Source organism: Gossypium arboreum, chromosome 11, assembly GCF_025698485.1.
Source record: "Gossypium arboreum isolate Shixiya-1 chromosome 11, ASM2569848v2, whole genome shotgun sequence".
In the NCBI taxonomy this organism is placed as follows: domain Eukaryota; kingdom Viridiplantae; phylum Streptophyta; class Magnoliopsida; order Malvales; family Malvaceae; genus Gossypium; species Gossypium arboreum.
Genome location: NC_069080.1, coordinates 23,267,712 through 23,375,065, shown reverse-complemented (window position 1 = coordinate 23,375,065; position 107,354 = coordinate 23,267,712). Strand labels below are relative to the sequence as shown.

Genomic DNA, 107,354 nt, shown 5'->3' with positions numbered 1-107,354 from the left:
ATTACTATTTTATCGTTGTATATATAAACTATTAAAAAGGTAAAAATGTAATAACGTAATATAGAAAAAAAATCCATATATTTTATTTTTAATTTTTTTACAGAATTATGTTTAAATATTTACTTGAATTTAAAAATAATGAAAATATTAAAGATAAGTAGCAAAAGTTAAATTGAAGCAAAGTGGCATAAGGCGAGGATAGATGCATCCAACATTCATAGAGGTAGTTATAACAACCCGTTTTTTAATAATGTCAAAAATGGTAGTTTTGAAACCCCATTTTTGATGTTGGAGTCCATAAATATTATTATTTAATATTTACAAGATTAGTATTAAAGTTTGGTCTCTTAATTTTGTCAAATTGATAGTTAATTAAAGTATAAGAACTAAATTGTAAAAATTGTAAAAGTTTATCGCTATAGATTTCTAAATTGACGAAGGACCAATTGAGCAATTAGACAATTATTATATAGTAAATCGATGGTGGATGGCAATATAATCCACCAACTTTGCTAATTATGTTTGTTTAATTAATTAATGTCTAATTAACTAATTATGATTAATTAGAAAATAATTAAGTATAAAAGACAAAATTCAAAAGAAAAGAAAGAAAGCTCGTATTAATGTCCAAATTTCGTAATTCAACTACTTGAAGAGGATAGTAATGTTCACTCATATGAAGGAAGCTCGTCTGTTGTTTCTTCCTAGTTAATAGGAATGTCTTCTTTTTACCAAAAAAAAAGAAAAAAAAAAGAAAGAAAAATTTTTTTCATCTTCATGAAGCAAGAAAAGGTATAAAATAGGGTTTGGAAGCTTCAAACTTTCGAAAATAATTAGTTGAGTTTATTTTAGTCTTTTTCTTATAAGTTTTATATTTTTGAAATTGTGAAAGTTTGATTTAGCTAGTCTATATATTAATTTGTAAAACTGTTAAAGTTTCTAAAAGTTTCCGTTGATGATTTTTTTTAAAGAAATTGGTGTTAAACTGATAGATTTTAAGCTTAGATGTGAAAAATGACTAGATTGTAAAGTTTAATTGTTAAGTTTTTTAACATAAAGACTAAAGTGAATAGATTTCGAATTTCATGTCAATTCTTTTTGTAATTATTGATAGTAGAGGGCCCTAAAAGGATGTAATTGAGATTAGTTTTGAAATTGAAACTCAAATTTGAAAGTTATTGCAATTTCGATTTTAGGGACTGAATTGAATAAAATGCAAAAAAACTAAATTGAACCGATTCATCCATATTATAGGATATTATAAATTGTTTAGAATTAATAAATTGATCTGAATTATTGTTTAGATCGAGAATTGAATTAAACCGAAGATAATAAAGGAAAAGACAGAATTTTCAATTAGTCCTTACAAATTTAGCTTGTTTTTTCATTTGACCAGGTAAATTCATATGGTGTGATTGTATTTAAATTGTTATGTATATGAATTATGAATAAGTGTTTGTTTGGCTAAATTTTGGATTGTTGCGATTTGGTACAATAAGAGAGAACTGGACTAAATTGTAAAGATATGTATTTATATGTGTTGAAAATTTATGATGCACTTAGTAAATATATTTTTCACACTGATACAGATTGATTATCAATGATTATAGAGATCCAGCATGTAACACCCATCGCCTGTATTTGACACGGGGACAGGGTTCGAAGTGCTACCGGACTTAACTCAAGCATACGCATATAAAACCAAGTCATAAAATTTCTTTTAACTTAGAATTTCTTGTTCACATGCATTATGTCCCTTAAGCAGGCTCACGAGGCCTAAAACATACATTAGAGACAGTTCAGGACTAAACCGAGAACTTAAAAACACTTGGAAAATTCATGCTTTAAAACTCCACACGCCCGTGTGGATATAGACCGTGTGGTCACACACGCCTGCGTGGCTTGGGACACACCCGTGCCCTTAGCCTGTGTGCAACACTGACTTTAAAACACGGCCATGACACACGCCCGTGTGGCACGCCCGTATACAACACTGACTTTAAAACATGGCCATGACACACGCCCATGTGGCCTACCTGTGTACTAAACTGACTTAAAATTTTAAGTGTAGGGGACACACAACCATAACACACACCCATGGGAGTGAGCCGTGTGTCACACACGGCCTAGACACACGCTTGTGTGGCATACCTGTGTACTAAACTGACTTAAAATTTTAAGTGTAGGGGACATACGGCCTAGACACACGCCTGTGTGCCTTGCCCGTGTGCATTACCCGTGTGGACCAAAGGAGGCCATTTTGTCACCCATCTTACACAACCTACACAAGATCATTTCAATATACTAATTTCACTACAATAGACACCAATTCATCCATAGAAAGAACATTATATGCATTTACAAAATGAATAATAGCCATTATTCTAAGCTTGATACAAAATGAAGGGCTTTTGACTTAAGCCAAAATACATAATCAATTTCTCATTAAGTCAAACATCTTAGTCTAGCCCTATACATGTCATACTCAAAAGAAGATTTGTACTATACCAAGTGCTTCGATTGATAGTGTGATCGATAACTCCGACCTCAAGGGAACCTTAAGCTAATTAAGCGGCACTAAAAGAAAAGGGAAAGGAAAAAGAGTAAGCATAAAGCTTAGTAAGTTGCATATAAATAGATATACAACAACAATTTCACCATTAGTCATCATGCTCATAGCTCAAAGGTAAGCATAAACTTGACTTACTCATTACCGTTTACTCAAGTCACATTTTCTAATTTGAGCTCATTACTCATGCATACCAAATAGGTACCTATACCACTCACAACATTATTATACTTTCCTCATTAAATCATTTTTGTAACCTTTAAATTTGGACCTTTTGGAATACTACCGGATATTCTATAAGCCTCAAACATGGGATAAGTTGCCGATGCCATGTCCCAGACATGGTCTTACACTGGCTATCATCATCGAGGCCGATGCCATGTCTCAGACATCGTTTTACACTAGCTCTCATATGTACGTGCTGATGCATGTCCCGGACACGTCTTACACTAGTACAACTCTTAGCCGATGCATGTCCCAGACACGTCTTACACTGGCTATCATCGTCGAGGCCGATACGTGTCCCAGATATGTCTTACACTAGTACTCATCTCTACGCCGATGCCATGTCCCAGACATGGTCTTATACTGGCATTCATAATGTGGCCAATGCATGTTCTAGACATGTCTTACACTAGCACACAAGTAATCTGAATGTTATGGCATGAATATCCAATTTGTTTCTTAGGGTCCCAACTAGATCTTTCTATTATCTCAATTGTTAATATACATTCTCAGTCTACAATCTAGCAATTTATACTATATCAATTTAATGAAAATTCGAATACATACATTAGCAATATAGTTGTATTATTTACATACAGTTTACCTCGGATAACAAAATGTACTCGACTAGTCGATTTAGTCTATTTACTTGGCTTTCCTCTGATCTAGGTTCAGATTCGGTAAATCTTGATCTATAATAGCAAAAATGCACTCATTTAATCACTAATTACAATTAGGCAATCATAAATTCATATTTTTGGTAAAATAACTATTTTGCCCCTAGACTTTGGCAATTTGATCATTTTACCTTTATGCACGAAATTCGATTTTTATCGAATTTCCTCATATCTCAAGCCTAGCCGAACCCTTTTTACTCTTATAACAACTTCAAATTCTCACTATTTCACATATTCATCAACTATTTTACAACTTATGCAGAATAGCCCCTTTAGGTATTTTCCATGAAAACTCCTTCACAAAAGTTGTTTATAACATAGCTAGGACTCATAATCTTCCATAAATTTTCAGAAAACACCCTAAATTCTCTCATGGAAAAACCTTAAACTTTCCACCATTTTGTAATATGGACCCCTCATTTGAAAGCTCATGCTTCAAGGGTCTTAAAAATGTAAAAATCATCAACAAAGGACATGGAAATCACTTACTTGTTGAGGTGATAAATTTTTGAAATTTCAAAGCTTCAAAAAGCCTTCTTTTGCTGCTATTTTCGGTGGAAAAATAAATGGGAAGAAGATGATATCATTTTTTTCTTTATTTTAGTCCAAACAAGTCACCTAACACACCAAACACAAAAATTTTGTCCCCCCTTTGACTCTATGGCTGGCCAAGTACTCTAAAAAGGGTCTAATTTCGCTTTAAAAGCCCTCAATTTTAGTTCTCTAGCTAATTGACACATTTGGGTACAAAAATGAAACTTTTGCCTTTTATGCGATTTAGTCCTTTTTCGCAATCGGGCTCACAAACATTAAAATTAACTCCCCAAATTTTTCATGCACTAATATAATCATACTATAACCTCATAATAATAATAAATTTCCCAACTTCGAATTTGTGGTCCCGAGACCACCGTTTTGAGTAGGCCCTAATTCGGGCTGTTACACAGCATTTGTTGTCGACTTAGAGATACATGTGACACAGGTTTAGCTTAGACGAGTAAACTGATGTTGTTTTAAAGGTTTTAGTCCAGACAAGTAACCTTATATGTATGTTTTTAGCTTGGCCAAGCAATCGAATATTTCATTAAAGGTTTAGCCCAAATTGGTAATCTCAGATGAACATTTGGTGTATTGAAGATACACGAGACACATGTTTAGTCTGGACTGGTTACCTGATGTCATTCTAAAGGTTTAGCCTAGACTGGTAACCTGATACGAATATATGTTTAGCTCGGACGAGCAATTGTTATATTGACGATATTTGTGACACGGGTTTAGCCTAGAATGGTAATTTGATATTGTTTAAAAGGTTTGGCTTGAAAGGGTAACCTGACATGTATATATATTTAGCTTAAACAAGTAACTAGGGTATCAAGATACCTGTGTATGATATGAGTTTGATGTATAAATTTAAAATTGTTGAATTGAACTGGAATATTGATTTGGAATAATGGCATGAATATCTATATGATTTCAATATCTATTGATTGATTAAATGAGATTGAAAATGTGATATTCAAAATGACATGAATTCTTTTGATATATGATTCAGATTGCTATATGGTTTGAATTCATGATAAGCTCACATTATTATTGATGTGATTTTCCATGTTTAGATAATCTATGTCAAGCTAGTAGCTTATTGTGTTTGAATTGAAAATTAAGGTAAGTTGTTGTTTAAATATCTATGAATTTACTAAGCATTCAATATACTTATCTCGTTGTTTTTCCCTTTACCTATAGATTACCAACTTGCGAAATATGTATAGTGGATCAGCAAAAAGCTCGCACTATCTCATTTTCAAATTGGTAGTTTTTTAATTGTTTTAAGTCCAATTTTGTGACATGTATATAGGTGTTTATATATGTTAACTTGATAATGATAGCTATAGTTTGAACCCTAACTAATGTTTGATTTTAGAAAGGCTAATGTTCATATATATATGTGTATGTTTTGGTGATGTGTTAAGCTATATGTATTGTAACATCCTGATTAGTGGTTTCGAGACCACAAATATGTTGAGGAAAATTTCATTTTTATTATATTTTTATGGTCTACAATTTCACGAAATGATTTCGTGAAAATTTCGTTCGAAAATTTCGACGTTTGGGCACTCAATTTAGTAAAAAGGACTAAATTGTAAAAGTACAAAAGTTGAGTTCTACACATTAGAGGTATCAATTGTTATGAAATTTTAAATTGGAGGTCCTTAAATGATAATTAAACCATTGTATAACTTGTTGGACAAAAATGGCCTTAATTGGGTAAATTTTGAAAGAATAGTAAAAATGGCATTTTGGTCATTTAGAGGTAAAATGAATTAAAAGACAAATTTTAAACTCCAAATGTATCCCTTTCTTCTTGCTACAGCAGAATGTACCAAGAGCAGCCATGGTTAGGGTTTGGCCAAGCTTCCAAGCTTAATAGTAAGTGATTCCGAGCTCTGTTTTTAATGTTCTATGTATTTTTGAAATCCCGATAACATGATCTGCTCATTTCTACCATTATTTTGAACTAGGATTTATGTTTAAAAATTTACCCATGAATGATATGCATGTATTTTGATGTTTAATGGTAGAATATGAAGCTTGAAATTGTGCTAAACAACTTTTTCTAAGTGATTTTACGTGAAAACGAGTAAAATAGTATAATCGGTAAAAATATCTAATGTTCATAAGTACATGTTAGAGTGAGAATTTGATGTTACCATAGAAGGGAAAAATGATCAGCATGTCATAAAACATAAGAAAATAGGAAGAAGTTTAATTTCCGAACCTTGGGGAAAAAGTGCAAATATGCAAAAGTTTAGGGGTCAAAATGAAAATTTGTAAAAATATGATTTTTAGACCCATATGAATAGTATGACTAATTAGTCGGCTAAATGTGATATTATAGATCAAGGAAATCGAGATTTGGGCTTAAATCGGGAAAATACAAGGTTATGGACTAGAATGGTAAATTGCCATTTCTGGATCCGAGGTAAGTTTGTACGTAAATAATTTATCGATTATTTTTATTTTATTATATTTGTTATCATATGAAATGTAGCTGCCTATAGAATGATTATTTGTTGTAAATTGCAAATTGAAAAAGGACTATGAATAAATTGTAACATGTTGGAAAGTGAGGAATTTCCCGGTTGAGCCTTCGGAATAGAAACGATACGAATGATCTATTGTGAGGTCACGTGTGTAGTACTAAGTGCAGGCTACTACGTGTACCGGATAATTGGTCGCATGTGTAGTACTAAGTGCAGGCTACTATGCGTACCCGATAACTTCGATCACGTGTGTAGTACTAAGTGCAGGCTACTACGTGTACCGGATAATTGGTTGCATGTGTAGTACTAAGTTCAGGCTATTATGCGTACCAGATAGCTTTGGCTACAAGTGTGAAAATATATGCGAAAAAGCGAGTATCGCTTATTATTTCGAAGAGTTCAACGGGAAAATGGATTAAGTAAAAATACATGTGAACATGATTATATGATGAATAAGTGCAGGTATATGTTTAAGAAAATTTTGAGCAATATGCTCGATATTTGAGTGAACTTCGATAAGACAAAATGGATTAAGTGAAATTATGTAAGAGTAAATTTTAATAGTAAAACAGTGTTGGACAGCAGCAGTTGTGTGACTTTGAAAATTCACCAAAATTGTGTAAGTTGAATTAAATTTAAAATGAATTATGGAATTAAAGCTTAATAAGTATAATTTCATATAAAGAAAACAGGGGGAACAAAAGATTTTATATTATGTGATATTATAATTTTTGTGAGTCAATGTCAGAATGAATTCGAGAACCCCTGTTCTGACTTGGAAAAATTGTTAAAAATTTTAAAAAAAATAATTATGGATTATAATTTATATTCTTAGAATCTTTGATGAGTCTACTTTTAATAGAAACAAATGGGAACATTATCCGAGTCTCGTACTATGAGATAAATAAATTTTAGCAAAGAAAGGTCGAAGCTGTCAAACAGTGAAACAGGGGAGAATTTTAATAATAAACTGTACTTATTGGCTGGACCAAAAATTCTAAAAATTTTATGGTGAAAAGATATATGAGTCTAGTTTCTGGAAAAATTTACGTATCTTAATTTTCAGTTCCGTAACTCCAGATATAAATGATTTAGTGACTGTGACTCAAGAAAGCAGCTTAACCAGAACATGTGTAAATGTACAATTGGATTAGTTTTACTATGGAAAGCATGTTAGTAAATTACTTATTATTATTTCATACGAGCTTACTAAGCGTAAAGCTGACCCCCTCCTTTCCATTTCTTTTAGTGTTGTCAGGTTAGCTCAGGGCTGGAGATCGTCGGAGGCAGTATCACACTATCAAGCCAACACCTTGGCAGTATAAACACATATGCTAGAATTATCAAGTGAGTGGCATGTATAGGGACCTAGTTTTATAACATGTGTTATTATAATTTGGCCAAATATATTGGTCTTTAGTGAGCTAATGATTCTGACTTATAAATCTAGCTATTTATGTTATGTTTGATATTGGTGATGTGCATATGCTTGTTTGCCATGCATGGTTGGTAATATGTTATGTGTTGTTGTGAATGTTTAAGCCCGTTAACGCCTCGAACCCTATCCCGACGTTGGATATGGGTGAAGGGTGTTACATGTATGGCATATTTGGGGTATGAATTAACATGATTAATTTGATGGTTTTGGATAGATAAATGCATGATTGAATAGGTTGGAATTGAATAAGTTGTGATGATATGTTTACATGCCAAATTGAAGTATATTGGATTGTTTGGTTTGGAATGGTTGAATGGATTGTTTTAGCATGTGTTTGGGATGTTTGGTGCATGTAAAGTTGTTCATTATGCATAAAATGAATGAATTAGGGTGTAAGCTTGAAATAGGTATCAAATGACCTAAAATTTACCAAAAACAAAGTACACGTCTCAATGAGCAACTTTCTTTGTGGCAATGCCGACCAACAGTGTGTCACGTCGCGATGTCAAGTGGCCTGAGGTCACGACGTGGAGGAAGTGAAGTCACAACGTCAGTCTTGAATTTTCAAAACTTAACAATTTGGTCCTATTTCATGCTCGGGTCAACAAAAGGACTTTTGTAAGCTCAATTAAGACTTAGATTTAATTGTGGATCATAATATGATTGTGTTTAAGGTATGATTGAATGTTTGAATGATTTATTTATTGTGCATTTGACGATAGTTGCTCCGGCAACAGATATGGCATCCTTTAGCTCGGATCAGATGATCAGGTCGGGCAAGGAGTGTTACAGTGTTAGTAGTTTTCAAGATTATACATTCATAGTAGAGCAGGGCGGATAATAGTGCAGAGCTTGTCAGCTATGGAGTGGTGGTGGATTTAGTAATATTCGCCCCGCCTCGCTCCATTTTCATTCCTATAAGTGATCATATGTGTACATGCAATTTGCCTTTTCATACACCCAATAAAAAGCTCCCACTTTTTTAAACTTTCACCCCTTTTAAACACTTGAACTTTCAATGGAGTAAAGAGACAAAACCTTCCAATATGAACTACTGAACATGTCAAAAATACGAATATAAATACAATTATGGATATGACTATGATTAGCAAGAATCTTTAAAAAAAAGTAATCATGAAGAAAATAAGGAAATATAATAAAAAAAATATTCAAAAAATCATTAATGCATGAATTTTTTTTCTCCAAGTTGTTTGTTTCATCTCTTTTGTTTTTCTCAGCAGCAATGCTAACCTCCGAGTTGATTACTGCTCGACTTTTTCTCCCTCCCACCAACTTTCTCTTTCTTTCTTATTCTCATTCATTCCATGTGCCTTCTCTCTTTTCAGTGTGCAGACCTGTTTTATGGTTTTCTTTGTTATCTTCACAAGTTGTGATAGACAGATAACGATGCCTATCATTATTGAAACTCCACCAACCACCAATGATTTCTCTTGAAAAATTGGTGACTTTTTGTTGACTTCTTAATATGTTTATGTTTTGATAGTATTTCAAAATAATAAATTATTTCACAAGTCAATTTGGACCTGTGTTGTCTCAAGTTTTATATTTTTTTGTTTATTTTCTATTGTTTAATAAGTCTTCACTTTTAAAAGCTTTTGTTTTCTCTTGTAGTACATTTTTTAGTCTTGTTTATGCATGTAGTCTTGATTTTGCAAGTGATTTCAGGGATGGTTTTGTCGTTATACTCTCTAGTTTGATGGATGCTCGGTTTTTTTATCGATTTTTACCTAACATTTTAGAACATTCGAGGCTGATTTTCTTATCATATTAAGTATTTGCAACCACTTCAGATATGTCGTGCTTGAATTATGACTAAAAGGAAATTGTTAATGTGTTATAATGTTCTATTAATGCTGAGAATCAAGTTTTTATTACTTGGATAGAGCTTATTCTTCACTGTTTACCACGACTTTTATTATTTTTCCTCAAATTATATAATTTCCATGAATTAATTAAATTGCCATATAGTAATATGATAAAGTTAGGACTAATTTAGATATCAAAATGAATGGTAAGGTTCAAAATATAGATTAATTCCTATATAAAAATCAAAGTTCAATGAATTATTATTCGTTTTTCCCTTTGTCGTTTCCAAAAGTCGGACAACGAACTCAATTAATTTCTTCTACTCAAATATATAAATATATACTGTATACACATACACATACACATACACATACACATACACATACACATACACATGTACTATCTTTCCCCAATCCCAATCCCAATCCCAATCCGTTTGATAAATAATCGAATCCCTCTAATTCCCAGCTTCAGAACCCAAGCTTGCTCTGCAAATTTTCTAAGGTAATTTTCTGTTTGATGAATTCCCATGTCAATTTATGGCTTCTTGATGCATATTTGAATAATGGGTATTTTACAATTTTCTTTAGTATTTAGGATTTTACCCAATTCTAGTACAATTTTTGTTAACGTTTCAACTAATCCGAAATTAAGTGGGAGTTTATTTGTTTAAAAGATGCTTCGAAATGGAGAGGGTTTTGAAATCGGGTTGGTGCAAAGCTCTATTTGTGATAGATTTCTGGGATTTCTTTTACGTGTTATAAATGAATCAAGGAATAGTTCCTTGACAATGTTTTCTAGTTCATGTGAAAGTCGATTGGAATTAGGCCATCACTGATCCGATTAGTTTCTGTAATATTTGATTCTAATACTTATTTGTTTCTGAACTGTTCAAAGTCTCGTTGGGGACAACGATATTGATTTGAATCATCCACCAGCATTTTTGAATCCTTCTTATGCCTTAAATGCATGGGGCCAGTTAGGAGGAAGATGATATACTAAAACTTCAATCCTATCCTGGTAGACATGACATACGGTACGATCACCTTTACCCGAATTCTGAACTGGATCGTGTCATCCCAAGTGGATTGTTTGTGATCCAATTCATGAAGCCTTATGTTCTAGTTTTTGGCTTCTCATCTCCCAGATAATATAGGATTCATGAAATGTTTTAGGTTCCAATTAGTCGTATTGCGTTTGTACTAAGTGAATTGTGCAATACTGCCTTTTGAATTACGTTCCAGACAAGTAGTGATTTGCATTCTATTTCCTGTTGCTTGTATTGGATAGATCTGCATTCCAAGTAATACTAGGCATGATACAATGCATTTTTGTTCTGTAATTTGGCTTCTAATCACCTAGTGTTGAAGTTGAAATGGATTTTTGAGATGAGTAGGATAACCATAGGACCACCATAAACTGATACCATTATGATCTGTAATAAGCTTTTATATTAGAGGGTCTGATAAAACATTAACCAGTTGTTGCCTATATGCATGTTACTTGGACTTCTTGAGTTACGGGCGTGGTTGTCGAATATGGATATATGACTGAAACTGGTATGTTGAAATTTATATTTTTAATTTTTTTTTCATATATTTGGAGGAACATATCCCTACTCCCGTTTTTGAATATGCACCTGACATAAGTGTCAAACACTGATTTTTTTTTCAAAAAAAAAAAGTCGGAGCAACATAATCTTATATCATGTATGATTCTAGCTTATATATGCTTTTATCAGTGAAGACCTTTAAAGTTTTCTCTTGTGGTATTTCCAGCCTTGAGAAATGCAGGATCATCCAAGGATGCCACCGTCGGAGCAAGGGTTGAATCCAAAGTCACGAAAAAAGAAAAGCTCGACAAACAAATCAGCATTGCTTCCGATAGAACGGAATGATTTCAAAGAATCTGTACCATCAAAAACAGGGCAAAAGGCATCGAAAAGGAACTCGAAGAAAGAAATGTCTCCAATATTTCAACAACCAGAGAGATCGAATTCGGATTCATTACCGGAGTCTTCGACATCGGGAAACGAATACCGAGCACTGAGGAGAAAGTATTTGCTGCTAGAGGAAGAAAGCTTTGCAATGGGTAAAGAAATTAAAGAAGTGGAAGATGAAGTGAAGGCACTTGAAGATGAGAAGCTTGCCCTGCTGGATCAGCTTGTTGTATTAGAGGGTCTGATTGATCCATCAGAGATGCAACCTCAGGGAGTTTAACTGGAATAACTAACTTTTCTGTTCTTGTTTTTTTTTTTTTTTGGGGGGTGTGTGGTTGTAATTATTGTTCCAAATTACATGCTTTGTATATTGCTTTGGGATACAATCCTTTAAGATGGAGTGTTGATGTTTGATCTGCTGCCCTTGGTCTTACTTTCAAGTGCATTTAATTGATGTCAAAAATAGATGTGAAGAAAACCAATATATATATATACACACTAGCTTATATTACAGTACGAGTGAAAAATGTATATGACAAATATAATGAAATCAAATGATATATTGGTTGAAATGATAAAATTAAACTTCTAAAATTTATTATGTTGTAGTCGATAAACCTCAATTAGTATGGATTTATTACCAATGCAGGAGAATATGCATTGAAGTGTATTATTTTTTATGGGTTGGGAATGAGTTACAGGTTATTTTAAACATTACAAATATAATTAAAGCTTATAATAAAATTATTTAAAAACAATTATGTTATAAGGTTAAATTTCATCATAACTAAGTTTCTAGAAAGGTTATATATAAAAATAATAATTTAATGATTTTAATTAAAATTTTGAATAATTATATATTTAATTGGTATTCAACACAAGTTAAAAATTAGAACACCCTTTGAATTTTTTTCTCAAAATCAATTTGAAGCAAACCATTATCATTCTTATATAGAATTTTTATATTTTGTTGCGAAAAGATAAAACCAAACCTATCAGTCAAACTATATATTTATACACACAATTGTTTGATTCTCTCAAAACCCTTTCAAATACATAAAAATGTAAAAAGAATAAAAAAAAGTAAAACAAATCATTTTTTTAAAAATAAATTGAACATTAGTTCGTACAAGAAACATGTGTCCATGGTGGGTCGGATCCGGTTCAAAGTGACTACATTTCCTAGAGTCACAACCTTGTTGTTCAGAATGAAGAAAGAACCGTCCTCCTCTTGAAGGATAAGGAACTTTTTGTGGACTCCTAAAATAATGTTATTTAAGTGGTTGTAGCAGAGACTCCATGTTCATTCCTGAAGTGTCTGCATAACTGCTTGGATAAACCCTCGAAGTTGCATTCAGCAACTGGGCATGAACATGGGTTTTCATGTCTCAGCTTCATGCTTCTCGGTACCCGTAATTTGTGTTTCGGCACGGGACTTTGATAGATTCCAGAACTTTCTCGATGGCCAATTAGAGTGGTACAGGTCGGACATTTATTCCTAATTTTGTTGCAACAGGTTGAGCAATAGTACACTGAATTGCCAATCAAAAAGAAAAGAAAAGAAAAGAACTTATGAGAATTCGTTTAAGGATACCACTGCTTGGCCCTTCTCATTGGCTTCGACTCCCACAGAGTAATTTGCCATCCACTCTCTTCTCCATTTCATTTTTTGTTTAGGATTTAGACAGATAGATGTCTAAAAATTCAATGAGATTGTATCCTTTTAAAGAAGTAAGGCTATAACGATTTTAAATCTTACTTAAAAAACTTAGTTATTAAGATACCAACAAAAATTTTAACCAATTTTATATTCTCTAATTCCTTTTGAATTCTATTAGAATTTGACTTAATACAAATCAATTTTATTTTTATTTTTATTTTGTTTGTAACTTTTTATAATAAATCTTATATTTGTAAATCAATAAAACTAATTTAAAAATATGCTACAAAAGATTTTTATAATAGAAAATTAAATATTTAATTTCTAAATTAGCCAAAAGTAACTTTGAAATATGCAATAAAAAGTTTTTTTTCAGCTAAAGAAATAAACCGACTCTATATGAAGTTACTCTAATTCGATTTTTATTTTTGTTTTGTTTGTAATTTTTCTAATAAAAATATTTTATTTCTAAATTAACAAAAACCACTTAAATATATGCTAATATTTTTTTAAAATTAAGTAGAGATTGAATTTGATTTACTTTGATAGACATTGAGTAGGGATGACAACGAGACAAGATCAATTTTTGTTCACCCCACCCCCAACCTCTCTAATTTGATTTTATTTAAAATTTTCATCTTCATCCCAAAATAGCTTTTCTAATCCCACCCCTAAATTTTAAATATTCTATATAACATGTTATCTTTTACAAAATTAGATCAAATAATATATTATAAATCTTATAAAATTCAAAATTACAACCAAAATATAAAATATATGTGATAAATTCTTATACAATTGTAACTAAAATCATTAAAAATAATAATAAAATTAAAAGGACTACTTTATAAATATGTCCGGACAGGCTGAACATTTTTTCCTAAAACTCTAAACCCAAAAAATAATAATAATAATAATAATAATAATAAACAACTCACTCCAACCTAAAACTTGATTTAAAAAAAAAAAAAAAGAAAGTTCGTATCGGATTGGGGTGAATCGGAACTCACTGGGTGCAAAAATTCTTTTTATCACCCCTAACATTGGGTTTGGTAACAAGTTTCGAGAAATGAATCATTTGGACTAAAACCAGAACTTGATTCCATTCATGTCTTTATGAAGATTTTAATTAATTGCAATGCTAAATAATAGTAAATAATGTTCACATATTTGAACCCCAGTTTGCCAACCAGTCATTCGATAGCAATGCCAAACTGGGTCCATCATGATGTTCCGACTTTTCATTTTCTCAGAGTTAACCTTGTATGGCACCTGTATATGACAAATATGAGGCGTGATTCACCAAACATAAGAAGGAACTTTAAAAAAAATTTGAGTATACCCATATAAGAAAACATACCTGTTTTCAATACTCACCCCCAATTCGAGTAGCATAGTGTAAAACAATTACTAGGTTTAACCACTTAAACAGAGATGACTGAATCCCCATCATTATTGCTTTCACTATCACTACTGCTCTCGCTCCCGCTTCCACTCCCGCTTCCACTCCCGCTACCACTACCACTACTCTCACTTCCGCTGCTACTGCTCGAGCTCGAAGTATGTTCTTCGTTCTCTTCTGCATTGACCTGAGCTCGAAGAGCTTCAGCTGCATTCCCTCCTGCTTTTTCTTCATCATCACTTAGATCTACATCCGCGATCTCATCATCCATGTCCTTTTGATGTGGTAACTCAAAATTGAAACCAGTTGAAACCTTCTCGGAAGCATCATCTTCTTTAACTGCCCCCAAACCATCATTATCATCGTCGTCATTGACAATATCCACCTGTTCTTCTGATTCGTAATTTTTAGGATCTGGTGATGCAGTTGGTTGATTTGGAATTGACGTAGGGAACTCGGAGTTCTCCTTTCTGGATTCTGCAATATGAGCAATGAAAGTAATTTGCATGGTTTAAATAATAAATTGACTAAAAACAACAAATTCTTCAAATACAAAGTTGCTATTGTATCTGCAAAAATTCAGGTGCCCAGATGATTTTGTCAATGAGCAAAGATAATTGTCTTTTATTCAATTCTTAGTACATCTAGCAGAAGGGATTCCAAAAAGGGCTTTCAACAATGTACGGTAAATGCTACCCTCCCTTAGATGTCTCGAGAGTGCCTATTCTTTTGAGAAAAACACAAAAACACAAGAAACTTCCTAACCTAGCCGGGTACCTTATTTCCGACAGAAGGTTTAATACGAATCAGGCTTTCACTAGGAAGGCGTAATCGACAATGACAGACAGTAAACGCTACCTTTCCTTAGATGTCCCGAAAGTTCGTTCTTTGTTCAAGAAAGACTTTATAAAGTTCATCAAGCTAGAATATATGATAAAAGAAAGAGCAAACTATTCTTTCACTCAAGACATTAAGCACAAGAAACTTCCTACCCTAGCCAGGTACCTTCTTTCCGATAGAAGAAACTATCTCCTTCAATTAGGCTTCCATTAGGATGGTTTAAGTTTCAACTGACAATTCAAATAGACCAGTAAAATCATGACAATGAAGGCCTATCTTAACTATGTTAGCATCTCATAAACAAAAAAGAACCTCACCTCTGCTCGTGAAGTCAGATGTATTGATGCGCTCCACCTGAAGCTGTAAACCACATCGAGAACACAACAAATAGAAAATATAATTATAGATCTTGCTAAAAACAGCAACGCCTCAAAAGATGCATAAGATTGCAGGGTAAAGTAAACTCACAGGCAACGATGGAACCGGGACTTTGTTCGACGATTCTGGCTTCACTCCTTTAGGAGGTGGAGGTGAATAAGACTCCATAGCAGGGCCGGCTGACATAGCCATGGATGCAGATTCGCCAGGCTGCCGAACATGCCTCAACCGCTTCACAGCTCGGTGTAAACGCTCCAACCGGAATGTCTCACCGTTGAAGAACAAAACCGCATCATTATCCTTGTAATCTTCACTGGCACCCTCAAATGTCACCTTGGGTTTTCCATGCTGATTGTTTTCAAATTCTACTTTAACTCGATTATCCTTTGCCTTGTGGAGTAATCCTGGTTGACTTTTATCAATTGATGCTGGTTTAAATTCATCTGGAACAAAATCAAACAAAAGATGTGATGCCTCAGATTTGAAATATCGGTATGGGATATAACATTCCAAGTACATGGAAAATAGAAAAAGCTCACCATATCCATGCCAGATACACCCCCATATTGAATATAGGTATGGGATATAACAGTAGAAAGGCATAGAAACTTGAAAATTTAACGGTATCAGTGAAAGATACATACTCGCATCCGGCACACACCTTAGACCAAGTAACATAGCCTAGAAGTATAATTCCTAGCTAATGGAGAAAGTACTAATCTCACAAACACCAAACCTGAAATCTCAAAGTTGGAGATTCACTGCTGGAGATGACAATCAACGATATTCCAATTCAATGGATTGAATGACTACTTTTCCTTTTAATTATATATTAAAGGATCGCGAAACACAAAACGAAAATTGAAGCTTAAATCTCAATGATTTGCAATTCTGGATATAGCAGAACATGAATATACAACACTAATCAAATTCCTCTTTTAGAGTGTTAATCAAACACCAAACTAGAAAAAGAAAATAATATCGAATATTCATCAATAGTATTATCTTTTTCTTCGTTTTCTAGGAAACCAAACAGAACCCTGAGAAAAAAAATTAAGAGCAACAACGAGAACTTACATCGTAAAGTGCAGAATTTGGAGGAAGGTTGTTGTTGATCTTTGAAAGAAGATCCCAAACTTATATTGTACCAATGATTAGGCTTTGGAGCAGTGTTTGGTTCTTCTTTATTGCTGTTATTTGCCATTTTTAAAAACCCTAGAGGAATTTTTCGAGAAAGAAACGAGGACACAAAGGAGCGAGAGAATTGGCCAATTGGGTCAAAGAGGGTAATTTGGTCTTTTTGTCTTGCGCGGGCAATGGTTTCGCTTTTTATAAAGTCTCCATAGTTTTCCCCATCAAAACCCTCTCGTTTTCTGTTTTTCTTTTTCTCTCTAATGGCTGCATTTCATCTCAGGTAGGTACTCTTTTTTCTTCAATTTTTCTGGGTTTTTTTTTATGGATCTTTGTTCCGTAATCTCATGTGTGATATTTTTGTATGAATTTGTGTGATATTTCTGCATTAATTTTCCTCTCTTATTATTTTTTTTTCAAAAAATGAGATCATTTCTTTGTGTTGAGTTTTTTTTTTTTTTCAGCTGTTACATTTTAATTTTCATTGAGGTAAGGTGGATTTGTAAACAGTTTGAATTTAAAAATTAATTGGTATAGTGAGCATAGTGTCCCGCATATAATATTTATAAGGAGAGATACATGTAAAATTTTATTAATTTTATACATTTTTAAACTTTGTATACTATTAATATTAGCAATCTAATTGTTGAATTAGACAAAATAAGCTCAGTGTGCATGTTAAATTTTGAATTGATCCATTATTCCTGACATTTTAATAGAGAATATGATCTTTTATTAATATATATTTTTAGATGGTTATATATTTTCAATGTACTCAAAATATAATATATATATATATATAATGATTTATATGAATAGATTATTATATACAATAGTGAAATTGTTAAAATATAATTATATATGAAGTTATGAAAGTGTGTGAAACTAATATAAGTATTGATAGGCAAATGAATGAATGAGAGATTGAGGAACTGAGAAAGTTTGAGACTGAAAAAGACAATGGAAAGGGAGAGGGGCTTAGGGGTCTAAGTCTAACCAGACCGAGCTTGACCTGAAACTCGAAGCTCGAGGTTCGGCTCAAGTTCAACTTGAGAAAAAATACTGAATTGCTTGGTTAGGTTTGTTTACTTGGTAAAAACGAACTTGAATTGTATGCTCAACTTCAAGCTCCATTTTTTGTGTTTGAGCTCAAGTTTCACGAGCTACTCAAGTTAGTATTTTTTTTTTTTTCCTTTTAAATGAAGCTTCAAACTATTAGATTCCATTGCTTAATTCTTCAATTTGTTTGTAATTTTGTTGATTGCAGGCATGACACATGCCTGCACTTTTAGAGTTTCCAAGTCTGTAAGTATTTTTTTTTTTTACATTTTCTTTTCTATTTCTTGCACTCCATATTTGTCTGCACAAGGTGAAAGTTCAATTTTTTCAAAAAAATAAATAAATAAACATTGTGAAACTCGATCCTTGAAAAAATTGTTCTTTCTTCACTTTTCCGCAAATGGAACAGTAAATAAAGACGCTCTTAAATTGTAATAAAAACTCACTTTTATTTGAGATTTTAATCTTATCACTAGTTGGGTTCCAGGAATTTTGGAGTTTTGGCCGTGAGGAGGTCATTGAATTTGGGATTGAATATTTCTTGCAAGCGTTCAGTTAGGTCAATTAGAATGGAGAATGGTAATAATTGTAACCTGATGGGTGCAAGCAATGAATCTAGAGGTGCCTTGGTAGTTTTTGAAGGATTGGATCGTAGTGGTAAAACTTCACAATGTGGGAAGCTGCTTTCGTATTTAGAGGGTATGGGGCATTCAGTCGAGTTATGGCGATTCCCCGACAGAACTACAAGCGTTGGGCAGATGATATCGGCATATCTGACTAATAAATCCCAGTTGGATGACCACACAATCCATCTACTTTTCAGTGCAAATCGGTGGGAGAAGAGGTTTGTTTTCACATTTATGCTTTGCATTGATTTCTTCCCTAGAAAAAGTTTGCCAGTAGGAAATACTTGTATCACATGCTGTAGTGAATCTTTTGTAGTTCTTGATAGGTATGTCGTCCTTACCATGTTCCTCGGACTCATTACATTTCTTGTGGTTCCCATTTCTGACACATTTTTTATAAGGTTATGGTGATATGATCTTGTAAGGTGGTACCTGATGCGGCTGTGTCAAACATGTACATGTATTCAGTGGTTATACCGAGTCTGAGTAACATAGCTTATGACATTCTCAACAAAGTTCATAATCTATGAAGTTCTTCAGTTTGTGGTTTAATTCTTTTAATTTGAACTTTTGTTAGCCATATTGGTGGGAGGAAAAATCCTTTAAGCTGCACTGACCCATCTCCCATCTCCTTGTGCTCATATCTTGGTCTTCTTCTCGGATTTGCAATACTGCATTTGTCAACAAGTTTTGCAATCTTTGAGGTTTTAGCGTCTGATTTAGTTATTTATGTTGGAGCTTGTTTCTTTGCTATCATTGCTATCATTGCGAAAGGATGATCCTTTTACCTACCGCTGCTCCGACTTTGCGTTTGTCTTCTTGGATTTGGCATTGGCGTTCTTTTCACAGCCAAGTACATGGCGAAGTATCATCTTGGATCAAAATGGTGTTACTTCTCTATATTGGACCTTCATTTAATGTTAAAGTTGTATGTCATATGCAGTCACAATATTGAATGACGTGACAGTGCATGTATTGTCAAGGCAATGCTTAAGTGCCTAGGAAAGGCACAAACAAGCAAAAGCCTCTTTAAAAAGGGGTACACTTTATGAAGGTATTGTACCCTTTTAGAGACTGGAGGAATATAGAAGATTATTAATCTAGTCAAGATGGAAGTTAAGGGAACTAAAAATGCTAATTTTATACCACCGTTTAGCTTTATACATTAGACTGGAAATGAATTTAATTAATCTAGTCAAGATTGAAGTTAAGGAAAATAAAAATGCTAATTTTGTACCAACGTTGAGCTTTATACATTAGACTGGAAATGAATTTAACTTTCTAATGTTTATTATCCGAAAAGATATATCGCAAAGGCCATTTGGTATAATGTGGATGTTATATGATTGTTTTCATTTGCAAGTCCATTGCATTATTGGGGTGAGTGCTTTATAATTGCCTTGCACCTTGTATGATACAATTGTCTTAGCACCTTTTGTATTTATCAGCCGTCATACCTTTGAGTAAATTGATTGTTGCAGGGGCTTACAAGCATCTTTGTTTGCTTGATGTTGCACTTATAAGCTAATGCTACATGGACTTAGGTGTAAGTGCTGGGCCTTGGTATGTATCCAACATGGTCATGTTCAATTTTTTCTTAGACTTTCTTGTGTTTGAAGATTCCTCAAAGGATCATATTCCCATAGTCCAAGTATGTATTGGACATTTGTGTTAGGCATGGGTATATAGAAACAAATAAAGAGTTGGAGCAACATAGCATAGAATTATACACTTTTTAAGTTTGTGAATGTGAGCAACTTCACCAAAACATGGATTTAGACAATCCATTGACTATGTTCATGTGTTCTTGATTAGTCACACTGCAAGGAGGACAAGTGGGCCAATATTTGCGTTAGTTGGCAAAGTAGCACTTCTGGAATAGAGTAGTCTGAATAAACGATCTTATTTGAATATTTATCCGATGAATTACAAAAACTTTCTAGGCTTTTAAGCAAGTCAGACAATCTAATCTGATGACATGTTTTAAACGATCTTATTGGAATATGATGCATGGCATTACTTCTTCTACCAGCATATTTCTATGTCTGACTTTAATTCTTGGTATGTGTTATGCATATGGACCACTTGTATGTTCCTATGCTCGTTTTGAAATAGCATTAAGACTTTGCAGGTAAGCAAAATGAAAAGTTAGAAGAGGAAAAAAGTAGAAAGAAGAAAAATTATTTCCATCCATTGCTGATATGGACCTTCGAACTACCACACTACAAAAGCTAGCAGTTGAGGTTGGAGAATCTAGGTCTATATAAATCCCAAAAGGAAATCTCATACTTTCCTATGTGAGATCTAAGTCCAATTCCGAGCAATAGGCTCATGATAGTCCACCATGTTCTGCAGTTTTGGTTGGCACACGGGTTGGCATTCTGCTAACTTAATATAGCCCTGGCAGAACACTGCAATATCAATGTCACCATTAGAGCTGCACAACTGCAATTGAGAGACATGATGGCTGGCTTTGGTACCAATTGATGGACCTTTGGAGAACCACACTCCAAAAACTAGTTGTTGAGCATCCTCACAAAGAAATCCCATACTTCCCTATATGGGATTCAAGTCTCATAACTTGCAATTTGGTACATATCAATTGTTTGACAGAAATGAAAACTGAGAGAAAAGAAAATAAAATTTTTAAAAATGCAAATATTGTAAATATTCATATTTGATTTGCATCTATTCCGTTCTCTCTCCTCTTATTATTCCAAATCGGAATAATTTTTGTTTCTGTGCATTGTGATGGAAGATAGTTGTCTTTCGTTTCTAATTTCCTCTCACTTCTTTTTCCTACCAAGCACACTTGAAATTTATTTTCTTTCAACTTTTCCAATCTACCATTGCTTTCTTGATACTTTTCCACTTCACCAAGAATACCCTAAATGAATCCAGTATCTGCATGTGCATATGTTCGATAATTATTTGCAGTATAAGATGAAGTCCTAAATCTACTATTTGTTTGCAGATCAATGATGGAAGCAAAACTGAAAGCTGGAACCACCCTTATAGTAGACCGTTACTCTTATTCTGGAGTCGCTTTCTCATCTGCTAAAGGACTTGATTTCGAATGGTGTAAGGTAAAGGCAAACTGCCAAAAGAACTAGCTGCTTCTCACATATTAAGTTATTGCTTACCATGGTCGTTGACAACAACTAAGGTCTTTTCTTACAGGCACCAGAGAATGGGCTAATAGCTCCAGATCTGGTAGTGTACCTTGATATACCGCCCGAGGTTAGTTATGTTAAAGCTGGTGAAAACTTCAGAAAATATTATATGTAAACTGAAAATATTGTTTCATATTTATTAGAAAGCTGCAGAAAGAGGAGGCTACGGAGGTGAGAGATACGAGCAGCTCGAGTTTCAGAAGAAAGTTGCACAACACTATAAGCTTCTTGAAGATTCTTCATGGAAGGTAATACTTTATTTCATCTCATGCCATATAGCAATAGCAACAAGATGCCATGGTTAGTTGAAGTAATTAAAAGACAGGACTGGACCAACCTATTGAACAGGGAACTGGTTGGTCTGGCAGTTCAATCATATAGGTTGAACTGAAAAACTAATGAAATGGCTAGAAACCGGAAAAACCAGTTTTGCTTTGATGGGTTCTATTGGGGTTTGAACAATGGCTAGCAAAATGATGCTTGTTTTAAAATGTCATGTGACGATTGCAGATGATAGATGCTTCCCAGTGCATAGAAGATGTGGAAAAACAAGTGGAGGAGATCGTATTGGAACATGTCGTGACTTGTCAGAAAGGGAAGCCTCTTTCATCCCTCTGGTCTTGCTAGTTTATCTATTATCATTTTCTCTTCCCTTCTTTTCCAACTGAAGAGATGCAAAACTTGCATGTGGCAAGCTTGGTGGCAAGCTTGGCAAAGAACTTGATACTGTATAACCTTAAATTGCTTCTTGTGTCTTAAGTGTTGTAGATTTCAGTTCAGTATCTTACTATGTCTTCAAAAAATATACCTCTCAACTCTTGTTTTCGAGTAGTGTGTTCTTATTTATGCTTTGGTTATTGTTTCGTGTTGTGTGATCAAAACAATTATATTGCTAATTTATGAATGTTGATTTGTTAAATTATGTAAACCATATACAAATCTTAGTTTTACACATGTTTTAACTTCTAGGGTATGTTTGGTTCAAGCAAATTAATTTTCTTGGGATTCTCATAATTAAATTTCAAATTAATTTTATATTCTCAGCCTGTCAGGATTTAGGAATATAGAAAGTAATTTCAATACTAATTCTTTAAATTTCCTTAAATTTTCTTGCATACATTTTTATAATTCTACTTTTATTTTCAATCACTTCAATTTATTTTAGTAAACTAAAACGAAAGAATGATTATCTAATATATTTTCAAACAAAATTTCAAATATAACATTTAGTCTATTATATTGCATTTTGTTTATTAAATCATACTTGGAAAAATACTTTTATAGCAATTGTACCATACTTTCTTTTAATTATCATTTTGATTAAATTTGCTTTTAAACCGTAACAAATAATATATTTCAATAAAAATGCTTTTTTCTTCTTTCGTTCCCTTATCATTTTGATTAAAGGAAAAATTTTAACCATTAAGCTCGCTTCTCCAAGTCTAGTTTTTTTACCTAAGAAACGACAAATGAGAGATGATATTATTTTACTAGCTAAATGCCTAAAATAAAATTTTAAAAGTTTCAATTTTGTGTAATAATCAATAAAATAAATAAATTTTATAAAAACAGTTTAGTGAGACGTATTAAATAATTTTGCATTTTATCAAATAAAATTTAAAATTTTATGCAACATGTGCATATAATGTATTAAATAAAAAATCTATTTTACTTCAAAATTAATTGAGGTAATTTTATGCAACATGTGCATTTAATGTGAGTTTTATCTTCTTTTTTATTTCATCGTGTTTCTGTACCAGTTTTTTCCATAGAGAACGGAGTTCAATCCTTTGCTATCCATATGGGATTTCCTCCCCCTCAAACCCTTGTGGACGTTCAAAATTCAAAATTGAAGATTCAAGATTCGAATCAGACAAGAATACAAGGAAAACAAATTAATGAAACACCTTAATTTTGCAATATATATTGGATTGTCTCATATTTCCTGTTACCACTCTACCGGTCAAGAAACTAAACAAGCAACAGAAGCACATGGAATCAAAACTCAAAAGGCAGGCATGATTGGTAATAAATTGCATAACCCTTTACACCACGTATGGTACACAAGTGCCTAGGATAATCCCACCACAAGCTACACCAGTATCTTTCATGGAAATAAACATAATCAAGAATCCGATAAATAAAAGTTTCAAACACCTATCTATCCAGTCCCAATCAGCATGCATGATCCTTAACTATTTTCAACCACGACAATCCAAAAAAGTGAAGCCCGTTCATTACAAAAGACCGAAACTTTGAATTTAGTTCCTTAGAAACGCAACAGTGGCAACACGTGATCCCACAGATCCACCAAACATGAATGTAGGATAAGTCCGAACATGATTCAGATATCGAAACGGGGGATGATCTCTGTGTGTCTCTTGGTCCTTCGTTGCACTTGGCTCCTGGGATATTGCAATGTTCCTTTGATTGAAATTTTCCACCTCTTGGACCAATTCATCTTTTGTATGGTTGCAAGATGTAATCACCTACAAACATCATTAAAAATAAAATTGCTCAATCTAGAAAGAGTAATACATGTTGCTCCAACTCTTCATTTTTCTTTAAGTACTCATATCTAACACATTTTTGGATAAGAGTACGAGAAAGAAATGACCCTCCAAACTCAAAAAAACCTAGAAAAAGAATTGAAGATACCCGGATCAGACACATACTAGCATAAGACATGTATAAGGCCCACTAACATAGGCGGTACTGTAAATTTCATTTAAATTCAATGCTCTGTACTGTAAATTTCATTTAAATTCAATGCTCACACTTAGATACTAGCCTTGTCAAAGCTATACTAAGGATTGAATTTAAGAATATTTGAACTTATCCAAGTAGTCAAGAAAGCTGGAGACGAAACCTTGGCTTGAGCAAAACTAGTGAGCGCAACTGGAATTTTGACTTATATTTGTATATGTACACAATTGGAATGTGAGTGGGCATGTGTATATGTGCGTGTATAAATATAAAGAGGTACCACTCAAGCTCGAGCTTTGATTGCAATGGATCTCATTTCACCACAGAAGTTCAAAAGATGAAATAAAATAAAACCATAAACAAGCCTGTAAGGTGCTTACTAATATTCCACCGGGGGCCAACAACTTTGAAACTGAATCCCAATACATAATCCTGAAACAAAAAAGTTCAAGAAAATCTTAAAAGGTGATCAAGTAGAAAGTGATAACAACTGTAGAAGCTAGAGCTACTAAAAAAGATCCAAACTAATGCATATCATATACATAAGTGCAAATTGTACGATTCAATTCATGAGATTCTACTTGCATGGATGTGAACTTTCTGATAATCAGTTATTTGTTATATATATCACTGTACTGAGGAAACAGCATATGAAGGGAGATATTTTAGTAGAGACAAAATCACTATTACCTTTTGATAGGCCCATCAGGATGCAAGCCAATGGCATCGAGAGTCCCCTTATCCATGACAAGTTGAAACTGTCTATCCAACTTTGTCTCAAGAATATCATCAACCTAAGGACCAAATGAAATAGCAACGGCCAAGGTGCTTTGAGAACAGTTGAGCATTAAGAGAGTGATCAATTATGTAGGAATTCAATTTCAACCCAGAATGTTTTGAATGCTCCTGTTTCTTCATAAGAAACCTACATCTCCATCCTAATCTCTCAGACAGGTGTTCAAAGTTTCAATATCCGGTTTTCTTCACAATATGGATCTTAAATTTGTATTTTGGACTGCATAGAAGGCCCTAACTTCCCCAAGCCGTTATATTTTGGTTTATAGCACCCCTCAAGAGGCTGAGAAAGTTTTAAAGATCAAACAAATATCTAAAAATAAGAATGGCTGATAAGTGCAAGGTAAGCAAATTGCCTATGGGTTCAATGGTTTCTCAGTAATAGATGCAATAAAAGCAAACTATGTCATCTGAACTAAGACAATTGGATGAGGAAGATCTAAAGATTAAACAAGAATCAAAAGTAAGAACCAAGACAATGCTGATATATAAGCAAGTGTAAATAAATATACAAAGAATGGGAATAAAAAAAATGCACACATAAAGAAACCATACAGCAATTCATTTCAAATCAGAGATAAGCACTTCAATTCATAGAACATGATAATACTAATTTCTTTTAAAGGGTGAACAAAAACAGCCTCTACTTAGATTCAGTTAGATTTCATAGAATTCCATCCATACCAGAAACTTGATGTTTGAAAATCCATCTCGATCAGCTAGGCTTCGAGCAAGGTCAATTGCTCCTTCACTATAATCAGTTCCAGTTAAATCTGTGAACCTGAATTAAAAAGTGCAGCAAATTCACCTGACCATTACCATCAAAGCACTAATAAAAAGAAAATTTTGTTTATTCACCTATAAATTTTTCAGAAAGTTTACCCAATGCCTAAATGTATTATTTAAATCTATTTAGTTCAACTACAACTATATAGATTAACCAACACTGAAGTGATACACAATGGAATAACAGAAATAGTCAAAGAATATTTATTAACCCATACATGTTCCAAAAAAAATAAAAGAACCATGGCGGATCCAATTTCACATTTAATTGCAATGCTGATAACTAGACTCATTGAAGGACCTGATTAAAACGATACTTTAGTTTGAGGATTCAATGTGAATATTTTGAAGTTTAGGGATCAATTTAGAATTTGGCCCATTGTTCGGGACACCTGTTGCAATTAAGCCTCAAATATATACAAGCAATTATAAACGGGAAAAATGTTCTCTAGTTATTTAAATGGTTCATTTATCAAGTTATACAGGCAGGATGGCTACATTGCCCTATTCAAATATTAGTTACACTACTAGGGTTTCTTTATATATCTATATTGTTTCACAATCATAATAAAACTTTGTCCATCTTTAGGTAAAACTGAGTCCTTTTCTCCAGGAAATATTCATTCATATCCATTATCACTTATAATATTTTGGCCAAGGCCAACCTAAATTGAAGATCATAAGACTAAGAGCACCTCTTATCTGCTCATGTTATGACACTAGCAAAAAATATGTCTTATAAAATACCAGTAGAGCAATAGCAATAACAATATGCAAGCAAACTGATTGTTTCACTTAAAGACCACAAATTATTTTTACTTGAACTGATATTAGTAGCATAAAATACCGGAGCTACAGGCAAAGTCTTAGATTATACCCCTGCTTAGAAAGCTCCTGAAGGAGCAGACCATTTCCCGTGCCAATGTCAAGTACACTCCAGCAAGACAAATACTTTTCATCCTGTTCAACAGACTGCGGCTTGGGCTCTCCAACATGATTCGGGATGTGACCTTGAGAAACATCAGTACACAAGCTTTTGGTCCAAGAAATAACAGTATCCATGACATCAGTTCCAAACCTATGGAAAGAGAGGTAAAACAGTGAAGAGATTAACTACAAGTTTTGAAATTAAATTAGCACAAACAAAAGTTTTACAATACTTTTGCTATAAGAAAAGTTATTAAACTAGACACAGATACCAACTCAAAGAAGGTATCAAGTCAAAGGGTCATTGGGGCAACCATGAAAATGCATGTCAAATTAAATTCCATTTAATATATTTATACACACAGATTACATGCTTATGTGATAACTGATAAAAACATTTTGGCTATTAGTACAAATATAATGCCCAGCTTGAAGGCAAATTAACATAGTTAAGGTAATGCTAACCAAATTTCACCAACGTGACCATGTTCACGAAAATTGGCAAGCTCATCAAGATATGCAGCATCCCAGTAACTCTGAAGACCAAGCATTGATGTCTCTGCATCTGGTTCGTCCTTGTCAGAACTGTACGTACAATAAAAATCATACAGGCAATGATTAATATAAACTATTAAACTTCTTTAGCAATGGGTTAAAATAAAATTGTCCTATAATTCCAACTATCAAAACCAAATCCTGAAAATTTAACTAATAAGCCCCCATTTCATTGTCAACTTTCCTACTTGCCATAAAAAGTATAACGTGTTTTTGGATATAAAAGGAAATAATATTCTTGAACGATTAAAAATGAAATTACATAGAGAACAAAATCCATAATTTCTTTTACATTTGCATGGAACAAATATGTATGAATTGGTATTCCGTTATACTCATCAGCGCATTTCCATTATATATGATTTTTCTTTGCAGTATTCCCTATTGCTTTATAGCTGGGGAAAGAAAAAGGCAAAAGAACCATACTAGAAGAAAAGAACTTGTTTCTTGATTGCATTTATCTATAACGATAAATAACTATATATTGAAATGTAGAACTCTTAACCTTTTGGCTGTATAGAACTAAAATTTCTATAGATTGATCATATCAATAACTTTTCTTTTCATTTCCATAGCACTGATCCACGTATAATTTTTTGAAATAATATAAAAATCACACTAATACAAGCCATGATTAAGGTCAAATAAACTATGAAATTTTCCAATCCAAAAGTCAAACTAAGAAAGTTAAACCAAGATAGTTAAATATTCATTTCATCTTCTCGCAAAGAAATTTTAAATTGTCAATAGATCAAATCTCAAGCTTAAAATTCACTCCTAAAAAATACATACATGTACATATATAAATAAATAAATAAAAGTAAGAAAGTAAGCACCGAATTCACTTTCTACAACTCGAAAGCACTTGTTTATGGACTCTCAAACTCAAAAACTAGCCAAAAATTAATATTTAAAAAAAACGCAAAACCGGAAGACAAATAGAATAACTAAAAGAGAAACCTGTAATCAGAGGCGGGACGGAAGTTGGCAGCGGAGGAGAGGGCTTCGGCGGCATCAGCGTGGCGCTGCTCATCATCAAGTGTGCTTCCGTAATCGCTCTTTATAGACCATGAATCTGCAGCCACCGACCTGTCGTCATCGGAAGCCGCTTCTCGACCGGTCTGCAGCTGTTGCTGCGGAAGCTGAAGATGTTGGTTAGCTTCCGGCGACTCTTCCGGCGACAATCTCATTCCTGCCATCGATTTCAAGCTATTTAACTCCCAAAAAACTGGTTAAATTTGTGAGTGAAGAACGAAAGATGGAGACTCGATTTGGTTCCGACTGTTCAACGGAAGTAGAAAAAGTGTAGATATTAGGGAGATTTTTTTCTTCAGGGTTCTTTTTGTAATTTCGTAGTTTTTATTAGTTTTATAAATAATTCTGTACAATTAGATATATGTGGAGGCGTGCATCCTCACGTCAGACCAAAACTTTTGTGCATTGCCTCGAATCTAGCTAATCTCTCACTTTAAAAGAAAAAAAAAATTAAAATATGTCAATGACACCTTGAATTCTCCTTCTTCGTTTTTTTTTTTTTAAGATAAATACCTTGATTAAAATAAAATGCCCAGTGGTTAAGAATTTTGTGATTTTAGTGAAGGATAAGTTCAATTGGTTGGATAGAATTGCTATTTCATTTTTATCCTATTTCGCGTGTTACAGTAATTTTTAAGTTTGGTTCACCATTTAGGTGATTTCACAGCTTTGTTATTACACCCATATTCCCTCAGCTGTTGTAATAGGTATTCAGGGGTGGGGGCTCTGAATTGCTATTCAACACCACACGCTTAAAATTTATCCCAAAAATAGCCTACTTTCTTCTCCTCAAATTTTTGCTCCAGATTTCTTTCAAATTAAGGGTGCATTCGCCTTTCATCTTCATCTCCCTAAATGGTACATTTTCTTTTTTTATGATAAGCTCCTAAAACAGGATTCTATTTCTCCTTACTCATAACTTCATAACTCTTCTTGTATTGGAACGTGGTTGGATGAAAATTACTGTTATTATAATTCAAGTCAAAGTCACACCTTAGATCCAAGAAGGGAAAGATTCTGCTACCACGAGTTTTTGAACTATGCCTGTAGCATGTCTTCGTCGATTTTGTTATATTCTTTTTTCTATTTCCAATTCATGACGAGGCAAAGCTTGTTATTTGTTTGACAGGAAAGTATTGCGGCAGAATTTTTGGACAGGCTTGTGAAATGGGGTGAGAACATTAAAATTTCAAATCCCTTGGAAGAAAGTTGCCCCATTGTTAGTAGAGGGCAAGTAATATTTCAATTTCGTTGTTTGATTTCAGGTGTTTTATAGTTTTTTAAGCTTTCATGTTAGCTGAAGAATAAGTTGTGTAGAGGCCACTTTGTGAAAGACATAGATTTCAGGTTTGGTCTCTGCTTTAGGTGTTTTAAAATTCATAAAGGAAACGTTTAGTACTACGAAAAACCATTGGTTAGTACTACAAATTGGTTAAATACTTTCTTTAGATTAATAGTAACAGTGCCTTTTGTGTTTAGGTGGAGAAAATGTGCACATGTAGCTTGTGATCCAAATGGAAACATTGAAACGGATATAAGCAAAGATACCCCAAAAAAAGATAGAATGAGAATGACTTTAAAAAAATAATAATAATTAAAGTTGATGCAATCATATATAAACTGGAAGAAAGGATGCTTTAATGAATTAGGTCATAAGCATGGTTTAGATGCTTTCTGTTGAAAAATGATTTTTAGTATCTGGATAAAAAAGAAATGAAATTTAAGTGTGGGACAAGAGAATGCTTTAACAGAGGCTAAATGGAAGGAAAAGATTTGTGTAGTTGGCTCAAGAGTTTTGCTTTTAAGATCTTTAGGATTCTTGAATGTGTAAGGCCCTAAAGTCAATGCTGAACAGAAACTTAAGCAAGCTTGACTGGTACTTTTTGGTTATGAGGATACTTTACTGCAGGTTTCAATTAGATGGCCAGTTAGTTTTTCATTTTTTGATTGAACAGTCATGCTTCCTTGATTAAACTTTAACCTTAAAGAGACTTAATATTAAATAGATTCCATATTAGTTCTTCCTCTAGGAGCATTCTCATCAACCAGCCTGATAGCTGCATTTTAATTTCTTTGGCCAATTAGTCATTATCAGCCCATAATTCTTGTACTTGGCGGTTCTTGATATCCTTGTGTCTATTGTCTGACCTTTAATCAATATGTTGTTCTGTTGCATCCATAGTTTATTGAAATTGTCAAATTGTCTCTTATGTGGCTAACTGTAGATGAAAAATCATTGTTTCAATGGGCTGATCAATCAGAAACCATAGTCGAGATCCTTGTAGAAGATGGCAAAGTAGTCAATGTTGATACGGTAAGTATTCTTTGCTACCTTGATTCCAAATAATGTATATGAATGGATAAATGGGTATTGAATTATGGATTTGAAGTAAATTTGATTATTTTTTCCTTTTTGTCTTGGTTTTCTGTTGCTCAGATGTTCTTTTTTGTCATCTTTACAGCCTCTGTTCATAATTGAACATTAAAATAAGACCGTCGAGTAGCAAAGTATAAGGTAGGAAGGACAGACAGGCAAGCAGGTTGAGTTTGTGGGATTTTTCTTCCTGGTAATGTAGTTTGGATTCATTAAATGGGCAACTTCTTTTGAAGTCTGGTAGCTTATTATATATTTTTAGTCTTACAGCTATAATAAATAGAAATGTTATTCAAACAAATGTTATTATATACTTCTAGTACGGGATACTTCATGCTTTTACTTTCCCTTGTTCAAATAAAAATGTTATTCAAACAAAGGAACAAACTGAGTTTAAACACAAAAATGATTGAAAATGAATATGGTTAGATAGGGGCTATCGAATATGATTTGTAACACCCCCTAACCCCGAACCATCACCGGAATAGAGTTATGAGGAATTACCGAACATATCAAACAACTTACAAATAATTTACAAATAAAATAACATTCATAGTATAATTTAATAACTAAGTCTGTAACATCCCAAAATAGGGCCTAGTAGGAATAGTGGTTTCGGGACCACGAATCCGACGTCAAAATATTTATTTTATGATTATTATGAGGCCTAGAATATGAGAATATGCATGTGATAAAGTTTCATGAAGAAATTCTTTGAGTAAGGTGTCCAATTGGGAATTAGGGACTAAATTGAATAAATTGCAAAACTTGGATTCTAGAATCAATTTGTATGAAATTGCTTTAGATCATAAATTAGAAGGTCTTGGAAAGCAATTTTCCTAATTTTTAAGTTTTTGGACAAAATGGGCTTGCATGGATGAAATTTTAAAGAAAAGGTATTTTGGTCATTTGGCATTTTAATGAAATAAAATGGGAAAAAATGAACTAAAAATCAGCCATTTCCTCCTTTGTACCAGTCGAAACTCTCAAGCCCTCCATAGCTAGGGTTTTCAAGCTTAATAGTAAGTGCTCCCAAGCCCCGTTTCTAATGTTCTTTGTATTTTTGAAATCTCGGTAGATTACTCTCTCCATTTCTACCCATATTTCATGCTAGGGTTCATGTTTAAAAATTTACCCATGCATAAGTTACTTGTATTTTGATAGATTATGGAGGAATATGAAAGTTGGATGTATGTTAAACATCTTTTCCTAGGTGATTTTCATGAAAAACCCTTAAAGGGACCTTTTTACAAAAGTTGCAAAATGTGAGGTAGAAATGTGAAAATAATGGAAAATGTGGGCTTCCATAAGAGGTAGAAGTGTTGGGCTAGGCTTGGGTAAGGTAGAAATTGTATGTGTTTCATTATACGAGCCTAGGGACTAAATCGTAAAAATATGAAAGGTTAGGGGAAAAACAGTCATTTGGACCGGGTGTGGATTTAGACTTGAAATGTATAATGTGGAGTGTTAATGATGTAATTTAGTTGTTATAGACCCCGAGGAACAAATTTTGGAGGTCAATCGAGGAAAACAAAAGGTTTTGAAGTAACCGAAACACAGCACCGAAAAGAATATCAAGTAAGTTTGGATAACTTAAAATAAACTCATAATGTGTCTAATTATATAATCAACGAATGCATGATGATTGCATCTATTGATGGCATTAAATTCCATGAAATGCATCTTTGATAATGATATGTTGAAAGAAATTGTCTCGGTTGAAGTTAAAAAGGGAATTCGATGGATAAACCATACTTAAAATGTGAATTGAAGTCCTGCATGTGTTGCAGTAACGATTTAGCCCTGACGGGTAATCCTTTGATCTCAATTATAAAAAGAATCTAGCCCGGACAGGTGTTCCTTTGGATGATTTAGCCTCTCGAAGAATATATGTGTATTACGGATTTAGCCAGGACGGGTAATCCGATTAGGGTCTGAATTTAGCCTGAACTGGTATTTTAGATCCAAACTCAATAAAGGTGGTTGTCGCTATAAGGGATTTAGCCTGGATTGGTAATCCTGGCATCACCTTATGAGTTCACTATAGGAGAATTTAGCCTGGACTAGTAATTCCGCCGTAAGATGTGAGGTTCGCGGGAGTGCATACCTGAAACGATCATTCTTACGAATTGACAGTTAATGGATATTCCATTGAGATTTTCTAGAAACTCAACAAGACTAATATGAGATATATGTATAAAATGAGATGATGAATGATGAGCTCATCTAAGATAAATTACATGGTGATTTGTTATGTGACTAACCCATTGATTGAGTGCATGTAATGGGAAAACCATTCCATGCTTGATGGTTTTAATACCTAATATGGTTGCATGCTAATTACTCGGTAAGTTTATTTTCCGATTATTCGAGCTTACTAAGCATGTAAATGCTTACCCCTCTTATTTTCCCCTGTTTTACAGAGTTCAAGGACTTGTAAAGATTAGAACACGATTGAAAAGTCAGCACACTATCAAATAGACCAGCTTTGGTATAAAGGTATTTATATTTTGTTCAATGGCATGTATAGGACTTTTGAGTATTTTATTATAAGTGTTATTTGATTTGCCAAATGAAGGCATGTAAAGATGTACCTATCTTTTTGTATATGGCCACGGGAATTGGCTTATTTTGAAGTAGGCTATGACTTACAAATCTATGCATGTTTATATTCATATATGATGGTTTGTTTATAATTGGCAATGAGTCACAAGAATGAGCCAATCTTGAATGTGCTAAATTGACATGAAAACCCATAAATACAAAATGGGAAAATAACCTAGCATATATGAAACCAATGATATTAGGTTTCCAAGAAAATAGTTTTGCCAATATCATTTATAAGAGTATAATCATGTTATGCTTTGTATTTGGTAATCATTAAGTATAAGTGATGAAAAGGGTGACCAAAGGCTTGGAAAATAGCCTATTAGGGTCCACATGGTTGGACACATGGGCATGTGTCTAGGCCGTGTGTGACACACAGCTCACCCCCATGGGTGTGTGGTATGGCCATGCGTCCCCTGCACCTAAAATTTTAAGTTAGTGTTGTACACGAGCAGGCCACATGGGTATGTGTTTTGGCCGTGTTCCCCTAATTATATGATACGGTTAAAATCAGTGTTGCACATGGACTGAAGGCACATACGTGTTCCTAGCCGCACGGACGTGCGTAACCACACGGCCCCACCCACACGGGCGTGTGACCCTTCAAAGTAAGGGAAATTTTCTAAAGTGCACAAAGTTTATTAAATGCTCCCGGTTTTGTCCCGAACTGCCCCTAGGTATGTTTTAGGCCTCGAAAGCCTATATAAGGGATGAGATGTACATGTTTGAAAAGTTTTAAATTTAAGCGAAACTTGGTGACCTGATTTAATATGTTTGTGAATGTGTAATCCAGGTAACGCCTCGTGCCCTATCCCGATGTAGTGTACGGGTGAGGGGTGTTACATTTAGTGATATCAGAGCTACGGTTTAGTCAGTTCTAAGACTACCTAGAGGATATTGAGGTTTACTATACATGCCATTATTCGAATATTGATAGTGTGACATCTCTTAACTGTTTAAATTGTTTTGACTATAGTAAATGTCTTCCAATCAAGCACAAGATGAGTCCGAGGGAGCCGAGAGCCATGCTCCAGCTTCCGTACAACAAGTTGTATCTAGTAGTAGTAGAAGGCTTATGTTGGAAGGCCAAGAAAAAGCCCGAGCTGCCTTCTTTGATATGATAGACAAATGGTTTGTGGATTATCTGAGGAATCGCCCCAACATACCAAGACCTCCTCCGCCCCCTAACCAATCTGATGAAGATGTGCCACGAGGTATGGCACCGGTAAGAATTGGTAAGGCCCTTGTAGATAAGCTTAGAAATTATGGGACTGAGGAATTCAGAGCTAAAATTGATGATAACACTGAAAGAGCCAAGTTTTGGCTCGAAAATACTACATGGGTGTTATATGAGTTGTCGTGCACACCCGAGTAGTGTTTAAAGTGTGTTGTGTCCCTCCTGAAAGATACTGCATACCATTGGTGGAAGACTGTATCCTAGGTAGTGCCAAAGGAAAATATCACTTGGGATTTCTTCCAAGCAGAGTTTAGGAAGAAATACATTAGCCAAAGGTTTTTAGACTTGAAGCGAAAGGAGTTCCTGGAACCCAAACAAGGGAACAAGACTGTAGCAGAATACGAAAGAGAGTTCGTGAGGCTAAGTTAGTACGCAACTGAATGGGTCCAAACTGATTCGGAAATGTGTAAACATTTTGAAGAAGGTTTGAATGAGGAAATTAAGTTATTGATTGGGATCCTTGAACTACGGGAGTTTGTCGCATTGGCTAATCAGACCAAGAAGGCCGAGGAGCTTAATAATGAAAGAAAGTAAGCAAAGAGAGAGGCTCGAGTTGTGAGCAAGAGATCCAGCAGTAAAACACCATCGTTTTCTATGAAGAAAGCAATGAGCAAACATGAACGCTCCACTTCATCAGTAGGATATTCAGGTAGAGCGAGAGGCTCTAAATGACGAAGTCAGAAATCTTCCTCCCCGATGGTGACTAGTGTGAGGAGTGTAGATGATCAGAAGCTGAACTGTAGGAATTGTAACAAATTTCACTTCGGAGAGTGCCGAATGAAGAACGACGCATGTTTCAGATATGGTTCTCTTGACCACTTTCTCAGAGACTGCCCAGAGCGAGTCGAAAAAGAAGTGGAAGTAACCTCGAAGTCGAGTACTCCCGTTCCACGAGGTAGACCTCCGAGATACCCTAAGAGTGCTAGTGGCAGTTGAGTTTCGACTAAAGACACTGCAAAACTAGAGGCTTGAGCCTCGGCAAGAACGTATGGGATACGCGCTCAAGAGGAAGCCTCTGCTCTTGATGTCATTACGGGTACTTTTTCTTTTTTTAATATATGTGTTATTGCCTTGATTGATCTGGGGTCAACGCATTCATAAATTTGTATGAGATTGGTGTCTAGTATGAACATACTTATTGAGCCTACGAAATTTATTACTAAAATGTTGAATCCACTAGGTAGATCAGTCCTGGTTGATAAAGTTTGTAAGAATTTTCCTTTGACGATTCAGGGTCATTGTTTTCCGCCTAACCTTATGTTGTTACCATTTGACGAATTTGATGTAATACTTGGTATGGATTAGTTAGCCCTGCATGATGTAATTGTAAACTGTGGTAGCAAGTATATTAAATTGAAATGCCCGGATGTTGAGATTCTACGGGTCGATTTAAGATAATTGGGTTTGCCGCCGGTTGTAATCACAGCAATGGTTGCTCAGAGATATATGGGAAAAGGGTATGAAGCCTACCTTGCATTTGTATTGAATACTAAGGAAACAAAGTTGAAGATTGAGTCTATGCCGATAGTATGTGAGTATCCAGACGTGGTCCCGAAAGAGTTACCTGAATTACCTCCTGAAATAGAGATAGAATTTGGTATTGAATTGGTGCCAATGATAGCTCCTATTTCTATTACTCCGTACAGAATGGCGCCAACCGAGCTGAAAGAGTTAAAAGCCCAGTTGTAAGAGCTGGCGGATAAAAGATTTGCAAGGCCAAGTTTTTCACCTTGGGCTGCCCCGTACTATTTGTAAAGAAGAAAGATGGTTCAATGAGGCTATGTACAGATTACCGCCAGCTGAACAAGGTAACCACCAAGAATAAGTATCCTTTGCTAAGGATTGATGATTTGTTTGACCAGTTGAGAGGAGCCATCGTGTTCTCTAAGATAGACTTGAGGTCTGGCTATTATCAGTTGCGAGTTAAATAATAGGATGGACCTAAGATAGCTTTCAGGACGAGGTATGGTCATTATGAATTTCTTTTTATGCCGTTTGGGCTGACGAATGCACCGGCCGTATTTATGGATCTAATGAATAGGATCTTTCAGTCATATTTGGATAAGTTTGTCGTTGTGTTCATTGACGACATCTTGTTTTACTCTAAAGATGAGACAGAGCATACGAAGCACTTGAGAATTGTGTTATAGATCTTGCAGGAAAGGCAACTGTATGCTAAGTTAGCAAGAGTGAGTTTTGGCTCCAGGAAGTTGGATTTTTGGGTTATATTGTTTCGGGTGAAGGCATCCGAGTTGATCCAAGTAAGATATCTGCTATCGTTAAATGGAAACCGCCTAAAAATGTAACTAAGGTTAGAAGCTTTTTGGGCTTAGTCAGTTACTATCGAAGATTTGTGAAAGAATTCTCCATGATAACGACTCTGATGACGAGGTTGCTACAGAAAGACGTTAAATTCGAATGGATAGATGAGTGTCAGCAAAGTTTTGAGAAGTTAAAGACATTGCTGACTGAAGCTCCTGTTCTAGTATTACCTGAGCCAGGAAAAGAATTTGTGGTCTACAGTGATGTATCCTTGAACGAACTGGGTTGTGTGCTTATGTAGGATGGCAAGGTGATAGCCTACACTTCACAACAATTGAAACCATACGAGAAAAACTATCCTACATACGACCTAGAGCTTGCTGCCATTGTTTTTGCTTTGAAAATTTGGAGGCATTATTTATATAGTGAAACTTACCGCATATTCACAGACCACAAGAGTTTAAAGTATTTGATGACTCAAAATGAATTAAATCTGAGACAACAAAGATGGTTAGAATTAATCAATGATTATGATCTGATCATCGACTATCACCCGAAAAAGGCGAATGTGGTCGCCGACGCATTGAGCAGAAACTCTTTTTTTGTATTAAGGGCCATGGATGCTCGTTTGGCATTGCTTGATGATGGTTTAGTCTTGGCAGAGCTAGAGGCTAGGTCGATATTTCTTCAGGAAATCTATAATGCTCAAACTAATGATGATGACTTGTAAGCTAAAAGGACTCAATGTGAGTCAGGTATTGAATCAAAATTTCGGATTGCTTCTGATGGATGTTTGATGTTCAGAGATAGGGTTTGTGTATCCAAAGACAATGAGCTTATTCGGAAAATTTTTCAAGAAGCACATAACAGCTGTTTGTCAATTCACCCGGGAAGTACCAAGATGTACAATGATTTGAAGAAAATGTACTGATGGAATGGCATGAAAAGAGATATTTCTGAATTTGTATCGAAATGCCTAGTCTGTTAGTAAGTTAAAGCTGAACATCAAGTACCTTCAAGTTTGTTACAGCCTGTGATGGCCCCCGAATAAAAGTGGGATAAAGTTACTATGGATTTTGTGACAAGATTATCGTTAACTCCGAAAAAGAAAGATGCCATATGAGTTGTAATGGATAAGTTGACGAAGTCGGCTCATTTTATTCCGGTAAGGACAGATTACTCTCTTGATAAGTTGGCTGACTTATACATTTCTGAGATTGTAAGATTACATGGAGTACCACTATCGATTAGTTCAGACAGAGACCTGAGGTTCACTTTGAGATTTTGGAAGAAGTTACAAGAGGCCTTGGGTACGAAGTTGAGCTTTAGCACAGCTTTTTAGCCTCAGATTGATTGTCAATCTAAGAGGATGATTCAGATTCTAAAGGATATGTTGCGATGTTGCATCCTCGAATTTCAGGGTAGTTGGGAAAAATACCTGCCATTAATAGAATTTGCCTATAACAATAGTTTTCAAACAAGTTTGAAGATGGCACCTTATGAAGCCTTGTATGGCAGGAAGTGCCGAACTCCATTGTATTGGACTGAACTCAAGGAAAGTCAGATTCATGGGGTAGATCTGATTAAGGAAACTGAAGAAAAAGTTAAAGTGATACGAGATTGTCTAAAAGCGACATCGGATAGGCAAAAATCAAATGCTGATTTGAAAAGAAAAGAAATTGAGTTCCAAGTTGGAGATAGAGTATTTTTGAAAGTATCTCCATGGAAAAAAGTGTTGAGATTTGGTCAAAAAGGCAAACTAAGTCCTCGATTTATCGGACCGTATGAGATTACCGAAAGAGTTAGACCATTAGCCTATCGTTTGGCATTGCCACCCGAACTGGAAAAGATTCACGATGTGTTCCACGTATCTAGGTTAAGGCGATATTGATCAGACCCCTCTTATGTGATTTCACCGACCGAGGTTGAAGTTCGACCGGACATGACTTATGGAGAGGAGTCGGTTAAGATTTTGGTCTGTGTGATTAAACAGTTGAGGAATAAAAATGTAGCTTTAGTAAATGTTTTATGGCATCGACATGGTGTGGAAGAGGCTACATAGGAGACAGAAGAAATCATGAGAAGCCAATATCCGAACCTGTTTACTGGTAAGACTTAGGATGACGAAAATTCCTATGGGGGGAGAAATGTAACATCCTAAAATAGGGCCTAGTCGGAATAGTGGTTTCGGGATCACAAATCCGACATCAAAATATTTATTTTATGATTATTATGAGGCCTAGAATATGATAATATGCATGTGATAAAGTTTCATAAAGAATTTTTTTGAGTAAGGTGTCCAATTGGGAATTAGGGACTAAATTGAATAAATTGTAAAAATTGGATTCTAGAAGCAATTTGTATGAAATTGCTTTAGATTATAAATCAGAATGTCTTGGAGAGAAATTTTCCCAATTTCTAAGTTTTTAGACAAAAATAGGCTTGCATGGATGAAATTTTAAAGAAAGGGCATAAGGGCATTTTGGTCATTTGGCATTTTAATGAAATAAAATGGGAAAAATGGACTAAAAATCAGCCATTTCCTCCCTTGTACCAACTGAAACTCTTAAGCCCTCCATAGCTAGGATTTTCAAACTTTTCAAGCTCAATAGTAAGTGCTCTCAAGCCCCGTTTCTAATGTTTTGTATTTTTGAAATCCCGGTAGCTTACTCTCTCCATTTCTATCCATATTTCATGCTCGGGTTCATGTTTAAAAATTTACCCATTCATGAGTTACTTGTATTTTCATGGATTATGGAGGAATATGAAAGTTGTATGTGTGTTAAACATCTTTTCCTAGGTGATTTTCATGAAAAACCCTTAAAGGAACCTTTTTGCAAAAGTTGCAAAATGTGAGGTAGAAATGTGAAAATAATGGAAAATGTGGGCTTCCATAAGAGGGATAAGTGTTTGGCTAGGCTTGGGTAAGGTAGAAATTGCATGTGTTTCATTATACGAGCCTAGGGACTAAATCGTAAAAATGTGAAAGGTTAGGGGAAAAATGGTCATTTGGACCGGGGGTGGAATTTAGACTTGAAATGTATAATGTGGAGTGTTAATGATGTAATTTTGTTGTTATAGATTCCAAGGAACAAATTCCGGAAGTCGATCGAGGAAAACGAAAGGTTTTAGAGTAACCGAAACACAGCACCGAAAAGAATACCAGGTAAGTTTATAATTGGCAATGAGTCACAAGAACGAGCCAATCTTGAATGTGTTAAAGTGACATGAAAACCCATAAATACAAGATGGGAAAATAATCTAGCATGCATGAAACCAATGATATGAGGTTTCCATGCAAATAGTTTTGCCAAGATAATTTATAAGAGTATAACCATGTTTTGCTTTGTATTTGGTAATCATTAAGTATAAGTGATGAAAATGGTGACCAAAAGCTTGGAAAATAGCCTATTATGGTCCACATGATTGGACACATGGGCGTATGTCTATGCCCTGTGTGACACACGGCTTACCCCCATGGGTGTGTGGTATGGTCGTACGTCCCCTGCACCTAAAATTTTAAGTTAATGTTGTACACGGGCAAGCCACACGGGCGTGTGTCTTGGCCGTGTACCCCTAATTGTATAATAAGGTTAAAGTCAGTGTTGCACACGGACTGAGGGCACAGGCGTGTCCCAAGCCACACGGGTGTGTGTTACCACACGGCCCCACCCACACGGGCGTGTGACCCTTCAAAGTAAGGGAAATTTCTAAGGTGCACAAAGTTTATTGAATGCTCCCGGTTTTGTCCCGAACTGCCCCTAGGTATGTTTTAGGCCTCGAAGGCCTGTATAAGGGATGAGATGTACATGTTTGAAAAGTTTTAAATTTGAGTGGAACTTGGCGACCCGATATAATATGTTTGTGAATGTGAAATCCTGGTAACGCCTCGTGCCCTATTCCGATGTAGGATACGGGTGAAGGGTGTTACAAAGTCCTTATAATGAACTTTTGAAGTCTAAACATGTATTAAAAGTGAAACAAGACTCATTTAAGTACTCTGAATTTTTTTTTTAATAAATTTCGACAGCATTTCTGCTTATTTTTACATAAAACCCCCTACAAATAAAACCGTATCCATTTCAAACATAACCAATTCAACCAACTCATTTCATATACTCATTTTCTATTCTAAATACCTTCTAATCAAACTCAATCAATATAATATCAATTTAAATTTATCAATGTACTAATTAAATTGAAATGGATAAACTTCTTTCATTATAATTCTTAGACTTGTATTACTAACATTTTAACCATTTATATTCAAAACATAATAAACTTTATACACATCCTATGTACATGCCACATTACCAAAAGAAAATATACATCACCAAAAGTTTGTGAAGTCGAGTCTAGCTTTGGATCTTTGGTTCGATTTGACTTCTACAACTGCAAGACGAAATTACCAGTACACTAAGTATGCATATACTCAGTGGTATCACTATAATTCAATTTATAATTAAATACATTAAATAACACACATACTTTTACATTACAATTATCATCACTTAATGAACAATTCAATCTTTTTATGTTATCATTTGAATATACATATATATATACCATTCTTATTTCTTTATTTCAATTCTCACCTTTCACATATGTCATATCATTCAAATTTAGTTTTATCAGTAAATTTATTTCATTTGTCCCTATTAACTTGACTCGGACTCGACGGATACAGGATTCCAACCAGCATACCAGTACGGCACATTGTGCCTTAATGGTACACAGTACCTAAACAAGAATGTCGATGCAGATAGCGATGGCGATATGATATGATAATAATATTCAAGTGCTGAATCTATAACGATGTGATAAGATGATTCGACACACAAAGTGTCGAATCAATAACAGTAACGGTAATAGTAAGAGTAGTCAGCACATAAGTGTCTGATCAGTAAGCCGGCAAAAACCCGTACTCTTCCATATCCTATGGCATGCCAACTATATCTGACTAGTTAACAGGGTATTCAAATCATTTTTCAGTACAATTTCCTTTTCGATTCAATATTAATTATAATTTATTATTTCGATCAATTTTCACAGTAATACAGTAGTTCGTTTCATCAGAAATTTTACAGTTCAGTATGCGTAACAATATTCAGTAATTTCATAATTCAGTTTAGTATCAATCTCAATTTTAATACCCAATCACAAATTTTATCAATTCATTAAATACTCACCACACATACATATTAAATTAAACACATATTAATTATAAAGCTTGAGTTATAGTGATACAAACCAGAATTCTATTCGGATTTAATCCTCGACGATCTTTTCTTTTCCTTTTTGGGTCAATGCTTCAGGCTCGATATTAGCTACAAACAATTAAAATAATTTCACAATCATTAACACAACACAATTTAATTGCTAGAATTTTTATCTAACTTGTACTTTAATTCCAATTTAATCCTAACTAAACCTATATATTTTTCTTTCTCAATTCATACCTTTTTGCTACTCAATTTCTTGCCAAACTCACATTTAACTATTTAATTTTTATCATATTTTCATAATTTCGAATTTATTTCAATTTAATCCCTAAAACTCAAAACTTATTGCTTAGTTTACAATTCAATCCTTTATTCAATTCTAACTTGAAATTCATTCAATTAAATCCCTAATTCATTATTTTGCTCAACATGAACTATGTTCAAAAACCTAAAAACTTCCAAAACCTTAACTTAATTTCAACAAAACTTTGTTCTAAAGCTTCTAAAACATCAAAATTAACTAAAAAAGACTTAATTGACTTACCAATCAAAGCTTCAAGCTTCAAATCTCTAGTTTTTCCTTTTTCTTTTTCTCCCCTGTTTTCCAATGCTTTCTGTTTTCTATTTTGTTTGTTTTGTTTCTATTTATTTCATGCTTTATTTCTTTTTACTTTATTTAATTTATATTATATTTAATTAATAAATATCTATTTAATAGCAATTATATATATAACAATTGTACACACACATGTTTTATATTTGTCCAATATCATCATCCTACATTTGTCATAATTTTATTTAATTATCACATAAAAATCTTATTTTATAATTATTTAATTAATAAATATCTCTTAATTTTATAACAATAAATAATAAATATCTACTAATTTAAATAAAATATTATAATTGTATAAATATTATCATTACATATGTATATTTTATCACCTTACACTTGTCATAATCATACTTTATTTAACATATAAAAATCTTATGATATAATTTTTAATTATCAATAATATAATTTAATCTAATTATCTATTACTTTAATATTAAGTAAACAAATTATTTTATAACAAGTACACATGTATTTGTTTATTACAAATATACCAATATTTTTATTACAATTGTCATTATTCAATTTGTTTATTGTACAAAAATATCATAATTTAATTATTTAATTAACAAATATATTTATACTTAAATTATAAGTAATTTAAGTATTTAAATTACAAATGTACCAATATTTTTATTACCATATAATTCTCTACTATTTAATTTATTTAATAATAATACTAATAATAATATAAAACCATAACAATTAATAATTATAATAATCAATTATATATAATATATATATATATAATTTAAATAAAATCTTAGATTTTAATACATTTATGCCGCCTCAACTATTACTTAACGACATATTTACTATTTTGGCCCTTTTTACTTTCTATTTTTCTAGAACTAAACTTTTACCTTTTATTGAATTTAGTCCTTTTTGCTAATTACTCTAAATTGAGCTAATTTCACTTAATTAAAACTTAATTAAACACACTGCTAAACTTATAATTATTCCTAATAATCATTTACGAACTCGTTTCACTAAGACGGAGGCTCGATAACACATTTTTTCGGTGCCCACGGATTTTGGGTTGTTACATGATTGGCACACTTTTGAATATGAAATTAAAATATAGGATTAAACTAAAATCAAATTTAAATAAAAGAAATAACAATAAGGACAGTAAAAAAAATTGAAAATTTAATTAGCTTTTATGAGAAAAAGTAATTAATAAAAATATGTCGTTTTCTTTTTATTTTCCTAAAAATACATTAAAGACATGGTTTTTTTTAGCTTTACAAGCATCTTCAAACACGCTTGGGCTAGTATCAATGAAGAAATTTTCAAAGAAAACCAAAATGACCAATAATTAAAAGAGCTTTTCAACCTAGTAGAATAATTAAATTATTTATTTCACTAATAATATTTTAGCATATTAAATATATATTGCAATTTAAAATTAATAAAGTGGATTATATATTATCTTTATAGTATTATATATTATGATTTTTAATTCATATCATTAAAAATTATATTTAATAATAATTATGTTAAAATATAGTTAAATTATTTATTATTTTATTAAATTATTTTTAATAATAATCTTATTAAAATTTAATAACAATAACAATAACAATAATCATCTACTTTAAAAAATTGCTAAGGGTATTCGGTCATTTTAGTTTTTTACCTTATGCTATTACAACACCATTCTATTCAACCAAACACAAGAATATTATTATAGTTCTATTCTATCTCATTCAACCAAACAGTTGAATTACTGATTACAGCTCTGTTCAATTACAGTCTTATTCCATTACAGTGAACTAAATCTACTGCAAGGGTTTTTTTTCATCTAAATATATAAAAACTAAATTCTTTACTTATGTTTAAATTTATTTATCAAAATAATATATTAATAAATATAATATTAAATTATCATAAATGGTGTCGATTTAGAATTCTAAAATAACAGATCAAATAAGATCAATATTCTCTATCAAAACTCTCAAATCACCACCAATAATGATGAGTTGGATATAAATTTTCAAGTTATTGTTCAAATCATAATATTTTTGTAAATAATAATATTATTTTCATAATATTTTAGTAAAAAAACTTAAGTTTAAGATATTGAGAATTTTGTAATTTTATGTTCGAATTCTATATGATTTTTTAAAATTTATTTTAAGCTTAAATGTTAAAATAGTTCTTATAAAATATTTAAAAATAAATTAATTTAATTTACTCATTTAAATCCTAAATTCAATTAAATTGATTTAATTTTGAAATAATGATTTTGGTCGAAGTCGTAACGACTAAAGTGACAATTGATGGGAAAAATAATAACATTATGATTCACGTTATGTTTGATGTGAAAAATTTTTATATTAAGGTTTAATTATTATTTTTAGATATTTTAAGATTGTTTAATTGATTTTTAATTATTTTATACAGATTTAATTATTTTTAAAATATTTAGATAAAAATATTGGAATATTATAACAATAAAAATATAAAAACTAAAATATTAGAAAAATTAAACATATTATAGAGTATTATAAATATATTATGAAAAATATGAATGTATTGTAGAAAATTTAGAAATTATAGAGAATTATAAAAATATATATTAAATATAAAAATACTATTATTTATTCTAAATATATTATAAATGAATTATGAAAATATGAATTGATCTAATTAGGTTAATTGGTCAAGAGTTGAATTTAGTTTGATAGGAGGTCGGTTAATGAATTTTTAAAATTTTGGTTATTGGTAAATTTGGTTTGAGACCGGATAATTAACTGAATTAACCAATTAACGAAATATTTGTTGTTTGCAAGACTTATGTAGTGTTTTGTTGTTAACTTTCAAGACTTATATAGTATTTCTAATGTCTTATATGTTCTTTTCACCTCCATTTAAAGTTTTTGAACTATTAAATAAAAGAAAATGAACATTAGCAATATTTTTTTTTTGTATGTTTTATACTTATTTTAACCAGAAGATAAAAACATATAAATTTTGGTTAATTTGGTTAATCGACAGGAATTAACCGAAATATTTCAGCTCAATTAATGTATTTGAAAAAAAACTTATGTTCGGTTAACAGTTAAAAATTTTTACATTTTAGATAATTCTATTCGGGTATTAACCAAACTGACCATTTGAACACCCTTAATAGGTAGATACATTTAATAAGTCAATGCACGATTATGCATAATGAATTTGCATAATTCATGTACCATTAATATACATGAATCTCATAAATGTCTAAGTATATAATCGTCCATTTCATGCAAATAATGTGTGTATAAGAAAATGCAAATAATGTCTAAGTGTATAATCTTATACACTTCTAATTGGATGACTATTCATTATGAATATACCTCGTTAAAATTTTGCTAAGAAAAAACTAGAATGATAAAAAAATTAGTGAAGAAAAAAGAGGATAATATTCGTAGAAGGTTTCCCCTCCAAAAGTAAATAATTATTTAATGTCTTTAAGATGACGCATTCCTATCCCTATGTTATGTATGTGTTAGAAATTTGAAGTTGATAATGCTTTTGTAAACAAATTTGTTGGGTTATCACCTGAGCGAATTTCACAAATATCAATGTCACGTTTTTTCAAACATTTATCAGTGTAAAATAACTTTGGAGAAATATGTTTAGTCCATTCAATTATATTGTAAAACTCGAGTATCTTATTCACCCAAAATCTAGGAAAAGTTAGGATTAAATTGAAAGGATCAAATTGTCGGACCTCGCTAAGAAATTTAGAAATCTTAGTAGCCGAAATGCCATTAGTTGGATAGCAATCCTAGTTCGGTCATGACTCATGATGGATCTGGCTGGTTCCATAGTAGGAGACAAAATGATTAAGGATGAATGGTTGTAACGATCGGTGAAGATTGTGCCATAGGAATATATATATATATATATATATAGGTGTGTGGAGATAGATTTCTCAATTTTGTTTACACATTTTTCTCTCTATAACATCATCTTCTTCAGTTACTCTAAAGAATAAGTGGATGTAATTGAAGGAAGCTTTACATATCATAACAGTCGGATACATTGAAGTCTGGTAGTATAGAAATTAAGGAACTAGTAAATGGTCAACTTTTTTACCTCTCTATACTCGTGGATTGAAGGAAGAAGTAAAGTAAGAACTTCAAAAAGCTTCTGTATAATGATGGATTTTAAGTTTTACGGGTTTAACACCTATAGTTTAACCGATAAATGGTTGTCATGCTTAGCTATTAGGACAAATGAGGCTTTGGCATTCAGATAAGCTAAGTTGACAAGAATAAGGAAACAATGTGAACTTATGTACCTTGCCTTTGGATGATAAATGATGTTGTGTGAGCTTTTGCTAGTTTACTACTAATTGTTTTATGATAGATACTAATAGATATTCTAGAAGTGATATTTGTTTAATGATAAATTGTATGATATGTTTGAGTAATGTATGCATAGTGTAACGGAAAATGTTGACGTGATAGATGAAGTTAGGACTTAGGAATGAGAATTTTTGTTAGATACTGCCACACGGTGTTGCTGAGTGCAAGTCGTGATGTGTAAAGCTCTAGGCCTTGTAAGGGGGGACATTCCAGTGTTCGAGCATCAAGGTAAAATGTGAAATAGGTCATTCGGGACAACACCGTGACAACGGTTATTAGGTTCCATAGAGTAACACTACAATGGCGGTCAATAGGCTCTATGGGGTGACACCGTGTCGACGATAAGGTCCTATAAGGCGACACCTTAAAAAAAGGTTTAACGTGTAAGATCATAGCTCAGCTATGACAACCAGTATAGTCCGTTGGGACAATAAACACGAGGTAGTCCACAGAGACAGTAAACACGAGATTGTTCATCGGGACAATAAACACAGGATAGTAATTCAGAACAGTAAACACGACATAGTCTGCTGGGACAATAAACACGGGGTAGCCAGTCGGGACAATAAACATGGGGTAGTCTTCCGAGACAGTAAATAAGGGATAGTCCGCCAAGATAGTAAACATAGGTTAGTTAGCCAGGACAGTAAACATGGGGTAATCCATTAGGATAGTAAACTCAGGGAATTTAACTAGGACGTAAAACATAGGGGTCACAATTGGAAAGTTTGTAGCCTAAGAGGGATGCCAATGAATTTAAGTAGAGTTCACGGTTTTGATTGGGACAATAAGTCACAAGAATGAATGAGCTTGGTAGGTCTGACGGACATAGACTACCGGGATAGTGAGAGAGTTCACCAAAGGTGATGATGAATAGGGCTAGGGAAATATATCAACCCTAGTTAGGATGAAAAGATGAAGAGGCTCCTTAGATAATGAGATATACATAGTCCACCAGGGAAGCTATAGATCCCACATGGTTTAAACAAACATGGAATAGGCTCTACTAGGATGTAGTCATAAGTTATAAGCCAACAAAAAGATATACATGAATTGGTTTTGAATAGACTGAGGTCATGTTTGAGTTGAACTTAGTTGAAATTGGTTGGGTGGCTTGTTATAATGAAATGGTATTGTTTTAGCTTTGTTTTAACGGTATAAGATGTTGAGAATCAATCTAAGTAGCTTTGCATGCCTTGAATTGGAATCTAATGGTATTTTTTGGCCAAAACAAGGTTTACGTCATGACCACGATTGTCCAATGTCGCAACATAATGCTGACAGTGAGTGACGTCTTGACGTCGATATGCTTGAAATCACAAAGTGACTTACTATGTTGGCAACTTCACGATGTGGATGATGTAAGGTTGCGACATCTGTAACACCCTTTACTCGTATTCGACGCCGGAACAGGGTATGAGGTATTACTGGACTTGAGTACTTGTAATCATTTAAAACCGAGACATAAAAATTCATCAATTTTAAACTTTTCAAACATATTCAAGATTATCTACATTAAATGACTTTATACAATAGAGACCTTCAAATAACATAGGTCAGCATTTTTAGGCCAACTCCTAGCAACTTAATAATAATTAAACAAGTCCCCATACATGCCAAAGATTTAAAAATACTTTAAAACCTTTATATATCGATCATTAGTTTGATAGTGTGATTTAACCTCCGGCGACCTCCAACTCGAGCTAACATCTGCGACACTATAGGAAAAAGGAAAGGAAGGTAGTAAGCATTATAGCTTAGTAAGTAAATATGTAAATATTAATAAACAATACATTATCATACATTAAAAAAAGTCACAATATGTTCCCGGAACATTACCATCACAAACACACATAATTTCACTATTACAATTATAAACAAGTTCAAAATAAGCTATCTAGCAGAGTACCAACAGCTAAATTATTTATTTCTGGAGCTACAAAACTCCAAATTACAAACCGTTAATTTTCCTTGAAACTAGATTCATGTATAATCTTACCATAAAATTTTTAGAATTTTTGGTCTAGCAAATTATTATATTTTATTCATTGAAGTTACCCCTATTTCACTGCTCAACTGCCTTGACCACTATTCACTAAAAATAAATTTTCTCTTCGTACAGAACTCATATGATGTTATTGTTTATTTTATTTAAAACTAGACTCATTAAGGATTTCAAAAATATAAATTATATCCCATAATTATTTTTTTACAATTTTTAATGATTTTTCAAAGTCAGAACAGGGGATCACGTAGTCATTCTGAACTAGTCTCATAGAAACTTAAATATCTCAGAATATAGAATTCCTTTGCTTGCTCTGTTTCTTTTATTTAATTTGATATCTCATTCAGTCTCTTATTCAATTTATACTATTTTTGGTAAATTTTTAGATTCTCATCACTGCAATTATCCAGAACAGTTTTATTGTCAATTCTGATCTTTCACACTTCAATTGTATTCATCACTTACCCATAACAATCTTTCAAATTTCCAATCACATATCAAGCATGTTACTCATAAATTACACATGTATATACTTACACTTATCTTCACAAAGTCATACACAATTTCATTTAATCAATTTCCCAGTTGAACACTTCGAAATAATAATAGATACGCGATGGTATCGCACACAGTTCACCTTTAAAATCGAAGCTCTCTTGTACACATAGTGGCTTTCACTTAGCATCACTCATGTGACCTAGCTTGATTGTACACATAATTTTGGCTCTCTTGTACACATGGTGTACACATAGTATCACCCATGTGACCTAGCCACTTTATCTCGTAGCTCTATTGTTTACATGGTGTCCTTTACCTGGAACCACACATACAACCTAGCTACATCTATCTCGTAGCTCTCTTGTCTACATGGTGTACACATAGTATCACCCATGTGACCTAGATACCTCATAATGTCTCGTAGCTCTCTTGTACACATGGTATACATCCCGTATTACACATGTGACCTAGCTACATACCATCTGTATCTTTCGATTTTGAAGGTTCAAACGGGAAGTATCTCACTTTCTAATACTTTATTTCATTCTTCCAATAGTCAATTATGATTCAAAAATCAGTTACAATACATAAAATATGCTAAAATATAAAAACGTAATAAAGATAATGTATTATTTACATACAAATTTACATACTTTCTCATTTCCATGTCGAATTAATATTGAACATTTAAATCATCATAATTATACTTACTTTCAACATCTCGGCAATCATAGTAAATATATTATTTTTACATTGAAACATGCATAAATTAATTTTAATTATACATATGAACTTACCTCGATACTAAAATGGCCATTTTACCAACTTTCCTGATTTTCGATTTTTCTCCCATTCTAGGTTCAAATCTCGTTTTCCGGGGTTATTGAGCTTGGAAAGCTTGAAAACCCTAGCCATGGCTTCCCCCATGCTAATTTCAGCCTCCATGAAAAAGATGAGTCAATTTTGGCTTTATTTTCCCTTTTTATTTCTTTTAATTACCAAATGACTAAAATGCCCTTAAAGCCTTTCTTTAAAATTTTGTCCTATTCATGCCCATTTTTGTCCAAACGAAATATAATGGTCTAATTACCATTTAATGACCTCCTCTTTAAAACCCCATTTCAATCAAGTACTTATGAATTATAACACATATTTTGCAACTTTTGCAATTTAGTCCTAAAAGTCCAATTAAGCACTTTATCAGTAAAATTTCTTAACAATATTTTTACACAATATTTTAATCAATAAATAAACCTTAAAACTTAATCGGAATAAATTTTTTGACTTCGAATTCGTGGTTCTAAAACCATCGTTCCGTTTAGGCCCTAAATCGGGTTGTTACAGCAACTTCTGCAAATAAGCCCTAATAGGCAAATTAAGCATGCAATCTATAAAATTTCTTATCAATACTCTAACACATGCATCTAATCACTTGGTAAATCATAAAAAAATTTAATCGAAATAAACTTTTCTATCTCAGATTTGTGGTTTCGCAACCACTATTCCATTTAGACCGTATTTCGAGATGTTACAACATCAGCTCTAAATTTTTAAAACTTTACAATTTGATCCTAATTCAAGCTCGGGTTAACAAAAGAGCTTTCTTAAATTCGTGTAGGACCTAAAAATGATTGTGTAATACATTATGTACTTAAATGTTAATTATTTATGTATTTTAATGATTTTATGTTCCATGATGTTTTGAATTATTAAATCGGTGATTATAGCATCTCGTAGCTCAGGCCCGACAACTGGGTCGAGTATGGGATGTTACAAAGTCTAATGAACCTCAAGCTTAGGAACCTTCCCAATATTAGTATCAATAGTAGGAGTTTACTAGTTTGCGAGTACAAATCTCTATACGTTTTCATTGTCAGACTTAATATAGGCTTTCATTTTAGCCTTCAAGTAGGGATAATTGTCATTCTCAAGCATAAGGGAATGAGTAATCGACTAACTTTCCATTTTCAGCAAAAAAAATAGCATCAGGATTCACCACTAGATATGTTAAGTGTCTACTCTGATACCAATTATTGCTAAATTAAGTTGCTTATTTTCTTAACACAACAAGTACAGTGGAAGTGCTAGATTGTAATGGCCACTACGTCTTGACACTGCGAAACTGTGTAAACAAATAACCAAATAACACTAATGATTTGTTTACGCAATTCGATTTCTCTATGTCTGCAGAGCCTAGCTCGATGAGAAATTCTATTATCCTTAGTTAACAATATAACAAATGACTCACACTCTATCACTCTTCAAATATAAAGACTTCACCTTTATACTTAAAGACTAGAACTCTTACCTCCAAATCCTTTCTTTTAGAACTTGGGCAGTAAACACTCTCTACAATGCTTACAATACAAACTTTGCACTCTCTCACAAAAATAGTTCCTCAATGAACAAATTCCAGTGCTCTCAGTAAACTTTCTTACAAAAACGTGGACAAGCCTTACAACATATATTCAATTTGGCTTGCTAACATAAAATCTAATACAATGTAACTCATTGAAAATATCTACTACAATCACAATAATCAAAGTACAATCAATTGAATATCTTATTTACAAAAGAACTACATAGTCTTCATTAGTTTTCCATATTTCAAAGGATAATTTGATTCACTTGAATCCAATCTAATTTTCAAATGCCAAGGATTAGTTTTCCATAGATGGACCATAATATCTTTAATAAAATAATACATAATCAGGTCCAAAGATTTTCTTCTTTAAATTGTCAAATCAAATAAGGTAAGTATTAGAACTACCTTAGTGATAGTCTGTAGTTTGCACTACTAATACCACTCACCAATTATCAGCTCATTTTACCTCAAAAGTTATAACCTCTTATTTATATACATAAGGCTTTTAGAGTACAACTCAAATTGTTTCATATCTATTGATAAAAGAAACCAAGTAATTAATAGTTTAGGATAAATTTTAAAAGTCAAAATTTGTCATCTTAAAATTGTTGAGGGCTAAATTTATTGACTTTTTAAAATTTGAATTAAAATGATAAATTTTATAAACACTGAGGTTAAATTTGTTGAATTATTTATATTTAAATTAAATTGATAAAATGTATAAACAATAAAAAGTTAAAATTTTATCGGATCAATAAAAACCCAATTCAACTACCCATCACTCACCTAACAATAGCTTTCTATCACTCTAATAACAATTAAGGCGAAAATAACTAAAATATTTAATTTCAAAGATACTAATCACTAAATAAAAAATATAAATATTTGAATAATCAAAATAGATGCAAGTAAATAGTTTAGTGATACTTTCCCTTCTATTTTAATTCGAAACCAAGGGGCTCGAATGACGAAATTGTTTACGGACGGGTCTGTCGGGCTGAACGCTGTCCAGCCCATGGACAAGCCTACGGCGCGCAGGCGGGAAAAAACTCACCCATCCGCAACCGCTACACTCTCGAAAACCCCCGAAATCAGCCTCTCGCGAAAACTCTCCCTTCTCCTCCGCGCCAAATGCTGCCAATGTCATCTCAAGGGACGGCCACCGCCACCAAAACACTTGCGTTAGACTCCACCCAACTTTACCTCACTGCAATAGACTCCTCCGATTCCACCCTTTCTTTTCCCCCTATTCCCTCCTCTTTCCCTCCCTCTAAACTCATACCCAATACCCGATTCCTTGTCGACTCCTTCCGCCACTCCACCACCACCACCTTCTCCGCCGCCTACTTCCTCTCCCACTTCCATTCCGACCACTACTCCGGCCTCTCCTTTTCCTGGTCCAAAGGCATCATCTTTTGTTCCCACCTCACTTCCCTCCTCCTCATCCAAACCCTTAAAATCCCGCCTCATTTCGTCTTCCCTTTACCTCTAAACGACCCCGTTGTGGTAGATGGCTGCGAGGTCATTCTCGTTGACGCCAATCATTGCCCCGGTGCTGTCCAGTTCTTATTCAAAGTTCCCACAAGAAACGGGAGCTTTGAAAGGTATGTTCACACGGGTGATTGTCGTTTTTGTAATTCGATGAAGTTGAATAGTTATTTGAATGACTTTGTTGGTTGTGATGCGATTTTTTTAGATACTACTTATTGTAATCCAAAATTCGTATTTCCTTCTCAAGAAGAATCGGTTGATTATGTAGTTAGTGTGGTAGATAGGATAGGAAAGGAATTTAAAGAAAAAAAGGTTTTGTTTCTTGTTGCCACTTATGTTGTTGGAAAAGAGAAGATTTTGGTTGAGGTCGCGAGGCGATGTAAGAGGAAGATATTTGTTGATGGGAGGAAAATGGAGATTTTAAATGTTTTGGGGTATGGGGGTGATAAAGTTTTCACGGTAGATGAGAGTGAGAGTAATGTTCATGTCGTTGGTTGGAATGTATTAGGCGAGACGTGGCCGTATTTTCGGCCGAATTTTGTGAGAATGAAAGAGATTATGGAGGAAAAAGGGTATGAGAAGATTGTTGGCTTTGTGCCCACTGGGTGGACTTATGAAATTAAACGGAATAAATTTGCAGTGAGGTCAAAAGATTCAATCGAGATACATCTAGTCCCTTACAGTGAGCATTCTAATTATGATGAGCTTAGAGAATATGTGAAGTTTTTGAAACCAAAGAAGGTTATTCCTACTGTTGGCATGGACATTGAGAAGCTTGACAGTAAGCATGCTGATAAGCTGAGAAGGCACTTTGCTGGTCTGGTTGATGAAATGGCAAATAAAAAGGACTTCTTGATGGGTTTTCATCGTGGCAACTATGGGGGTGTAGAAAAAGTCGATATGGATGCTAGTCCTGAGTTGAATGAGGACAAGGACATGGAGAGAAAGCAAAATATATTGGAAATGAAATCTGTTGAGAGTAAAAATGCAGATATTACTTTGAATGATTCATCTCCTGTGCAGAAACCTGATTTACAAGATTCAGCTATACCGAGTGAGGAGGAAAGAGAGAGAATCATTGAGGAATTAGGTGACTCTTTGCCCAGATGGGTGACCAGGGACCAGAAATTAAATTTGATTAGCAGCTCAAGATGGAATGTTGTTGAAGCTGTTTCTAATTTTTATGAACATGAAAATGAGTTATACGAGCAAATCTCTGCTTTTAGAACTTCTGATTCTGCCTCTGCTGCTCAGGCTGGTTCATCTGACAACTCTGTCTCATCTTTGAATTCAGGGCCTTTTAGAAGTAGCAGTCATGAAGGTTTAATCAGTCATTTAAGTCAAGCCAGGAAGCCTTCTAGTTTTAAACTTTCAGTTCGGAGTAACATATCTACCGGTAAAAGGAAGAAAAGTACTGAGAACAAGTCAAATAAGAAAGTAAAAAGCAACTCAAAACTGGAATCTAGCGGGTCAAAGCAACCTATGATAACTAGCTTCTTTGGTAAAGTTTTGGTTGATGACTCTAAAGGTGGTGGGACTGGCTTGAAAATTGAGGAATGCCCTAAGGATGAAATCACTTTGCCTGGTGACTTGACTAAATCATATACAGAGAAAATAGATCAGTTTATTCAGATAATAAATGGCAATGAATCGTCAAGAAATTATGTGGCCACCTTACTTGAGAAGACCCAAGGAGATATCAACAGGGCACTGGATATATATTATGGTAATCCTGAAGTGAACCATGATGGGAATACGGAAAATATGGTAGTTTCCAGCAAATCAGCTCAGGTCTGGAGCTGTAGTAATGATTGCCCTGTTAGCAAGAATGAACATGCGCTGGAGGAGTCAAGATCTATTCCGGATTCATCTTTGCAAGGACTACCAGTGGAACATGTTGACGTAACTCTTGTATCATTGCCTCCTGACAAATATAAACCCATTGAGCATGGTTGGTGTCAAGAAGTTGTTTTCATTTGCCATTTTCTTAATACTATATCTTGAAATTCTTCTAATTCTGTAGTATGGTAGCATCTATTTAGAAGTTATTTTATTGTTTTTAAATGTTAGGCATTTTTCTTTGAGTTATATTCCTGTTGCATCTTTGGTGTCTCTTTCTTTTTGGGGCAAGTTCATAGAACTTCTCAGAATCTCAGCTTATTCACAAAATTTTAAAACTCCTACTGAGATGTTTGTGCAGCATGCTGGAGGTCTGACCAGCCTGCTCCATATGTCCATCTTGCACGGACTTTTGACCTTGTTGGCAGTCAAAGGGGCAAGATCAAAGCTACTTCTATGCTTTGCAATATGTTTAGGAGGTTGTTAAGATTGTATCTTATTATTTTGTGTATATCTCTTGGTTGTGAAATCAAAGCTTGCATTGCTTTACTTATAACTGAATGCCAGCCCTTTTTCCTTGACATTTTCTTTCAACCAGTTTGCTGGCCTTATCCCCCGAGGATGTGCTTCCTGCTGTGTATCTGTGCACCAACAAAATCGCCGCTGATCATGAAAATATTGTTAGTCCACTTGCCAGTTCTCCTGTCTGTATCTTCCTTTTGTTGTTTCACGTAGTAGTTGATTCTTACTCTCTATTCCTTAAAAGATAATTTCCCCTTTAGATTGTATATTGAGGTTGCTTAGCAAATAAGAAACAGAATATCAATAGAGATTAGCTGAAAAAGAAAAGATGCATTCATGCTGTAGTAATGATGCAGGAATTGAATATTGGCGGTAGTTTGGTTACATCTGCACTGGAAGAAGCTTGTGGGACTAACCGTTCAAAAATAAGGGATATGTACAATGACATGGGTGATCTTGGTAGAAGCAGATAATTCCATTCAAAAATTTCCATTTTCTGTTAGTCTTTTTCATCCATAATTTTTGGCATCTTCTTACCACCTATTTTTGGTCTAAGGTGATGTTGCACAAGCATGCCGACAAACCCAAACTTTACTTGCTCCTCCACGACCACTATTAATTAGGGATGTATATTCTGTGCTTCGGAAGATAAGGTATGATCAGCCCAGTATTGATCCTGCAGCAACACATGATTATAAAATTATTGAAATATTGAATCCATTACTAGATACTGATCTTTTTCCAGAGATGTAGGAAAGTATGAGTGTCATAATAATTTGCAGTTCTTAGAACTCGAAGTAATTGGTTAATGCCTAGGTTTTGCTGGTAAGAAATTCACTGAGAACTTGTACAATATTTCTTTCTTCATAAGATTAAGAACTGATTTCTCATTTACTTGATAGATTAGAAGCAGAATGTTATTACCACTTCGTTGATGATAAGACAAAAGATTGTGTCTCCAGTGATCTCATGTTCTATATTTTGCTATAAAATATCTAATGGTTTGAATAGTTATTCATGTCACTTGAGTGCCAGAAGCATACGATTGTGCCTATAGATTCTGTTATCGAAAGGAGGCCGTATATGTCATTTTTGACAGAAGAATGAAAAACTTGGACTAGAACAAGCCTTTGATATAGGTTCTCTTTATTTGTTATTTCCGAATAAGAGAAACTCAGTTCATTTTTTCCATGTATTAGTATCCATTTGGTATGATTTTAAAATTTGAGAAATATGCGTATCATTTTGTTTTGTATTATTGTAATCTTTGTCATGTATATTCTCTTTTTCCCATTTTCCTCACATAGCATTTATCAGTGTACAAACAGGCAGTGGCAGCACCATGCGGAAGAAAAACCTTATCGTGAATCTTATACGTTCATGTAGAGAGAAAGAGATGAAGTTTCTAGTGAGAACTTTGGTAAGATTTGAAAAATGATATTTCTTGTATGTATCTTATGTAGGTGATTCTTGATTTTATTTATGTAATTATCTGGTATGCAACAGTATGAAAAGAGCAGAAGGTTAATGTTTTTTTTTGATAGGTGATATCTTTTCTGAAACATGGATAGTGAGTTTCTTTATTATCATATTAGAGTTTAGCACATTTGACAAGATCTTATCATATTAATATTCCCCCAATCGATGCTTCTGTCGTAGTAGATGTGATCAAGGCAAACACTATCTTGTGCTGTTATTTTTTACTGCTCATTGTCTTGATTGCTATCAACCTTCACGTGCCCAATAATAAAATTTTTTGGCAATTTTCGTGGAGGCATGTTAAGATTTTTGAATTTGTGCATTTGTTGTAGACTTCATGAATGTGAATGAAGGATTCCTTGTGGCACAGTTCTTAATTTGGTGTACAAGCATTGACTTGGTCTGCAATGTCTTCTGTTTTGAAATTATGGCACACACAGGTCAGGAATTTGCGAATAGGAGCAATGATGAAAACTGTTCTTCCTGCACTGGCTCAAGCAGTTGTCATGAATTCTTCTCGTGATCTTTGTCATGAAGGGACAGCAGATTGTCTAAAAGAAAAGCTCCAGGTTTGATACAAACCATAAGCTATAAATTTTTTTTCTTTCTTGAAGAGTATGAAATAGTAGATCTCTTTATGAAGACTTGATGTTTACATCATGCCATTATGGTTAAGAAGTATTAAAGCAATGAGTGGATTAACTTTTAGCCTCCCACCGGCGCCCCCCCCCCCCAAAAAAAAAAAGAAAAGAAGAAAAAGGGGGGGTGTTAAGTGGTGAATATTTTGATGTTTGTGTTAGTTTGATCTAATTTTTGTTTCGGTCATACTACCAAAGGTATCTATTAGATTTATCTACATGCATAATGCTATTTTCAACATCGCTTGTTTTCTGTGCAAGTGATTATTTGTTTCTGTTTGTGATTTGATCTTTTGGTTACTTGTCAGGAACTTTCTACAGCAGTAACCGAAGCATATAATGTACTTCCAAATTTGGTAAGTGCCTATACATTTTATATCAAAGTTCTTCAACTTTATGTTTTTCTTCTATTTCTTTTAAGTTCCTGATTTACCTTACCCTCTTTTGAGATTTTTATATATAATATGTGTGATAGCTTTTCTTTAATGTAATTATATATGCGTTAATTTGCTCTTGATATCTTTTTTTTCTTATAAATTATAAATTTGAGTCTGTTTCATTTGCTTTATAACATATTGCACATGCCAGTTTGTTTCCTTTCCTTCTCTCCATTCTTCTGGAAGCAGCATAAGATAGAATATGTTTGTTTTGGTACATTTACGCTGACGATGCTTTGTGGATAGGATTTGCTTGTTCCTTCACTAATGAAGGAAGGTATTGCATTTTCATCATCAACCTTGTCAATGGTTCCGGGAATACCTATTAAACCCATGCTTGCAAAGTATGTATATATGTCACTCTTTTGTATCTTTCTTGTATATCAAATTGTACTAATGCTGTTGCCTATGGGTGGTATTATTCTCCATGATTGTAGAATTACCAATGGGGTTCCAGAAGTACTGAAGCTTTTTCAAAACAAAGCTTTTACATGTGAATATAAGTAAGCTTTTTTCTCTCCCTCTCTGTGTGGATCATGCACATTTCCTCTAGTTTAAAATTGTATTCTTTGCTATTTTGGGATATTGCAAGAAACAACTGTGAAGCTTTCATGCCTTCCTAGTATACCACCATATTCTTTTGTTTCACTCAACGTGGTTGAGATTTTTCTTGAATCACATTAGTTGGATAACAGATGCGAAGGCAGATCTTGGAATTTTCTAACTTTCCTTCCACATCTCTTAGTTTTATTATATGTTGGGTATGATTGAGTGGTTTCCCTGTGCATGTAATTTTCAGATATGATGGTCAGCGTGTCCAGATTCACAAATTGGCTAATGGAGCGGTGCGTGTCTTTTCACGAAATGGGGATGAAACAACATTAAGATTTCCAGATTTAATTAATACAATTAAAGAATCTGCTAAGCCTGCTGCCCAGACTTTCATATTGGATGCTGAGGTGAGATTGTCTAATGGCAACTTGCCTTTTACTTCTTTGAGATTTGCTTCTTTGTTATTATTATTGTTGTTGTTGTTGTTGTTGTTTTTGGTTATTCTTGCAAAATTAACTGAGCTGTAGAATATCTTAGATGGAACATACCCTTATGTGTTGCCAATTCTGTTTATCGTTGTGGCTTCAGGTAGTTGCAATTGATAGGAAGAATGGTCAGAAGCTGATGTCCTTCCAAGAATTATCTTCAAGAGAAAGAGGGAGCAAAGATTCTTTGATCACAGTGGACAAAATAAAGGTTCACTTTATTTTCACTTTGTAATATTACATGATTAGATTTACTATTTTTGTGGAAGTTTGATGATGCAAGCATCAAGCATTGTAGCGAATTGAAAGTAATCTTATGACATGAAGGATCTGCATAGCTGTTTCACTTATTGTTATATAAGATATCTATTTCCCTTGTGCTTTCCTAACTGATGTTAGGGTCCCTTTGAATATAGAGTTTTCACATTCACTCATCTTCTCTTATAAGTTCAACTTTTATTTCCTGTATCCTAAAGTTAAATTTGGAGGTTTCTTTCTAATATCGTTGTAACTTGCAGGTTAATATTTGCGTATTTGTGTTTGACATCATGTTTGCTAATGGAGAGCAGTAAATATCTTGAACCCTCTCTTGGAATTGTTCTGAGTTTCTTTTATTGACATATATCTATATAGATATATTGACTAAAAAATTGAGGACAAGTTATAGCAGGAGGGTTTTCTGATTCTATGAATGAACCAAAAAACAGGAGCTTTCCCATGAGCAATAGTAATGAATCAAACTTTGCAAGGAATTAGTATATTGAATAAGAATAGAATATTTATTCTCAGTTTTATATCTTTCCTCACTGCCTCTTGCATTCACAACATGCATTTGCAGAAGTGCATGCTAGAAATTCATCTCTGTTACTTGAACTTGGGTGTGGATGTTGGATATGGGTATTTGTCCTACATTGGTATGTTCAATTTTATCCAAGTTTTTAATGTATCTGGAGGATCCTTAAAAGGTCATATTCCTATACCTATGTCTAGATATGCATCAGATAAGGGTGTTGGACATGGGTACTTCGGCAATGATGAAGAATTGGAGTAACATAGAAATTCATTAAATGATGGAAATTTGGCTAGTGATTTTTTGGCTTCAAAGTGTGCATTCGTTTAACACATTATATTTCTGTCATCATGATGAATTCACTTGACCACAACCAAGTTTCCTTGTTGATAAAGAACTTTTGAATGAACTTCTAATTACCCCAGTAGGTTGCCACGTCTCCGATGCGGTATAGATTTTGTGCTTTCAACTGCTTTTCAATCTATTTCATTTAAATTAAATGATTCGAGTGCCATATCTCTCTCTGCATAATTTAAAATGGACTTTATGCTGCTCTGGCTTATTCCTTCACTAGAGGACCTTGCAAATGCTATTGAGTGTCCCTGTGACATAGGGATTTATGAGCAATTAGTATAAGAGTTTTATCACTGCTTGTAGATTCCTTTCTGGTGTGATAGAGATTGGTTAGTGCAATTGAAATATTATCCCCGCATTTACTTCTGTGTTTTAAGTGAGAAAACTGAAGAGTTAGTTGACAGTATTACCATTAATTTTATTAAAGGGGAAAGATTATGAGCAACTGAATCATAAGTTCTGGAAACCTATGTTACTGCTACTCTTCATTTTTCTTAAGTATCCGTGTTCAACACTCATGTTTATTTGGACTGGGTATTGGGATATAACCCTCTAAGGACCCTCCAAGTACACAGAATAACTTAAATAGATTGAACATCCCCGTGTGTGATGCATACTTGTATCCAACACTCACATTTTAGTCTGAGTAACATAGCTAGTAACCTAAGTATTCACTCACTTCTGTTACATACAGAAAGTCATATGATTTTATCAATATATACTGTTGTATGTCAATCACCTAAAATCTGGCTATTGTTATAGTTAAGCATTTTTTTTCTAGAACAAAAGACTAGAGTGTAGATCTTCATGTAGCTGTAAATCTGTGTCTGAAATAAATCTTAAATTACAAATAGTTGTCCCTCTTATTTTTGCTGCTGTTTTCTTATTTTTCATTAAAATTAAAAAAAAAATGATATAATTTCCATTACAGGCTGCTAGGTGTTCCTCTACGCCAAAGAAGGAAATGTATGCCTTTCCCCTCCCACAATTTTTTCTTTTTCAGGTTAATTTATTTCAAAGTCCCTCTTGTCAAACTCTTGTTAGTTGTAAGTTTGATCTTTTCTCTCATGCTAAAAAACTTTAGGTTTGAAGGATTTGTTTCATGATGAGAAGTTGGGTCATTTTGAATATGCAAAAGAAATCATAGTAAGTCCTCTCTGCTTTCCTTGTTTACAGAATACAATTTTTTAGTTATTAGCTTGGACGTCAATGTCAGATATTTGTCCTGTGTCTGACACAGGTATATTTATTTACTTATTTCAAATTTCTTTTATGTATTTGGAGGGTACTTGAAAGGTTATATCTCCTCACATATACCAATATATGTCAGACATGGATACTTCAAGAAAAATGAGTCAGAGCAACATAGGACTGATTGGTATTGTTTATGATTTCTTGCTAAATAGGTGGAAGCAGATGATGCTTGTTTGACCAGTAAGGCCACATTTACTCAGATAAACTCTTTTCTCGAAGATGCATTGCAGTTCTCATGTGAAGGAATTATGGTTAAAGCCTTAGATATTGATGCTGGATACCTTCCGTCAAAACGTAGTGATACATGGTTAAAGGTTTTGTGATTACTGGAACATTTTAATCATTTAAGTGCTCAGAAGTAGGAAGAGAGCTAAATATTGAATCCGATTGCTTGGTGTTCTCTCTTAGGTGAAGCGAGACTATGTGGAAGGATTAAGCGATTCCCTTGATTTAGTCCCAATTGGTGCTTGGCATGGCAATGGAAGAAAAGCGGGATGGTAATGAATGACCCTATGTATATGTATATGCATATGTAACATGCCCAACAGAGATTTGATGTTGTGCACATCTGCGATAAGTGTTGTCAAGGTGTGCACCTAGGCACATCTATGCCTTGTGCCTTATCACTAGACAACAAAAGCACCTTGTATCCTTTTGGGCAAGGTGCATTTGATCGGATGCATGCCTAAGTTTTGTGTTTAGCTCTAGACAACAAAAGCACCTCATACCTTTTGGGCAAGTTGCATTTGATCAGACATGCCTATGCCTTGCGCCTTGGCACTAGTCGAAAAAAGCCCCTTGGACCCTTTGTTGCATTTGATCGGGCCTATGTCTTTGCCTTGCATCCTTGACAATGCTGTTTGGCATGATTGCCTACATGGGTTTCAGGGCCTTAGTGTTGACACTTAGAAGTTACTAGGAGAAGAAGAAACTGCAAAAAGAGATATAGTTCCATTGATCAAATACCATCCCCTCCTAAACCCACTAGGATGGAATTGCATATGCAAAACAAATTAGTAAGTAGGTAAATGACTGATAGGCATCAAGAAAATAAATATAAGCTCCTAGAGACGCTTGGAATCATCTGAACATTGACCTAATAACTTACAAAACCCTAGGTGTGCTGAAATGATCCTGGTGACACTGGAAAACGTAAACTTTTATATCACTCGATAAATAGCCTGTGATCTAAGAGACCTGATGTTTTAACAGCTGCGATGTATAGCAAGCATGTAGAATTGAATTCAAGTGAAAAAGGAGTGATTTGCATTTTATGAAGTATGTTCATATATTATCTAAGAAAATGTTATAGATGATTGAAATCAAATCAAGTGATATTTATTACACTGAATTCGTTGCCACAGGCTCTCAATGTGAATCCCTTCTGTTCTAATTCATGCTTTTATGTATGTTACGTGTTTCTTGCAGGTACAGCCCCTTCCTCATGGCATGCTACAACCCAGACACTGAAGATTTTCAAAGTGTATGTCGTGTTATGTCTGGATTCTCTGATTCATTTTACAAAGAGGTAAAGTGGGATGTTGATGATGTTTGTATTTTAGAAAGTGCACTTTTTCTTCATGTTACCAAGGATATGGCGTTAAATCTTTCAAGCACTGAACTTAAACTTACACATGGTTATGTTTTATATGAAAATAATTTTTATTCTGAACTTAAGATCTTTTCGATGTAGGCTTAGGTAAGATTGCAACAATGAGCTCATCTGTTTTGCAACTTATTGGAGTACATTTGATTCAGTTTTCTAACGGTAGAAAAGTGAGAATGGCTCTGAGATTTGATGTAATGGGCATAATACTATTAAATAGTATACTTGTTTCTTGTTCAAATCACTGTTTTTGATAGTCCATTCAAGAAACCAGACATGACTTTTCCTGTTTCTTTCCACGGATCCTACCATTATTAACCTATGTTATGTTACTTAGACTAGGAAGCAAGTGTTGAGTATTAATCTGCGTCTGACATGGGTCCGTTTAAATTTTTTTTATCCAAGTTTTTCCACATATTTGGTGGATTGTATTCCTATACCCATGTTGGATATGCGTTGGACAGGTGTACTTAGAGAAAATTGAAGAGTTGGAGCAATATATCTAGTAAAACATTGCCCTGCGCATACAAGTTTCAAGTTTTCATGTTTTCATCTTGTTCGTGTTACCCTAAACTTCGTAAGTTATGCTAAAAGAGTTATTTGGTTTTCTTTATTGAGCTCAGATGAAAGAGTTCTATTCGGGGGATAGGATCTTAGCCAAAAAGCCAGCTTACTATCAAACAGCTGAGGTGCCTGATATGTGGTTCTCTCCAGAACTTATTTGGGAAATAAGAGGTGCGGACTTCACTGTATCACCGGTTCATCAGGCTGCGATAGGGTTAGTTCATCCGTCGCGTGGCATCTCAATAAGATTTCCTAGGTTCATTCGCTTGGTTACAGATCGAAACCCTGAGGAATGTAGCACGGCAGCAGATGTAGCTGAAATGTTTCATTCGCAGACTCGAAAGATGGATGTGACGGCCCAACAATGACAACTGTTTTCGGGTTTGTGTATATATGTTTTCCTTCCTAGTTCTAGTATTTGCTTGTGTTACGATATGTAAAAATTATAATCCTAAAGTATAGTTTATAGTGTAAGAATTATACTCAATTAATTAGTATAAAAGAAATATAATTTTCATACTCGTCTTCAAGTTTGATGGTTTATAAGATTATTTATAAGGCCGAGCTTGAGTTTGATTTGACATTAACACTACTTAAATTAATTGATTACACTTGCAAGCTAGTTAAGTCCAGTATATATTAAACCTTTTTCAAAGCTTACATTTGACTATTTTAGGCAGTCATATAACTCTATAGACAAGATAAATTATTCTATAAAAAAAACACAAATAATTATTTAAAACGCTTCAAAATCTTAAAACACATTGTATTAATCTTGTTAAAGAACGTCATTCAAGATCAAAAGACAAATCAGACATTGTAAACGAACAAGAAGCAAAAAGAGCATAAATTCAAGACACAATGCCCCATGATCGATGGAGCTTTATGCATGAGTATCTTGGATTGAGAAGTTAAGACACCATATTTAAAGCCATCATATAATCAACCTTACTTTGTTAGTGATATCACTTGTTCTTGCAATGAATTGAAACCCAAAACCAAACAAAGAAATAGAGCTGAAAAAACAACATAAAGCTTCCAAAAGCAAAGGAAAAATCTTTTGCTTTATCGAAAGCATTAGATTTGCATCAAAATAGTTCGAGTTCGAAATTTATGTCCATTGTATTCATAATCAATTCTTGAAAATTTTTTCCTTTCTTAATTATTTCTTGGACATTTGCGAATAAAATAAAATAACTATACAAAAAGATGAAGAGAAAACAAAAGAAAATGATCAATTCGCAAATAAAAAAAATATTCCAAAACAATTTCAAAGATAAAAAAAATAAGCACACAAAATTAAAATCTTACTCTTTTGAAAAAAAACTCTCTATAGAAAAGAAAAGAAAAACAATAAACACTTAAATATATTAATAATTATGTTATATAAATTTCAATGTATTTATATATTCATGTAATAATTAGCATTATATTTTAATTATTATTTACATAGATGGCATCCTCCATCTTGTTTTTAATCTTTCATACGTTCCAAACTCCCGCCAAATTTGACAACCCGCTTTTCACCATACACCTTTGGACAGCTTTCCCACTTGCCCTAAATAAATAAATAATTAATTAATTACTTTTTTGATACAAAAAATAAACTTAATTTTATTTTGCCCCCAAATCACCATTTCCATCATTTTCCCTCCTTTTATTTCTTCTTCCGAACTCCATCCATCCATCAATTCCAATTTTATTTTAAGTTCATTTCAAGCTCCAAATCCCCAAAATCTCAAAACCCCCCACTGAATTTTTTTTTTTAATTTTCCTAAAACCTGTTCTTCTCGCCGTTGATTCTTTTTTTCTTTTAATATTCTGAACTTTCTGGCTTTTATTTGTTTATTTTACATTAGGTTTTTACTTGAAGTTCGATGAATTTTCGAGAAGCTGGGGTTTGGATTAATCGGCTAGAAATTACTCTAATTTTTCTTTGAATCGAGACAATGAGTGCCGTCAACATTACTAATGTTACCGTTTTGGATAACCCAGCTTCCTTCTTGTCTGCTTTTCAGTTCGAGATTTCCTACGAGTGTTTGACTCCTCTTAAAGATGGTACCTTTCTTTCTGAACACCTTTTTTTTTGTGGTTTGAATACTTTTAAGATTTCATTTGTTGTTTTTAAGTTCTCTCTTTTTTAGGTTTAGGGTTTGCTTGAGGTCAAGGCTATGATATTTTGTTTTGTGTTTTTCCCTCTTTGGTTAATGGGAAAAATGTTAGGACAAGAAGAAAAAAGATTTAGTATGCTTGAATAAGGTTATTTAGTGAATTGGTGGTACAATTGTGGGTTTAGGGTTTGGGTCAGGCATAAATTGATCTTCACTTGCAAGTTTTGATTGCATATATTGGTTTTACGAGTTTATATCGTATGTTTTCTTTTTTAAAGAATGAAACAAAGAAGTGGGAATTTGTTGTATTTTCTTTTCTGTAGAAAGTTAAGCTTTTTGTTGGATGGAAAATATATTCAGCTTTCCTTGTTTTGAAGAAGAAAAGAAAGAAGAATTTTTGTTTTACTTTGTAAAGCAAATTTCCTTTTAGTCAATGAAGCTTCCTTTTATGTTTGCTTAATTTGATTGTCTAGTTAATTGGCTTCGGCATTTTGCCCTTTGATTTCCAGTGGAAGGCCATTGAATGACCCTATAAGAACACCCTAAAGGGAAGAGGTACAGAATTTTAGGATTCTAGGGATACATTTATGTGTATTTTGATACAATTTATGCTAGAACCTAAGTTATTGACTAACGGATTTACATGGAATGGGTTGCTAATAGTCAACTTGCACAAAAGCATTCTAAAGTTTCTAGAACAAAGAAATATGTGGAATGCCAATTCTGTGTAGAAGAGCAGCTTTTCAGCTCGGACACCTGTTTTTGCATGTTTTAGTTGTGAATGTTGCTTGGACTTGGAAATTGAGTTTAAGACATGGATATATTTCTATCACGATTGCTTCTGTTTTACTTTTGTCTGACATTGAAGACAATAACTCTAAATTTATTTTATCATTCATGAATGGATTATGGATGTGTTTGTATTAATTTAATATAAGACTTTACCACCCATACGTGATTACTGAGTTATACTATGTTTTTCTTGACATCATGTTTTTTTCGAGATTAAAATATATTCATGTTTTATTGGGTTGCAGATTTAGAATGGAAACTTATCTATGTTGGATCTGCAGAAGATGAGACTTACGATCAACTACTGGAGAGTGTACTTGTTGGACCTGTCAATGTTGGAAATTACCGTTTTGTACTACAGGCAATCTCAACCAACTCAGTTTTAGTTGCGGATTTGATGTGTTTGTTTTAAATTCTTACCTTTGTCCTTGAATGTGTCACAGGCAGACCCGCCAGACCCATCAAGGATCCGTGAAGAAGATATTATAGGTGTCACAGTGCTTCTCCTGACTTGTTCATATCTTGGCCAAGAGTTTATCCGAGTCGGCTACTATGTTAACAATGATTATGATGATGAGCAGCTTAGAGAGGAGCCTCCTCCAAAGGTCTTGATTGAGAAAGTCCAAAGAAATATTCTATCTGATAAGCCCAGGGTGACAAAGTTCCCCATAAATTTCCACCCTGAGAATGGTGGAAACGAAGAACCCCCTCCATCTGATCAACCTGTTGAAAATGACGGAAACGAGGAAGTTCCTGCTTCACCAAATCAAAAAGAGGAGCAGGATCCTTAAAGTTTCTCATTTACAGACATGGCTGTTATTCAAGATAGATAACCTGGTAACTATTTCAGGGATTGAACCTGAAATATGAACCACAGTTTGACAGGGGACGAAGATGCATAATGAAGTAATGATTCAGAAATGCTGGGTTTGATTTGGTTGTTTTTGTTTGTTAGAATTTACTGTTTCACTATGATGATTTGCTTAGGCACTTGAAAATGTTACAATTGAATTTCCAAGTTTGTAATATGTTTCTAAAAGGAATTTTAGTTACATTTTTCTTTAGCTTTACCAATTGCCTTTTCTGCCTTGCCCTTACAGGCATTGCGGTTTTGTTGTCACGGACTGTCGTCATAAGAACTTAAGTTTGGGTTTAAATTGAGCTTCATGTGATTATATTTTGCTACATATTATTATTTTACTACTCAAACTCGAGTGAATAGCGAAGGAAAATACTGCTGTATATGTGGAATCCTATCAACGTTGTTATTGTATTGAACATTGTAAATAATTGATACCTGCATTGGAATTATGGTCTTCTATGGAGTTTTAGGTGAATTTGTTGATCACAGCAAAGCAAGAGGAGCTCAAATGTGTTATCTGAATGCGAAGCTGTGGTTACTGAGTAATGAGAACCGGTTTGACTGTGACCATGGTCATGCATGTGGGTCACCTGGAGTTTTAGCAGGTAAAGCACAAAACTCAACCTAGTTGAAGAGGCCTTGCTCAATGGATGACTATGATGACGAGGTAGTGAGAGCCAATAACCATGTCCATATCCTGCTCAACATTGGTTACCCTTGCAGAATTTGGTGTTAGATCACTTCTGGGTCTGGATTTGCTGGTCAGATATCTATTAAGTTGTGTGGATTCAATTAAAGAGTATTTTGAGAATTGATATTTATTTTTTAAAATGATTATTCTAATATTCGAATACAATTATTATTGGCACCCAAATATCCAAATAAAGAAAAGAAAATATTGGTTTTGCTATCAGCTCATTATTGACCGCTGCAAAAGCTTCGTCCGGGGAAAAATTTATGTATATAGCCACCAACACACCGGCAATGACAGGACCATTTTTTTATGGCAGACTTGAGGTAGTGTGCCAATATTTGTCTATCGATATTAACTACAGTTTTTTAAGCGTTTTAATTTTAATTATTTAAATAAAAAATTTCAATTCAATTACCATCTTTTAAATAATTTATCGATTTAGTCACTTATCTGTCTTCTCATTGAGGTTAATGTGACAGGACATGTACGGTCCATATAATCACTCTTAATTGAATGATAGTTTCCATGTAATTATATAAAATTTTAAATCTATTTTGTTAGAATTAAGTGACCTAAATTCTTATTTAAATAAAATACGATAGAAAATAAAATAAAAGTAAAATCCATATAGAACTAGACTTGTTTTATTTTATTTTAGAATAAGGTTTTTTAAACCTTATTAAACTCCATCTATTTTATATTGATTAGGATAAGGTGTTTCAATCCTTCGAGAATATGGCTTTACAAGCCTATAAATAGACATAGTTTATTCCTCTTGTATTGATTCAAATTTTCGACATAGTGAATTTTCTTCTCTTCTGCCCGTGGTTTTTTCCCGAAAGGGTTTCCACGTAAAATTTGTGTGTTCTTTATTTATTTTATTTTATTTTATTTTTCACAAATTGGTATCCGAGCTTCCGAGTTATTCATCTTGACCACGGTAATGGCATCTTTGAAGTATGAAATTCCGCTGTTGGATCGCAACACCAGATTTGCGTTGTGACAAATTAAGATGCAAACAGTTCTTGCACAGATAGATCTGGAGGATGCCCTGCTAGGGATAGATAAGATGCCTTCGACATTAACAGATGAAGAGAAGAAGCGTAAGGATCGAAAGGCATTAACACAATTACATCTGCATTTGTCCAACGAAATTTTGCAGGATGTGATGAAAGAGAAGACTGCCGCTGCATTATGGAAGAGGCTAGAATAAATATGTATGTCAAAAACTCTAACAAGCAAGTTGCATATAAAACAGCGTCTTTATGCTCATCGTTTGGAGGAAGGTGCATCTGTACACGAACACTTAACAATGTTTAAAGAAATTCTCTCAAACTTGGAGGCCATGGAGGTTCAGTATGATAAGGAAGATCTAGGGTTGATTCTACTTTGTTCGTTGCCCTCGTCTTATTCAACCTTTAGAGACACGATTTTATATAGTCGCGAGTCTCTCACAGTTGATGAGGTTTATGATTCTTTAACCTCGTATGATAATATGAAGCATCTTGTGGTTAAACTCGACTCTCAGAGAGAGGGTTTCATTGTTCGTGGGAGACAAGATCGGAATGCTGATGATGATCGTGGTAGGACACAGAAACTGAATCCTCGTGGTAAATCTAAGGGTAGATCGAAGTCTTCAAATAGAGGTAAAACTTGTAACTTCTGCAAGAAGAAAGGGCACATTAAATCTGAGTGCTATAAGCTACAAAATAAGATTACAAGGGAGGCTGCGAATCAAAAGGGAAAACAACTAGAAAATTTCGGTATGAAGCTGATGTTGTAGAAGACTACAGCGATAGTGAACTTCTAGTCCCTTCTGTCAATGATTTTAAAGTAAGCGATGAGTGGATACTTGATTCAGGCTGCACCTTCCACATGAGTCCCAATAATTGGTTTACAACTTACGAAATAGTATCTGAAAGTGTTGTTTTAATGGGAAATAATGCTTCGTGTAAAATCGCAGGTGTTGGAACAATTAAAGTTAAGATGTTTGATGGAGTTGTCAGAACACTTAGTGAGGTACGACATGTTCCAGAATTGAAGAGAAATTTAATTTCGTTGAGTACTCTTGATTTAAAAGGGTACAGATACACAACTGAAAGTGGGGTTTTAAAGATTTCCAAAGGTTCCCTTGTTGTGATGAAAGGGCAAAGAAAGACTGCCAAGTTATATGTTTTGCGGGTTTTCTTTATTCTTGGCGATCAATTGTCGCTTCATCTTCCTTGTCAGATGATGATATTACTAAACTTTGGCATATGCGCCTAGGGCATATAAGTGAGAATGGCATGGTAGAATTGAGCAAAAGAGGACTTCTTGATGGGCAAGGAATTTGCAAACTAAATTTCTGTGAGCACTGTGTTTTTGGGAAGCAAAAGAGAGTTCGATTCACTAGAGGAATCCATAACACGAAGGGAACGTTGGAGTATATTCATTCTGATCTGTGGGGGCCATTCAGAGTGCCTTCGAGAGGTGGAGCTAATTATATGCTAACTTTTATTGATGATTTTTCCAGAAAAGTTTGGGCATTCTTCCTGAAGCAGAAAAGCGATGTGTTTTTCGCATTTAAGTCTTCGAAAATTATGATTGAAAAACATACGGGAAAACAAATAAAATACCTCTGCACAGATAATGGCTTAGAGTTCTGTTCTAATGAGTTTAATAGATTGTGCAAGTCAGAAGGAATCGTGAGACACTTGACAGTTCGTCATACTCCACAGCAAAACGGCGTTACAGAACGAATGAATAGAACGATCATGGAGAAGGTTCGGTGTATGTTGTCAAATGCCAACTTACCGAAGTCGTTTTAGGCGACGACCTCTCTTGCATGTTTTTGATCAACAGATCTCCATCCATTGCCATTGAGAAAAGACTCCACAAGAGGTATGGTGCAGTAATCCCGCTAATTATTACGATTTAAAGATCTTTGGGTGTCATCGCGTATGCTCATGTTGATAATGGAAAATTGGAACCGAGATCCATTAAATGTGTTTTTTTTGGTTATAAAGCTGGTGTAAAAGGGTACAAGTTATGGTGTCCTGAAAATAAAAAAGTTGTGATTAGCAGAGATGTTGTTTTTGATGAAACTGCTATGCTACCTAACTTATCTCCTAAAGACTCTTCCAATAAAGAAAATCAAAACCAGGTGGAGCATCAGATTAATACAGAGTCAACTCCTCAAGCCAGTACAAAAATTAAGAAAAGAGTTGCTTCTTCATCGCAATACTCTATCGCCAAGAACAGAACTAGAAGAGAAATTAAACCTCTAAAGAAGTATGCCGAGGCTGATCTAGTTGCTTATGCTTTAAATGTGGCTAAAGATATAGATGCGAATCAAGAGCCATTTAATTATTCTGAGGCGATTAGCTGTGAAGACTCAGAAAAGTGGATGTTTGCTATGCAAGAGAAGATGGAATCACTCCACAAAAACAGAATATGGGATCTTGTGAAACTTCCTAAAGGTAAAAAGGTTGTTCGTTGTAAATGAGTGTTTAAAAAGAAAGAAGGGACTCCAGGAGTTGAAGAACCCAGATATAAAGCAAGGCTTGTTGCAAAGGGTTCTGATCAAATTCCAAAAGTGGACTTCACAGATGTGTTCTCCCAATTGTTAAGCATAGTTCGATTCGAGCTTTGCTTGGTATTGTAACCATGCATGATTTGGAGCTTGAGCGCTAGATGTAAAAGCGCATTTTGCATGGAGAACTTGAGGAGGATATTTATATGCAACAACGGAAGGTTTTAGTTTGAGAAAAAGAGGACTATGTTTGCTTCTTTGAAAAAGTCCTCTACGGTTTGAAACAGATCACTAAGACAGTAGTACAAGAGGTTTGATTCCTTTATGACTTCTCATGATTTCAAAAGAAGTAGTTTTGATAGTTGTGTTTACTTTAAGAAAAATAGTGATGGTTCTTTTGTGTATCTACTTCTTTATGTTGATGACATGTTGATAGCCGCAAAAGATAAATAAGAGATAAGAAAGGTCAAAGCCCAACTAAGTGAAGAATTTGAGATGAAAGATTTAGGACCAGCAAAGAAGATACTTGGTATGGAGATTCTCAGTGATAGAAAATCAAATAAATTGTACCTAAGTCAGAAGGGGTACATTGAGAAAGTTCTTTGCAGGTTCAATATGCAGAGTGCTAAGCTTGTTAGTACTCCTTTAGCAGCCGGTTTTAGACTTTCATCGGTTTTGTCTCCACAATCAGATGATGAGATTGAGTACATGTCACATGTTCCATACTCTAGTGCAGTGGGATCTCTCATGTATGCTATGGTTTGTTCACGTCCGATTTATCATATCACGGTCGGTCAGGTTAGCGAGATACATGGAAAATCCGGTAAAGAACATTGGAAAGCGATTCGATGGATTTTAAGATACTTACGAGGCACTCTTGATGTTTGCTTACGATTTGGAAGAACTAAAGATGGAGTCATAGGGTATGTTGATGCTGATTTTGCTGGAGACCTTGATAGAAGAAAATCTCTCACAGGTTTCGTCTTTACAATCGGAGGTTGTGCAATTAGTTGGAAAGCCACTTTGCAGACTACAGTCGCTTTGTCTACCACTGAAGCTGAGTACATGGCAATTACTGAGGCTTGTAAAGAAGCTATTTGGTTGAATGGACTATTTAGTGAACTCAATGAAGACCTTCAAATCAGCACAGTATTTTGTGACAATCAGAGTGCCATCTTTCTTTACAAAAGATCAAATGTTTCATGAGAGAACAAAACACATTGATGTTCGGTATCATTTTGTTCGTGATATTATTGCTCGTGGTGATATTGTTGTGAGCAAAATTAGTACTCATGAAAATCCTGCAGATATGATGACTAAGTCACTTCCTATAACCAAGTTTGAGCATTGCTTAGACTTAGTTGGTATTCATTGTTAAAGTTAAACCCTTAAGGGGTTTTATGGAAGAGGTGGAGAACTTGTTTATTAAAAGTTCGCGATGAAGAACTTGTTCATTGAGAATTTGTGTCAAGGTGGAGATTGTTAGAATTAAGTGACCCTAATTCTTATTTAAATAAAATACGATAAAAAATAAAATAAAAGTAAAATCCATATAGAACTAGACTTGTTTTATTTTATTTTAGAATAAGATTTTTTAAACCTTATTAAACTCCATCTATTTTATATTGATTAGGATAAGGTGTTTCAATCCTTCTAGAATATGACTTTACAAGCCTATAAATAGACATAGTCTATTCCTCTTATATTGATTCAAATTTTAGACATAGTGAATTTTCTTCTCTTCTGCCCGTGGTTTTTTCCCGAAAGGGTTTCCACGTAAAATTTGTGTGTTCTTTATTTATTTTATTTTATTTTATTTTTCACACATTTATCTCCTATTTTTACTATGTTAAAACTCTAATCTCAAAATTGTTTTTTTCATAAGTTTATTGTCTGCCTTTAGGGAAAGAGAATAGGGGAACAAAATTGAAACTTAAAACGGCTAGAAATGGAGTTACACAATGCAATCCTAGTGTGCTATTGGAGTTTCTTTAGCTGATTTTAAACAACTAAGCATTTTAATAGTATTAAAATCCTTTTAATGTTGCGCAATCAGAGGAAGAAGTGATAACTACAAGCAGATCAATGAAAATTCAGTTATAAATTCATGGTTATTCTTCCCATTCACCTTCAAATACCATCCCAACAGCCCTTCCAACCAGCACTTGATTTCAAACTCGGTTGACTCCTCTTCCCATTCATTGTGATCCAATGATTGTTACAAACAAACCTTAAACACCAATAAACTAATCGACAACAACAAAATTATCAAACTAACTCTCTAAACCCTCGATTTGATTACTTTCGATTCAAACCTTGATCGATTCCTTTAATTTTGAGGTTTTAAACCTAAATTTACTTTTTTGGAGGTTTTTTTCAATTAAAATTTTAGATGTCTTTGTTTTTTACTTTTTAGCCTTCAACCATTTTTTACCCTCTCAATTGAGTGTTTATGTGGAAAAAATAGATTAAAAGAATTAGGTAATGTTATATCAGAATTTTTACTCAGAAAAGATGAACGACTAAAATAATAAATTATTGTAATAGTAGTGATTAAATTGATTTTTTTTTTCATTCGAGTAATAAAAATGAAAATGTCTAAAAAGTTGAAATTAGAAATTTGTCAAATTTAAGCTGCTTTTTCCAAATAAAATTAATCTTAAAAATAATAGTAATAAATGATAAAAAATTATTATTTGAGTTAATGATACGAATTTGAGCATAATTTTGAAAGAATCCATAAATAGGTTTAGTAGTGCGTAATGGCGACACTCTCGATCTAACTAAAGAGCGAATTTGCTATATCAGAGCCGACGCCCAAATTTGAAAAGTTAAAGAACAGATGCGACCTCCCTCAATTAACATCCGATTATACAAATTAGGTTAAAATTTAACATTTGCAATAATTTTTCTTTAATTTGATTAATCCCAAATTTGCTGTACTAAATCGATTAGGTCCAAATTTTAACATCTTTCATCTTTCCTTTATGTGTCTTCATTTAATTAATCTATTTTTTAAACAAAACCCACCAATCTAATCACTTAGATTTGACAGCATATGAATCATTTATTCATTCAAAAAGAAGATTAAGGATCTCACACAAGCATCAAAAGGCAACACAAGGAAAAGAAGCATAAAACCAAAAGTGGAACCAAACAAGATCAAAGCCCAAACTCACACCAAAATTTCGTTTACTTTTTTATGAAAAATATTGATATAAGTACCTTTTTAGAGCTCATAATAGAATCTGTGAGAGTTAGAGTTGAGTGCATAACAATCTTGGATTGAAAAGCCGAAAACCATACTTAAAAAAGGACTGATTTGAATAAGCTTTAACCACTAGAAATTCACCCACTGTCTTAACCCTGTACAAAAAGCATCAGATCAATTTGGAAGGTGGGTCGAGTCTAAAGCTCATACCGTCCCATTTATGATCAACACACAAAGAAAAAGTAGAAAACAAATTCAATAAAAGAGCAAGAAATGAATCACAAAATATTAAGAGATACAGCTCCTCCACTCCATCCCTTTGAAAATTAGATACATACAGCTCTCTTGTCTCTACTACCACGCTACCTCTTTAAATCCAACCAAAATCCCATTTTAACACTCTAGCTCTAATGGTCAAACTTTCTTCCTTGATTACATTGTTATTTTCTATTTTGGAAGTTAGTTCGCTGTAATTTTATAATTTCTTTATAAACCATTCTCACTTCAAAAGTTTCATCCACAACAAAAGTTCATCAAAAATAAAACAAAAGATGGCGGACTCTTTAGACGGCAATGTTTTAGCAGCCAAGTCCTTTGCCCGTTTCGGCGTCACCCACATGTTTGGCGTCGTGGGTATCCCCGTTACTGGCCTCGCCAACCGTGCAGTCCAATTGGGTATCCGTTTTATTGCTTTTCACAACGAACAATCCGCTGGTTATGCGGCTTCTGCTTATGGCTACCTCACGGGCCGACCCGGTCTTCTCTTGACTGTTTCCGGGCCCGGTTGCGTCCACGGCCTGGCCGGTTTGTCCAATGCTATGATCAACACCTGGCCCATGGTCATGATCTCTGGCTCCTCCGATCAGAAGGATTCCGGTCGTGGAGATTTCCAGGAGCTTGATCAGATCGAAGCAGTGAAACCCTTTTCGAAATTCTCTGTTAAAGCCATAGATATCAAGGAAATTCCCGATTGTGTTGCTAGGGTTTTGGATCCTGCAGTTTCGGGTCGACCCGGTGGGTGTTATTTGGATTTACCGACTGATGTATTACATCAGACGATAACTGAATCCGAAGCTGAGAAATTGTTAGCCGAGGTCGAGAAAGGAAGGGTTTTTGAAGCAACAAAAGCACCGCCGAGTTCTGAAATCGAAAAGGCGGTTAGTGTGTTGAGGAAGGCGGAAAGGCCATTGATTGTTTTCGGCAAAGGGGCGGCTTATGCCCGAGCTGAAGGGGAACTAAAAAAGTTGGTTGAAAGAACGGGAATCCCCTTTTTGCCAACTCCAATGGGTAAAGGGCTGGTGAACGACGATCATGAGTTGGCCGCCAGTGCTGCAAGGTCACTCGCCATTGGCAAATGTGATGTTGCATTGGTTGTTGGGGCAAGGCTCAATTGGTTATTGCACTTTGGGGAGAGTCCTAAATGGGATAAAGATGTGAAGTTCATTTTAGTGGATGTTTCTGAAGAAGAGATTAAGTTGAGAAAACCCCATTTAGGTTTAGTTGGGGATGCTAAGAAGGTTTTGGAGATGATTAATAAGGAGATTAAAGATGACCCTTTTTGTTTGGGAAAGTCTCATCCTTGGGTGGAGGCTATTTCGAAGAAGGTGAAGGATAATGTGTCGAAAATGGAAGCTCAGTTGGCGAAAGATGTTGTGCCGTTTAACTTTTTGACTCCTATGAGGATTATAAGAGATGCTATTTTGGGGGTTGGGAGTCCAGCTCCGGTGGTGGTTTCAGAAGGGGCAAATACTATGGATGTTGGAAGGTCTGTGCTGGTTCAGACCGAGCCTAGGACTAGGTTGGATGCAGGGACTTGGGGGACAATGGGAGTTGGTTTAGGTTATTGCATTGCCGCTGCTGTGGCTAATCCAGAACGGCTTGTGGTTGCAGTCGAAGGGGACTCGGGATTCGGGTTCAGTGCTATGGAGGTTGAGGTATATTTTCTAATATTTACTGTTAAAGCGTCACTTGCATAATTAAATTTGTTATCTTAATTCTGAAGTCTGTTATGTTTAATGCTCTTACTCATGAAGAAATAGAATGTGAATGCTATTTTGATGATTTAGGATGATATGATTTATTTGTAGTTACTTCTTTTAGTTTCAGCAGGAGGTTTGATATTACACTTCCTGTTGTTTATCAATCTAAATTGGCTTGAACTGATAACTGGAATATTGAACTAATTTTCTTGTTTCTATTGACGAAACTAAATCTAATGCTGCCTAAGGTAGAGATGATGGTGTTTCTTAGGGGCTATAATAACTTATCTTTGTTTCATTTTGTTGGCAAAAATTCCTTGTTGATCAAGTTAGCCGAATTGTGAAAGAAAATTTTGATTAGCATCTTTAATATAATGTTGAACTGAATATGGGAACTTTTCTCAGGATTCGGAAATCATTAGTGGATTGTATCACAGTTTCTTGTATATGAGTCCCGTATTTCTTTCTCTCTGTCTCTCACACATACCCACCCACACCCAGAATCACATAAGTATGTACTTATGTGTCTTAAGTATGTGTATGCATGCATATTTATGTTTATGTACTGGTGAGTATCATGATGGATTAGTAGAAAAGTAGTCTGCTGAAAGCTGGGTGTTCAATAATAACTTAATGAAGAGCATTTCTCTTTTGTATTTTGTTCGATGTGTCATGTTTTCTATGTTCTTATTTTAAATTTTAGAGGTGCATTAAAAATCGTCCAAATTATAAACGCTCTTTATGTTGTTTGACTTACAAATGCCTTTTGCTTATTGAAGTGCTTTATGTATTTGTTTATCTTTTAAATATGCTGTTCTTATAATGCAGACATTGGTTCGATACAAGTTGCCTGTTGTTGTGATAGTCTTTAACAACGGTGGTGTTTACGGTGGTGACCGAAGGAGCCCTGAAGAAGTAAGTGGCCCTTTCAAAGATGACCCTGCGCCCACTTCCTTTGTTCCTGGTGCTGCTTACCATACTTTAATCGAAGCTTTTGGGGGAAAGGGTTACCTTGTCGGGACACCTGACGAATTAAAATCTGCCCTTTCTGAATCCTTCTCTGCAAGGAAGCCGGTTGTGATAAATGTGATAATCGATCCCTTTGCCGGTGCAGAAAGTGGGAGAATGCAGCACAAGAATTGAGGGAGTTTCGGTTTTGTTTCGTTAAATTTCTTTTTCCACCACTTACCGAGCTGGTCTTTCTATGTCAATGAATAATCGGATTTGTGCTCACTTGTGATAGAACAGAAAGGGATCATGTCTTTTGACTTTTGGAGTCAAATGCAGTGTGCACTGTGTTGTATATGACATTGATAAAATATTTCTTAGTAGTAAATGTTCTCACAGTTGATATTTATATATAGAGACCTGATTTGAACCCAACTTAATGATTATGAGCATCTCTACTTTGACCTTTTGGTTGAAAATCACTCTTTTTTCGTTCTTTTTTTTTTTTTTTTTCATGTTAGACCCTATCCTAACCTATTATGAGCATCTCAACCCATTGTGGATGTCATACATAGACCTGGTATGAACTCGATTTGGTTCGACTATGAACTCTTGGTTGAAATGCGCAATTTTCTTTAATTTTAGGCCTGATCAGAGCCCAGTGTTGATGTCATCATATATAGTCCTACTAATAAAACCTCTATTTTTGATCTTTTGGTTGAAATCACAATATTTGAAAATGGAATGGTAAAGAAAATGAATATTGGATTTATGATGAATTTGGAGTAAATGCGGAGATAAATTCAGTGATGTCATATCATATAGTCTAATATGGGGCATTTGGCAAATAAGAAAAACAATTATATTGTAAATATAATAATAAAATAAATTAATTTCATGGAGTGGTTAAATATTCAATGTAATGTCTGTATTATATACCTTAAAACTATTATATTTCACGGTCTCTAGGGATTCAATTTATGGTGTATTTTAATTAATAATTATTTTGATAATTAGGAAACATATTTGAAATAATAATAATTTTACAAAGCAGTAAACTACTAGTTTTTTTTTTTTTTAAAAAAATATGCTTTTTGTAATGTTATAAATGTTTGTAAGTAAACTTATTTCTGATCATATAAATAAGTTGGATGCAAAAATGAGCATAATAAAATCATATTTTCTAGAATTGTTGGAGAAATCTTCTTTAATTTTGTCACTGCATCTTTTTTGTAATTTGTGTAAATCATAGTTCAAATCTTCCTATTTTATTACCAATATCAACCCATTAAACACCTTTAATTTAAATTAGATAATCTTTTATTGACTACATGATTCGCTAGAATGGTAATATATGGAGTATCATTAAAAGCTCCTATATAAACAATTATTACACTCATTTTCAAAATTCTGTTTGTTTTGTACACCATAAGATGGGGCATTCTCGAAACGCGGGAATTCAATACAAGCAGCAAGTGTGTTGAAGTTACCTAATCATATTCTACCCACTTTCATTCTTTTGGCAATTATATTCTTATTATGTATAACCATTCTTTATCTTCCCAAATTTTGCAGAAAATCTCAACAACCTGAAATTTCAAAAAAAAAAAAAATTTTGAATGGTTGAAATTCAGCATCTCTTATTTTTTAACAATGTCAAGACAATTTGATCTTTGCGTGTTCTAAGATTATTCTTTTGACATAAGTAATGTGATCCTTTCTTCGTGGTAGTAAGTGAACTTATTCAAACAGAGATTTGGTCAAATTAGGAGAAAGTAATGTGCTTCGATGGGCACCACCATCCATTGGTTTCTTTAAACTGAATACAGGTGGTGCTTGCAACCTGCAGCAGTGGCACATGATGAGTATGGTGGATGGATGTGGGAAATAGGAAGGAACATTGGGAGATATAGTGTGCTACAAGCTAAGCTTTGGGCTATTTACGATAGACTCTAAGTAGCTTGAAAAGCCAATTGGGTGAATGTTATTATTGAGACTGATTGTGGTCTAAATATCAAAGATATTAATAGAGAACATGCAAACATGGATTTAATTGTACAAATCCAATAATTGTACAAACATAAGTGAAGAATGCTATTTAAGCAAATACCTAGAAAGACAAACTCTCTTGCTGACTCTTTAGTTAATCTGATGAAAGGCTTTTCCATTTTCATAAAAATTTTCCATTTTACTCCTCCTTTGGTTGATGATAAAATTCAGATAAATAGGGGCATCCAACTCTGCTCGTACTAAACAACGTCAATACATATTTATCTCAATTAAATTTCTTTACAAAAAAAAAAAGGTCAGGCAGAAATATCACGTAAATTTCCGATTACTCCTTAATCATGTCCTGAGTCAACTCAGTCAGCAGTCAACCAGACTTCCAATTCCATGTACGAATCAATTCCATTTTTTCCCCCGTCATTTCTTCTTTGCATTTCTCCTAATTCTCTGCAGCTTTTACTTCATTACTTTTGTTTCTAAGCTCCATTGCTTCCCTCAAATCGTTCTTCTTTTATTCTCTCTTAAGTTTCATTTGAATCTTTTGAGTTCTCCGGGGTGTCCATGGCAGATGTTTTTGTTTCTTCCCTTGTGAGTACCATCTTAGGGAACCTCAATTCTCTAGCTCTTCGTGAATTTGAAATCGCAAGTAATTTGGAAACCGACCTTCAAGATCTCGAGAGCACTTTAAGTACGATTCGAGCCGTGCTTCAAGACGCAGAGCAGAAACAATGGAGGAGTGAGGCCGTCAGGAATTGGCTCAGAAAACTCAAGGATATCGCTTATGATGCTGATGATTTACTCGACGAGTTTGCTGCAAAAGCTTTCCTATGGAAAGCTCGAGAAAACATGAGCAGCAAAGTAAGTGATTTCTTTTCCTTTAAAAATTCCACTGTGTTTACTTTCAAGAAGGCTCATGAACTTAAGCAAATTAGGCAGCGGTTAGATGCTGTAGCAGAGGAGAAAAACAAATTCCATTTGACTGAAAAAGTTGGGGATTTAGAAATTGATGATAGAGAATGGCGATTAACTAGCTCGCTGGTCAATGAATCTGAAATATTGGGAAGAAATGAGGATAAAGAGAATGTAATCAACGGGTTGTTCGGTAGTTCGTTGGATCAAAATGATTTGTCCATTTATGCCATTTGTGGTATGGGTGGACTTGGAAAGACTACTCTTGCTCAACTGGTGTTCAATGATGAAAGGGTTGAAAGGGGTTTTGGTTTGAGGATTTGGGTATGTGTATCCGATGCTTTCGAAGTCAGAAGGTTGATAAAAGCAGTTATTGAGTCCATTGATGGTAGTCCTTGTGATATCAAGGAGCTCGACCCTCTGCAACGATACTTGCAAGAAAAGCTGAGGGGGAAGCGATTTCTTCTCGTATTAGATGATGTTTGGAATGAAAACTATGAAAAGTGGGATGGTTTTAGGAATTCATTGAAGGTTGGAGCAAAAGGCAGCGTGGTCATAGTTACAACCCGGATCGAGAAAGTTGCTCTCATCATGGCTACTCTTCCCATATACCATTTGGACTATTTATCGGATGAGAATTCTTGGTTACTATTCAAGCAGCGTTCTTTTCTGATGGAAAGCGAGGAGGGATACACGAGATTGGAAAGAATTGGAAAGCAAATTGTTCTGAAGTGTGGAGGGGTTCCTTTGGCTGTAAAAGCTCTTGGAAGCATGTTGCGGTTAAAGCGTAGAGAAAGTGACTGGTTATCTGTTAAAGAAAGTGAGATCTGGGAGTTACCGGATGACGGGAGCGGCATTTTACCTGCCTTGAGATTAAGTTATGACAATCTACCATCATTTTTAAGGCAGTGCTTTGCGTATTGTTCGATATTCCCGAAAGATTGTGAAATGGATAAATCTCAGTTGATAGAGTTATGGATGGCAAATGGATTTGTTCCTTCTAGAGGACGTAGGGAGTTGCGTGAAATTGGAGATGAGATATTCCTCGAGTTAACTTGGAGGTCCTTCTTTCAAGATGTTACTGAATATCATGATGGCACTGTGACCTGTAAAATGCATGATCTCGTTCATGACCTTGCAATTTTGATAATGAGGTTCGAATGTTATATGTATGACAACAACCAGTCGTTTGGGTCTCCAAAACAGATTAGGCACTTACATATTCCCATTCAACCAATGCCTCCTTCCAGTTACGAAAGGATTCACTCGGACAAACAATATAATCTCCTCAAAAGCTGTTCGTCAGTGCGGTCCCTCATTCTTGGTGGCATTGGTCTGACTGAAGCCAATTGTCCTCCTTTGAAACATGTGAGAGCACTGGACTGCGATATGTATCAAATACCGAAGTCGCTAGGAAAGATGGTACACCTTAGATATTTAAATTTACGTGATCACGGGAGTATATGCATCCGGAGAATTCCGAATTCTTTTTGTAACTTGGTGCACTTGACGTATCTAAACTTGTCTTACTCTCGCATCAAAAGATTGCCCCAGTCTGCCAATTGCCTCCTAAACTTGCAGATTGTGAAACTGTCCAGCTGTCGCTATCTTTGTGAGCTACCCCAAGGAATGCAACATATGAGAAGCCTAAAGTGTGTTGATATCTCACGTTGTGATTCTCTTGAGCAAACTCCACCTGGAATTGGGCACCTAACTCAATTGGTAGAACTGAGTATATTTATAGTAAGGAAGGACCATGGTTGTGGAATTGGCGAACTTAAAGAGTTAGACCTTGGGAAGGAGTTGTCTCTAAAGGAACTCGATAATGTGACAGGTTCAACTGAAGCCAAGAGTGCCAACTTGATAAGGAAGCAAAATCTCCGATCATTGAGTTTAATCTGGGGAAAACAAGCAGGGGAATTTCCAGATAATGAAGAAGAGGTTCTTAGCAGTCTCCAACCTCATTATAATCTGGAGTATATTTGGATAAGCTGTTATCAAGGTTTAAGGCTTCCCAGTTGGTTGATTGATTTACCGAATCTGGTGTTAGTTGAGCTTGACCAGTGTAAAAGATGTTCACACCTTCCACCTCTAGGGGAACTGCCGTTGCTCATGGTTCTTAAAATAAAGGGAATGGATGCTGTGAAATGCATTAGCAGTGAATTCTATGGAAATGGGATCAATCCGTTCTCATCATTGGAGGAACTCTATTTTGACTCGATGCCTGTTTTGGAGACGTGGAAAACAGTTGAGGGAAGGGGGAATTTTCCTCGTCTGCAAATCTTGGTTTTCGGGAAATGCCCTGAGTTGATTGAATTGCCAAAGTTTCCAACCCTCAAAAAGCTTCGAATTTGTGAAAGGGAGAGCGTCTTATTTCATCCTGATCTTGGTTCACTTAAGATCCATGACCTTTCTGGCTTGACAAATTTTCCCAGTGGTTTGTTGCAAAATCAAACACACCTTGAGGAGTTGAATATAGAGTCGTTACCTGACCTCAGGTCTCTGTCGAATCATCTTGATAATCTATCTGTGCTTAAACACTTGAAAATCTTCAGCTGCCACAAGCTTAAAGACATTCCTGAAGCACTTCAAAACCTCAATGCTTTAGAGAGTCTGGTTTTGAGTGGGTGTGACACTCTTGTTTCGTTTCCTGGTAATGTAAATGGCTTAACTTCACTTCGTGTCCTGAAGATTTTTCAGTGCGATAGATTTACCTCTTTATCTGATAGGGTCATGCATTTGACACATCTTGAGGAATTGTGCATTTGGGATTGTCCGATGTTGAATTCCTTACCGACAGAAATCCAGCATCTTAATGGTCTTCAAAAATTGACAATTAGTTGGTGTGACGGATTTACTTCTGTTCCAAACCAGATAGAACATCTCACCTCCCTTTGTGAGTTGAATTTCGAATATTGTATTCATTTGATGTCATTGCCTCAGGGACTAAAGAGTCTCACAACACTCAAGAACCTAGACATTCGGGGATGCCCACATTTGGAAAAGTGGTGCAAGGAAGGGGAAGGAGAGGGTTGGCCTTACATAGCACATGTTCCCTGTATTAAAATCACGGCTTATGATAAAGCATGGTACTCTAAGCTACGAAGATCCCATGGCAGTCTCTTTACAAGGTAAACCTTACCTTTTAGTTATTTGTGCAGTGTTTTACTTTAATTCCATCTTTGCCTTTATATATGCCTTGATTATCATCCTGAAATGGTTGACCAAGCCATTCTCTTAAGAATGTTTCTTGGTATGCCGTTCTATGTTATTTGGACTCTGGGTCAAGTATGGGGCGGATTAAATGGCCAAGATGAGTATTAGGTGCAATATAGCCTCTGCATTTTGACAATTTGTGTATATATCCCTCTTAATAGTTGACCTACATTTGCAACCTATGTTACTTGGACTCGATGCGTGTCTCGGAAATATGTATGCATCCAGCATGGGTATGTTAATTGTTTTTCCATGATTTTGATTCATTTGGAGACTTTGGAATGATTATAGCGTGATAATCATGTCCGAATATGCACTGGATATGGGTGTCAGACATGGTTGGTTTAAGAAAATTAGAAGAGTTAGAGCAATATAATTTGCAATGAAAATCCCAGAACGTATCGGTTCTGAACTGGAAAAAGAAAAGCAAATTCAAGGTTTTAATTAGATGCATTGGGCTTATTTTGCAGGTTTGGTGATTGGGCATTTGGCTTAGCAAGTAAGTTGTTGAAATGTAAGCCGGAGTCATGAATAACAAGGTAATGGAAGTGAAAATGCTGTTTTCTAGATTAAATATAATCTGCACCATCTACGATTTATGTTATTTGGATCCATTCTATTGTAGGTGTTGAGTAGAGTATGTATGATGTATCTAGTGCAGGTCTATTCAATATTTTTAGATTTTATATACAAAATTCTTAAAAGATTCATATTTAAATGTTAATAATACTATATGCTATTTACTCAAAAAATGAACTTGACAAAAAGAAAAAAAAAATGGTAGCTCCATAGTAGAACCACTAGTCTATCTCTTTGGCATGTAATAAATTTGAGAAAGAAAATATTGGTATAATTATTGTTTTATTTTGTATTCATATGTACGTATCGATCCAAAGTTTTTAATATTATTCCATACTAAGATTTTTTAATAATCTTTTTACTTTTCTATTTTTAATGAATTTTGGATAATTTTGTTGAAATATAAATTTGTATGATTTGTAATTGATTGGATTTAATATATTCCTCATACAGATATTATATAAAGGTATTCCTTGAATAAATTTATTTTATAAAGTAATAATAAAGTCATGAAGACTTGACTCTCCTAAAATGGTAAATTTATTATAAAAACCTTTTAAATTTTATCAAATCATAAATTAATGTAATGGTAAAATTATAATTTGATCTCTTATAAATTAATTATTTATTTTAACCCTTAAAATAATTTTTAACTGCTTTGAATTGTAAAGAATTCAATTTAAGTTGTTTTTAAACAATTCTTTTCTACTTTCAACCTTTAATGCTAAAATCCTAGTTGTACTGGTATATAGCCAAGCCTAGAAGAGCTTATTGATTGGGCCAAATTGCAGCCTGGATATTTTTGAAACATCTAGCCCATGCTTGGTCCACGTAACTTAATTTATTATTCCAAAAATAATTTTAATTTTATATTTACATACTACTTTTAAGCTTTGAATTTTAATTTGAATCCAATTTATTCCAAATTTAACTGAAAAAAATAGTGTTTCCCTAAAAAAAAAAAGATCAACTTACTATTATGTTTCTGGAAGAGCATGCTATTCCTCTTAAAAAAGAGGTGTATCACTTACAAAGTGCACCTTAAAATATTAGAAATATAAAATATATTATTCCTCCAAATAGAGAGAAGAAAAATAGATGAAGATAATAACGATATTTTTTGACATTTTTTTAAACTAATAAAATATGCACATATTTCATTCCTGGAATGAATGTTTATCTTATTGTTGTTGTTGATTCTGCTGTAAGTATTGTTTCCAGTAATGGGCAACATTAGTTGCAAACATCCTTCTTATTCTGTTTATGTTATTGATTAGTGGTGAAATTAGGAAATTTTTTTAGAGGTCGAAATTAAATTATTATTTTTTATATTTTTAATAGTCTATAATATATTTTATAATTTTTAAAGAATTAAATTTTAAAATATACACTAATTTAAAATTTTAAAATTTTAAAATTTTTTAAAGGCCTAAATAGATAATTTTCTATTTTAGAGGAGGTCAGTGCTCCTGCCAGCCTCCCCTATATGCATCTTCTATTCTTGAGAACTGATTAATAAAAGTGGAGAAAATCGTTTTTTAGAGTGAATGCTTAAAAATAAAATTTCTACTTATTCAACTCCTTCCGATAGCTTTACTTGGTTAGTATAGATTTGAAAGATTATTCAAGTAATAGATTTGAAATATGAGTTACTTTTATTTTAAAGTTTAGAATTGAGTGTGAAAAATTCTCACTTTTGGTGAGTAAGTCCAATTTACATCATCAACTAGTTCAAGTTTGAGAAAATTGGGTGTGAATAATATTTTGAGAAAATCTAACTATGAAAAATCTCATCTTTATACATAAATATATGATGCACGATAGACTTTTAAACTTCTCATTCATAAAAAAAAAAAAAAAAACAGAGTAAAAGTGTGACCAACTACTCTTATTAGATGGAATACCATTTGGTACGGATTTTTTTTCTCTTTGGTCGAAGATGATGTAGCATGGACATCGTTGCATTCTCCATTCTCCATTTTCGGAATTGAGCTTCAACATATGGCTAATGTAAAATTTGCTTAGTTAATTTTTATGTTTGAAATGGTGGTTTGTTTCTTGGATTCCATGTTAAATTGGCTGATTGGAAGATTAGCGGTAATAGTTATTGAAATGCATGTTGATTGTGTTACTATACACATTGAAATACATGTAAAATTATTCTTTTCACTCAGTAAAAATTATTTTAGTATTTTATTTAATTTCTGCTTTTTTTAATTTTTAATTTGTAATTTTTTTGTCAAACCACTTTTAAAATGGATGTTAACTTTTCTTGACATAGCATACGTGTGGATTATCATATGGATTATAAGTCAAGATTTAATTAATTTTAAAAATTTTAAAAAATATTAAAAACATAATTTTCATATTTTAATCATTTTATTTTTGAAAATTTTTATCATATGGATTATCATACGTGTGGATTATCACATGAATTGCATACGCATGGTTAGTCACTAACTCAGGATTTAGGTAAATTACACCATAAACGTCAACTGCTTCGTGGAATCCAGTCAAATGTATCGTTCTACCAATGAATACATATATGTCTCTACCCGTGGAGTCAACTGCTTCGATAGCCAAGACTAGCCATTCTCCAATTTAATTTTTTTCGTTTATGTTTTTTTAACTTTCATTTTTTTTCTCTTTATTTTCCATTCTCTCCTGTTTTCCTAATATTTAAATTGCCCAAAATGAAAAAAAATATAGGGATCAATTATAGAATTTAACCTAAAATTTTCGTTTGAAATGATGATTTAACGTGCTACATCAGTTTACTGTTACATCGTTAATGACAATTAATGGCTCAATGACTAAGATGTTATAACGCGATAACATAAGTGACTAAAATGTAATATTTTAAACATAAGTGACTAAAATATAATCTAAAAAAATAAAATGACTATTTTAATGGTTTACTAAAAGAATAACATTTAAGATCAATGCTTTAAAAAAAAAAAAAACTATTAACTATTTGTATACTTCTGTTTACATTAAAACTAGTGTTTAAAGCATTTAAACATTAAAGATAAAATAAAATAATACTAATTCAACCAATTGAAAATTAGAGAGTGGATGGAACCGATCTTTAGATTGACTTTTAGCATTGGTTGTAGATGATCCGATGATTCAATATTATCAATTTATTTCTATATAAGTAAATTTAAATAAAAAAATATTAATAATTGGCGGATTTGAAAATTTTAAGATTGGATGTTGAATTAAGTTTGAATGAATTAGTTTAAGTTGAAACATGTGTAAATAATTCGTAAGTAAATTTATTGGTTGAGGTAATTTACTTGCTTTTTGTGTAATCATTGGTTGATATATATATATATATATGTTTTTGGTACATAAGAGCTGATTATACAATCTAATTACACCTTTGCCAAGCAATGGCCTCAGACTTGCAGGAGGCTCTACAGTTGTCGAGTTGTCCTTGAAGCTGCTCCTTTGCTAGCTAACGGACTTTGAAAAAAATGAACTGAACTGAATCAAATTTACAAAATCATCTTCTAAGATTCATCCCTACCCGTCAAGTTCCTTTATCCATATAGCTCATGGGTAGCACTTAAATTCTTGTAAATCTCATAAACCAACCTTTGATCAAATTCATAGCTCGAATAACCCAAAGCAACCTTTCGTGCTTTGGGAATCCGTTTCCCTCCGAATTGATTCTCAGCAGTCAAATGCCCCACAGTCCCTGCTAATCTTATCATCATATTCATGTAACCGTTTTTGAGCTTCGTCAAAAGCTTTATCGGCCTCCATCGCAGCTTCGGTATCGCTTTGATCTTCCAAAACCTTCGCGACCTCGCTCCGATCCTCGTGACTTTTACGTTCTTTTTCTTGATCACTTCGCCGCCGTGGAGTCTTTGGTATCGCCGCCTTCTCCAGTATCTCTTCAAGGTACCGGGAACTGATTTCTGAAGAAACTCCATTAAATTGCCCTTTTTAAGGAGTAAATGGAAAGACAGATTTTGAGATTGGGCAATCCGTTGGTAATAGTGAATATATATAGAAAATGGATGAAGAAATGAAAGTCAATTAGTTGTGAGTCAGCAAAGTCGGTTTTTGACAACTGAATTGAATTTTAGAATATGGATAGCTAAACTCAATTTTGTTTGTGTTAATGGAAAATTATTTATTGTTGAATTTGGATTAAAAAAAAAAAAAAAAACCCAAACTATATTGGTATGAACTATGAAAGTTCCATCATCAATACCTACTGGTTTCTTGTGAATGTATAATTGGTTTCTGAAGCTAAAATATTTGTCGCAAATATTTCATGAATTTGAGCCACATTCATTTTATATTTAATAATATAAATTTATATTTAAATTTTATTATCAAAATACATAAATAGTAATATATATATTTTAAATCTTTTTAATATTATTCAAATGAATAGTAAACAATAAAACTTAAATTTTGTTCGATGATTGTGATAATTCTAAAATATAGAGTTATTTTCAATACTTTTAGGCTCATATTTAATGAAAATTCCTAGTGATTTCTAATCAATTTCTATAGTTTCACCTATAATTCTGTTTTACTAAAGTAGTCTTATGAAATTTGCTATTTTTACCAATTGCTATGCTAAACTCACATTTTTCATCTATTAGGTGTTTAATGAAGACAGTGGATAGAAATAATAAAAGTTGACAGATAAAGGCTCAATGCCACAGCAATTGTTGTAGCATTAGTCCAACAGTTTGGGCCTTAAGAATCCACATGCATAGACGCCCACTGAAGCTTTGTTTGGGCCTCATTTCACGTCTAACCTAATGTCAGAAGAGCTTGACAATTTTTGTGACCCAATTAGAGCCCAAATCGTATGCACATGGAAAGGAACGAAGAAAAAAAATCAAAACTAAAAGATACGGTCTTCAACATCCCAAACACATCACTTGATTTAACGAACAAACTTATCGGCTATTGAGAAGTGCATACAGACACTACCTACATGGAGGAAATCAAGGGAATCAAAGCTAAAAATAGCAATGTTGCATTCATCCATTGAGCAGTGGGACACAATTTCCACGAGTAAGAAACAAGAGAGTTTTGGAAATAGCTTAAGAAAGCATTGCTAAGAGCAAAACAAAGGGAGAAAAGAGGAAGAGAATCGTGAAAACATGATTACTTATTGTTACTTCTTTATTTTATTTGTTACTTCTTTCTTGCGTTAAAAACATGATTGCTTATTGTTTTTGTGTTTTCTCTTTAATTACTATGACTTAATCTTGTTGATGCTAGAATGGTTATGCAAATTTAGTTTATATTCAATAAAGTTTTGATAGAGATGTTCCGTGCATTTGGTAGTTGTACTAAGTCAAGTACTATCACAATCATACTTCCTGACACATATACATTATGTTGGTAAGTAATTAAATTAGTAAATTGATATGAGAAAATGGTTATTAATTGAAACAATACGTGATTGACACAATATCAATGGATATTGATGGTATTCCATACTGCATCCAATTGGAGACTTTCTATAATGGTCTTAACGCACATACTAGAATGATTGTGATGTGTTTGCAAATGGAGCCCTTCTTTTGAAATCTTACAATGAGGCTTACTGATACGATGCGCCTCGGAAGAGTCGAGTCGTATTAATGTGCCCGATCGTCGACAAGAAGTTACGCTAGGTTTAATTGAAAGGTTGGATAAGAGAAAGAAGGATATTGGTTTTGGTTCGAATTGGAATAGGTAAGAAGAATTGAAAGTTCAGATTTAGGGTCCGAATAGGTATAAATGAATGAATTGGTTCAATTAGGTAAGGGAAATTGAAGAAATGGGCGTAATGGTATGAAGGGTAAAAACGAAATGGTATTATGAAATGATACGAATTGAATGGCCGGTTTAGGTACAATTTGGTAAATGGAGAAATGGGGTTGAACAAAAAGTGCAAACAAGAACTAATACTGATTTAGTATCGACCCGTTGTTTATAGGCTGTTTTAGTTCGGTTTGGGTATGGTAAAGGAAAACCTCGACCCACTATCTAACAAGATAGGAACCTCGGTATGTTTGAACGCCACACTACGAGTAGTGATAAGTTCGGTTTCGACAAAGGGCAACGGTTGACACAACTAGAACGCTAGGAAGCCAATCGAATCTTTGAACGAAATTTGAGAAAAGTTTTGCCTCACAATTTTGGCAGCATAACATTAACAAAGTCCAAAAGTTTTTTTTTTCAAAGAAAAATAACAAGTATTTATAGCCTAAAGACTAGCTAACCGAATGGACACTTTACATACTTAATAATTAAGTAAAAGTCTCATGAATGCATCTTGAAAATTCTAGAAAGAAGTCTTTTGATGTTCATGACCAGATTCGGCTATGGTGGAGATGTCTTGAAGGTTCTTCATGCTTAAGGAAATGAATCATGAATGAGAGACTCCCTTGGACATTAGCTAGGTTCGGCCAACTTGAATAATTGAGGCAATCAATTCATGTTATTTGGTGAAAAGTTAGGAATTAATTGAGGAGACTTCATAAGCCAAATTAAGTGTGAATGCCAATTCTTGAAGAGTCCATAGGTGTGAACACTTTGAATTGGAAGGCCATGCCATGTGAACGTAATGTGAACAGAATTTTAAGGTTCATGAAGGGAGATGTTCAGCCACATGTAGGAAGTAATGGGAAGCCTCATTTTAGCCGAATAGTCACTTGGAAAATGAAGAAGTAGCACACCATACATGAATGGAAATATTCATGAACCTTGAACACATTGAATGTGGCCATACATGCACTTAGTCGAACATGCACCTAGGAGATTCAAAGCTCTTAACCGTCTATGCACCTCCAAAAAGACATGCTGCTTCATGCTTCATATGTCCATTGGGTTGCTACAAGAAAATGTGAACAGAATTAATTCAAGCTAATGTGAACACAAATGTAAACATTAAATTCGGTTATGACAAATTAATTAACATCTATAAACACTTTTAAGACATATTTAATAAAACTAATGTAAACTAAATTTAATATATGGTTTATTAATTAACTAATTAATGAACTTATTAAATAAAAATTTAATAGCAGTCAAATGAAGTCAGAGTAGTCTTCATGAGCTAGAATTCAACTTATGAACTAAAACCGAGCTGGGCTTGGACTCATGAGCTGGTAGTGAGCTGGACCCGAGCTGGGGAACTGGAAGTGAGCTGATTCCAAGCTAATGAGCTGGTTTTGAGTTGAATGGGAAATTGCTTGAGCTGGTGGTGAGCTCGATGAGCTGAGCTGGACTTGCAGGTAGTTGCATGGTGAGTTCAAGGAGCTGGAATCAGCTTTTTCGGAGTGTCCTAATAGCGTTTCATTCCAAAGTTGAGCTACAAAAGCTGTGATAGACTCAAACTTCTTGGCTCGAGCTCGAGTGACAGGACCTTGTGGTAGCACCATAGAATCCTTGCTCAAACTAGCTGAACCATGGGGCACAATCGCATCATTCCCCCCTTTCAAAACGACTTGTCCTCAAGTCGAAATTTGCATTAAAAAGGGTTAAATCTGACACATTAAAAGTAGTGCTGACATTATAATCTCCGGGCAAATCAATTTTATAAGAATTTTCATTTATTCACTCTAAAACTTGAAAAGGACCGTCTCATGAGGCGATAGTTTAGATTTCAATTGGGCGGCGCCATTAAAGATATGAATCCAAACCCATTCTCCGGGTTTAAAAACTACTCATTTTCGTCCTTTGTTAGCATTACGCACATAGGACTCAGTCCTAGCCTCGATATTGGCCCGCACCTTGTTATGTAAATCCTTGACAAAATCCACCTTTTTCTTCACATCTGCATGGACAAACTGATCAGTAGGTAAAGGCAATAAATCTAAAGGAGTCAAGGGATTAAAACCGTAAACAATTTCAAATGGGGAGAATTTAGTCGCTGAATGGACAGAACGATTATACGCAAACTCAATATGAGGTAGACAATCCTCCCACGTCTTCAAATTCTTCCGAATGATGGCCCGAAGCAAGGTAGATAGAACTCTATTGACAACTTTCGTTTGGCCATCGGTTTGGGGGTGGCAGGTGGTCAAAAACAGAAGTTTGGTCCCTAATTTACCCCACAAAGACCTCCAAAAGTGACTTAAAAATTTTGCATCTCAGTCCGACACGATCGTACGAGGAATGCCATGTAGTTTAATGATATCCCTGAAAAACAAGTTCGCAACATGGATGGCATCGTTAGTCTTATTACAGGCAATAAAATGTGACATTTTTGAAAATCTATCAACAATAACAAAAATAGAATCCTTCCCCGTTTTTGTGCACGGAAGTCCGAGAACAAAGTCCATGGAGATGTCAATCCATGGTGCTTCAGGAATGGGCAATGGTGTGTACAAGCTATGGGGTTGAACCTTTGATTTAGCCTTTTTACAGGCTATACACCTTTCGCAAACTCGCTCCATGTCTTTTCGCATCCGCGACCAGTAAAAATGTTTATGGAGAGTGGCAAGCGTCTTATTGACTCCGAAGTGTCCCATAAGCCCGCCAATATGTGCCTCATGCACTAATAGGTCTCGAACAGATCCACAAGGAATGCATGATTTACCTTCTCGGAAAAGATAGCCTTCGTACCTATGAAAATTTCCAAAGGGACCTTTCTCACAAGAAACAAATATCTCTCCAAAATCGGAACCGTTTACATAGGAATCTTTTAATAATGCAAAACCAAGAATCTTAGAATCCAAATATGATAACAGAGTATAACTTCTTGAGCGCGCATCAGCCACGGTATTATCTTTACCTTTCTTATATTTGATGACATACGGAAACGACTCAAAGTATTCAACCCACTTCGCGTGGCGTCGGTTCAACTTATGTTGGCCTTTGATGTACTTCAAGGCTTCGTGATCGGAGTGAATAACGAATTCCTTAGGCCACAAGTAATGTTACCATGTTTCAAGGGCTCGTATAAGCGCGTACATCTCTTTATCATACACCGAATAGTTGAGTACGGCTCCATTGAGTTTTTCACTAAAGTAAGCCACAGGACGTCCGTCTTGTGTCAACACGGCCCCGATTCCAATGCCCGAAGCATCATACTCATTCTCAAAAGTCTTCGAGAAATCTGGAAGGGCAAGCAAAGGAGCGTTAGTGAGACAATCTTTGATTTTTCTAAATGATTTCTCTTGTTCATCGTTCCAAATAAAAGAAGAATTTTTCTTAATAACACTCGTAAGTGGAGCAGCAATAGTGCTAAAATTGGAAACGAATCGTCGGTAGAAACTTGCTAGGCCATGGAAACTTCGAACTTGCGTAATGCTCGTAGGCCTTGGCCAATCTTGTATGGCCTTAATCTTCTCTTGGTCTACCTCGAGACCATCCGCACTAACTACAAATCCTAGAAAAACAGTTTTGTTAGAACAAAAAGAACATTTCTTTAAATTAGCATATAAGCTCTCTTTTCGCAAAACTTCTAAAATATATTTGAGATGACTTACATGTTCTTCCATAGATTTGTCAGAAATCAATATATCGTCAAATATACCACACAAAACTTACCGATGAAAGGCCTTAAGACATGGTTCATTAGTCTCATGAACGTACTTGGAGCGTTGGTAAGGCCAAAAGGCATAACCAACCATTCTTATAGTCTGTGCTTGGTTTTGAATGCCGTTTTCTATTCGTCTCCTTCTCGCATCCGAATTTGGTGGTAGCTACTCTTCAAATTGATTTTTGAGAACACTTTGGCCCCACTAAGCTCATCTAACATGTCATCTAAGCGAGGAATAGGATGACGGTATTTGATCGTTATCTTGTTAACGGCTCGGCAATCCACGCACATGCGCCATGTTCCGTCCTTTTTCGATACCAATAATACAGGAACAGCACAGGGACTTAGGCTCTCGCGAATGTAGCCTTTTTTCATCAGTTCATTGACTTGTCTTTGCAACTTTTTGGTCTCCTCCGGATCGGCTCGGTAAGCAGGTCGATTTGGAATAACCGCTCCCGGCACGAAATCAATTTGATGCTCGATTCCACAAAGTGGTGAAAGACCACTCAGGGCTTCTTCTTGAAAAACGTCTTGAAAATTCTGCAACAAAGACAAAATAGGAGGGGTAGGGTATCTGGTAAATCGTTAGTAGAAATTAATGCTTCTTTGTACAAAAGTACAAGAACAGTTCGATTCATCACCAATGCCTTCCTCACAAAACACTCATTTTCTCGATTTTTTTTCTTTTTATTCTTTTTCTTGGATATTTTTCTTGTCGCTCTCTTTTGTTTTCTTTTTCTTATTTTTCTCTTATTTTATTTTTTTACAACTTTCTTTTTCTTTTTCTCTCATTTGCTCGACAGAAGCTTTTAGCTTGATTTGGTCTTCATACACTTGTTTGGGAGTCAACGGCACCAACGTCACATTCTTTCCCATAAATTTAAATGTATACTGGTTGGTATAATCGTCGTGTTAAACTTGCCTATCAAATTACCACGGTCGGCCAAGTAACAAATGCCCCGCATGCATCGGTACGATGTTACAAAGAACTTCATCCGAATACTTGCCGATGTTGAAAGAGACAAGTACTTGCTTCGTTACCTTAAGCTCTCCTCCGTCATTGAACCATTAAAGTTTGTAAGGACTCGGATGCTTAGTTGTGGGCAGACCAAGCTTTTCAACCATCATCATACTTGCTATGTTGGTGCAACTGCCTCCATCGATGATGACACTACATACTTTACCTCTGACTTGACATCGGGTGTGGAAGATGTTCTCTCGTTGGAGACCATTGTCTGCACCTTAGAGACTTAGACTTCGCTTTACCACTAGTAGTTCTCCTTCCATAAATTGTTCTAAGGCCTCCTTGACTTCAGAAGTCGATTCAGACTCTTTCTCTTCTTCATCCTCCGTTTCGATCTTGCCATCAGCCCTCAACACCATGGTCCTTCGGTTAGGACATTGACTTGCTATGTGGCCCCTCCCGAGGTACTTAAAGCACTTGATGTCCCGATTTCAATTGAAGGACGATTCGGGTGCCTTGCCTTTGTTCACTTCGGTGGTATACTTATTGGTTTTTGGAGGAGCCGTGAACTCCTTTCCTCGGGAATTGGAAACACCTTTACTAGTTTTTTGGCCTTATTTGAGAGTGTTGGAAGTGGTAAATCCTTGACTCGGTCCCTTTCGTTTGAGTTGCTTTTCTACCTTGATGGCCATATGGACCATGTCAACCATTTCAAGGTAGTGTTGTAATTCAACAACATTTGCAATATCCCAATTTAAACCAGCCAAGAATTGCGCCATCGTTGCTTCAGGGTCTTCTTGCACGTCTGCACGAATCATTGCAATTTTCATCTCTTTAAAGTAGTCCTCGACACTTTTGGTCCCTTGCGTTAGATTTTAGAGTTTTTGGTGTAACTCCCGGTGGTAATATGTGGGAATAAAGCGTCGCCTCATGGTCGTCTTCATTTCGGCCCATGTGGAAATAGGACATTCTCCGTTACACTTTTGGTTAGTAGTTAATTGATCCCACCAAATCATGGTGTAGTCCGAGAACTCTATCGCTGCTAGTTTCACCTTTTTTTTCTTAAAATAGTTATGATATTCGAACACCAACTCTATCTTTTTCTCCCATTCAAGATAGGCTTCCGGATCTGATCTACCTTGAAACGGTGGAATAGACAGTTTAATGTTCTTAAGATCATCATCTTCGCGTCTTCGATCTCGTTGTCGGTGTTGTCTACGTCGATCACTAGCATTAGACTCTTGTTCGCTTTCAAGATCACTAAGTTCGTTTGCTTCATCGTCTTGGAACCTTCGTCTTCCCCGATTTTGATTTGGCCTCTCCCGCCTTTATTTAGCCGCCTCGGGAGTTCTTTCACGTTGGCCAATTTGTTTCAACTTGGAATAATCGATCTTCGATTGGGTTGAGCCTTCGATCTAGGAGTCGCTCCATTTCTCGTAATAAAGCTTGCATATTTAAGTCGGGGATGTTGCGAAAGGGTTGTCTTGCTGGACGGTCTTCCATATTGTGATCAGAATCTTGTGACATTTAAACTATAGTCAAATAAACCTCACCACAAAACCTCACAATCACTCAGAAAGGAAAAGAAAGATGATTCACTCACACTCATGTTTACGCTCGAGGATAGGCTTTTACCTCCGCTCTATTGCGCTCACAACTCTCGTGCCTTTTACCTCTCGTAACTTTTCTCGTGATTTCGTAGCAGATTCGGTAAGGCTTAGTCCTTGGTCTAGGTGGTCGGCTCAAAAAGGTAACAAGTGATTGATGTATTCGGTTTAAGGTAGGCTGAAAGAGTAGGGAATTGGGTTAAAAGTGTGGCGTATATGTTGAAACCCCTTTTTTAGAAACGATGGGGGTCGACTTTTTGGAAAACAAAACATGGAGTCGCCATCGATCTTTTGTTTTGGTGTGATCAGATCACCTAAAAATGAGGTTAGTTTAATAAAACATTTTTGGTTTATTAAAACAATGATTTTGGTCTACGAACTTTTGAGAAAACGGGTTCGGGAGTCGGTTACACATGAGAAAGGATTAGCGCCCTCACTACGCCCAAAATTGGTATCGAATCGATTAAATATTGTCCTTATGTCTAAAATTAAGAAGTTTTTGAAATGTGGTTCTTTTTTATAACGGTTGAATAACCCAAGTTGATTGCCAAAAATCTTCTTGTTTCGGCATCCGAAAATTTATAATTTGAAAATCTCGAAAGGATGTTCAACTACCTAGTCCAACGAAAGATCGAAACCCAGCACAGTAGGGCACAATTCTTCGAATTCCCAAACATTGATCATTGCCTCACTTTAGAAAATACGAGTGAAATTCCAGAGAGGTATCCGATTATTTTGGACAGACGGGAGATTGTAACCCAGCACGATAGGGCACTATTCCCCAAACTGCCAGACATCGAACACTTCTTTCATTTTAAAGGGTTTTTAGAAAACGTGAATGAAACTTCGAAGGGATCTTCGATTGTTTAGGACAAATAAAAAATCGCAGCCCAGCACGATAGGGCACGATTCTCAAATCGCCAAACATCGAACATCCTTTGTTTTGAAAGTTTTTTTTTTTATAAACATGAGTGAAAACTTGAAGGAATATTTGGTTGTTTTGAGCGAACGAGAATCACAACCCAGCACTATAGGGCATGATTCCCGAATTGTCAAAAGCCAAATATTGCCTTTGTTTTAAATAATTTTTAGAAGATATGAATGAAATCTTGAAGGAACACTCGATTATTTTGGGCAAACGCGAAATTGCAACCCAACACGTTAGGGCACGATTCCGCGAATTACTAAATATCGAATGTCTTCTTCGTTAGGAAGAATTTTAAAATACATGAATGAAATTTTGAAGTGATATTCGATTATTTTGAGCAAATGCGAAATTGCAACCCAACACGTTAGGGCACGATTCCTCGAATTGCTGAACATCGAATCTCGTCTTCGTTTTGAAGAATTTTTGAATGAATGATCATAAAGCTAGCTTAAGACGTATTAAATCGGTTTGAAATAAGATGAAATTAATTATAAAGATTTGCATTTTATAAAACCACATTTTGAAAATCTAATGGAAAACGATGAATGGGGTAATATGCACATACGAGATACAATGCTTAACGAATGAGGATATTAATCAACTAGCAGAACAAGCAATCAAATATAATTAAATTAGAAATATAGCTCAACTTCAATCATGCATGGAGAACAATTAATCACGACAATAATGGATAAATAAAATACAACGACAACAAACATGGCATGGTAAAATCATTAAAGGCGCAAAACAAAATGCGAACCGAAAAAGCAATATGGTATGATCAATGCATGATATACGAAATAAGATAAGAATAAAGAGAGTGTCGTATGGAACTAATTTAAAATAATAATAAACACATAGTACATAATACATGAATGAATGGATTAAGAAAATTAGAGATATATATACTTGTTTATTAAAATATATGAAGTGAAATGAATATCTTGATCGAACAATATGCCAAACATTAAACATATTGGTTTGAAAATGACAATATATATATAAAAGATTTTAAAATTAGCACAAAAATATGAAAGGATTGTAAAATGTATAGAAATATAATTTTAGACACATGATAGATTTATTATACATATACATAAGTAAAAAAAATTATGTGTAAAACATAGAAATATATACAGAGTTAAGTTAATCCTATGATAAATTATATGATATCTTAAAGATAGTGCTTATATATATACAAGAAAAATTATATAAAATACATAAATTTAATAATATATGTAGATCAAATGTAGGTATCAATAAGCATATATACGTATAATAATAATTTTAAAGATATATTGTAAGACTACGTTACAAAATGAAAGAATAAATTTAGAAGGAACTATGTGTATAAATAATATAAAGTTAATAATGTATGAAATATGTGAAATAAAATTAACTTTAATACAAAATATATATGTACATGATAGACTAAAAAAATACTCATATGTACAAAGTATTTTTTTATGAAATATCTATTCAAAAAAATATTGTAAAGTACTACGATAGAAAGGAAATCATTATGAAAATCTAAGATGTGTGCATGCGTATGTATACATAAAAAAATAAAGGATTGAAAAAGGAAATGAGCTATACAAGTCAAAGAAATCTAATTAAAATGCAATTAAAATGGGTGGGCTAATTTATAAATAAAATAATGAACAAGAGGACTAAAGCGCGAAGTGCGCTAATGCACCAGGACTGAGACTGGAAATAGCCCAACTCTCAAAACACAGTGTTTGTGCGTGGATCAGTTTGCAACCCTGTGCAAATTACAAGTCCCAATTAAAAAAAAGGCGAGGCGCATAAGGCTCAATCGAAGACCCGCGTGAACATGGAGGGCCTAGCGGGAAAATTTCCCATTCTGCATGAAAAGGCGCGGATCCGGGTCACAATCCGAGTTGACGTGAGGACTCTAAATGACCCAAACGGCGCCGTTTTCCATGGCAGATTAGTATAAACCCTTCCTTCACTTTTCCTTTCTCACCAAACGCAGCCAACACTTTACCCCTTATTTGCAGCCCCCCAAAAAAGATCTGTTAGGGTTCCTCCCACAACCGCCGATCCACCATTTCAATTGGTGGCCAGCGACGTGCGAGCAATGACCAGATCCCTCCGAACGGCGGTACCACGCGAAGGACCAGGTATGCTACCCTATTTTTTCTTTTTCTTTTCTTAAAAATCTAGATCTAATACCGTTCTAAAAAGGACGATGAAATCGAATAAAAAACTTAATATCATCCGACCCTCATCCGTATCTCAATATTTCTAAGACATTCGGGATTTCATCGGTGTTGTTCCAAACGTTTCTTTCTTTATGCTAAAATCATAAGGTAACGAGAAGGAAGACAAATGGATAGACAGACTTGAAAATCACCTTTTTTTTTGTATTGCTTCTGTATATTACGTCTGTTTTTTTGCTTTGTATTCGTAACCTTTACAACAATTACAGATCCTGGCTTTATAGCCGAAAAAGAAGAAATAAAAAGAATTACACATTTGTTCTTTGTTTTTTTTCTACTCTATGTTGCTGTTGCGTTTGTCTTGTTCACAGGTACGGAGCAAGGCGCGTGTACGGGGGTCGTGTTGGCGCTTGGCGTGGGTGTACGAGGGCTGTTGACGTGAAGGTACGAGCGTACGGCTCTGGGGCTGGGGCTCGTCTGTGGTTGCGGCGCGAAAGTGATGAGGAAGCTCTAGGGTTTCCTTTCCCAGAATACTGGGCCTAACAGGCTAGTAATTGATATTGGGCTGTAGGGCATTAGTTATTGGGTCATTGGTTATGTAACTGGGCTTATTATTGGCCATATAATTAGACTGTTATAAAACTTGGGTTTTAAATTTATTTATTTATTGATTTATCTTATATTTTGTTTTGGGTTTTTTTTTGTTTGTTTGGGTTGGGCAAATTTGGCCCACTACAGTGTATATGATTAGGGATAGTAGAATAGAAGATGGATCGGGACTGAATTACAATAGAACAAGTTTTCACTTCATTTTTTTTAACTTGTATAACTTTTTTTTTTGTCTGTATAAGCAAACTAAATACAATAGGAACACTTCTGTACGCGATTTTTTTTTCTCTTTGGCTACGTAGATTTTTGTTTTTGTAGTAACAGCAACAAACTAATCAAAATGAGAAAACTTCGGTATACGAAATTTTTTTTTCTATACTCTTTTTTTTTTGAATCCTACTTACTTGCGTACAGTTGGACTAGCTTTGGGATGATTTCGTTGCACGAACTTCTCGTTTTAGTAGCTCTAATACCAGATGATACGATCCGCCTCGGAAGAGTCGAGTCGTATTAGTGTGCCCGATCGTCGACAAGAAATTACGCTAGGTTTAATTGAAAGGTTGGATAAGAGAAAGAAGGATATTGGTTTTGGTTCGAATTGGAATAGGTAAGAAGAATTGAAAGTTCAGATTTAGGGTCCGAATAGGTATAAATGAATGAATTGGTTCAATTAGGTAAGGGAAATTGAAGAAATGGGCGTAATGGTATGAAGGGTAAGAACGAAATGGTATTATGAAATGATACGAATTGAATGGCCGGTTTAGGTACAATTTGGTAAATGGAGAAATGGGGTTGAAAAAAAAGTGCAAACAAGAACTAATACTGATTTAGTATCGACCCGTTGTTTATAGGCTGTTTTAGTTCGGTTTGGGTATGGTAAAGGAAAACCTCGACCCACTATCTAACAAGATAGGAACCTCGGTATGTTTGAACGCCACACTACGAGTAGTGATAAGTTCGGTTTCGACAAAGAACAGCAGTTGACACAACTAGAACGCCAGAAGCCAATCGAATCTTTGAACGAAATTTGAGAAAAGTTTTGCCTCACAATTTTGGCAGCATAACATTAACAAAGTCCAAAAGTTTTTTTTTTCAAAGAAAAATAACAAGTATTTATAGCCTAAAGACTAGCTAACCGAATGGACACTTTACATACTTAATAATTAAGTAAAAGTCTCATGAATGCATCTTGAAAATTCTAGAAAGAAGTCTTTTGATGTTCATGACCAGATTCGGCTATGGTGGAGATGTCTTGAAGGTTCTTCATGCTTAAGGAAATGAATCATGAATGAGAGACTCCCTTGGACATTAGCTAGGTTCGGCCAACTTGAATAATTGAGGCAATCAATTCATGTTATTTGGTGAAAAGTTGGGAATTAATTGAGGAGACTTCATGAGCCAAATTAAGTGTAAATGTTGATTCTTGAAGAGTCCATAGGTGTGAACACTTTGAATTGAAAGGCCATGCCATGTGAACGTAATGTGAACGGAATTTTAAGGTTCATGAAGGGAGATGTTCGGCCACATGTAGGAAGTAATGGGAAGCCTCATTTTAGCCGAATAGTCACTTGGAAAATGAAGAAGTAGCACACCATACATGAATGGAAACATTCATGAACCTTGAACACATTGAATGTGGACATACATGCACTTAGCCGAACATGCACCTAGGAGATTTAAAGCTCTTAACCGTCCATGCACCTCCAAAAAGACATGTTGCTTCATGCTCCATATGTCCATTGAGTTGCTACAAGAAAATGTGAATAGAATTAATTCAAGCTAATGTGAACACAAATGTAAACATTAAATTCGGTTATGACAAATTAATTAACATCAATAAACACTTTTAAGACATATTTAATAAAACTAATGTGAACTAAATTTAATATATGGTTTATTAATTGACTAATTAATGAACTTATTAAATAAAAATTTAATAGCAGTCAAATGAAGTCAGAGTAGTCTTCATGAGCTAGAATTCAACTCATGAACTAAAACCGAGCTGGGCTTGGACTCATGAGTTGGTAGTGAGCTGGACCCGAGCTGGGGAACTGGAAGTGAGCTGATTCCAAGCTAGTGGGCTGGTTTTGAGTTGAATGGGAACTTGCTTGAGCTAGTGGTGAGCTCGATGAGCTGAGCTGGGCTTGCAGGTAGTTGTATGGTGAGTTCAAGGAGCTGGAATCAGCTTTCTCGGAGTGTCCTAATAGCGTTTCATTCCAAAGTTGAGCTATAAAAGCTATGATAGACTCCTTAAACTTCTTGGCTCGAGCTCGAGTGACAGGACCTTGTGGTAGCACCATAGAATCCTTGCTCGAACTAGCTGAACCATGGGGCGCGATCGCATCACTTACGAAATTCTTGAAAGAATTTCCAACAACAATTATCAGTGGCCAACCAACCGAATAGACATACGAAGAAGAGTGGCAAGTGCACATGAAGTGGATGCACTTTCATCATTGGTAGCTCATGTATCTTCTATGACTTCTATGCTTAAGAACATAACTATTAATGGTTTCAATGCTAACATAACAGGTCAGCAGTTAAGCTAGTTTAAGAATATTTCCTATGTTTATTGTAGAGATGGCCATATGTTCAAAAACTGCCCATCAAACCCAGAATCCATCTATTACATGGGTAACCAAAATCAGAATAGCAGTCAAATTTTTACAACCCTTCATAGAAAAATCATTTGAATTTCTTATGGAGTAACCAAGAGTCTGGTCCTAGCAATTCTTATATGCAATCCCAGCCAAATTATCCGCTAGGGTTTTCTCAGTAAGTTTAGAAACCTCCGTCAGTTGACTCTTTAAGTAATCTTGAGAATTTGATGAAAGCATACACAACAAAGAATGATGCATTGATTCAAAGCCAAATAACAACATTAAATAACTTGGAGAATCAGATAGACAACTAGTTAATGAACTTCAAAGCAAACCCCAAGGTGCTTTGTTGAGCGATACTACAAATTTGAGAAGAGCGAGAAAAGAGCATTGCTAAGCTGCCATCTTAAGGAGTGGAAGGGCATTGGAACCCGAAGTTTTTGAGGCTAAAAATGAGCTTGTTGTTGCTCAGAATCAAGAGGAAGTTCAACCAAATGTTGAAATTCCCGTAATGTAGAAGCCTGCCCCTATGACCCCTGTCGAAACACAAGCATAACAGAATAACCCTAAAGGTTCAATGCCTACAACAAATACGGAGGCACTATCACCTTATAAAAGCTACCCGATTAAGGTTAAAGTTCCACCACCTCCTTATCTATAGAGGTTCCATAAGTAGAAGCGAGAGGCACAATTTAAGAAATTCTTATATGTGCTTAAACAGCTACATATCAACATCCCTCTTTTGGAAGCTCTAGAGCAAATGTTGAATTATGCTAAATTCATAAAGGACATCCTTTCTAATAATAGGAGGTTGAGGGAATTTGAGACAGTAGCTTTGACACAAGAATGCATTGCAAGACAAACTACTACTGAAAATGAAAGATCCAAAAAGTTTTACCATACCATGCTACATTTGAGACTCTTATTGTGGATTAGATTTATGTAATTTGAGAGTGAGTATAAACTTGATGCCCATGTTTGCGTTTAAGTGATTGGGGTATTGGTGAGGTTACATCGACAACGGTTGCAATACAATTGGCAGATAGATCGATAACACATTCTGAGGGGAAAATTGAAGATGTTATGGTACATGCTAAAAAAATTATTTTTCCTGCTGATTTTCTTATTTTAAATTTTGAAGCAAATAAAAACATCCCTATTATCTTAGAAAAACCTTTCTTGGCAACTGGGAAATCATTGATAGATGTCCAAAAAAAGGAACTCACCATGTGAGTTCAAGACGATTAGGTAACCTTTAATGTATTCAAATCCATGAGGTATCCTAATGAAGGTAATTAATGTTTTGATATGTCCGAGATAGGGTATTAGTCGCTACAGAATGGGACTTAATTTGCAAAACGATCTGTTAGAGCGTATTTAGCATCGGTAGACAATGAAGCTTCACATGGATATCGCGAACTTTCGACAATTAGAAGGGGAATTGCTTTATGAGGCATGAGAGCGCTTTAAACTCATACTCTATAAGTGTCCATACCGCGGCCTACAAGATTGGCTACAACTCTAAGTTTTTTATAATGGGCTAGATGGAAATTTAAACTCTAATATTAACAGTACGTCCGCAGGGGCGTTCATGTCAAAGACATATGTTGAAGCTTGCCAACTCATTGAAGATATGGCAATGAACTCATATATGTGGCCAATTATGTAGTTCACATATAGAGTCTAGAAATTGATCACGAATGCGGTAGATAGCGAGAACAAGTACCAACAAGTTCTCGAATGGCTTAATCAACTTTAGATGAGTTTGGCAAAGGCACAAGTTCCAAATTAACCACTTCTTACTCATTCTAATGCCGGAACCAATGGTGAGGACACAATATGGGGAAATCACAATGAGAGTAGCCAAATGGAGGTTAATTATGTGAGGAATAGAGGATACAACCCTTATTCAAACACCAATAACCCGGGGTGGCGTGACCATCTTAACCTCAAGTGGGGAGGGAACCAAAGAGGTCCCTCTAATCAAGAATCCCAAAACCTTAATCCTTCAAGACCCAATGCGTCATACCAACCTCTATTATCATTTAGGGCCACCCAAGATTTGGAGAGAAAATCAACCTTTAATAGCGACTCATCACTATTAATTAGGGTTAACAAAGTAGAAGAAGGTATACATGTGATGCAAGACGATGTGCGTCAACTAGATCAAAATTTTCAATTATTGCAAAATAATTTAGCTTTTAATATGCCTAAAAATATTAAACGGAATCCAAATCAAGAAGGGATAATACATGGAAAATCTATCACCCTCAAATCAGGGGTTGTGGTAAAAGAGCAATTCCACGGGTGAGATGCAAAAGAGTTTCAGGAATAGCTTGAGAAAGCATTGCTAAGGGCAAAGCAAAGGGAGAAACGAGGAGAAGAATCGTGAACCACCGCGGAAAACCACCGAAAATCACCTTACAATTTCTTCTTTCTTTTATTTGTTACTTTGTTCTTAAATTGAAAACATGATTGCTTATTTTTTTTTGTTTTCTCTTTAATTACTATGACTTAATCTTGTTGATGCTACAATGTTTATGCAACTTTAGTTTATATTCAATGAAGTTTTGGTAGAGATATCTTGTGCATTTGGTAGTTTTACTTAGTCAAGTACTAACATGATCATACTTCTTGACACATACTTGATGTTGGTAAGTAATTGAATTAGTAAATCGATTTGAAAATATAGTTATTAATTGACACAATACTTGATTGGTGCTTGTTTAATCATGTGTAATGGTATCGAGGGATATTTACTACCTTGCATAACCCTAGGATTAATGTGGTTAAACTTGTTTCAGTATAGACATATCACTATTACCTCACTTAATTCTTAAGAATGATGCCTGGAAAGGTAATCTTAAAGTTAGTCTCGACATAAACATATGCGAAGAGACTAAGAGGTTAAGCTTATGACTTTGAGAGAAGTCGAGCACTCATAAAATCGGGGTTAGTAAATCACCAATTATTAGTAAATCACCAATTATGCCACGATCAACCCATAACATTCTTTATCATTGTTTTAATAAATATAGGTTAAAGAGGATTAACTATTCTAGTACTTCATGTCATTGTATTTAACGCTTGCTACTTGCTTATTATTTTGTGTTGTTAAGTTGTGCATTCATCTAGGTTAAATTTAGTTTAGTTAATTAGCACATTTCTTAACCATATTTTTATTGTTTGCCAAATTGATAATTAAATTTTTCAATTTTTGGTTGCACGCACAATCCTTGTGAAGATGGTACTATACTCACTACTTGATTACTTGTTACGATTGTGTACAGTTGCACATTATTCACATAGATTATTATTAATATACACATTCTGCAACAAATTTTCAAGTTAAGTTCAAAATGTTTAAGCTATTTAGCAAATTGCAATTGAATTTTTTTTCCTTTTAATCAATATTGAAAATTTCTATTCAAACATGAGAAAAAATATAAATAATCAAAACTTGGACTATGATAATCGAGTTTTTTTATCAAATAATAATAATGAGTTTTTTTGTCGATTGAGTCTTAGCTCAGTTAACATTGGTATTGTTATCAGTGCAGAAGGATGTGATTTCAAGTGCGCTAAAGTGCATTATTCTCGTATTTAAGGATTGGAGAAGGACTAAAAATAATTCTAAGCATTGCATCAAAAAATTATATAAAAGGAAGTAAATAAAAAAATTTAAACTTTAAAAATAAAACTCTATTTAACTCATAATGAGCTTTAAACTTTAAATTTAAGCCAACTCAAACTCATTTAAAACCCAATCTTACCATTCCACTTTGAAAGTTT

The 107,354-nt window shown here is 34.4% G+C and overlaps 9 protein-coding genes and 1 long non-coding RNA gene across 20 annotated transcripts; 7 read left to right on the top strand and 3 right to left on the bottom strand.

The window, feature by feature from the left end:
* The first annotated feature begins 5,821 nt into the window (after positions 1-5,821).
* LOC128283765 (uncharacterized) lies at positions 5,822-7,981 on the top strand. Its single transcript, XR_008274176.1, has 3 exons — positions 5,822-5,898; positions 6,368-6,451; positions 7,762-7,981. It is a non-coding gene; the product is annotated as an uncharacterized LOC128283765 (long non-coding RNA).
* Positions 7,982-10,067: 2,086 nt separating this feature from the next.
* LOC108451632 (uncharacterized) lies at positions 10,068-12,179 on the top strand. Of its 6 annotated transcripts, none has more exons than XM_053020863.1 (3): positions 10,068-10,281; positions 10,757-10,813; positions 11,571-12,179. In XM_053020863.1, the coding sequence occupies exon 3, from the start codon at positions 11,583-11,585 to the stop codon at positions 11,994-11,996; it is 414 nt and encodes a 137-aa protein (XP_052876823.1). In that variant the 5' UTR covers positions 10,068-10,281; positions 10,757-10,813; positions 11,571-11,582; the 3' UTR covers positions 11,997-12,179. The 6 variants fall into 6 exon arrangements, with proteins under 6 accessions (XP_052876823.1, XP_052876822.1, XP_052876820.1 ...); XM_053020862.1 differs by having other exon boundaries at positions 10,675-10,813; XM_053020860.1 differs by lacking the exon at positions 10,757-10,813 and adding an exon at positions 11,295-11,336 and having other exon boundaries at positions 10,069-10,281; positions 11,556-12,179.
* A 2,257-nt stretch (positions 12,180-14,436) lies between these two features.
* On the bottom strand, positions 14,437-17,336 carry LOC108453460 (uncharacterized). Of its 2 annotated transcripts, none has more exons than XR_001866559.2 (5): positions 17,074-17,205; positions 16,087-16,439; positions 15,936-15,978; positions 14,737-15,255; positions 14,437-14,648 (listed from the first exon to the last, which is right to left on the bottom strand). XR_001866559.2 is itself a non-coding variant. In XM_017751572.2 (5 exons), exons 1-4 carry the CDS (start codon positions 17,198-17,200, stop codon positions 14,801-14,803), a joined length of 978 nt encoding a protein of 325 aa, XP_017607061.1. In that variant the 5' UTR covers positions 17,201-17,336; the 3' UTR covers positions 14,437-14,648; positions 14,754-14,800. The 2 variants fall into 2 exon arrangements, 1 of the variants encoding a protein (XP_017607061.1); XM_017751572.2 differs by having other exon boundaries at positions 14,754-15,255; positions 17,074-17,336.
* On the top strand, positions 17,275-22,904 carry LOC108453461 (thymidylate kinase-like). 5 transcript variants are annotated; one of them, XM_053021700.1, is made up of 7 exons: positions 17,281-17,410; positions 18,395-18,432; positions 18,663-19,030; positions 21,787-21,898; positions 21,993-22,052; positions 22,129-22,233; positions 22,496-22,904. In XM_053021700.1, the coding sequence occupies exons 2-7, from the start codon at positions 18,397-18,399 to the stop codon at positions 22,610-22,612; spliced, it is 798 nt and encodes a 265-aa protein (XP_052877660.1). In that variant the 5' UTR covers positions 17,281-17,410; positions 18,395-18,396; the 3' UTR covers positions 22,613-22,904. The 5 variants fall into 5 exon arrangements, with proteins under 5 accessions (XP_017607064.1, XP_052877660.1, XP_017607062.1 ...); XM_017751573.2 differs by having other exon boundaries at positions 17,298-17,410; positions 18,674-19,030; XM_053021702.1 differs by having other exon boundaries at positions 17,314-17,414; positions 18,674-19,030.
* A 976-nt stretch (positions 22,905-23,880) lies between these two features.
* On the bottom strand, positions 23,881-29,209 carry LOC108453850 (uncharacterized). Its single transcript, XM_017752195.2, has 7 exons — positions 28,715-29,209; positions 27,665-27,784; positions 27,150-27,350; positions 26,171-26,267; positions 25,382-25,485; positions 25,072-25,123; positions 23,881-24,474 (listed from the first exon to the last, which is right to left on the bottom strand). Exons 1-7 carry the CDS (start codon positions 28,951-28,953, stop codon positions 24,247-24,249), a joined length of 1,041 nt encoding a protein of 346 aa, XP_017607684.1. The 5' UTR covers positions 28,954-29,209; the 3' UTR covers positions 23,881-24,246.
* Positions 29,210-53,242: 24,033 nt separating this feature from the next.
* On the top strand, positions 53,243-64,860 carry LOC108453486 (DNA ligase 6). Its single transcript, XM_017751612.2, has 19 exons — positions 53,243-55,772; positions 56,022-56,139; positions 56,259-56,340; positions 56,539-56,641; positions 56,739-56,835; positions 57,500-57,602; positions 58,102-58,230; positions 58,608-58,655; positions 58,983-59,080; positions 59,174-59,239; positions 59,536-59,695; positions 59,877-59,984; positions 60,292-60,341; positions 61,849-61,883; positions 62,002-62,063; positions 62,324-62,485; positions 62,580-62,668; positions 63,600-63,699; positions 64,401-64,860. Exons 1-19 carry the CDS (start codon positions 53,462-53,464, stop codon positions 64,707-64,709), a joined length of 4,230 nt encoding a protein of 1,409 aa, XP_017607101.1. The 5' UTR covers positions 53,243-53,461; the 3' UTR covers positions 64,710-64,860.
* Positions 64,861-65,917: 1,057 nt separating this feature from the next.
* On the top strand, positions 65,918-68,401 carry LOC108450291 (histone chaperone ASF1B). Its single transcript, XM_017747849.2, has 3 exons — positions 65,918-66,399; positions 67,490-67,605; positions 67,688-68,401. The coding sequence occupies exons 1-3, from the start codon at positions 66,291-66,293 to the stop codon at positions 68,033-68,035; spliced, it is 573 nt and encodes a 190-aa protein (XP_017603338.1). The 5' UTR covers positions 65,918-66,290; the 3' UTR covers positions 68,036-68,401.
* Positions 68,402-75,655: 7,254 nt separating this feature from the next.
* Positions 75,656-78,928, top strand: LOC108453368 (2-hydroxyacyl-CoA lyase). The gene is made up of 2 exons (XM_017751433.2): positions 75,656-77,456; positions 78,330-78,928. Exons 1-2 carry the CDS (start codon positions 76,074-76,076, stop codon positions 78,642-78,644), a joined length of 1,698 nt encoding a protein of 565 aa, XP_017606922.1. The 5' UTR covers positions 75,656-76,073; the 3' UTR covers positions 78,645-78,928.
* Positions 78,929-80,579: 1,651 nt separating this feature from the next.
* Positions 80,580-85,276, top strand: LOC108450682 (putative disease resistance protein RGA1). Its single transcript, XM_017748410.2, has 2 exons — positions 80,580-84,496; positions 85,052-85,276. Exons 1-2 carry the CDS (start codon positions 81,018-81,020, stop codon positions 85,110-85,112), a joined length of 3,540 nt encoding a protein of 1,179 aa, XP_017603899.1. The 5' UTR covers positions 80,580-81,017; the 3' UTR covers positions 85,113-85,276.
* Positions 85,277-88,422: 3,146 nt separating this feature from the next.
* LOC108452607 (uncharacterized) lies at positions 88,423-89,287 on the bottom strand. The gene has a single exon (XM_017750406.2). It carries the CDS (start codon positions 89,099-89,101, stop codon positions 88,706-88,708), a length of 396 nt encoding a protein of 131 aa, XP_017605895.1. The 5' UTR covers positions 89,102-89,287; the 3' UTR covers positions 88,423-88,705.
* Between the last annotated feature and the right edge of the window lie 18,067 nt (positions 89,288-107,354).

Bases quoted from the DNA above. Each gene is read 5' to 3' on its own strand.
- LOC108453850 (XM_017752195.2), bottom strand. From the start codon at position 28,953: ATGGCAGGAATGAGATTGTCGCCGGAAGAGTCGCCGGAAGCTAACCAA. The intron at 26,268-27,149 runs GTATAATCTAAG...TTTTTAATTCAG, and splicing joins CAGGAGCTTTCTAAGCAGGG to GTTCACAGATTTAACTGGAA. The intron at 24,475-25,071 runs GTAAGCACCTTA...TGATGTTTGTAG, and splicing joins TGGCCCCCGGTGGAATATTA to GTGATTACATCTTGCAACCA.
- LOC108451632 (XM_053020860.1), top strand. From the start codon at position 11,565: ATGCAGGATCATCCAAGGATGCCACCGTCGGAGCAAGGGTTGAATCCA.
- LOC108452607 (XM_017750406.2), bottom strand. From the start codon at position 89,101: ATGGAGTTTCTTCAGAAATCAGTTCCCGGTACCTTGAAGAGATACTGG.
- LOC108453460 (XM_017751572.2), bottom strand. From the start codon at position 17,200: ATGGCAAATAACAGCAATAAAGAAGAACCAAACACTGCTCCAAAGCCT. The intron at 15,979-16,086 runs GTGAGTTTACTT...TGTGGTTTACAG, and splicing joins TCCCGGTTCCATCGTTGCCT to CTTCAGGTGGAGCGCATCAA. The intron at 15,256-15,935 runs GTGAGGTTCTTT...CTCATATTGCAG, and splicing joins ATCTGACTTCACGAGCAGAG to AATCCAGAAAGGAGAACTCC.
- LOC108450682 (XM_017748410.2), top strand. From the start codon at position 81,018: ATGGCAGATGTTTTTGTTTCTTCCCTTGTGAGTACCATCTTAGGGAAC. The intron at 84,497-85,051 runs GTAAACCTTACC...CTTATTTTGCAG, and splicing joins CATGGCAGTCTCTTTACAAG to GTTTGGTGATTGGGCATTTG.
- LOC108453461 (XM_053021700.1), top strand. From the start codon at position 18,397: ATGACACATGCCTGCACTTTTAGAGTTTCCAAGTCT. The intron at 19,031-21,786 runs GTTTGTTTTCAC...ATTTGTTTGCAG, and splicing joins GCAAATCGGTGGGAGAAGAG to ATCAATGATGGAAGCAAAAC. The intron at 22,053-22,128 runs GTTAGTTATGTT...CATATTTATTAG, and splicing joins ACCTTGATATACCGCCCGAG to AAAGCTGCAGAAAGAGGAGG.
- LOC108450291 (XM_017747849.2), top strand. From the start codon at position 66,291: ATGAGTGCCGTCAACATTACTAATGTTACCGTTTTGGATAACCCAGCT. The intron at 66,400-67,489 runs GTACCTTTCTTT...ATTGGGTTGCAG, and splicing joins TTTGACTCCTCTTAAAGATG to ATTTAGAATGGAAACTTATC. The intron at 67,606-67,687 runs GCAATCTCAACC...AATGTGTCACAG, and splicing joins ATTACCGTTTTGTACTACAG to GCAGACCCGCCAGACCCATC.
- LOC108453486 (XM_017751612.2), top strand. From the start codon at position 53,462: ATGCTGCCAATGTCATCTCAAGGGACGGCCACCGCCACCAAAACACTT. The intron at 56,642-56,738 runs GTAGAAGCAGAT...TTTTGGTCTAAG, and splicing joins CAATGACATGGGTGATCTTG to GTGATGTTGCACAAGCATGC. The intron at 62,669-63,599 runs GTAATGAATGAC...TGTTTCTTGCAG, and splicing joins AATGGAAGAAAAGCGGGATG to GTACAGCCCCTTCCTCATGG.
- LOC108453368 (XM_017751433.2), top strand. From the start codon at position 76,074: ATGGCGGACTCTTTAGACGGCAATGTTTTAGCAGCCAAGTCCTTTGCC. The intron at 77,457-78,329 runs GTATATTTTCTA...CTTATAATGCAG, and splicing joins TCAGTGCTATGGAGGTTGAG to ACATTGGTTCGATACAAGTT.